Raw genomic sequence first — 144179 nt, 5'->3', positions numbered from 1 at the left:
AGGTAAAAGTAGCAGGTGTAATACCTGTCTAATCCTCCTTTTCTAAGTGCACAGAGATTATTTCATTCCTGCTTCACTTATTTAACTGTTTGTAGCTCTGTTTAGGGCTACATGTTACATGTGCACAGCACTCATGTGTAAAGGACTCGTGCTCTTGGCCCAACACCAATGTTGGCTAGCCTCACAATGAGTATGGATGTCTGAAAAGGAATCTTGATGTCGGAGTCCTGACTGCGTAAGCAGGAAACCGATTCCTAATTGTGTAGGTGTTCCAAGCATGTGGAGCCCTTGTTTATCAGCAGCTGCTCACACGTTAGGTGACATCAATGTGTAGACACCATTTCAGTGTGTAGACATTGGAGGGCAGGACTAGCCCAGGGATGCAATATCAGGCATGGATAAGAACAAGCCCTGCTCCTGCCGCAACACATCGGAGCCCTCCATGTGAAAAAGACTTGGGCCAAAGACTGATTTGTTATGCAGGTATGGTGACAATCAAGAGTGGAGATTTCATAGCTATGGTCCCTTTCCAAGTCCTAAACATAACTTAGGAGCAAGCGACCATTACTTTGATCTGGTGGTTATAAGAAAACTACATAGCGATTTTGTCCAGCTATATGAATCAAGATTCTTATTACAGTTGCCACAAAGACATCCAGAAAATATTAGCAGCAGTCCTTTTAATCCTTAGTATCGCGGGTGGCGCTGTGGGTTAAACCACAGAGCCTAGGATTTGCTGATCAGAAGGTCAGCGGTTCGAATCCCCGCGACGGGGTGAGCTCCCATTGCTTGGTCCCTGCTCCTGCCAACCTAGCAGTTTGAAAGCAGGTCAAAGTGTAAGTAGATAAATAGGTACCGCTCCGGTGGGAAGGTAAACGGCATTTCCGTGTGCTGCTCTGGTTCACCAGAAGTGGTTTAGTCATGCTGGCCACATGACCCGGAAAATGTACGCTGGCTCCCTCGGCCAATAAAGCGAGATGAGCTCCGCAACCCCAGAGTCGGTCACAACTGGACCTAATGGTCAGGGGTCCCTTTACCTTTAGCTATCTATGTGGTTAACCAGTGACAAAATGGTGAAACTTTCTTAAATACCCAAGAAGGACAGAATTTGCAATCAAATCATACCCACTTACCTAGGAGTAAGCCCCATGGATATCAATAGGTCATTTCTGAAGAGTCCTTCTGTAAACGAGGACTGTAAGGCTACATACACATTGAAAAGCAATTTCAACGAAACCCATTGTGATTGTTTCCAAGAAAAACATGCATACAGATAGACAGTAGTCTTGTGTATGTTTTGATCTGAAATGTAAGATAAACAATGGTAAAATTTAATATATTTTAAGGGTTTCAGTAAGCCCAGCTGAACCTTGTTACCTTCATTACTGCTCATTTTGTAGACCATCCTAAATGTTCACCATCTTGCATCCTTTTGCCTGCATCGCAGAGTTATAAAACAGAAAAGGAATGCAAAACGAAAGCTTCAGTATTTGTTTTTATGCTATTTATAGCTGGGATTAGAGACCACTGAAAACACCCTGGAGAATTATTATCATGTTGTAATAGCTGCCTTGCTGGTATTTTATTGCTTAATTATTTTTTCTCCTTTCTGATATTTAAATTGAGGGAGCTTCTTTGAAGCTTATGTTTTAATGTTTTTTTAATGTTAAAATATGGGGCGGGAAGAACTTGCCAGGTTTCAGTGTATTTTGTTCTGTATTATACTAATCAATGGTGTATGTATGAGAATAGGATGGGAGGGAATGCAGATTTTATTGTGATTCATTAAAAAAACTGGCTCACCTCTCCAATAGCCTGCTTTACCATAAAGGTGAAAAAGCTGGTGGAGAAGGGCAATGCTTAAACCATATGCAATCTGGCAAACCATTGCTCCAGTAGAGTGAAGGAGGTGAAGCAGTTATTCAAGGTAGTGAGATGATTCTTCCAATCCCATTCAGGTACTTGCCTTCCACCACCACCTTGGCAACAAGGGGTTTGAGACCTAACCTGCAAGAACCTAGCTCAAGTTGATCTGGGCTTGCAGTGCTAGGAATGCCAGTTTTTTGGTCTTCTCCAAGAATTGAAACTTTGTTCTCAATATGTGTGATAACTGCAGAATGAGTCTAATTGTGTGTACACATAGCAGGAAACCACGATGGTTGGTGGTGTGCCACTCATGTAGAAGTGAAACATATATGCCCATTTGTCAGGGTGATGTGCAGGTAGTTATTCACTTCTACAAGGGATCAATTTTGCTATAGGAAATGGCCACCAGTTATCCTATGTTGAGGGCTCATGTTTTTACACCTCAAAGTAAATCCTACATTGTGTGCAGAAAATGTTTCTTGTATGTTTGTTGTTTCCAACTTGTGTGTCTAGATCTTTGTGTCAAAATCTCTGGCACCCCCCCCCAGCGTTTGATACTCTTATGCTCTGCCTTCTTCTCTTCCCAACTCTATTCCTCTACCCTCAGAGAATGTAGGAAAAAATACAAATAAATAATGAATGCTAAGGGAGTTTTGAAACCCTGGAAACCAACAAGGCAAAGGTTTGTGACATTCTTCCTTATTCATGCCCCTACAGCTTCCTTCAGATCCTGCAACTGAACATCTGGTAGCCAAAAGAATATGCAAAATTAATTGCTCACTTCATAAACAATAAACATACTTCTTATTACCAAAATGCTTCTGAATATTTTGAGTCAGAACATTATTTTAGATCTGATTTGTGATATGTATGGATTCACCATCGTTGACGAACTATGCAGATATTCTCGCCATCTGTCATGGGAAGAAGAAAAATCCTTTGTGGTTCAACCTATGGGATGTCTACCCCTTGCCCATATGTATTTTTTGAATTTCACAACTATGAGTTTCTCATTGTCAACAGTCTTAAAATGGGTTTTCTTTAATAGAGGTGCAGATGGAGGATGCGGCAGCTCCTTCCAAATTGAATTCCCACCGCTATCCTGTTATCACATTCTCCACTGATACCGCCTACTGTTTTCTAAAAGTACACTCTCAACAACAATCTGCCTGCATTACAGTTTAAGAAATTTCCTTCATTAACCTCTCTCCAATGTTATTTCTAGCAACAACTGTCTTGACGTTCGTAATTGCTTCCCCCCTTCCTTCCTTCACAGTGCCTGTAGAGTGAAATGCCAATTTTGTAATTACTGATATGCTGAAATAATTATTTCTTAGCCCTCTTTACTCTTGTGTTGCTTCTAAACCCATAAGTGTCCACTTCTTAAACTCTTGAGGATTCATAAATAACTACATAACTTTAATTGTTAACCAAGGCTCAGGGGAAGTACGCACATAATAGCCATTAGCACCGAATGGAGGCACTTGAGTGCTTAGTCATGCTTGCCTAAATGATTGCAAATCATTTCTCTAGCACTTTCCAGTGTACAAACAAAGTGCTTGGCATGTTTATTTCCTTTGTTCTCACAACAACCCTTTGAGGTAGATTGCATCCATACTGAACCGCCCACGTCTATGATTTTAATCTGAGTCCTCTATGTTGCTTATAGTCTGTAGTGCGCCACACAAACCTCACTTACTCTTGTTTGATATTCACTGGCAACTACAGAAATTGCTACTTTTCTGCCCAAGAACACATTTCACTTGATTCTCATATACTGGGGGAGAGCAAAGGGCTCCATTCAAAGGCCCTTCATTTTCTATGACCAATTTTTAATTTTAGTAATAATAAAACACAGCAACAGTAAATACAACTATATAATCAGTAATTGATCAAGCATTGCATATTTTCCTAGGCTGTCAGTCCTCCATATCTTTCCACAGTGATCCATGAGCCCCTGTTGGTGTCTGTCGCACACTTTCTTTTCTAACCTAAGTCAGCTTCAGGCGTTGCCTTTCAGTATAGAGTAGGGATGGGTAAATCTGTCAGTTTTGGATTACCTCAGTTTCTCATATGCCCTATCTTAAGCTCATTTCTCCACATTCCCACATTAGTTTGCATTTTTTAAAAGTCATCACGAAAATTCACCAGAAATTTATCATATATATATATATATATATATATATATATATATATATATATGCACATTTGTATGCAATTTTGCCTAATATACACATTTTTGCAAAGCAATTTCTCCTAACAGAATGCATTTTTAATTTTATTTTCACTAATATATGCATTTTTAAACACACTTTACCCTAGCACTCTCTCTCTCTCTCTCTCTCTCTCTCTGTGTGTGTGTGTGTGTGTGTGTACACATTTTTGTACATGTTACTTTGGCTGGAGAACTGCATTGCAAAATTCAAAGAAATGGAAATGTCAAAGGATGCTTATGTTTGGGTTCTCATGTAGTTTTGGAAAGTGCAAATCAGGTAGGTTCACCTGGATTTTCTCCTTCATCCTTAGCGTACACTGTAGAGGAAACACATGGGCAGGCATCTGGGCAGAAGTGTGCTAGTTCTGCTCCCCTTTGCTGTCAGTGTTACCAAACCTCCACAATTTGGAGTTCAACAGCCTTAAGTGAGGAGACTTCTGTATTGGGGGATGCTCCCTGTACATTTCACAGCTCTGAAAATGCTTTAAAGATCTGTGAGGAGTCTCTGCCAGTACAAGAGAGTCCTCTATTCGGGCTGTTACATCTCTACAAGTTTCGGGGAGCAGGTATAATAATGAGGAAGGCAGAGCCAGCACCTCTAGATGAGAAAGTGGGAGAGGGGAACTGTCCATATGTTCACAGTTTTATCTCTTTCCCCTCCTTTCAGAACCCTTGTGAACCTGTACAAGTGTGCTGGGGAGGGACTTAATTCATGGTATTTTCCTGCACCCCTCCTCTTCCCGTGCAATCCTAACCATGTCTACACAGGAATAAGTCCCACTGAATTCAGGCAGTGGCAATCAAGGGCACACCAGCTGCTCCTCTATAGCAAATACAGTTTTAGCAACTGTAGGGTTTTTACCCCTGCTCTGCTGCAACATCAGTCAGCCCTTTCCATGCCCTCAGTGACACTGTTCTAGGAAAAAGGAAACCCCTTCTCTTAGGCACTGCTGAAAGGGTGAGGCTGGGAGATGAAAACAAAACTTCCACAAGCATTTTTCTTTTTTTTTTGGGGGGGGGACACAGCAGGAAAGCACATTATCTTGCTCACATTCTTGCTTCTGATTTACTGCTCGCTTACTGCTGCCCACTCTGTTGGATTATGCACTGCACTGAGCAATCCTCAATTCTCATATACCTGCATGCTGGAGGGCTCTGTGCAGAGGCCCTTAATTTTCAAAGATGTGTGGCTATGTTCACACAGAGCTGCCCAAATCAGGAGCAGAAAGTGTTAAAGAAGGGGCAAGGACTTCAAGGGAAGAACCACTGCTGGTGGGGGAGTAGCTAACAGAGAGTAGAACCCCTCCCAAGGAGGAGGGCAAGGAGGAGGAGGAGGAGGAAAAAGTGGTGGGTGGGTGGGTGGGTGGGTGGGTGTGGGTGTGTGGAGAAAAGGAAGGGGGAAGCAGTGTGATTAGCTAGAAAATGGTTAGTCCTTAAGCAGGAAGAACTAAGGGATTAAAGAGCCCCATAAGGAAAGCTCACGCCCTTCGTTAATTAGTGGTCTTGCCTCTTTCATGACTGGGAAGATCTCCACCTGGGGGAAGGAATACAAATCTACTGGAAAATTAAGGCATTTCTCTAGCTTGTATTTCAGGTGTTTGTTTTTATTTCTTTGGGGCTGAAAGAGGAGCTTTCCCCTCTAGATCTAAGACAGCCAAACTCGGGCCCCAGCTGTTTTGGGACTACAACTCCCATCATCCCTAGCTAACAGGACCAATGGTCAGGGATGATGGGAGTTGTCCCAAAACAGGTGGAGGGCTGAGTTTGGGGATGCCTGATCTAAGAGGACTTCTGCATAAAGGTAAGACCCAGGAAGCTGATGAAGCATTATGGGAACTTTCCTCTGACTCAACCAGGCTGTAAGGGTTTCACACCACCAACCCTCTCCATGGGATTTCTCTGTGGAACATATTTCCCCCCCTTCAAATGTGTCTCCAAGTGAATTTGGGGACGATACGATACAATATCTTTATTGTCATTCTCCCATACAGAACAATGAAATTGAAAATCTACATAAGACATTCAAAACCCCCTAAAAACTGTGAAACGCCATTTTAAAATACACTATACTATAGAGACTCCTTATGCTGCGTTTAGAACCAGAATTGCATTTGCGTAGAAACTGTTTCTCAGGCGGCTAGTCCTGGTGTTTATAACCCTATACCTTCTTCCAGAAGGCAGAAGCTGAAAGAGATCATTTCCGGGGTGCGTCCTATCCTGCGCTATCTCTGCAGCTTTCTTATGGCATCTGACAGCATAGATTAGATCTAAGGTGGGAAGAGTGCACCCATTTATTCTCTCTGCAGTCTTTACAACCCAGAGGTTGCGTGAGTAATACAAGCCTTCAAAAGTTGTGACTGGCCAGGTAAAATTCTACTTGCTTGTCAGGAGGGTCTGTTGTTGTTAAAAACTGGTTTAAAAGCCCTGTGTATATAGTGCAGAGTGAGTAAGCCACACTTTGTTTGGCGGATCACAAATTGTGTAGACTGGAAGTAGTCTGTTGGGCTTTCAGTGTTGTTATGTGTTGCTTCATTTATCCCCACCCCCTTAGATATTAATAGAATTTGTTGCCTGTTTTAACATTAGCATTCTCGGCCCTTCGGAGTGGGATGTGGCATACTTTTGAATTGGGGAAACGGGAAATAGTGTTTCACAACTTTTGTTTTCCCATAGTGTTGAATTTCTCAGCACATTTTAAACCAAGGTGTTGCTCCAAAAGGACATAATTAAAAAGTTTGTTAAGCATTATACCTAGGAGAGCTAGTCCCAAACCTCCCACTTCTTTTTATACTTCCTCCTAGCTATCACTTGGTATATCCAGTGGTTTTGCACAAGCCTATACTGAATCTGTATCTTTAGACAGCACTAACTTGGCTGCTTTGACAAAGCAGTCAGAGGTGTCATGACTTTGCATTTTACACAGTGTAAAATAGCTTGTTCAGTTGCCTAAAGGATCAAGCTGTGATATAAAATAACTTTGTATCATCAGTTAATTATTCTACTAGTTTCAGGGCAATTTGAGACTAAACTAGGATTACTGTGGTCCAAGAGCTGGAGGAAGAGCTGGGAGGAACCACTTAGTTTCATCCTAGAAGGTTTGGTGGACCCAGGTTTATTGTCTAGAAATTTGATGAAGGCCTGTCACTTGTTTTGGAGTTTGGAATTCAGGACAAATGCCTTGATTCCACTGGCAAACATACGGGAAGATTCTGGATACTTCCCCATCATATATTCTGGACCTAAAACCAAGATATTAGGACTGACTTGTGATGCACTCTGTAATGTTTATTAATCGTTTTACTTAATACATTCAAATGTGAATACTGTTTGAATGAATAAAAAAAGAAAGGCTTGCCACTTCTGGGAATGCAAGGGATGAGTATTGTTAGCTTGGTGCTATTGAAAAGCTGTTTTTACATGATTATGGGTACTATTTTGCTGAAATGCATGTGTTCAAGAGGCGATTCCCAGCACTGAAAACCAGATTTGGAGGCTGAACTACTACTAGTCCTGATCCATATCAGACTTTGCAGGAAGGTTTCCTGAAATAGTGGTTACTACATATCATCTTTTGGTGACAGCAAAATCCATAACTTTAATGTAGATAATGTATAGAGCTGGAATAATATAAACTCTAAAGGGAATCTATATGGAAACGTATGACTAATAGTCAAAAGCTATTTATAGCTGCTGTTCTAGATATGAAGGATTTGCTTAACAAGATTGGCAACTGCATGTTATCTCCTGGAAACTGGCTATAGCGCTGAGTTTGTTCCTAATTTCACACTGAGCCCTGAAATGCAAAATTGTGTGTGTAACCCAGTGCAAAGCTACGGTGCTGGAAAAGGGGCCTGTAATTACTTTCGTTTGCTGCTTTCCTTTTTCCATTAGCTTTTATATAAGTTGATTTTGCAACAAAGATTGGAAGCGTTAGGTCATATTTACATCACAGATTTCTACTTAACTTGTTTAACAGTCATTCATTCTCACCAGGGTAACTCAGGAACTGCAGATCTGTGAGATGGGCTGCAGCTTATAACAGAATTCTAAACACTTGCACCAAATTACAGTTTGCATTGAAAACATAGCAAATACATTTTTTGCTGCTTGGAAGCTGAAAATATCTCAAGTTATCATGGTCAACTGGAAAAAGCAAGAGATCATTTAAAAAAAGAAAGAAATTCCAATTCCTGCTTCCTTATGAGTCATAAAAAATAAACTCTTTTACAGGGTGGGGTTTTTTTTGAAGCAGAATGAAAATCTAGTAAGGGGCAACTTAAATATAAATGGCTGGGGAATAATTTTACTCATATTTTCAATGACCCACACGGTATGTTCTTTGAAAAGTTATTGTTATTTCTTCCAGGATAGTTCCCAGCAAGTCCAGATCCCGTTCTGTTTTCAAGGCTGGGTGGGGGAGTTTTTTCTGGGTGGGTTGTTCTGCAAGACAGCAAAGACTTACTGCACTTTTACTTCTTCCTTCACATTTTCACCCTCTCATTTCTATTCAATGATATTGCTGCATGCCACCCCAATCTTCACAGTGGTGCAAGGTTCCAGGGGTTCACCCAGGGGTCGTGGGTTTTTTTGGAAATGGGGCACAGCGGAGACTTTGGTGTCTTCATGATATATGGTTTATTTATACATATCTACAACCTGAGCCTACAACAGAGGTTAACAGCATCAACAATCCAAGAGGATCTTACTTCTTCCATATGTGCAGCCCTAGATTCAAGCAGCCATTAATCATTGTGCTCTGCCTGCTACTTTTCTTCTCCTGGTCACATAACTCCTAACTCTAAGCTCTAAGTTCTGGCTTTATCTTGTAACTGAGTTGAGGGAGGGCCCCCTCCCATTTACTGTCTCACACAGAGTTCATTTGATCCTTTGTAGTCTTAAGGATGTGGGTGGCACAGGACGTGGGTGGTGCTGTGGTCTAAGCAACTGAGCCTCTTGGGTTGCTGATCAGAAGGTCGGTGGTTCAAATCCCCACAATGGGGTGAGCTCCTGTTGCTCGGTCCCAGCTCCTGCCAACCTTAGCAGTTTGAAAGCACACCCCGGTGGCAAGGTAAACGGCGTTTCCGTGTGCTGCTCTGGTTCACCAGAAGCAGCTTAGTCATGCTGGCCACATGACCTGGAAAAACTGTCTGCGGTAAAACGCCGGCTCCCTTGGCCTGTAAAGTGAGATGAGCGCTGCAACTCCAGAGTTGTCTGTGACTGGACTTAACTGCCAGGGGTCCTTTACCTTTACCTTTTTAGCCTTAATAGCTCATTCCCCAGGCTATTGCCTCATGCAGGAACCTTAACCTGGATTAATTAGCTGGTGATTCCAGGACAATAAGTGTCTAGTACCCAACTTAATACACATTGATCTTGCACCCAGCGTTATAACACCCTGAGCCTTAATTAAATTCTAACACATACTGGTTCCAGGAATGTAGGCTGTCTAGCACCCACAAACTTGTAACACTATATATATCATCCAGACGAGTCAGTTGCCTCTGCCTGCTATTTGTGTGTTTTGTTTTAAGTTATATCTGTTTTCCTTTTTTGTATTGTATTGCAATACTGAAAACCTTGATGAGATTTAATACAAAAAACAACAGCAAACCCTCACATGCATGCTGGTCACAGAAGGTGGGGAAAAGTGGTGCAGTTGGAAATTCAGTGCTGATTAATACAAGGTTGAATAATTATCTTCAGATGCTGCAAATAGCAGTGGTGAAAATCAAAAGCTTTGTTCTCACCTTGGCATTTTCCCCCTAGAAAGCCCCTTTTCATCACTGCAGTGAAGTGGTTTCAGACTCACTTCAAAGTTGCAGGGTAACTGATATATTCAGTGCTAACTGAACATTATCTAACCAATCGGTGATGGTGCGCATGCATTTTCGCATGTAAAATGCTGACATTCATGGCTGGCCACTTGCTGGAACATGGCTGCAGCTCCCATCATCCCCCTGGACCACTGGTCATGCTGACTGGGGCTAATGAGAGTTGGAGAGCCATGGTTTTTGCACCCCTATGCTATAATATATGTTTGCAATTGATATTTTGTGATTACAAAATAACAAGGATTGTTACATGTGCAGATGTTCAAGAAAGCGAGGATAACCAAGACATTGATAGGTTTTTTGTGGATATCTTAAAACATAGAGCTGAAATGAAGGAATCTGGAAAGAAAGGGGTCTCTATAGCACACCCCTAGCTATCATCATTTGTTATCTACAGCAAAGACGAGTTTAAAAGCAATTTACTTTAGAATGCAGCATGAGTAGGTTAATAGGGCCCTTTGGTGGGATGCAGTCTAATTAGTATGCAAAAACTCTGCATACTGCAAAGGAGGAAGTTCAGCCTCATAAATGAAACTGAAGAATCGGGCTGGAATAATTTGGAATTGAGCTATCCAAGAAATGTGTCATGAGCTGTTTTCATGCACACACACCCTTTCCCCCCAATGTCCAAACATAGCTACATATGCAGACTACAGAATGTTATAGTATTGATGGCTGCTGTGCAAGATGTTCCATCATGTAACAAGCCCCCTTTTACCATTTAAGATTCCAAACTGCTGGGCTGAGCCTAAATGTTAAACATTCCGTAACTGTTCTTCAAAACGGTAAATTGAACTTGGGAAATATTGGTGTGTTTGCTTTTGCTATTAACAGCATTTATATGCCACTCAGTAGCAAAGCTCTCTGGAAGGCTTACAATAACAACATATGAGAATGATCATTTCAGAATTGCCTTATTTGCTTTTGGGTTTTTCAGACATCCAGACACTCTGCAATTGAGGGTTATTTTGTCAATTATGAGTGCTAATTACTTAGAACAACAGCAGCAACAGCAAAGCTTATAACTCGACAGGATTAACACTGGTTAAGAAAGTGAAATATCTAGGGGTTAATATGACTCCCAAGAATGTGAATTTATTTAAGGATAATTATGAAAAATGCTGGATGGAAGTGAAAAAGGATTTAGAAATATGGTCAAATTTGAAGTTATCATTGCTAGGCCGAATTGCTGCGATAAAAATGAATGTATTGCCAAGGATGCTGTTTTTGTTCCAAACATTGCAAATTTTGGACAAAATGGATTGCTTCAAGAAGTGGCAGAGAGATATCTCTAGATTTGTCTGGCAGGGCAAGAAGCCTCGAATAAAATTTAAGATATTAACTGATGCTAAAGAAAGAGGTGGATTTGCCCTGCCAGATGTAAAACTTTATTATGAATCAGCCGCTTTTTGCTGGCTGAGAGAATGGCTGCTTCTTGAAAATACTGACGTGTTGGACCTAGAAGGTTTTAATAATGTATTTGGGTGGCATGCATATTTGTGGTATGATAAGGCCAAAGCACATAAAGCGTTTAAAAACCATATTGTCAGAAAAGCACTGTTTAATGTCTGGATAAGATATAAGGATTTGCTTGAAAATAAAACCCCAAGGTGGTTGTCACCAATGGAAGCGAAGGCTCAGAAAGAGCTCAATATGGAGGCCAAAAGGCCTAAATATTGGGAAATTCTGGAACAAGAGGAAGACAGATTAAAACTGCAGAGTTTTGAAAAACTAAAAAATAGAGTGCGAGACTGGCTTCATTATTACCAAATAATGGAAGCATATAATTTGGATAAAAAAATTGGCTTCCAGGTGGAAAAATCAAAATTGGAAACAGAACTGTTAGATCCCAAAATTAAGAACTTGTCAAGAATGTATAACTTGCTGTTGAAATGGAACACTCAGGATGAAATGGTGAAATCAGCTATGATTAAATGGGCACAAGATGTTGGACATAATATTATGATGGCTGACTGGGAACAGTTATGGACCACAGGTATGAAGTTTACGGCATGTAATGCCTTAAGAGAAAATATAATGAAAATGATCTACAGGTGGTACATGACACCAGTCAAGCTTGCAAAAATTTATCATTTGCCTGATAATAAATGTTGGAAATGCAAAGAGACTGAAGGTACATTCTTTCACCTTTGGTGGACATGCCCAAGGACTAAGGCTTTCTGGGAGATGATCTATAATGAAATGAAAAAGGTATTTAAATATACCTTTCTGAAGAAGCCAGAGGCCTTTCTCCTGGGCATGGTCGGCCAATTGGTGCCAAAGAAGGATAGAACTTTCTTTATGTATGCTACAACAGCAGCAAGAATACTTATTGCAAAGTACTGGAAGACACAAGATCTACCCACCCGGGAAGAATGGCAGATGAAGGTGATGGACTACATGGAACTGGCGGAAATGACTGGCAGAATCCGAGACCAGGGAGAAGAGTCAGTGGAGGAAGATTGGAAGAAATTTAAAGACTATCTACAGAAACATTGTAAAATTAATGAATGTTAGAAGGATGGTGGAATGAAGCTATGTGGTTTTAGCAGAAAGGTTATAAAGGTTTAGGAAAAAACAGACTGTTAATTGGTAAAAGGAGGGAAAGTTAAGTTATATTATATTAAGATAAATTACAGGACAAAAATTGAAAAAGAGGGAAAGAATTTGCTGAAATAGCTAACTGAACTAGAATACAAAAAAGGGAGGTGTGAGGAGGTCAAGGAAACAAGCAAATGAAAGATAAGTTATGGGAGGGTTCGTTGTGTTTTTTAATTGTTTCTATTTTTCTGTTTTTTCTTTCTTTTTCATTTTTTTTCTTTTTTCTCATAATGATGTATTGTACTGTTTTTGTTTAATTTGGTGTTTTCTCTTTTTTCTTTTTGTAACCTTTAAAATTTTAATAAATATTACTTTTAAAAAAAGCAAAGCTTATAACTCTAGATTTGTTTTTAAAGAAAACTGCAATTGAATAGAAGTGTTTAGGATATACACAATTCACCTGGAGCCAGGATGTAGTAAACTTATTTACTTCATTTCTTTCTCAAAACTGTATGTGTGGAGAAAGACACATAGTATGCGAGCCCATTTTAATCTCATATGCTTGTAGCAGTGAGAGAAAGAGAGAGATTAGCTTCCATTTTTCTTTTTTTGACCATAAGGCATCAGTCAGGGGGACAACTATTCACTGAGGCAAGAAGGCAAAAACGTTTTCTTTCTTGTAAAGCCCTTTGCTTTTATTGTAAAACTAGGGTGGGTGAGAGAAATGGCAGCCATGAAGCAGCAGATCTTTCCTCTTGTGCCAAGATGGGTTGTGAGAAAGGGGACACTTGCCTGCATAGGGAAAGCATTGCCTTCCTTTGTGGCCTTTTCTTGAGGAGCTGGAGACAGCATTTAAAAACGTAGAGAGGAAGATGGCTGCGGCAGAGAAATCTAGGGTCTCTGCTCAGCCAGCATGGTCATCTTTCTCTTAGTCTGAGCCTTTTTAAAGAACCTAGTTTTCCCAAATGAGGGCAGGCCAGAACAGAGGCTTCTGGGGGCTTGAAATCCATGGGAAGTACATTGTTGATGCTAGATAGCCAATGCAGTTTTCTTTGCATTTAAGGATAGTGCTGCAGGCTTTCAAATGTGCTTTCTCTCTCTCTCTCCTTGGTTCACCTGGATCCTGCAAATCCTCTCCCCCTTTTCCCCAACCCAAGAGCATATCCAGGAAGGTACAGGCAGTGGTGGAGGTTGCAGAGAGCACTCCCAGGATCCCAGTAGAGCATTCTTTTTTTCTACCAGGGACTAGGGCTGAGACTACTAATCCCATAATTTCTGGCTGGAAGCTGATGCTATGCTACTTTTTGTCTACTTTTTCAAGAAAGGAGTATGGGGACCTCCTGGATGTTGCCCATACATGACCTCCTAGACACCCCACCCAGTCTAGGTTCCACCCAGTTAGTCTCTACTGACTGCCTTTAAGGATTTTTTTTTAATGCACTAATTATAAACAAATGCCAACAACTGGTGTATATGAAATGTCCCAAAACATTTTGAGCATGAGAGCTTATTTGGTGATATTGTAGATAGAATGAAGAATAAGGTCAGACTCTCTGGAATCAATCTTTTGTTGTTAAGGCTCACAAGAAAATGTAGCTCTGGAAGACAAGGAGAAAAAAGATTAAATCTGAGGCTGGTAGGTCTTTCTGAAGTTGGAAAGAGAGGTGATACGCTGCTATTTAAAAATAGATTTCTTTAGAAAGCCTTGGGATAAGGGAACTTTGAGCTTCCTTTGAATTACAAAAAGGCAATTACAGACCTCCCCCCCCCCACTAGCAAACAGAAAGAGGAGTTTTAAAAAAGAAATTCTGGATATTACAAATTATGGGGAAGATTTTGAACTCATTCCTCAAACTGGACTACATGGGCCTGATTTTTTAAATGTACGACAGGCAAACTTGCCCTAGAGGAATCTGATGATGAAGTGGCTAAATTGCAGGGCCCCACAAAGATGCACAAGATTTGTCTTGCAGCCTTGGATGAATGGTGCTTATGAGCACATGGAGTGCTATGCTAGATGAAATTGCAGCACCCATGATTCCATACTGGGTGGAAAGTATCACTAGAGACTCCCGGCATGTTGCAGAGAAAGAGAGAGAAAAATTTGCTCTTTATTTATGTCATGCCATCCCTGACTGCCATTCAGAACCCTCTTGGCATTCAGTGTATCAGCCTGATGTTCTTTGTACCCGGCCATTGATTTTCAGTGCAGAGGTGAGTCTGAAAGCATAATACACAAACAGTTGTCTGAAACAGAAACCAAAAGCACAATACACAAACAGTTGTTAATGCTTGTGCTCCTCAGCTGGAGCCCAGTCTTACTTCAAGGAGCAAAGGGTTTCCCAGAGGGCATGGGGGATACTTAGATCAATATTGCTGGGAAGTGAATGCCTGCTAATTTCTGCCTCTTGCAGGTACAGACACCAGCAGCTAGGTCAACTGCCATGGATCCACATCAAGGGCAAGTCCCTTGTTGCTTGGCTGGTATGTGCTCTCCTATTGCCCTGATTGCAGTGGCACAGCCGACAGAGCAGCCTTGTCTCTGAGTATGCACAAAGAGATAATTGCACTTTGGGCAGCTGCAGACAAAATATTCGAGTGGCAAAGCGCAACAGCATTTTTTGCCAGAGAGAGCTGGATTCTCCTAAGGAGTCTTCAACTAAACTCCATTTGCCTGCAATTTGTAGTTGGACCATCTACAGATCTAATAAGAAGACATACTGTGGTTTTAATTTAAAAATCAAGATCAGTAATGATGGGAAAGAGATGCAAATAGCTAATTCTCATTCCACTATTCTAGAGTCTCATCTTTTCTCTGAAGAGCATACGTCCTTTTCATTCAAGTATTTTATTCAGTCTTGTTTTATAACCTTAGCTAGTTTGAGACAATTCATGGTATACTAAGAACAGAGTACTTAAAATTTCTGCATTTGTGGTCCAAAACAAGTGAAGACTTTAACTTTGGAGCTCTTATCATTTTTATCTGGTGTTTGGACACTGACTTAGTCTATCCACGCAAGCAGCAGAATAAAGGGAAAAATCCTGAGGTGTTAGAAAAGGCTATTCCAAATCGGACTCTAGGTAAAGGGTTAATTTTAAAATGTGCATGCAAGTAAAACTCTAGCACAGCAAGATAGAGGTGCTATCCCAGCTTGTTCCTTACTGTCATCATTTTTCACTTTTAGGACTTTTTTTTCAAGGATATTAATAAACATGATTCTACCACTTGCAGTTTGACATGGTATAGTCCATTCTTCCACTTTAGACCTTTACAAGCTCATTCCTACCTTTTTCTGCTGCATTTGTAGCTCAGGCAGAATGGAACTGCTGCAGGGCATTCCACAGGTGCAGACAAAAAACAAACCTCTCCAAATGATCTTTCTCATTTTCCTCATTAAGCTTTATAGTTTAAACAAATAAATTAAACATTCTGTGAAATCCTGAGGAAACAAGACACACTGAGAAAACATGCATCCAAAAAACATCTCTAGAGGTGTTCTCTAGACCAGTGTTTCCCAACCTTGGGCCTCCAGCCGTTTTTGAACTACAATTCCCATAATCCCTGACCACTGGTCTTGCTAACTAAGGATGATGGGAGTTGTAGTCCAAAAACAGCTGGAGGCCCAAGGTTGGGAAATGCTGCTCTAGACCAAAGTGTCCTGGACTTGCTGAAATTTGCTCAGGATCTATTCTCTTTGAAAACTAGTCTGGTCTTGAAGTGACCAGAGAATGGCGCTCTATAGCCAAGCTGTCTCTGTCTCTGTAATTGAACTAGCTGGAGTCAGAAAGAGGCTCTCTTAGCCACTGAAGCCACCTTGGACTTGAGCAACAGTGCTGTGTCAAGGAGTACCCCTAAACTGTGAACCTGATCTTTCCAAAGGAATGCTCCTCCTTCCAGAGCAAGGCTTCTATTTACTCTCCAGACCCAAGAGCCCACAACACACACAACCACCAACACCACCACCATTTTTGGATTCATTTCATTGACTCACATCCAGGCCATTACCATCTCCCGGGTATCATTCCTGCACTTGAACTGCCTCTCATGATTCAGATAGCTTGTGAGAGATAGTTGTTTGTCATCTTCAATACTGATTACATTGCAACTTGTGTAGGCTTGGTTGGGAATAACAGCTAACAGCATCTTAGTGCTAATTTACTTTCGTTTTCCACTGTGTTATAAAAACACAAAAAAACTTACTTGATTTGAAAGGCTTTTTTTAAAAAAAGAAGCTCTTTTAAAGCTAAAGTGTTCATTCAAATCACTGGGTTATTTATATATTCAAAAATTATACATATAATCATTTTACTAGTGAAATCATCAACATTAATAACTTGAAAAGTAGTTTGTATGAGTTTGGTGTTTTTTCCTCTCACAAATCTGTCAAAGCATTTAGAATTCTTAAAATGTGCTTCCAGCTTAATATATTTTATGAAGTAGCAGCAGATGAATTTTTTCCATGTCATTCTGATGTTGAGCAACAGTCTTACTTAGTGGTGGTTTTACTTCTTCTGCTCCTACTGTTACTACTAATTTATTTTTTGTACCCTGCCTATCTGACCTGCTTGCCCCAGCCACTGTCGGCTGCTTCCAACAGAGTATACAAAAACACAACTACAAGAACAGAACAGAACATCACACATTAAAAGTGTCCTGGTACAGGGCCACCTTCAGATGTCTACGGAAGGTTGTATAATTATTTATCTTTTTGACATCTGATAGGATGGTGTTCCACCCAGTGGGTGTGACTACCGAGAAGGCCCTCTGCCTGGAAACACTTAAATAAAGAGTCTGGAATGCTTCAAAAGGTTTAACAGATGGGGGAGGGAAACAGTGATACCTTTGCATTTAGTTGAGTTGCATTCCATGGATAATGATGGATACCTCATCACATATGTACTTGCTGTACATCAACTCACACCAGCAAAGCTATAGCTTTGTCCTTGCAGCAGTCACTGCAGGTTTGTGCATGCCAGCTGCAATTATATTTGAGCAAAGTGTCTGCCAAGGTAGCTAGTACTGGTTGTGATGGCATCCTAACCTAAGTGCCTGTTAGTACAGCTTCACTTTGGTTGAAAGGCCACTGCATGGATTTAGCAAACTCAGGTGTGAGTCTTTCCTGGGCTTGGTTTATTGAGAAATAGCAATGCAATAATCCCCTCTCATGATCAGAATTGTGGCAGGCAGGCAATTTTCCTGACAAAAATATCTCCTTTGCTCTCGAAGATGCAGTGAAATTGTCTACTGAGAAGTGAGCCCCATTGAGTTCCATCAATCTTACTCCTAAGTAAATGCCCCAGTTGCTGGAGGTAGTGCTAGCCTGCCTTTTAAAGATTTCCCCAATTGAGGTGGCCATGCTTTTCACAGTTTGGTTCCTCTTAGTCCTTCCAACTTGTAGTACAAACATATATGCAATAATATTCCTTATGGTGATTATCAGACAGCACAATCAAACTTAATGTTTGACTATTATACGGTATGTGCAGAAGACAATACGTTTTTTGTTTTGTTACTGTGCTCCTGTGCTAAGTGTCTTTAGGCAGTACATGCACTTTATAAAGAATAACAATCAACAGATCTAAGAATATTATATCTAGTAAAGAGCAAAAAGCAAAACAAAAGAACCCTCGATTTGTGACCTCATGTTGTAAGATAATGTGTTAAATACTACTGCTCACCACATGAGGGCACTTTCTAATGAAATTCTCACCATAGGAAATTGACCTAGTAAAATCACCTTGCTCCACCTTAATCAAGTTGAATAGTAACAGGAGAATGATGTCATATGAATAGGCTCATAGCCCATGTAAACCAGAAAGAACAAAGGGTAAAGGAAAATAACTAGTTCTGATAAATAAGAAGGGAAGTTGGTGTGAAGGAAGAATAGGTTAGCTGGTCAATAAAATTGAATAATTGTTCAAAGTCTATATATAAACAGTGGAAATTATAATTGGTGCTTAGCTGAGATTTTTTGAAACAGTTATTTTGTTATAATTGTTTTTATTTTCATTTTCTCATACACAAAAAAGCAATAAACACAACAATAAAGAAGAAAGAGAAGAGAGCAAAGCAAGGAAGGAAAAGAAATGAAGGCTATGAGGAGAGAGGGGAGAGTGGCAATACTTCATAACCATCATTATAGTTTAATTTTCCTCCATAAGCATGTTATCTAAGCATGGTTTTCCAAAGGAATGAAAAGGTAGTTCCTTTTCCTGTTCCTTTACCTTGCATCACACAAACCATTGATTTTCCAGTTACAAATGCTATCACAGCATCGTGGGACATGAAATGTCTGCAGTGCCTGGAGTGGTCCAGCTTTTACTGATGCTCCCCTTTCCTCCATGTCCCCTATTTCTACCACACACTTCTCCTGGCCAGTGAGAGCATTGTGATACTGGAAGCATGGCCTTCACAAAGGGACTTTGTTTTTTCCTTGGTGGTGTTGTCATAGTAGTAAGTCCGTCTGGTTGCATGGCATTGAGGTGCAGTGGTACCTCGCGTTACGTACTTAATCCTTTCCGGAGGTCTGTTCATTTTTTTTTAAAAAATGAAATATTTATTAAAGTTTTACAAAAACATGAATACAACAGTACATAAAAGAAAAAAAGTAAAAATAAAAAATACAACATACAAAAGACAAAGAAAAAATAAGAAAGAATTAAAAACAAATCCGTTTTTCATATCTTTAAACTCCTTTGCTTGTTTCTTTGACCTCCTCACATCTCCCCTTTTTGTATTCCTATTTACATAATTAAGTCAGCAAATCCTTACCCTCTTTCATTTATCTTAACTCTATATCATGACATTTTATGATTCTATATTTCCATCCATTATCAATTCATTTTTGCATATTCTTATTAACTTTGTTGCTAATACCACTTATTTTCAATCCAACATCATTTTAACATTCATTAATTTTGCAGTGTTTCTGCAGATAGTCTTTGAATTTCTTCCAATCTTCTTCCACCAACTCTTCTCCCAGGTCTCGGATTCTGCCAGTCATTTCCGCCATATCTATATAGTCCATCACCTTCATCTGCCACTCTTCCAGGGTGGGTAAATCTTGTGTCTTCCAATACTTTGCAATAAGTATTCTTGCTGCTGTTGTTGCATACATGAAGAAAGTTCTATCCTTCTTTGGCACCAATTGGCCAACTATGCCCAGGAGAAAGGCCTCTGGTTTCTTCAGAAAGGTATATTTAAATACCTTTTTCATTTCATTATAGATCATCTCCCAGAAAGACTTAATCTTTGGGCACGTCCACCAAAGGTGAAAGAATGTACCTTCATTTTCTTTACATTTCCAACATTTATTATCGGGGAAATGATATATTTTTGCAAGCTTGACTGGTGTCATGTACCACCTATATATCATTTTCATAATATTCTCTCTTAAGGCATTACATGCCGTAAATTTCATACCGGTGGTCCACAACTGTTCCCAGTCAGCAAACATAATGTTATGACCGATATCTTGTGCCCATTTAATCATAGCAGATTTAACCGTTTCATCCTGCGTATTCCATTTTAACAGCAAGTTATACATTCTTGAAAGTATCTTAGTTTTGGGATCTAACAGTTCTGTTTCCAATTTTGATTTTTCCACCTGGAAGCCATTTTTTTTGTCCAAATTATAGGCCTCTCTTATTTGATAATAATGAAGCCAGTCTCGCACTTTATCTTTTAATTTCTCAAATCTCTGCAATTTGAATTTATCTCCTTCTTGTTCCAATATTTCCCAATTTTTCGGCCATTTGGCCTCCATATTGAGCTTTTTCTGAGCCTTCGCTTCCATTGGTGACAACCACCTTGGGGTTTTATTTTCAAGTAACTCTTTATATCTTATCCAGACATTAAACAATGCTTTCCTGACAATGTGGTTTTTAAATGCTTTATGTGCTTTAACCTTGTCGTACTACAAGTACAGTGGTGCCTCGCAAGACGAAATTAATTCGTTCCACAAGTTTTTTCTTCTTGAGAGTTTTTCGTCTTGCGAAGCACGGTTTCCCATAGGAATGCATTGAAAATCAATTAATGCGTTCCTATGGAGACCGCCTTCAGACCAGGTCCGGGGACAGACTGTCCCCGGACCTCTTCTGAAGGCTGGCGGTGGGAAGAAAAGCCCTTCTCCCGCAGCCAGCCTTCAGAAGAGTTCCCCAGGGCTGCCTAGGCTGAGGATAGCAGCCTGCTGAAGCAGAGCGCCCCTCGCGTGGGGCAGACATCTGCAGCTTGGGGAGCCCTGCAGGAGTTCCCCACAGGGCTCTCCAAGCTGCGGATAGCAGCCTGCTGCCCCGCGCAAGGGGCGCTCTTAAGCAGAGCGCCCCTCGCGCGGGGCAGACATTCGCATCTTGGGGAGCCCTGCAGGACTTTCCCGCAGTGCTCTCCAAGCTGCGGATAGCAGCCTGCTGCCCCGCACGAGGGGCGCTCTTAAGCAGAGTGCCCCTCGCGCGGGGCAGACATTCGCAGCTTGGGGAGCCCTGCAGGACTTCCCTGCAGGGCTCTCCAAGCTGCGGATAGGGGTAGCTGTTCTGAATGTTGGCGGTGGGGAGGAAAAACTCCTCCCACCGCTAGCCCCGGGAACAGAGGAGAAGCGCTGCGCGCCTTCTCCTCTGTTCCCGGACCTCCCACCGCAAGCCTTCAGGACAGGTCCGGGAACAGAGGAGAAGGCGCGCTGCGCTTCCCCGCTGTCCCCGGAGATTTCCCTATGGGCTTTCGTCTTGCGAAGCAAGCCCATAGGGAAATTCGTCTTGCGAAGCCGCTAAAAATCGGAAAACCCTTTCGTCTTGTGGGTTTTTCGTTTAGCGAGGCATTCGTCTTGCGGGGCACCACTGTATGCATGCCACCCAAAAACATTATTAAAACCTTCTAGATCCAAAATGTCTGTGTTCTAAAGAAGCAGCCATTCTTTCAACCAGCAGAATGCTGCTGATTCATAATAAAGTTTTAAGTCTGGCAGGGCCAAACCACCTCTTTCCTTTGCATCAGTTAGTATTTTAAATTTTATTCTGGGCTTCTTGCCCTGCCAGACAAATCTAGAAATATCTTTCTGCCACTTCTTGAAACAGTCCATCTTGCCCAAAATTTGCAATGACTGAAACAAAAATAACATTTTTGGCAATACATTCATCTTTATAGCTGCAATTCGACCCAACAAGGAAAGCTTCAAAATTGACCATATTTCCAAATCTTTTTTCACTTCTGTCCAACATTTCTCATAGTTATCTTTAAATAAATTTAAATTCTTAGCAGTCATATTAACCCCCAAATATTTTACTTTCTTAACTAATGTTAAACCTGTCTCCTTCTGAAACCTCTCTTTCTCAATTGGTGTAAAAATTTTCTCAAGCACTTTAGTTTTTGACTTGTTCAACTTAAATCCTGCCACATGACCAAATTCTTGAATCAATTCTAATACTCTTTTCGTACTAGATTCTGGCTCCTGTAACGTCAAAACTAGGTCATCTGCAAAAGCTTTCAATTTATATTGTTTGGCTCCGACCTGAATACCTTTAATCAGACGGTCCCTTCTCCGGAGGTCTGTTCATAACAGGAAACCGCTTGTAACATGAGGCGCGCTTTCACTAATGGCGCCTCCCACTGCTGCCGCGCCGCCAGAACGCGACTTCCGTTTGTATCCTAGGGCAAAAGTCGCAACAGAGGGCATCTACTTCCAGGTTAGCAGAGTGCGTAACCCACAGCATTCATAAGGGGGACAGTACATAACACAAGGTACCACTGTAATTCATGTTCAGTAGGTGATCCCTAGCTTGATGATCATGTGTTTTGTGGATAATGTTGTTATATAGTTGAGTAACCAGGTGGCATTGGACTACATGGTCATATCAGCGACTTGGGGTTTCTTGTTCTGTTCATGTTGGGGAGGGATAATAGAGTCATTGTCAAGGTTTCTGGCAAGCTCCCTAAGCCTTACATGGCAGCGTAGTAAAGCAAAAACAGTAAAAACAGGATTGAAGGAGAAGCCGAGAGGGAAAACACAGTGACTGTAAACAGTCATGAATAAAAACACCAGTTAGTTTTGGGTGCAGATGTCCTCTGAAAGCATTATATTTGTGCATTTGGTACATCCTGATTTGTAGCAGTTAACCTGCAATGAAATGAAAATATTTGTCTCAAAAATGTCTTTACACTTTTCAAATACCTGGCCACTCTAGACATTGTCACAAAAAGCACAATCATAATGACCCTGAAACAATCTTGCCTGTGAAATTTCCCTGATCTCAAAGTATTGTTTCTCTGTTACACAATAATGATACAGCCTTTATTTGTGAGATACTATGAAGCTTTTGTTCTCTTGTATTGGTATTGCTACAATGTTTGTTTTTATTTTTAAACCTAACTAAAATAGGGTTGGATCTTTTAATGGATTTCTTACATTTTCAGTTTGGGTTGTCTGAAATCAAAGATTATGGGCTGTATTCAATTAAATTTTACTCAAAGTAGACACAGCAAAATTAATAAACTATGTTAGTCATGCCCCTCAATTTCAGTGGGTCTAATCTCAGTTTGCCTATTGCATACTGAATATTGATACAATATTGATACAACTGAATGCTAATAAAATTTAATACATTGATGAATGTTGGTTAAAATTTGAGCTAGTTTTGCTTCAGTTATCTAATACGTAGTTAAGGAGCTTCAGATGGGTGTGGGGTTTTTTTGTAGAACCAGTGCTCCTTATACATGCAAGTTGGTCCTCACCAGCAAGGCAGATAGTGAGCCAACTCTGAGGCAATAGTCTACATTACCGTATTTTGCATTTGTGTGGATGTTAATTATTTTTGTAAGTTCAGATGAATAGGACAGCCTGGCTCTTCTTTACACCTTAATAGCAGTTTAGTGCTATTTTTTAATAGGGTTACTGTGACTGTAACTAAGATATAGTATTAAACTGCCCTGTCTCTTGGAACACTACATAATTTTAGTTTTCTGTGTTCCTAGATTAAGCTGGGTATTTTTTTAAGGTTTTATTTGCTTCCTGCTGAAATCTTGGTATCACACTTCCAACTGGAATTTTATGGGCATGAGGAACAGAGAAAGAAATATTTGTTTCTTTGGACCACAATATTATAAAATGCTCAAGTGCATTAGAGAGCTGACTGTATTGGAGTGTGGTCAAGAATTTATGTTGATTGACAATCACAAGTGGTGACATATTGTTCAGGGACACTAATACATAAGCCAAACTGAATGACAGGACCATTAAGGAACTAGCCCCTCCTTTTTCTCTCTCTCCCTCTCTTAAAATGCCCTTTATTCACTGTCCTCCTTCAGAACAGCTGCAGCTGCCTTGAGACGCTGAGGATCTGCTAATTCACGACTCCCATTCACACTCTGCAAAGACCACAACTTGCCAAATAAAATAGGCTCTCCATTCAGGGTGTTCAATACAAAAGTGAGAGTGGACTCTTGACTTTGGCAATTTCAGCTTTGACCTTGAGCACCTCACATTGTCACCTGCATCTATTTCTGAAACAAAATGACTTTAACAGATTCCCTCACCACTTAAATCCTGCTCTTTCGCCAGAGGGATGCAGATGGGTCCAAGGCCACTTTCAGGGCTAGGCCTGCCTAGTTTCAGTAGAACAAAACCACATCTTCTGCCTTCAGACTATTGACTGCTGATTTCTGGGTGCCATCCAGTAGATTAAAAGAGAGGGCTGTGTTGCTCCATAAACACAGAATCTACAGGATTAGTTCAGTTTAATTTAAATACATATTAACTATCTTTCAGGACCAATTCCACTCAAGAAAGTAAACAAAATATAAGCATATAAAATTACAATATTACAATAACACTTCAATAATATATTGAAATACAACTCAACTTATATTTGCAAAATAATACCTTTATCAATGCTTACAATGCACTCTGTGGGCATATATCTGCTGTGAGGAACAGTTCTGTGTATCCTGAAATCGGTCATATTTCAGTGAATGAACACTGATTGGTCATAACAAAGGTCTGTCTTTCCTGCTCTTGTGAATTTTGTAGTTCTGTCTATCTTAAAAGCATAACTTTTCTCTGAAAATATGTATATGTTTATTTAAACGTTCAGGTACCATAAGTTCTAGATCATTCCTGTGTTCTATATAACTTTGGATGGTGGTATAATTTGAAGTTACAGAAATGTGATTAGCAGGTAATGGTTATAGAATCCGATGTGGCAAAAATGATCAGCTCTGATCACTTTAAAAATGATCAGATTACTGCACAAATAACTCCACCTAATGTAAATAGATCTTTAGTGGAGATTAAAATGAGATAACTCCATGTTCTCTCTAACTTAAGCTCCTTGCAAGGTGTGTGTGTGTGTGTGTGTGTGTGTGTGTGTGTAGCCTGGGCGATATATCAATATATCGCCCAGGACCAGTATGAGGAGCAGACCGCAATGTCAGCTTCACTCAGTGGCATATCGCTGGTGAAACTGTCACTGCTCCAGAGTCCCTCTGCTAGTGACTTTCTCTTGTGAACATTGCCATCCCACTCTGCCCTAATATTGTGCAGAGGCAGAAAAAAGTTGCATCGGCGAGACACCAATACAGCTTGTTCCTCCCTCTGCATCTTTTAACTGCTCGGCTGAGAAGTGTGCGGTTGCCGCTCTCCTCAGCTGAGCAGTTAAAGGATACCCCAGCCCGGTGCTGTCTCCTGCGCAAGTGGGGGCAGCACGGGGATGGCTCAGCTGGGGATTGGGAGCCCTCCCACGCCCCAGCTGAGCCGTACAAAGAAGCTGCCTTGTCCCAGCCCGCTAGGCACTGGGGTGAAACTGCCTCAGCTCCGTGGTGAGAGCTGTGGCAATTTCACCCGGCGCCTCGCAGGTTGAGGCCAATGCAACTTGTTTTGTCAACATTGTGGTGTAGTGTCATATATGTTTGGCTGGTGATATACCACAATGCTGAGAAGCTGATATTGCCTTGCCTACACACACACACACACACACACACACACACACACACACACACACACACTTCATTTACTTATGGTTCTACTTGCAATATACAAATACAGGATGGTGAAACCTGGAGGCATTAATTGTATCTCAGAAACTAAAGATAAGTATGTGACTAATTTTACACTATGTCAGCCCAACAGCCCACCTGAAAGTCAAATAATTTTACAAGTCTCAGACCCAAGTTGCAGTGTAATCCTTGGTTTTAATAAGGAGATGGTTAAAAATGTCCATATCTTCAGGGGTGTTAAGAATTCACCCAAGGGTTGAAATGTCTGTGCTGGCAATAGCCACAGAGTTTGTCATCACCCATGCTGCATTCTGTACGTCAGTCGTAATTCAATTCCTGTACCATACTGTGACCTACAAGTGTAGGATTGTCGGGACATGAGGATTCCAGTGGTGGACAGAATATCTTTGGGATCCTGAGCCTCCCATCAGCTGTTCCTGCTCCAGGAGACCCAACTGGTAGAAAGGTTTCATCAGATATTTAAATAATATTCCTTATCTGTGATTTGCAAGAATTTAGTTTTATAGTAAGTTGCTGCTTCTGTTACTGATGCTGTCAGGCATAACACTCAGAACCAGTTCATGATGCTAGTGTAATGCAGTAGGTCATGAATGTGCATAACCACAGCACTCTGTGCATGTTATTTTATCAACCTATATACAGGAGTACTGTATTTTTAGGACTGAATTGTTAGCTGTCTTCCACCAGCCATGTAAACATCCCCCTCTAGGATCCAACCTAATCTGATTTAAGGGTGGTTGAGGAATTTGGTTTTCTGAAACTCCTATATATACATCAAATGACCTGATGCATACCTCCTAGACTAAAGCATGGAATTAAGCTATCTACCAATGTGCACACTTCTTCAGATGTTGCAAATCGATTCTCAGCAGTTTTTAACATATCAAAATAATGTCTTTAGATGCTTATTTGAAACAGAGTGTTCATTTAACTGTGTACTTAAAATAAGAATTTAAAGACATAATTAAATGCACATTTAAAATACATATTTAAATATGTATTTTTGTGTGGGGCTCCATCACTCAAAATGTTGGCTGCACAGCATGAAAGGTCAGCAAGCTACACTGCTAAAAGAGGAAGTAGGGTCCTTTACAGTGAGGGGAATGCCTGCCCAGAGTTCCATTAAGCAGTCAGGTATTGCCAGGGATTGGGGGTGGGAGAAAGGATAGCATGGCCTTTAAAAAAAACTCCTGGGTGTTTGCCTGTTTCTTGCTCTTAGCTAGCTGATCCCCTTCCCTCTGCCTTCTTCTGTGCGTGAGTCCTCTCTCTGCCAGAAGAGAGGTGGGCGGGGGGGATGGAAGAGAGAGAGAACTCATAGCAGCCAGAGCATGTCACTATGATCTTCCTGCAAGGGTAGTAATGATGCTGTAAGCCTGCTCTACCACTGCAGTGGCAGCAGTACTCCAACGCTCCAGCCAGGGAAACAGGTGGCATTCTCTGCTGGTGCCCCTGATATGTGCTGCAACTTACGTTATTCCAGTTGAACAGAGACTGCAATGGTGCTGGTCCTTACAGGGCTACTGAATTATTAGAGAAGTACTGTACTGGGTTGGAGGAACCAGTTAACTCAGTTTCCAGATGATGCACTCTCATTTATGTATATGAGTTATTTTAAAGATTGACATGTTGCCCTTCAGCAAGGCAGTTAACAAAAATAAAATAAAATACAGAGACAAAGACCTTATTTTTCGCTCCATAAGTCGCACCTAGTTTTTAGAGGAGGAAAACAAGAAAAAGAATATTCTGAACAAAACAGTGGATGTATGATTTTTGTGGCTCATTCTGTGGCCACAGACATGATATGTGATTTGACGGGGAGTTTGAGGTAGCCCAATGCAAAAAGCCTGAGAAGCCATGTGGATCCGTGCTTTGTAACCACATTTTTGTGCCATTGTGGCCCCACGAAACAGTGGGTGCATGGTTTTTTTGGTGCAGTCTGTATCCATGGACATGCTATGTGATCTGATAGTGAATTTGGGGTGATCTAGTGCAAAAATCCTGAGGATCCATGTGCTTTTACCTGCCCCCTCCCAGGCAGCCTCCTTTATACCTAGAGGCCTTATCTCCCTCCCAATCCCTTGCCAATCAGCTGCTCAGCAGCTTTGTTTCAACACCCCCTTCCCTCTTGTTTGCCTTAGTGTCTTTTCCTTAGCTGGACCAGTTTTTTGCTCCTCCTTTTCTTCTAATTTCTCTCCTCATTGCTTTAATCTTCCTGTCTCCTCTCCTTGCAAGCTGTCTTTACCTCCCCCCCTCCCAGGCAGCCTTCTTTATCTCTAGTGTCCCTTATCTCCCCTCCCGATCGATCGCTGCTCAGCTGCTCAGCAGCTTTGTTTCAAAACTCCCTTCCTTCTTTCTAAAAAAAAAGAGCACGATCTGCTTTTTGCCCCTGGGCAATTCGGCTCCAGGGACCACGCATTAGCTCCATAAGACACACAGACATTTCCTCTTACTTTTTAGAAGGAAAAAAGTGTGTCTTATGGAGCAAAAAATACGGTATGTTATAGTATGTGAGATCGTGTAGTAGTAGTAGTAATAATAATAATAATAATAATAATAATAATAATAATAATAATAATAAATAGTGATGCTGGAGCATGGGCTTCTTTTGTGTGGTCCAGGCCCCAGGGTTCTTGATGGCCTGGAGGAAAAAGCTGTACCAGACAGGAGAACCACTTATATCACATTAAAAATAGAAAGTGCATTGACAGAAAAGAGGATGCACATTTGCACAAAAATACACATGCAATGTGTGAAAATTTAGAAATGATTGCTATTATTTAAATAGAAATATCTTCCCATAGAGTAGATAACTGTGACGAAGTTACTTGCATGCCTCATCAGTCTACTGTCTAGGTGCTTACAGCTGATAGGCAACTCAAGGCCACTGCAAGCCTCTCTTTGTAGGGTTCTTTATCTTTACACTGAACTTGGATTGGACATTTGAGGGCTGCATGTTAAAAGCCCCTCAAACAGAGGACTGTTCTCTGCAGATAAGGACACATGGCCACCCTAGTGCTGCAGCAGATACTATGCAGCTGGGGTAATAATCGTATTGGGCCACCTCCGACTTCCTTGCCAGAAAGGAGATAGCGATAGAGGATCCAGCTAAAGTTTTCTAATTCTGCAAAACTCGTATGAAGTTGCAATATAATGAATCAGCCCATTTGTCCATACAGTCCAGCCTGGTCATTGACCACAGTGGCCCTCCAGAGTATCGGGACAATAACTTTGCAAATTCTTATTAGCTACCTGGGATCCTTTTGTAAGCTTAAAATCTGAACACTAGACAGCCTGTATTTTAATAAGGAGTTGTATGCATCTATTAACACCCTTGAAACTCCATGTTTTTAATATAAAATACCTTAGGCATAAGTGCACTTGAATCTCAAAGAAGTCACTGCTTAATATTTTTCTGACTGCTCAAACGCTTGTTAAAATGCATACTAGAAGCTTATACGCTGTCATTCTAAATATGCAGGCTCACAGATTTAAGGATTAAGTTGCTGGAATAGATGCACTCTTGGTCAGATCCAGCAGGCTTCTTCTTATGAACTAATGCAACAGCCACAACTGAAGAAGAAGCAGCAGAGGGTAAAACGGTGTACTTTGGTGATTTTAAGTGTCCACAGGCCATTTAACAGGGTGAAATTTACCTAGGTTTGTTTTCTTCTTTAGTCATTGTGGCTGCCTTCATAGCACCCTCCCCAACCCAAATAAGGCCCGGAAAGAATGTGCTAAGAGTGTGCTAAGAATACATTTGAGCTTGGTTGGATAAGATTACAGTCAAGTCTATATTTCATATTTTGTGACCCAGACCTCAAAAGAACTGTAATAATATTTAAGAAGCTGCAGGGGCTTAAAACAGTTCTTTTCGGTTCCTTTGTGCTGCTGCTGCTGCTTTGACCTGCTTTGCTGTCTTATTTGGGTCTGGACACTTACAGAAAACAAGGAAAGAGTTGGTCCCTGAACGTGGTGCCTAGGATGCCAAAAAAGCCGCGCTAGAGATTTGCTGAGAGCCACGGCTATTTTTGTAAGGAGCTGATACTTTAGTCTGGGCTGCAGGCATTGCCTTGGGAAAGGGGTTAGTGTCTTGGGAGGTGGGGAGGGAGGGCTTCACTAAGAAGATAGCTCAAAAGAAGAAGAAAAGACCCCCAAAGAAAAATCAGAACTGTAGAGGACTTCCCACCCTTCAATTTGCCGTCTCCTGCAAAAGTCAGCGCTGACCCTGGTCACATCCTCTCAGCTGCCAGTATAACTTAACCTTTTTCACCAGAGTGTTCCTTGCCGTCACCATTATGACAGAGATTACAGCAGAAGGTACTGTAACAATCTTGATGTTCTAATTGCCTGGAAATAAAAAAGATTTCAGCCTTGACATTTTTTAATAGACTCAGCCTGTGAGCATGATCTCTGGCTTCTAGGGAATTGCAGTTTTTGCTGTAGGGCGAGTTTCAAGGCAAGAAGCTGCTCTTCTACGGCAGCTGGAATTTGTACTAGTTAGTAAAGCTTGATCATCATACACCTCTAAAAATAGCCTTGGTCACATAACCTCAGCAATGCTCGCTTAGGCAGAGAGTGCAGAGATTAAAGTAAGGAGAAATAAAGCATCTCAAAACTGGACGTTGCAGATATAGATATAATTTGTTAGCATCTTGTTTGGTGCTCATGCTTTTTGTAGGAGCTACACACACATTTGTGAATAAGATTTATTTTTCTTTGAATTTGCCTTTCACCTGCTGAATAATGTTTTTTTTAAGAAACCACATTACCTTGTCTTTCCTGCTTCATAAATTCCATTTTGCACCTATAAGTTGACAATGTGCCTTTCCACACATTGCTGGACATCAAAGCTGAGTTTGCCACAGAGCACACACTCTGCTTTAGTTGAAATTCCTGTATTGCAAGGGGTTGAACTAGATGACGCGCAGGGTCCCTTCCAACTCTACAATTCTATGCTTCCACTGGGAGATACTCTGATGAGTAGGCTCCTATATGATCAGATGTTTTTAGGTACTCTTTGCACTGCTCATAACTTTACATGTTTAGGTTAGTGATTAAAAATAACCTGTTCCATAAAATATGATGTGTGCACCTAAAAAAAAGTAGAGTGTGAAGACAAGTGATGAGGTACAAATTGAATTCAGTTTGCATTTAAAGGGGAACTCGCCTTATTTACACTTTCAGAAACAACATGCAAACTGCATTGCCAAATTCAGAAATGTGTGAATCTCAAAAAATGGCTGTGTTTCAGTTAGTATATTGTTTCTGAAAGTGTGAATAAGGCGAGTTCCCCTTTAAATGCAAACTGAAACACAGCCATTTTTTGAGATCCACACATTTCTGAATTTGGCAATGCAGTTCTCTAGCCAAGTGTACTAGAATGTGTGGTGGGGTAAAGCATGCATACCAATACATATATTAGTGAAAGCAACATACAGAAATGCTTTCTATCAGGAGAACTTCCTTTGCAAAAATGTATATGTTGGGCAAAATTGCATACTTTAGGAGGAAATCACACTATAAAATGCACATGGAATTTCACGAACTTTTTAAAAGAATGTGATGTGGAAATGTAGGGAGCTGAACTGGAAAAACCTAGTGAAACCAAAATGGACAGATACGCCTATCCCTAGTAAAGAGGCCCTTATATCTCTGTTTCTCTCTTATCTGTGTTGGCTGACTTACTGCCTAGCAGTTATGGAATACTTTTCACCCTCCCCCCCCCCGTCCCATTTCTCCATATTTAATCCAGTGCAGGATGAAGCAGATTGAGCAAAACACTGGGATCCTAACCACCGAGAAACAGTAACTTAAAGATATGATCAAGACTTAAAGATAGCAGACTGTGCCATAATGTGTCAAATTGAAAATAAGTTCAGTTCTTGATACAAGGCTACACAATATTAATCCTGGAAGCCTTAAGCAATTAATACACTTTTAGAGTCCCTTGAGAACTTTGCCTAAGCAGCGGGTAAAAAGAATGAGATCTGATCCTATAAATAAAGAAATGGTTATCTGGGAAATATGAATAGTTCATGAATAATTTTAATATGTCCTGACCATTAATATATACAAATAACATTTTATCCAACAGAATGAAAAAGGGGACTCTTTTCCCCCCCTTAAAATGCAGGCTTTTAAAAATCAAATATTCAATTTTACAATGGAATCTAACACTAGCCTTTTCCATTGTGGATCATTCCATTTTCTTTCCCCAAGCTTATTACTGTGCTTTTTTTATATATAAAAAAGTCTCTCAGATAATATTCTGTGCACTTTTTATTCACCAAACCAAGGCACTGTGCCCCAAGTCACTGCCGTTATTAATTAAATATGAAAGCAAAATATGCTTCATGTAAGAGGATTTGTGTTAAGCATTATTAGGGACTGAATCTGTTTCTTTGTAAAGATTGCAAAATTAATGGAGCCCAGGAACCTTTGCTCATATTCATAGTCAATAGTACATTTCCTAATAGCATTGCATAATAATAATAAAGCTGATGCAGTTATAAATTTTCATCAGAGGTCTCCGGGACCTACATAGTGTTTGTGGGAGAAAATGCAGATGAAAAGTAAGAGTGTGGCAAGAGGGCAGAGGGACAGGTCATTTTCATAAAAAATACTTAAAGTTATTTCACTCTAATAGCTTATTTTTGCATTGCTGACTCAAGGAGGCTTAGGTTTACAGACATTTTTGAAGAAAGAAAGAAAGAAAGAAAGAAAGAAAGAAAGAAAGAAAGAAAGAAAGAAAGAAAGAAAGAAGCTATTAATTTTATTCATGAATAGATTTGGAAGAAAGTGGCAAGCACTTATTCAAGTGACAACTTGAATTAAATATGGGGGGGCAGGGCAGGTAAGCCCTGCCCCCACATAATCAGTCACAAGACGTGACACCCACCCACACAATTTGAATGGCAATGCCCATCAACTGGGGGGGGGCAGAGGCGGCCCTCTCAAATATTTTAGGGGGGCAAAATAAACTCTGCCTCTAGAAGTTTGCTCCTATGCCAGTAGCTATGTTTATAGAAGATTGTGGACCACTATGCAAACCCGCTTCCTAAAGCAGAATGCTGGCAAGTCCCATTGTCAGAACAAGTTCTCTACTCACCAAATTCTAGCTTGTGGGTTGACAAGTACACACACACACACGAGTTGCTAAGCCAGAGGCAAGATAGATTTGAGCAGAAAGGAGTCTGTGTGTCTGTTTGGCCCAAGAGACATCCTTTTGCTGATCCCTACTGTAAAGCATTCCCAATGTGCCAACTCTGTAGACAGTTTGACTTGGTAATTCCTATTCTAACTGCTTGTGGGTCAAGGGAGAAGCAGCAATTCAAAAATGTCTGGAAAAATGGGAGTGCTGTTTACGTTAGATAAAGCTGACATGGAGGGACACAAGCATTCAGTTGCTAAAAAAAGGGGGAGGAATTCTGGAAAATGTAATAAAGTGTCATATCTGAGTGATCTTTAATTAGAGTAAAACAAATTGTAATTAAGTATTATTTCTCTTGTTAAAACAAATATGTTGGGCATTTGTACAAGGTGAGTTATTTTAGTATCTGCATTGTTAATTTGCTTTTGCTTGAGTCTTGCAATTAGAAATTTAAAATCTAAAGCTTTGATTGAATGTACTGGAAGATGGGCAGGATATAAATTATGGGAAAGAAACGTACCTTTTGCATTGTAGGCTCGATTCTGCTGCTACAACTTCTGTTAATTTGCACCATGGAGAGTATGGGAGGCCTTTTGGTGGCAATACATTTCCATTTCAGAGAAGTGTCAATTTTGGCATATACGTAGGTTGCACCAGATTTTCAAAGCTATTGGGAAGAAATATATTGATCCCATTTTTTTAAAAAAAGTTCCAAGTAGTTAGATCTATTAAGGTTTAAAAACTGGCTGTGTATTGAATTTAGGTCTCTAAGAACCATTAGAATGTAGGATGCTACCACTGGTCCATTTAGTTCCCTTGTCTTCAGTGAAACTTAAAGCCTATTTGGGGTTTCAAATAGTGGCCTTTCCCAGCCATACTTGGAGACACCAGGGATGGAAGCACTGTCTCACCAGCTGGATATGCATTTTTGTTTTATTCTTAGATGCACCTATCCGTCTATCCCTTCGTTATATACTGACAGCTGCGCAGGTATCATCTAGGCCAGGGGTGTCATGCCAGACTTTCTGCAACCAGGGCCCACTTGAGAAAGCTGAACTAAGGCCTACCAGTCACAAAATGCTGCTGCAGAGTGGAGCCAGTTACACAATGGTGTGTATCAGGAATAGTTTTCTGCTGTTACGATTCCTAAGAACATATGAGCTTGCTGAAACAGCCCAGTGGCCCACCTGGTCCACCGGCCTGTGCTCATGGTAGTCACAGAGATCCCTATGGAAAGCCTGCAAGCAGGTCATGAATATAACAACAGTCTGCTCACCTGCTCTGAACAGATGTTCAGAGCCCATGTCATTTTAGGCAGAATTTGTCAGTGCAGAGGTTTTGAATGAAGAATTTTCTTTTCTACTTTCCCCTTTCCCTGAAATACCTCTCAAAGTATTCACTTTTCTTTTCTTATCCCCTTCTCTTTTCATGTGTAACTAGTACCAATTTCCTCCTTCCCAAAAATGTCCCTCTTTCACCCCTCCTCCCTGCTCCTTTTACATCCACTTCTTTCCTGCAACAACTTCCATTCTTCTCTATTCCACATTTACTTCTTTATTTATTTTTAAATACAGTGGTACCTCATGTTATAGATGCTTCAGGTTACAGACTCCACTAACCCAGAAATAGTACTTCGGATTAAGAACTTTGCTTCAGGATGAGAACACAAATCGTGCGGCGGCAGCAGGAGGTCCCATTAGCTAAAGTGGTGCTTCAGGTTAAGAACAATTTCAGGTTAAGAACGGACCTCCAGAACGAATTAAATTCTTAACCTGAAGTACCACTGTACTAAGTCTTTCACATTGCCTTCAATGCCATGTTTTGGCCCTTTCTCCTGAGGTGGCAGGCAGCTGAGTGGGAAGGAAGGAGAAGCGCTTTCAGTGTGTCTGTGTGTAACAGAAACACAACATGTAGCAGCCTGGCTTCTCCTAGTCTTCTCCACCTGCCCCTCTCCTCTCTTTCCTCTCCATTCTTTCACTATTTCCCCTGCACAGCTTTCACTCCCATGCATGCCTACGTACTGTACATGGGGGCAGGGGGACTGCTGGTGTTGGCATTGGTAAGTGGTAGATCACATGCCTTGGATGCAGAATGTGCCAAGTTCAATCCCTCCAGGTACAGTATCACTGGGAGAGAACCCTAGCCTGAAATCTTGGAGAACTGTTGCTGGGCTACAGCAATGATCTGGTTCAGTGTAAGGCAGCTTCCTGTATCTGGGGGAAGATTTTCACTCAGTGGTGGAACAACTGTGTCACATGCAGAAGGTCCTGGGCTCAGTTTCCAGCATTTCCAGGTAGGTTTGGGAGAGACTCCTGTCTGAAATTCCAAAGAGCTATTGTTGACAGTACTAAGTTAGATTGATCTATTGCCTGGCTCTTGTGTTTCTGTGTAATCAAAAATCTGAAAGGAGAGAGGGTGGGCTGCAGTGCTGATGCCCACCTGAAAGTGGGCTGAGGTCCACCCATGTTCCCTAGTTCACAACTGAGAAGTGCTTATCTAATTGCTGTAACAGAAATAATTGAGCAAGATATTATGCCTAGATGACAGCTTCTGTGACATTACCACAAGAATGTTGGGACACACATGTTACAACGTGTCTACCTGATGTGAGGACTGTGGTAAGGGCCTTCTGGCAGTTCCCTCCCTGTGAGAAATGAGGTTACAGGAAACCAGGCAGAGGGACTTCTCGGTAGTGGTGCCCGCCCTGTGGAACATCCTCCCTTCAGATGTCAAGGAAATAAACAACTACCTGACGTTTAGAAGATATCTGAAGGCAGCCCTGTTTAGGGAAGTTTTTAGTGACTGACTGATGTTTTAATGTACCTTTAATCTTTTGTTGGAAGCCACCCAGAGTGGCTGGGGAAACCCGACCAGATGGGTGGGGTATAAATAATATACAGTGGTACCTCGGGTTAAGTACTTAATTCGTTCTGGAGGTCCGTACTTAACCTGAAACTGTTCTTAATCTGAAGCACCACTTTAGCTAAAGGGGCCTCCTGCTGCTGCCACACCGCAGGAGCACGATTTCTGTTCTCATCCTGAAGCAAAGTTCTTAACCTGAAGCACTATTTCTGGGTTAGCGGAGTCTGTAACCTGAAGCGTATGTAACCTGAAGCGTATGTAACCCGAGGTACCACTGTATTATTATTACTACTACTACTACTACTATGATTTATTTTATACATTGTGGCACATAAATGGAATATAATGTCTTTGTCACTGATACATAGAAGTAATTCATCGTTCATTTTAATGCTGCTGCAATACCACAATAGTGTTGCCACAGGCATAAAACAGAACAAATCAAGAGACGGGTAAAGTCTTACACTAGATCTTGCCTGTAGTCTCTGGGGTATTCAGAAATGTAACTGACATATGCTTAGACGTTTAATGCAATCTAATAGTTCTCAGCAATCTGGCTTGAAGTCACACGTTGAGTGGAGGGAGTCATTAAAATAGACTTCTTAGTCCACCCGACTTCTAATTTGAGGTCTTTGGCTCATGGAAATCGTCATGATGAGGATGGGTCAGCACCCAGTTTTGTAAAATTGTGGACTGGCACATTCTTTGGAGCTCCCCTCTCTCATGGGGCACAGACAGTTTTACATCAACAGCAGCTGCAGTTGCCCCGGTGGGAAAATATTGCAGAATGTATCTGTGATGGGAGTTAAGCTTTGGCTTGGTATAGATAGAGGATTAAGGCATAGGACAGATTGGTTTATTTGTCTGTCTATATACAGTCTTTCTGGTGGCCAGTCTTCAAGGCATCATACAAGCATTACAGGACAAAGAAATCGAAAAATTAAAATCAATAGAATAGAAACAACAAGAAGAATCATACCAGCAGATAAAATTAAGCAAGCCGTTTCTGTAGTGGTGTCGTAGCTCAGCAGTAGATCATCAGCCTTGTATGCAGAACATCCCAGGTTTGGTCCCCAGCTTCTCCAGATATAGCTGGGAGAGAACCCTGTCTGAAATCTGGCGAGATGCTGCAAGTCAGTATTGACAGTATTGAGCTAGGTTGACCCATGGTCTGATTCAATATAAGGTAGCTTCATATATCCTGCCAAAGGTTTGAGAGAGAAAATAATTGTTTTCCTCTTTGTTATAGAAGAAATTAAAGCAGGTATCTGTGTGGATGTGCTTGGAAATGGTGTTCTAGAGTCTGAGGGCCATCACAGGAAAGGCCCTGTTCTTGTAAGCGCCCATCTACTACTCCCAGAAGGTGGGGAAACCTACAGACATGCCCCAGTTGAAGGTCTTAGCAAATGAGCAAGTTCAGACTGGTGCAGGCTGCCTTTAAGATATTTTGGTCCAGTGTGTTTAGAGCTCTTTAGGTTAAAACTATCTCTTTGAATTATTCCCAGGGTAGGAGAGGGGAACTGGTAGCAAATTAAGGTTTTTAACTATTGCCTACTGTATTTTGAACCAGTTCGTTTTTTTTTCATAGGAAGCCCCATACAGAATGCATTATAACAGCAATGGCATGTGGATAAGTGTGTGTGGAGCAGAAGCATTGCCCTCTGGACAGCCACAGTGCTGCACTTGCCCTGATGGGTTGGGTCCAAGTGGTGGCAAGGTCCAGATAGCTTTGCGTTGGGGCAATGCACACCTCTGAGGCTACCACTGACTTGTAGCTCTCCCAGCCTGACCACTGCTTTTCTTAGTGAGTATGGTGCAGGTGTTGGGAGATGGCTGCTGCTCCACTCTTCCCAAGTGCCACCACTGCTGCATTCATTGTAATGATCTGTCCGGGACATTAAAAAGGCATGGACCAATTCACCCCTCCCACTCAACAGCAATTCATTACCAAAGTGCTGCTGCTGCTGATTGTTTTTTCCCTTTGTCTTGTAAAGAGCAAAACAAAACAGTGTTACTTTATTTGATTTTTAAGAGGATCTGCTGACAGTGACAACAACAATTTTATCCACTAAAAATTCTTTTGATGTTGAAAGCTGCCTTAAGGGAAAACACACACATAAACGCATGCAGATTTGATTTCTAGGGGTTTACAAAATCATATTTAGTTAGCATAAATTTATTTAAGGTAACTCTTTCTGTGATTATTCAAGGCAGCGATGTGTTGGGGTTTCTTTCCTCATTAAAGCTGATTAAAAAAATGTTCCTCGCAAAATTATATTTGCCATACCTTTGCTTGTCAGCTTGAATAAACTAATGCATCTGGCAGTGAGAGGTGATAAAAGCACGTGTATCTAAACCTATAAACATCTAAGTGATGGGGAAATTGTAAGTTCTTGTTCCTATGTACTCAACTGTATTTTAAAATATATCTTTTAATTTTTACAAGTGCTATACAAGCACAATGTCATAAGGAAGAGGCAAGGGAGAGCAGAGCAGAGCATAGGGTGTGGAGGAAAGGAGTCACATCACAGGGTCAAATTACGGTTTACAATAAAAAAATACTAGGGGAGGGGAAGTGGGGACATGCTTCTTTTGTTTTGAAGAAAAAGTCACAGGGGTCTAATCCAGAACACGCTCTGGATCTGGATCAGGGCCCATGCCTTACAGTTGCAATCTTCCCATTGTTTGAAATCATTTGGCTTGTTTTTCAAGACTGAGCAAACATTACTCATTCTTTTAAGATGGATATGCAACTAAACCCCTTATATCTGGTTTTTCTTCTGCCAATCTGCACAACCAGACTTTGTAATCCCCTCAGACATTATCTGCAAATCAAATTGGTAATGAATTGTTCATTATTATTATGGTCTGCTGATTGTGTGGTTTTCTTTAAATTGTTCAATCAAGGAACAACTAAATAATAAGCTATGAAATCTGGATACACATTATGAACTGCTCTGAATTTTCTGAAGATCATACATTACAGAAATAGGTATATGGTTTCTAAGAGGACATATAAGTTGTGCAATTTACAGTTACCCAATTTGTGATGAGAGCAGCATATAATTAAGTTGAAAGAGCTAATTACACCTGTGTTAAGTATGCAAGAGCTGGCATGACCTTTTGAGTGCAACGTATCATGGCTATTTTCAACATGAAATGTGTCTCCACCAATGTATGTATTTTATGTAAACATAAGACAACTTGCTGCATAACATGTTACACGTAGATGACCTGGTCTTTATGAACAATTTCTTAAACAGAGGTACCTCAGATTAAGAACTTAATTCGTTCTGGAGGTCTGTTCTTAACCTGAAACTGTTCTTAACCTGAGGTATCACTTTAGCTAATGGGGCCTCCTGCTGCTGCTGCCACACGCAATTTCTGTTCTCATTCTGAGGTAAAGTTCTTAACCTGAGGTACTATTTCTGGGTTAGCGGAGTCTGTAACCTGAAGCGTCTGTAACCTGAAGTACCACTGTACTTTCTGTTTGCAAATATTTCTCTTTGGCTTTTTATCCATTTAAGTTATGTTCTTTAGATTAGCTGCACTTTATTTTACAATTTTCTCTTCTAAGAATAGGAGTAATGAATATTGTTATCATTAATTTCTTACTTGACTTTCACCGTGAGGTCCCAGGGTACGTTACATCAATTAAAAAAGACTTTCAAAGCGGGCAAAACTGATTACAATCAAGAAGATAAGGTGGGTCCAAAAATATATATCTCAGGTGTAAAAGGCCAGGATAATGAGGTACGTCTTCAGCATCCGACAAAATGAACATTGTGAAGATGCTTTGCGGAGAAGGAATTCCACAGCTAAGGTGCTACCATAGAGAATGCTTTTTCTTGGCTTGTACCCCCCAAATGTCTGAGAGTGGTAGAACTACTAAAAGGGCCCCCACTGCTGATCTTAACACTCAAGGGGGTCTATAGGAAATATGCAATGATTCAGTCTTCTTACTTACCAGTAATCCCTATTCTCAAGTGGCCTTTCAATCCCTATATTTCTTCCATGCTTAATATGGAATCCAACTGTGAAAGTCCACATTCAGTCTGCCACCCCTCTTCCTCTTCATTCCTGGGTGGAGCTAAGTGAGTCTATTTAAGTGCTCTAGCTCAAATGGCTAGAGAATCAAGGTTTCATTATTTTATATTTTATTTTCCATTGGATTCAGGTGACATTTCTGGAGAATATGCAGATAGTGGATGGTTTTCCATATCTTTAGAAGCTCATTGTAATTTCAGGACTATGGCTCGTTAATTTTATGGCAAAACAGGAGTACTCTTGTGAACTGAATCTCTGATTATTTTGCTTTGTGGATATTATAGCCCATATTACTGTTAATTTATTTTATACCACACATATAAAGCTCTTCATTTTGCTACAAAATTATCTGGGTTGGATTTAGCCCATAATTATTTTACTTTTGAAGAAATAAGAAAGAAAAGAAAGAAGTAAACTGTAAAATCTGTAATGCAACAGTAAGTTGTGAGAGGCTAAAACAGTATTGTGAATACCCAGTTTCAATAAAACTGGAAGTACACATTTTTTATGATTATTGCTTATCTAATTAATGTCAAAGTCCAGCACTATTTATATAGCAGGAAAGGAAATGAATAAAGAAAGGTGACATGATGAATGACCACAATCCAGTAGGCTGTGAAATGCAGAGGTGTACGTTGAATAAATAAGTAGTTTTTTTATTCTTATTATAAATATCAAACAGACTGATTAAGATCTGAATAATATCATCAGGCTGGTGAAGTTATTATTATGAAAGTTTTGTGCTAGTAATAAGGAAACTTTGGAAGACTATTTTCAACTTAGCTAGGATAACAGCAGGTTGAATGAATGAATGAATTTATTAATATGGTCACAGACCAGCGTCAATAACAGCAGGTTATTTTAAATTCAAAAAGGCAAAGTTTTGGAAACTTTCGTCTTGTCCACTATAACTGAGTAGGCAAAATTGTTTTGGTGGATTCCAGAATGAATCAGTTCTGTTTCATCCCTGAAGAACAGAGTGGATGTTGGGGGAAGAGTGGGGCAAGGAATTAATTTTCATTTGCTTTTTAATGATGACCTGCTTACTTCTTAACCAATGCATGAAAGAAAACAGTTATTGCTCAGAATCTGCACTTTACTGAATTTTGCAATACAGTCCTCCAGCAAGAAACTGTTTATATCTGGGTGAAAGCATGTGTAGAAGTGCATATTTTAGTGAAAGTAACATACAAAAATGCATTCTGTTAGGAAATGTTGCTTACAAATATGTATGTTGGTAAAAACTGCATACAAAAATGTATATATTAGGAGAAATTATCACAAAAATGCTGACAAATTTTCATGAGTACTAAAAAACTTAATAAATAAAAGCAAACCACAAATTTCTTCGGATATGTGAAGAACTGAAAAAATAGCAAATGGAGAGAAACCAAAACTGACAGATTCATCCATGTAGCCAAACTAGAATGCTGACTCTCCTTTTTTTCATTTCATAATCAACTATATACTGGCGTCTAAACCGGAGATGGGATGCAGGTGTCACTGTGGGTTAAACCACAGAGCCTAGGACTTGCCGATCAGAAGGTCGCCGGTTCGAATCCCTGCGACAGGGTGAGCTCCCATTGCTTGGTCCCTGCTCCTGCCAACCCAGCAGTTCGAAAGCACGTCAAAGTGCAAGTAGATAAACAGGTACCACTCTGGCGGGAAGGTAAACGGCATTTCCATGCGGTGCTCTGGTTCGCCAGAAGTGGCTTAGTCATGCTGGCCACATGACCCGGAAGCTGTACACCGGCTCCCTCGGCCAGTAAAGCGAGATGAGCGCCGCAACCCCAGAGTCGGTCACAACTGAACCTAATGGACAGGGGTCCCTTTACCTTTAAATCGGAGATGGGGAATCTTCGGCCCTCCACTTTGACTGGACTGTAACTTCTGTTAACCCTTACCATTGGCCCTGCTGGCTGGGTCTGTTGGAAGTTTGAATAACGTGGCTACTGCCATTTAACACTGCTGTTTCTGGATTCATGAGCCTATTTTCATTCTACCACAGGCTTCTGGAATTTCTTTTTCTCTCTTCCTCCTGTATAGCCCTGCTTTCTATCCATCCAAAAGTTCAAAAATGCTTTGCTCTCTTAAACCTACACAGTATTTCATGCTGCTGAAGAGAAAAGGTGCTATTAAGAATACTTGGACCAGCTGCTGTTAATCCTGCTGATCTCGTGGTCTTTGCAGAGATTACCTGCCAAAGGTGATGTAGCTACAGATGACATAGACTGTGTACACAGTATCCCGCTAAAACCTGCTATTATGTTCTTTTAAGTATTTGAAACCTAGGCTTTAGGACTTTGCTCTCTTCACAGTCATTTAAAGCAGAAATGATTGTGTGGGACTATACAATACACTCACAATTGTGCGAGAGTGTTTTGACAGGATCAACAATAGCGTCTGAAGACTTTTTGATGCTAATCCCCTTTCCCAAGTTGTAACGATTGAATAAAGCTGGAGCGCATAAAAAGCCCTTACATAAAATTCTACGGTTACATAAAAAGAGGGGTCCAAATGTCTTCATAGGAAAAGTATTCATCTTCATATACATTCACAATAAACTGAGCGTGCTTTTCAAAATTCTCCTTTGAATGGGCCATGAAATTACTACTCCAATCCTTTTAAGGGAAAAAAGTCTTCCAGATCACTTTTTTCCGTGGTATGCTTGCCATCTGGAAGTTATAGATGAGGTTTAGAAATATGTGACTGTGCTCTTATAGATTAGAGAGTTAATGCCAGTTATTTTTTCTTAGCCTTATCAACCTCATAGGATTTTAAATTTTTTTAGACAGGGGGAGAAGTAGCATGTATGTGGCCTTAAGCTCCTGGAGGAGGTATTGGCTAAAATGCTTTAAAATAAATTTCCAGAGATGTGTTTGTTAAGTTTCTTGCAGCAAAAATGATTTAAAGGTGTTGTGGCACCTTAAAGTCTAGCACATTTATTAAGGCATAACCTTTTATGGACTCAAGCCCATGTATCTGGCAAAGTTGGCTTGAGTCCATGAAAGCTTATGCCATACTAAGAATTGTGTGCAACATAGCACTAAGGAGATCGTTCCATCAGTGCAAGTGTTTCTCCTCTCTGAAAATTATCTTATTGCACTCTTGCTCTCTCTATACTCAGTGTTCTGGGGGTCCCATTGACCACCTGAAGCTGATTATGGGGCACATGTGGGGAGGAGTGGAGGGAAAGTCCCCTTGCACTAGCAAGAATTTTGCTGGCTATAAATAAATATATTTGAATATGGGATGCTTCTATTTCATGCTAGGAAACAGGTACATGAATTAGATATTTCCTATACTCTTCAGATCAGGGATGAGCAGATTTTAAGCTTTTGAAAACTACTTTGCTTTTTATTACAGTGCTGATGTCCACCAACCAGAACCAGGTGTGAAATAGTGGTTGGGGGTGTTGGGTAGATGTGCAGTTAGCATTAAGACAGAGAATGCCCCTGAACACATGCAGAAATTCCTTTTGGTACCAAAATCAGCACACAGTCATTTTATCACAAAAACCCATTATTGGTCTCCCCACTACTACCTTTCTTCATCTTCAGACTAATTAGGAATAAAGCAAACAAACATTGTTTTGTAGTTGCTATTGTTACGTATTTGGGAGTCAGAAATCCATGATGATCTACTGTGCATTATACTGAGTTCTACCGTTAGAGCCTCATCAGTTTTCTGCCTGCCCCCGCTATAATGCGGACATGGCTATCAAGTTTTGGAAATCTCTGGTTTTTGTTGCTTTTTAATTTGTAAGGATATGAATGCACTATGGAGCCATTGAAAAATATTCTGTTTAGGAGAAAAGAAAAGTACATTCACACAGTTTACATTTTTGGCCTTTTATTAAACATATTTGCATTAAAATAGTATACTGCTTTTAAACAAAAACAAAAACCAGATGTCCCCACTGCTTCATTCTCAGTTAAAGTAACCATAATCCTCACAATATATTGATGTGAAAATGATTATGATATCACAAAGGCAGGATTATGACTCCAGGTGGATGTAAGCAGCGGGAGCTGATGAACTCTTTAGAAAGAGAGATCTTGTTTTCATGCAAATGCCTTTTAAAAAGAAAGAAGGCAGAGGCAATAAGCAGATCAGAAACTGTTTCTAGAGAGTGTTGTCTGTAGTCCCCTGCCTTTAAAAGCTCAGTTCTCAAATTTCTTCTGTGTAGGATTTTCCCATGCAAAGCCCTATTAGGCCTTTATGTAGGAAAGATGGTTTTGTGTATAATTTTACATGACAACTTGTACATTCATTTGTTAAGTGCAATTTTCTATTTAATCCTGCAGTAGATAAAACCATATTCTGAATTGCCCCTCATCTCGGAAGCATAATACATATTCCTCTGCAAGCATTAGTATGACCACGTGAAGCTGCCATATACAACATGCAACCTAGTATTGTCTACTTTATTCTAATGGGCAATCGTTGCCAAAAGTTTTTCCCAACTGCATTTCCTCAGGTCCTTTTAATTATAGGTACTTGGAGCTTATGGCTCATACCCTCATTTGCAAAGGCCCTCATGCAGCACAGGATCTCACTAATGTTTTGTTGTACAGTGGGCAATGCACATTCTGGAACATGACATTTAAATTTCCAGACCTGAAACTTTGGCCGCATCATGGTTCTCTGCTGATGGAAAACGTTTTGATCCAGCAGAAACTTCCATCAATGGAAAAGGAAGGGAGGTAATTTTTGCATGCCCAGAATACGTGAGCCTGCCGACCTGCTCTGTACAATGTAACTGAATGACCGCTCATGACAACAATCCTTTGGTTCAAATTAGGCCACAATTTTATTGATTACAGATGTAGGGCGTTTGGGCTTACGCGTTGGGTGTAACCCGTATCAACCAGCCCACCTGCTGGATGATTCTCTCAGAGGTTGAACCAGTGGTGAGGAAATCCAAGACATACATTAAAAAGGTACTACCCCATGTGGTTCCCCTTTTGAAGGGATGCTATGACCCTAGTCATAGCATCTGGGCATTTGGGCATTTGGAGAGGAGCACTTATTCCAGGATCCCTTTAACAGAATACCTCATTCCCTTGGAGATGCAGGCAGAGGTTTACAACCTCCCCTTCAACCATGACTAAGGCTTCACCCAATGCCTTACCCACTAAAGTTGTGACAGTTGCTATGAGATAGGCAGAAACCCCATGTTGGCCAATTTACCTGAAGGAAAAATTCTTCTCTGGCCCAAAATAACAGCAACTGATTATAATCTGTAGCAAGGTAAAAACAAAACAAAACCACTAGCCCCAATGATGGGTACATGCAAGCCTGACTACAGGGAGGATGTATGGGAGATGTGGTGGAAGGTGAAGTGAGTTTTCCCTTTTATTCCCTGGGAACAGACCTGAGTGGAGTCCTTGTGAGAACTCAAGTCAGCTCTGTCCCCATATGGATGAGATTTACTTCCCCATCTGACAAAATGATATATGTTTTCCCAGTGATTATATCCTTATCACAGCAAGTTATCGTCCTGGTGAATGGAATAACTTCCTCAGCATTAGCAAGTTACCATCTTGGTAAATGGTCATCTGTATTTACTCTGAAAATCAACCCCCAGAGCACACCCTGCATTTGAAGACCACAAGGGGAAACTTGTAGTGATGAGCAAGCCAGTACACTGCGAGCTCCAGATAAATACATAACATCTTTCATAATTCAGCTGAAGTCTAGCACTGTGCTATCGGCAGAACAATTAATCCAACCCTGCTTTTTAGTAACTAATAATAGCTTTTAGTGTGATGACTTCACAACAGTTGGTACCAATAAACAAGGATATGTGTTGTAGAAATCATTTGTAGCCCTGTGCACAAGGTTACATCTTTTTTATATATAAAAAAAATACTCATCTAAAGTTGATGTTTGTTATGAGGGCAACAGGAGTATCCTACCATACCGAATAACAGTTTTGATGAAGGGAGCTTTTTGTTGAGACTGAGGCACAGGAGGAAAGAACTGAATTATCCCCAGTACTCCCTTTTTTATGTTTGAAGAACAATCATGCAAGCAATGTAATTCAGACTTGATTCACCTCTCTGCCTAGCAAGCATCTTTGCTCTTCAACCTCTTGTGTCTTGAAGTGAAGCTGGAAAAAGCTGGACACCATATGGAAATTCCATGGGAGAAATATGGGGAGTCAGGTGAGTTTACTTAGGAATGAAATGATTTGCCCCTTTCTGTACCTTTATTTTCTATGGGCTTGAAACTCCAAAATTTGGTGGTGCTGTGAATCAGATCAGGAGAATTTCAGACACTAGATTTTCATGCTTAGCTTCTTAATGTTTAATATAAGATGTGGCTCCTGTAGATTTTTCAAACCATTAGTTATTTGGTTTAGGTAATGCTATACGTATATTGGCACCAATGGACCTATATAACTGTTATATAGTAGCCGCCACTGTAGCAGCAGAAGAAGAATTAGTTATGCACACTCAGCTCTCGTAATCACCAAAGTTCAACTTTTGAATGTGTTATGTTACTGATTTGTAATTTTGCATTGTGTAGTAGATCTTTATAACTGTTTGTTACTCAGCAGACTTTCCCTCCTGGTGCAATTTGACTGAACCAAAATTATGCTTAGGGACATGGAATATGAGATGTATTTAAAATGAAAAAGAAATAAGCATATGGATTGTATCTAAGTATATGAGACAGTATTCATGAACCAAATGCATCATTCATAAATAAGACCACATTTCATGTAAGTGGCAAAAGCTATGTAGCATGCCAATCTTGTTCGGCTTACACGACATCACAAGTTAGAAATCTTGAGTGTAAAACAAATCACTTGATCAGCATTGGGATGTTTGAAAGGAATGTGAGATGAAAAGAGGACAAAGAACAAGGGAAATTGTGTACAAAAGCAAAATGGGTTAGAACTGCCGAGCTGACAAGGAGGCCAATTAGAATAGCTTTTGTCAGCTCTGAAAACCATTAGAATCTTCTGTGGCGAGACTGAGGGAGTCTGTGATCTTCACAAATGAATGTAAGGACAATAGCTCCAATTGTGAAGATTGACTTCCAGTCCATGACTGTGGGCCTTCAAGGTGTCTTGATCCTCCTGGATACCAGTCAGTCAAAACTGAATGCCTAGGCTTGGTGCAAGACCAGCAGGCATCTGCTGCCAGTAGAGGACATTGTAATGATCCCTTGGGCATCCCAAGAAACCTTGCCTACCTTTCCCATAGACTCTACCTTATAGCTGCTATTAGAAGTGCTACTGTCCCAATATGTACCAAGTTGTACTCTCCCCACCCCCTAGTATAGCAGGCATGTTGAAATACTGAGCTGAACAGAGAATCAAATTATTTTCATGAGGACCTGAGCCTTGCTAGGGCTTCTTAACCCTAGGATGCATGCTAAATTCTTTTATTTACATAAAGAGGTCAAGATACTTCCTTAGATGTGAAAATAGGTTTCTACAACTGCAGCACCACTACCTCTTCCTTCACTCCCAACCTGCTACCCACTTCAAAAATTCAGCCCAGAAGAGCCATGGATTCTAACAGTACTCATAGCAAACATTTCTAGAAAAGTAAATTCACATTTTATCCTGTAAAATTGTGGAGGGATTTGATAGTGAAGCATTCCATAAGCATCTCACCTTCTAATATAAGAAAGTCAAGTGCTTCCAAGATTTTAGCTCTGAGGGTAATAGGCAATCTGTGAAAATAGCACTTGAATTCTAATGGGACACCATCTTCGTCATTTTCCCTCTGTACCCAACCTTACAATCTTTTGAATGTGGAATTTGTTTTAGTGCTATATTTTTGCAGACTATTAAATGGTAGTGCATTAATCCACATAATGTAAAAACATACAATTACTAGGACATTCCTAAAATGGATCACCAGGAAAGTGTGAATTCTTGGGCTTTCTGTAGCTTTGAAAACAATTGTTGTCAGGTTGATTACTTCTTTATCAATATGAAGATAGTTAATCTTCCTTGGCAGCTTTTAAAGCCAAGGAATAAAGGCTTTGGAAGAATCCGAAACATTTTTAGAGAGACTGCAAAAGTGGTCCTTTTTCACATCTCTTCTCTGGGGTTCACAGTCCAAATGTCTGCTGCTTTAAATCTTCTCCTTCTCCCAAAATAATTCTCTATCTGGGTAACATTAATATCATTGTGTAACCAATCAGCCATACATTTAAAGCACTTATATACCACTTTATTAATAGCCACGGCTCCTTCAAAAGAATCCCAGAGTTTTCTGTGAAGAAGATTGTTAAACTGCTCTGAGAATTGTAGCTCTGTGAGGGGGTGTCCTAAAACATCTCGGCATCCTTAACAAACTGCAGCTCCCAGGATCCTTTAGGGGAAGGCATCATCTAAAGTGGTATAAGAGTGCCTTAAATACATGGCGCAGCTGTGGCTCACAGAGGGCAAAATAAATCATTTAGAGTGAGTACAATGCCTATTTAACAAGCTTTGCCATCAAGTCACATAGCTGGATCTGATTGGATGCAGCTTTGGTGCCTTATTGGTCTTCAACCTGGACATTATCCTGGCAACAGTGACAACATTTAGCCAATCAGAGCTACACAGAGGCTCACAATGGACTGCTGGCATTGCCAACTGAATGGAGAACTGATGCAGACCGTGTGGATGTATGTAGGCATCACCACGCCCATTACAAAAAGCAAAAAGGTGGGGTTGGGGTAGTTAGAGTAGAGAAAAACATGTGAAAGTACCCTTCTGCTTGTTGCTTTTAAGTATTTTAATTTTAGCACTATGGAATATTATATAATGAAACCAGAGACTACCGCTCTCTTGAACTGTGTGCAGAATATAGTGTTCTTAACTGCTAAAATGGAAGTATACTAAATACTAGTGTGTCATAAAGATGTAGCTATCACTTAGCCAGCAGACAGGTGGCGATGACTTTCTTGAAATTGGCATATGGCATTACCTTACTATATTTTGCTGAAATCTAGCCTTGAGCTTCAGCTTAGCTAGCTCTCATATTTTGAAAGACGTTCAGTGGTTACCAGTTAGATAGACATGTTGTGATTTTTAAAATTATTATTCCAAGGGTCTGGAGGTTCATTTAAATGTATAACTTTAGATCTGCATATATTTAGAGAAATAGTGTGATGAGGCAAATAACGCATTGGACTTGGACTAGAGAGACTTGAGTAGAAATTTCTGCCATGATGGTTGCTGGGTGATATTGAGCCAATCTTTCTCTTTCATACAAACCTTACTTCAATGAGTTGTTGTGAAGATACAAGTGTGTAATGCAGTCCACAATACACTGAGCTCCTTAGGGAAAAGGCAGGGTCCAATTTCTAAAAAGTCAAAAATAAAGTTGATGTGTAGCCTTCATTTGGCATTATTTCACTTGCACCATGAACATTTTATGACTTTTTGGGGGGGAATCAAACTCTGTTGAGGATTTTAGTTAAATACAAGGGTCAAGGGGCAATTGAGACATCTTCCCCATGTTAAATTTATTTTCTGTGGAAGTAATGTGATGGAACACAGCAGCTGTGTCAGCGTGTTATAAGAATTCAGTTATCTTTGCACTTGCGTACATAATAGCATGCTGTTAGATTGCCCATTTGTAAGTTAAATACTTACTGCTTCTGATCAGTGCTTAATTTCTTAAACTATAGTAGAATCTGGAGAAATGCCAGGACTTGAAAGGTGTCAGGCAATCATGCCCTACAGCTTTTGAACCCTAGACTTCAGGCAGTGGCTCTATTTTTTATATACAGTTATTTCTTTTCCTGACAGTGTGTATAGGGCTTTGTCATGGCCTTTGGCTTGTACAATAAGACTTATTTTGGTTTATTTGAACCCTAGCCCCAATATTCCTAAATGTGGAGACTACAGCAGATGTTGTTTATTTGTGGCAAGACAGAGAACATGTGTTCATGCTCAAAAGCCTTCTACCTGTTCTGGAACTGAAGGCAGTTTCCAGAACTAAGCCAGGGTGATCCAGTCCTTCAAACAAGCTCTGCTATAGATATATGCAATTTGAATTTTCTTCTCATGATTCCATCCACAACTTTGTTATTGTTGAGCTCTGAGAGCAAAATCTCATTTTTTTTATTGTGCCTTAAATTCTACAAATGTATAAATGTTTCCTTAATGCTGGGAGGTGCAACCGTCAAGACTTGTGCATTTATATCATCTCTTTTACCTGTTTCTTAGGACCTGTGTCCACCACTACAGTGATAGACAACAAGAATGGAACAGTCCCCATGCCACATGTGAAAGTGTCCAAGAAAGTTTCAGAAGACTTTGCCACCACGTTCAGCTCACCAGCAGCATGGCTACTTGTCGCTGCACTCATTGTTACCTGGTCAGCTGTGGCCATTGTCATGTTTGACTTGGTAGATTACAAAACCCTGGCAGGTGAGACTCGTATATCTTACAAAATGTAAGGTAATCACTTTCAAAGTAGATACAGTTTGTAAGGTCCTTCTGAGAACCACTAAATGACTGCTATTTCCAAGCTAAGTGTGGGAGTGAACAATTGAAAATAGTATATTGTCTAATTTTAAAAGATTCAGTACAGTCAGCTGGTATTTATATCCAGAGGTTACCATTATATTGACATCACGAATGTTATTTTAGGTCTGCAAATGTAGATGATTAGTGGTTAACATGGTGTCCTGGGGAAAGTGGGAGGTACAAGCTTTCCCCTAGAATATTCCCATCAGTTTATTGTACAATACTGTAGATGTCAGCATCTGCATTCCCAATGATGGGGTACTACAGTGTCAGGCAGGACAGAGAGATAAGAAATAAGTTATAAACAGTCTAGAGCAGAAAACATTATGCTATATATGTTTCTCATAGGTTGTTTCAAAGAATTTGTGTATGTGTGTATGCACACACACACACACACACGTGTTGAATTATTTTTCTTTGTGAGATGATGTCAGAAGATTATTCCCTTAAATGTTAATCTGATCAAACCCTCTGATTTTCTGAGGGGTTTTTCAAATGTAGAAGGTTTGTGTTCCTCATGTACTTAAATGGAATTCAATAAGCAAGATATGGGATAGCTCTAATGGTCTACTCAATTTAATAGGTTCATATAAGATACACTGGTCTTCTTTTAAATACCATTAATGATGTAAGTCTTTCAAAATATTAATTAGGTGAAACACTGTATATTCATTTCAGGCAGGCAGGCAAGCTCTACTAAAATGCTTCTGAGTACTCATTCTATTGAAATGCTTTAAATATCTTTCATGTCTGACAGAAATTAGTCTAAAAGGATTCACACATACAATAGCTTGCCATTATTAGGGAATTAGATTGTATCTAATAAATAAATCTGTCTGCATAAAGTACCCTCATTTGTACAGTTATTTTAATTGCACTCAATATACTGATATCTTCACATATAATTGAAAAAAATCAATTATTAAACAAATCTTTGCAATCCATCCAAAGCCAGTTAAAATATGACTCGTCTAATTATTTAACAATCACAGAAATGAACTGAAGACCAAGGTTTAATCCACTGTGCTCTCATTAAAATTAGAAAATTAAGCAAAATAATTTGCACAGACCAATCTGTTAGTCATTTACATGCTTCCATATGAGCACTCATTAGGGCTGTGCTGAACTATTGTGAATTTCTAGATTTGTTTTGAAATTTGCATACTCATCAAGATGACCTTTCTTCAAACAGCTAAACAAATAACACCCAAGTCAAAAGTCATGGCCGAAGAACAAGATGGAAGGAGGGGAGGAGGTTCTGCCAAGTCTGCCATAGTAGATAGGAAGCTGCTGCCAGCAATGCTCCCATTGGTGGAGAGATATATCTCCCCTCAGACAGATAGACTGGAGTACCAGAGGCTTTGCATTAATGGGATCAAAACCCCCACAAATCTCACACAGGGCCCTCAAATTTGCCTTCCCAACTTTGCAGTTCTTCAGATGCAATGATGGCTCTGCCATTCAGGTTGTCTCTAGCCTCTCATGAGGATTGTTTTGTAAGCTTCACCCAACTGAATGATATCCATTGTGTAAGACACCTGCCCCCCCCCCACATCCTGCCATGGCCATGTGACTTCAGGTATGGCTGGATATGGAGCTTGCATCAGCTTCCCCATAGCCAGAAAAAGGACTTTCTTCTAGCTCTAGCTCAGTCAGGTTGGCAGCTTCTCCAGGCCAGGATTGTACAGATCCCTTCATCCAAAAGTTTGGGAACATCTGTGAGCTGTGTGCTGTGGTGGGCTAAATCAAGCCTGCACATTTCTCTAATTTCTCATTATAAATCAGATTTTAGGGGCTTTTGTTTCCAGGACTAGAAAGAGAAACAGAGAAAAGTATATTGGGAGGTGGCAGAAGCTTTTTAAAAAGCTTTGTATTAATACGATATAAATGGAGAATTCAGGCAAACTGTTTGACACATATGAGGTGCATTCTTGAATGGAACAAAACTGACTAGACTTGCATCGAGTGGTGATGTGGTAGAATCTAAAACAAAATTGCTTTGTGACAAAATGCAAAATAGCAATATGAAATGCTCAGGTTGAGATCTTCTTATGGATTTTGAGCAATGTGTGTGTTGTACTTCAAACTATGAAGCCCCAGTGTGTGGCTCTACCAGTTCATTACCAGTTCATTAACTAAAAACATGTAAGATTTTATTTTAAAATAATTTGAGCAGCAATCCTAAGCACACCAACTAGGGCAGGAAAAGCCAGTGTTTTGCCCTCAAGAAGTTTTGACTACAGCTCCCATCAGTCTCGGCTAACATAGCCAATGGTCAGGGATAATGGGAGTTGTAGTCCACAATGTCTGGCGGTTATCATTTGTGCTACCTGTGGACTACGCCCACTAAATGCAGTGGTGTTTAATTCCAGGTAAACCTGCTTAAGATTGTGCTACTTAGGAAGAAAAAGTGAGACAAATAATTCAGAGTTGGAGAAGTGTATTTTGTGTGGCTGTTTCCTTTGGGAATATACAATCATTTTTGCTGTCATGTTTTGGACCAAACCGGAGTCCTTGCAGCAACAGTGATGGAACACCACAGACAAAGAAACAGATTAATCCAATTTGGATATAATAAGCATGAGAACTAGTTTTCAAATCCATCTGGGGTTTCATGAGATTCAGCATTGCTTAATCCTCACAGCAATTCCTAGAAGATAAAGAAAACCTTTGCCCATATTGAATGTGTTTATCAAAGAAAATCAAAGCAAATTCCCAGTTTTCTTGCAGCAAATGGGCAGCACAAGCTCTCTAAAGGCATAATTTTGAATTTTGCCTGATATGTCTCAAATACTATGTTAAACTTGCATTTGACTTGACTTACTGGCAATTAATTGAGGGGGGGATTTGGTATCTACTTCTTTTTTAAAAAAATTGAAGAAGTCTGATTTAAATTCAGAAAGAAAGAAAGAAATGGAACTTCTGGCAGATCTAATTCTGACCATGACCAGACATGGATAGCTCAGTTAGTTAGACTGTAGCGCTGATAATGCCAAAGTTCCAGGTTCAATCCCATTATGGGACAACTGCATATTCCTGCATTACAGGGGGTTTGTTTTTAAAGCGACTCTTTGTTGATTCTGCAGGCATTGTGAACTTTGTGAACTTTGTGGTGTGACTTTCAAATGCATTTTGAAAGTGAATTTGTCTATTTGCATTTGTTTCAGCCCAAATATAGTATAGATAATTGGAGGTGGCAAAGGGACAGCTAAAACTTGCTTATATGCTGGACCATCCAGCTATTTTGACAATTAAGAATCTTGAAGGTGTTGGAACTTCAGGTAGAATAATTCTCTTCCTTGGTTCTTTGCCTATTTTCAAAGGTGGCTGGATCTCAGGTAGCTAATATGTGGAATGCAGAACTAGCCAGCCTTGAGAATCAGGCAAATAAACTTTTATCCACAAAGCCCTGCATAGACCTGCATTTGCAGATCCAGCTATATAACTTTTCATCTTATCTTATTTTATCATATTTTATTTTATTGTATATAACAAAGTTTATATGCAGCTTAATTGTAACAAAACCTCTAAGCGTTTTACAAGAACTGTAAAATGGTCAATTAAAACAGTTTAAATTGACATTAATCATTTAGATCAATTTTTAAAAATTGAAAGCTTTTAAAATTAACAGTAAAAGAGATTAAAATGCATCAACATCTATGTCTCTGGATAGACTTGCCTCAACAAAAATGTTTTAAGCATGTACTAGAAAGAGTACAGCAAAAGTCTGATGTCAGTAGGCATAGATATCCAAAGTGTAGCTGCTGCCACACTAAAATAATAATTTCTTACAACTGTGCACAGAGTATCATGGGGCACCTGTAGTAGTGCCAGTTCCACAGACTGAAGCTGTCAAGTAGACACATAGTGCACAAGGCAACCTTGGAAGTTAACTGGTTCCAAGCTGTTAAGGACTTTGTATAGCCTTATATTATGTAATATTTCATTCCATAGGAAAATTTGGAAGAATTGCCCTGGCCCAAATCCAGAGGTTGGTCTTCTGGTGAAATGTGCAAATATTGTGGAAGATGTTTCCACTGGTCTTCACTTATAACATGTAACAACTCCAATTACCTTGCAACTGAAGTGAAATATGACCCTGCTTTCCTACGTGTAACAGGCCCTGTTTCTCAATTCCCCATTTCTTCAGTGTATCTTCAAAATTGACCTGGAATATTCTGTAGATTGGAAGTGTAGCATTCACCAGGAAAATTTAGGGGATAGATAAAATGGCATATATAAAATGTATGTAGCCTTTTTTTTTTTAAAATATTTTTTATTAAACAGTTTTTATAATCACACAAACATAACATAAAAACAGCAAATACATAAACAAACAAAAGCAAAAACAAAACAAAAAACAAGTATCATTTCATATCTTAATTTCATATACCTTTCTTCCCCGACTTCCTCATGCCTCCCTTTTCTGTATTCCAGATTCTAATCCATTATTCAGCAAATCTTCCCTTATTTTACTTTAAGTTTAAGTTAATCTTCCTTATTCTCCTTGTCTTAACCATTACTAATAGTAACCATTTACTTTCCAGTCCAACATCATTCTAACTTTCATTAATTTTGTAATATTTCTTTAGATAGTCCTTGAACTTTTTCCATTCTTCTTCCGCTGCTTCTCTTCCCTGGTTTCGGATTCTGCTCGTCATTTCTGCCAAGCCCATATAGTCCATCACCTTCATCTGCCATTCTTCCAGTGTGGGTAGATCCTGTGTCTTCCAGTATTTTGCAATGAGTATTCTAGCTGCTGTTGTAGCATACATAAAGAAAGTTATATCCGTCTTTAACACCCCTTGGCCGACAATGCCCAAGAGAAAGGCCTCTGGTTTCTTAGGGAAGGTATATTTAAATACCTTTTTAAGTTCATTATAGATCATTTCCCAGAATGCCTTAATCTTCGGGCACGTCCACCAAAGGTGAAACAATGTACCTTCCTTTTCTTTACATTTCCAACATTTATTATCAGGCAAATGGTAAATCTTTGCAAGCTTGACTGGGGTTATGTACCACCTATAAATCATTTTCATAATATTTTCTCTTAAGGCATTACATGCCGTGAATTTCATCCCGGTAGTCCACAACTTTTCCCAATCAGCAAACAAAATATTATGACCAATGTCCTGAGCCCATTTAATCATAGTTGATTTAACCGTTTCATCTTGTGTATTCCATTTCAGCAGCAAATTGTACATTTTTGACAAATTCTTAGTACTGGATTCTAACAATTCAGTCTCCAATTTTGATTTTTCCACCTGGAAACCAATTTTACTGTCCAATTTAAACACTTCATTTATTTGGTGATAGTGCAACCAATCTCTCACCTTCCCTTTTAATTTCTCAAAACTCTGCAATCTCAGTTTGTCCCCTTCCTTTTCCAGAATTTCCCAATATCTTGGCCACTTTGACTCCATATTTAACTTTTTAACTGCCTTAGCTTCCATTGGCGACAGCCACCTTGGGGTTTTGTTTTCCAGCAAATCTTTATATCTGACCCAGACATTTAATAGTGCTTTTCTGACAATATGGTTTTTAAAACTTTTATGTGCTTTAACCTTGTCATACCACAAATATGCATGCCACCCAAAAATATTGTTAAAACCTTCCAAATCCAAAATGTCTGTATTTTCAAGAAGTAGCCAATCTTTTAGCCAGCAGAAAGCTGCCGCTTCATAATACAGTTTAAAGTCTGGCAGGGCAAACCCCCCTCTTTCCTTTGAATCCGTTAATATCTTAAATTTAATTCTGGGCTTCTTGCCCTGCCAGACAAATTTAGATATATCTTTTTGCCACTTCTTGAAACAGTCCATTTTATCCATTATTTGTAATGCTTGGAACAAAAACAACATTCTTGGCAATACATTCATTTTTATAACTGCAATTCGACCTAACAAGGAAAGCTTCAGGTTTGACCAAATTTCCAAATCTTTTTTCACTTCTGTCCAAGTTTTTTCATAATTATCTTTAAATAGGTTCACATTCTTAGCTGTCATATTTATACCCAAATATTTCACTTTTTTAACCACAGTCAACCCCGTCTCATTCTGAAACCTTTCTTTTTCAACCTGTGTTAAATTTTTCTCCAATACCTTAGTCTTTAACTTATTCAATTTAAATCCTGCCATTTGACCAAACTCTTGAATTATTTCCAAAACTCTTTTCGTGCTAGCTTCTGGCTCTTGTAATGTAAGTACTAGGTCATCTGCAAATGCTCTCAGTTTGTATTGTTTAGCTCCGACCTGGATCCCTTTAACCAGCTGGTCCCTCCTAATCATATTAAGCAAAACCTCCAGGACCGATATAAAAAGTAGTGGGGAGATAGGACACCCCTGACGTGTCCCTTTTTCAATCTTGAACTCTTCTGTAACCACATTATTTACAATTAATTTTGCTTTCTGTTCAGAGTATATTGCACCTATACCGTTTTCAAACCCTTGGCCTACCCCCATCCCTCGGAGGTTCCTCAACATGAAACTCCAAGATATATTATCAAAGGCTTTCTCGGCGTCCACAAATATCAAAACAGCCTTAGTATTTATATTCACTTCCAACTTCTCCAAAATGTCAATTATATTCCTTACGTTGTCCGACAAATGCCTTTTCGGGAGAAAGCCCGCTTGGTCCCCATGAATCTCCTCCATCAGAACTCTTTTCAATCTCTTTGCTAAAATATCAGCAAAGATTTTGTAATCCACATTTAGTAACGAGATGGGTCGGTAGTTCTTGAGTTGGGTCTTTTCAGTCTCTGTCTTTGGTATAAGTGTGATGTAGGCCTCCCTCCACGTATCGGGTGCCTTCCTCCCCTCCATGATCTCGTTGCAGACTTCCTTCAAAGGTTGTATCAACCCTTCCTTCAAAACTTTGTAATATTTGGAAGTCAGTCCATCCGGTCCAGGTGATTTGCCCAACGTCATACTTTGAATGGCATCTTCTATTTCCTGTGCTGATATCTCCTGGTTCAAAATTGTCTTACTTTCCTGCGAGATCTTTTTCAGCCCATTTTTCTCGAGGAATTGTTGTATGTCCATTTCTTTCTGCGGCCCTTGTGTATACAGTTGTCTAAAGTAGCTCTGAAAACAGTTCCTAATTTCCACTGGGTTACATATGTTCTTTCCCTCCACTTCTATGTTTGTTACCGTGTTGAGTTTTTGTCTCTTCTTTATTTGCCAAGCCAATAACTTGCCACATTTATCTGCAGATTCAAAAGTCTTTTGTCTCATTTGTTTAATTTTCCATTCTATTTCTTGATTCATCAGTTCCATATATTGTGTTTGATACAATTTAATTTCTCTTAAAATCTCTTGCGATTTTGGCTTCAATCTTAGTTTCCTTTCCCCTTCTTTTATCTTTTCCAAGATTTTCTCTTTCCTCTCATTTTGCTTTCTTTTCTTTAATGTATTTTGTTGTATCAAAAACCCTCTCATCACGGCTTTACTTGCGTCCCATACTATTCTTTTTTCTACTTTAGTCCTTAAGTTGATTTCAAAATAATCTTTCAGAGTTTTTTGGGCCTTCTTGCAAATCTCCTCGTCTCTAAATAAGGTGTCATTCATTCTCCATCTGAAGGAGCCAGTTGTTGTTTGCTTCATCACCATCTTTACTGCGTTATGGTCGGAGAAGGTTTTTGGGCAGATTTCCACTTTCTTTATGTTCGACGCCATACTGCTAGTCACCCAAATTTGGTCAATCCGTGTCCATGTCATTTTGGCTTCAGAAAAGAAGGTTCCCTCTCTTTCTAATGGGTGTTTTGTCCTCCAAATGTCAATCAAGTCCATGTTGTCAGTCATTTCAAAAAAAGTTTTTGGTAGTCTTCCGTCTTTTGTGACTACCTGTCTTTGTGCTTTGTCCATATTTGTTGAAACTACTCCATTCATGTCACCCATCATAATTAAATTGTAATCCATATAATCCATCAAAATCTCATGCAACTTCTTAAAGAATTCAGCTTTCCCTTCATTTGGTGCATAGATTCCCACTATCAAAAACTTTTCTCCTTGAAATTGAATTTCAATTGCCAAATATCTTCCTTGATCATCTTTAAAAATTTGTTTCGGTTGCAAATTTTCCTTTGCATAGATCACCACTCCTCTCTTTTTAACTCTGTCTGAAGATATAAATTCTTGTCCCAATCTTTTGTTTATTAATAATTTTCTATGTGCTCTTGTCACATGAGTCTCTTGTAAGCAAATCAAGTCCAATTGGTCTTTCTTTAAAGCATGAAATATATTTTTTCTTTTTCTGGGAATATTTAAACCGTTACAATTCCAGGTTAGAAGTTGCAGAGCCATGATGGGGTTATTTACTTCCTCCTACAGCTCCCAGTTGTTGTTCGTCTTTTGTCGGTGGTTCCGTGTCCGTATCTAGTGGTCCCTTGCTTGAAGGGTGTCCTTGTCCTGGAAACGTCTCTTTCTGTAGGTCTTCTTCGTGTTCTCCTAAGAACTTGTCTTTATCACTCACTGTCTTTATTCTTCTTTTCTTCCCCTTGTATTTAAAAGACAAGCCTTGGGGAAACTCCCACCTGAATGGTATGTAGTTCCTTTTCAGCAGTGTCACCAAGTCCTTGTATGGACCTCTTGCATCCAAAATACTTTTGGGAATGTCTTTAAAAATCTCAATGTGAAAATCTTCAATTTGAAGGGTTGTTTGATAATGCAGGTTCAGTATTTTGTCTCTCTCCTCCTTTGATCTTAAAGTTATTAAGCAGTCTCTGGGTCTGTTCTTCCTCTGCCTTGTTCCCAATCGGAATGCACTCTCAATCTTAAATTTTTCTTTATCCAGCTCCTGCTTCCAAAAGTCAGAAAATTCTTTTGTCAAGTAGTCCACCAAGTTGTCTCCTTCCTTTTCCGGCACAAGTCTAATCCTTAGGTTCCTCTCCTTGCGTTGCATATCCTGCATAGAGAGTGCCAGCTCGTACTCATCTAGTTTCCTGTACACCGGTGGAAATTTTTCCTCGGCAGCAGTTGCAATTTCTTTAGCTTCCTCAGCTATCTTTCGTGTTGTAGATGAATCTTCAAGTAGTTTCCCAATTGCTTCTGAATTAGAATTCACTTTGTTCCCAAGGTCAGTTATACTTTTTGTATTTAAATCGATTTTCCCAGAGATTTCTTCAATTTTCTTATTTGTTTCAGCGCCTTGCTTTTTTAATTCCTCCAAAGAGTCATTTATTTTCCCCAATGCCTTAGCAAATGCTTCTTCTGAAGACATTATTTTCACTTTTGCCTTTGAGACAGCTGCAGTTCCAGAGGCTCCTGATACAGAAGCCCTTCTTTGCATAGAAAGATCGACTTTGTATTGTCTACCAGATCTCAAGGTTGTTTCTTGTGAGTCCTCTTTCTCTTTACCATCTGCCATAACAAAGTCTTTCACTCAAGGTCATTCCCACACTCTTAAGCTGTCAGAAAAAGAAAATCTCAAGTTTTAAACTCCACTTGTTGCTGAAACTATTCACAAGTCCTCTAGAGGGCGTAAAGTCAAATCCTTGCCTTCAAATTAGTCCCACTCCTTCCAAAAAACAAAACTAGCCCTCCTAGTCTCTTACAATTATTCTTTTTTCTTTTTAAAAGATCCAAATCAATAGTGTCCTGCAAATAACTTTACTGCGCAACAAAGTAACGTATTTCAAGTTGAGAGTAGCTAGAGTCAATATTACAGTTACTTTTTAACCTTCTTGTAACAACAGTCCTTAGCCGGTTCCTTTTCTCCGGCAGTCCGACCCCCAGGTGAAGGAGCAGCGATAAACAGTTCAATTTCTTTTGAGCAGGCAGAAAAGCACTTTAACGTCTTCTTCCCCCCCCCTCCTGCCTTCGGGGGAGGGAGTTCTTTACTTGGTGGTGGATTTCTTAGTTCGCAAAACTCTCCTGTCAGAAAGTTACAGCTTGAATGCCTTTCGCTTTGATCTTGCTACAGAACGGAAAGCAGACTTCCTTTTTAGTGCTTGTCCGTCTCGGTGCCCAAATTCTTTAATTTTAACGTCCAATTATATTTTAAAGTTCAATCCTACTCACGGAAAATTGGTCTTTTAATCCAAATTCACCGGAAGAAGTCAGCGCTCTCCGCTAATGGCGACGCGGCTTCACTTCGCAGGCTGGGTAGAAGCGACTCTCAGCACCGCTCCACACACCCTCCGCTGTTTCGTAGCCTTTAGAAAGGCTATTTCACAACGTCGGGGGGGCGCAAAGGTGCCCGCCGAGTCTCCAGTTCACAGGCTACGCGCCTGTGATTTTTGAGGGTCCCCGCTCCGCCGTGGCTGCAGGACCCGAACCCACGAAGCAGATCTCTCCCGGAGCTCCGGGAGAAATCCGCCATTAAGCGCTGGCGCTAACCGGAAGTAAAAATGTATGTAGCCTTACCCTGGGATTTCCCAGTGCACCTACAGATACCATCCTTGCTGCCCAGCAAAACTCCTTTTGATTTTTAGGTTTTTTCCCCTCCCTCAGGGCAGCTGGGAACATTTCAAAGTGAAGCACTGATCCCTATCCCCTCCTATCACATTCATTTCCTTTAATGCCTTTGGGCCCCATAGGCATCCTTGGGATATAAAGATGGTAGATGGCTCCAGGCAGACACTTAGCTTTGCAGTGTCCCTGGATGCCCATAAGAATAATAACAAGCAAGCCCCTCATCCCTACTGCTCAGTAATCCTGGGGGGGGGGGGTGGGAAGGCAGTAGAAGGACTGGGTAGTGGGAAGCCAACAGGGGAGGGGCTTGGGAAGGCAGGTTTAACTTTTCCTCTTCTTACTCTTACTTCATGTGTATTTTGTTCTCATAGGAATACATCAACTTGATATTGACAAAGATGTGGGGAAAGCTGAGATCCCTAGAGGCAAGGAACCCATTTTATTTTTTTTCTCCACGTTTCAAACATATCTGTCATGCTCTTTGATCATATTGAGTTGCACAACTGCTGCAAAGGGTTTTTGTTTTTGTTTTTCCAAATTACAGGACATATATAGACACTCCATAATAAACCTGCAGTATACATTGTTGGGAACTAAATGCTCTGAGGTAAAAGGAGTAAAACCGACACAAGTGCCGATCCAAAAAGCAGTTAAGGAAGAACGGAAGGAAGATTTAAGACTTAAATATTAAGCCAATGTACTCGAATTGAAGAGAATGGAGCTATTAGGACTGGGTCACACATCCATTTATTTATATTTGATAACTGTAAAATTAAGTAGGGGCTTGCATGCATGAATGAACCATAGCAAGTCAAGCAGCACAAAGCAAACTTTCATAGCACTTCAAACACAATGCTTGTAAATGGAGTCAATTTGCACACTCAGTGGGAAGTTGTCGTGGAGAGAAAACAAATGTTATGTGTACATTTGCGAATTGGCATTAAATCACATTAAATACTTCAGCTTAAGTACACTGTAAATGAGCTCTGAGAATGGTTGAAAAAATACAGCTCAAATGCTGAACTGAAGACACCTGGGAATCACATGTAAGCTGCTCTCAGTTCCTTGGGGTAAAGGGTGGTATAAATATGATTAATAGATAGGGTTTATTTGCACGTAAATGCCATCTTCTTCTTCTTTTAAAAAAGAAAAGTCGTTTTAATGCCTTTGAAAACTACATAGGGCCACTGGTCATGCTTGCTGGGGCTGATGGGAGTTGTAGTTCAGCAACAGCACGGGGGGGGGGGCAAAGGTTCCCCACACCTGACACAGTGTGTTGACAATCTCTGCATTCTATCAAAGGTGATGCGTGTGTAGAACTGGGCAGGCTTTTGTGTGTGTGTTTTCTTGTTGGATGAAGTACCATATACACAAAGGTGTGCTATGCACATGGTTTCTGGAGTTGAATCATAGCTATTGAGATCATTTGCAAATGAAGCCTGACACTGGATTTGGAATTAGTGTGTCAGGTTTGCAACATCAGATACCTATCTTAGAAGGGGTTGGGACTGGCTCGCCTCCCATTCCATCAGCCATTTGTTGGGCAGCAAGAAGCCAATTTATTACTGTGCACCCATATCAAACACTGTTCTTAAAACATTATTAAATTCATTATGCCATATTTTATTAGAGTACTTGTATGTCATTCTTTCTTTCTTTCTTTCTTTCTATCATCTATCATCTATCTATCTATTATCTATCTATCATCTATCTATCTACTTCTTCTTTCAGCATTTTATTTTAACCTTCATTTTCTACCTCTTTCTGAGAACCTTTTATGGTCTTCTTCAAATAACTCACAAATTATGTGGTATATATTTTAATTCGTAAGGAGCTTAAGGTGGTGAAGTGGTGGTACTAGTATTTGTTGTGAACATTAGGTATACAATTAACAAGAAAACAGATTTGTATGTGGTTTTCTGAATACTTAGATATCACAATTGTGAAAAAGAAAATGATAACGGAATGTGCATAATCGCAGAGTTTAATATTGCTCCTCTGCTGGAAATAAGACCAGACTCTTGTATCTTTAATTTATTACTTATTTCTACTAGTATTAAGACTATTTAATAACAATATTTCCATACTGCCCAATACCTAACATTCTTTGGGTGGTGAACAAGAAGAATTAAACCATAACTATTAAAGCAAGAATAAAACAACACAAAACTAAAACGCGTAAAAAAGGCAGCAGCAAGACCTGTTCTGTGGAGGATCATAAAGTAGGTGCAAGGGGAACCTATCTAGGGAAGGCATTCTAGAAACAAGGTGCCACTGCCACCAAACAGGGCTTTAAATGGTGAGGACAGCCTGAGATGGACCTCTGCAGATGACCTAAGAGTCCAGGAAGGTGACAGCATTTGAGGTACTTTGGACAAAGCTGTTTAGGAGTTTAAAGAGCAACATGAACACTTTAAAATGAGTCTGGAAATGAGTCTGGTGTAGGTGGAAAAGTACTAGTTGAATGTTTTTCATCAGCCAGCTCCAGTAGCCCTATTTTGATCCAACTAGAAATTCTGAGCTGTTTTTGAAGGAAACACCAAGTGCAACATATTGCAACAATAGCTTCCATATGGGGGCATTTTGGCAGGTGCCTCCCCAGAGTACGTCCAGGGTGTTACAAATGCAAGAAGCGCTGCAGTTGCTGAACCACTATTTTCTATTGCACTTGGTTACCTTGCTTGAGCAGAATAATAATAATAATAATAATAATAATAATAATAATAATAATAATAATAATAATAATAATAATAATAGGGATTGGTAAGGCTAAAAACGAAAGGTGGGTTTGAAAATTCAACACTCCTGCTTGAATTCTTGACTCAAGGCAGGCACACAACCAACATTGAGCTGCCTCCCCACTTCGGTTCTGCTTTCACTCCAAGCCCTGCACCATCTGCTACCTTGTTCCCCTCTCCCAAGGACAAGGTGATGGGAAGAATAACCATGTTGAAACGGGATGAGGTAGCAAGTGATGCAGATACACCCCTCTCCTCCTTATGATAGGTGATTCTGGCCATGTCTTCTGTTGTTGGGGCATCATTGAGCTGAACTACAATCCCTGTGATCCCCATCTGTAAATGACTTTGCCTTTATAATTTGCTTGAAAGAGGAGAAGCCTTACAGACCTCACCTTTAAAATCCTTTCCCACCTGCTACCCCAACCCTTCACCCCATCACTTGTCGTCCCTTCAGTGAAACCCCACCACCACCACTTTGGGCGAGTAAATGCATCAGTTGGGCAATATGAATGCTCCTTTCAAACACTCTGAACTTCCCTCAAAGGTTTTTGAGCACTCAGTGGGCTTGATTGATTTTCAGGGCAGCCCAAGGCTCCTTGTCTTTTCCTATTACAAGCACATTATTAAGAGGCACGAATAAGAGTCTGCATATACACCTTGATTGTACTGCTTGTGTTAGCAGAAGACAGGTGACCCATTGTCACGGACTGTCTAGATGCAGAGTAGTGGTGAGAGGCACAAGCTGGGGAGCCCTTTAGGGAACCCCCAAGGGAAGAAGGCTCAGAGCCAGGGGATTTGTGGTGGGACGACTGTGAGTGGTCAGAGGGAGAAGAGCAAGCAGACTGGGAGGAAGAGGTGTCAGGACAAGAAGAGGCAACAGGGTTTAATGAGCAGGAAGAGGTGGTGGCAGAGAGCATTGCAGACTCAGAAGCTGAGTGTAGGCAGGCTGTGGAAGAAGACAGAGAGTCTTTTCATCCTGCTGCACCCAGCTCTCCTCCCTTCTGGTATCCCAGCACACACAGAGAAACGAAGAGGGCAGAGGAACAAGAGGCAAGAAGGCAAAGCCTAAGGCTGCTGGGGAAGGAACCAAGGGAGGAGCCTTAGAGAGCGGAGGAAAGGTGTGGACCTTCAGTCCTCGCAACTGCTTCATTGGGGCAAGACCTCCTGGCAAGAGTTGCTGAGGCTATTAGGCCTGAGCTGTGATTTGTTCCCTTGAATAAAGAGTTAACTTCACTGGCCTTGGGTGATTTATTGTTTTATTGATGACCTACGAACCTGGACACCCAGGATTATATATGCATGCATGTATGTATGTATGTATGTACATACGTATATCTCACACATCATTCCTAGCGCTATTCCCCTTTTGTTTACCACAGTTCTGCCTTCCGCAGGCTCCTCCCTTTGCACAGTTGTATCACAGCTGACTTACAATTCTCTTAATCAGATTTTATTTTTCATTATATTTTATTTTTCATTCCATATGTTTTATACAGTATTGTACAAATAATGGAAGCATAACAATGGTTTATTCCAGTCTATGCTAGATACATAGACAGGCTGCCTCTAGGCCAAAGCTTTGGTTCTCTGAAGAAGTGCAAATAGAATCCATGTGGCATTTTAATAAACAGCAAATTGGTTCGGGTTGTATCCATCTGTGGAATGGGAAGCAAGAAAGTTTGTTTCCTGGAAGACTGAAGAAGAATATCTGTTAGAAGTTGACCTGCGATGGCAGAATCACTAATTCAGCAACAAGCCAATTGGCTTTATACTAACGTAAGTTCTGATCTTAGCTACCCTGAGGTTATAGGAACTGAGCTGAGGCAGTAAAGTCGTCATATGGTAACTAGATTATTTGTTTGGGCACTTCACTTTTTAAAGATACTCTTCCTGATCCAAAACAGGGTCTGTGGTATCAGGTAGGCAACAATCTGCCTGTGTATTTAGCATATCTGGCCAGGGGCAAATTATTGGTGCCCTTAAATATGCTCACATTTTTGTGGATCACATCTGTTGCCTACAAAAGAAAAGGCACCCACACATTTAGGATTGCTTCATCAAAGTCAACTTTTTAGAGAATTCAACTTTTTTTAATCGAAATGCTATCAATCAGTCAGTCAAATTAATGTGTTTTATTTCCCAAACTTCTCTTCTTTATATTTTGCATTCAGGGCAATCTGTAAACAAGCTCACCACTGATCCACTGAGACTTGTACATGGTGCAGTGGAAGATACAACAGACTGGGTGTATGGCTTTCTTTCATTATTGACCGACCTCATATTTGAAGATGAAGATGAGAGCGAAAGAGGTATTCTTTAACCAGATGCTTTCAAGTGATTGGTTTTATAGAGCTGCATTCTTATCCTGCCGTCCAGTAGGGTCAAGAAAAATAGATAGCTAAGAGGCAAGAATTCATCAAGTGACCACTATAGCCTGACAGCTGACCTCTCATTTGAACAGCTCTTGTATGGTATTTAATACTCCAATTATGGAAAGGAGGCCAGAATTACAATGTTGCCATTATTTTTACTTAAAACTCTAGTTGTGCTAGATTATACAAAAACTGGAAAAGTACAATGCATGCTTACAGCCAAAGAATTAACTTCAAGGAACAGTAGCAACTATTCCAAAGGCTCTCTACTTAATTTTGTATACCCTTTGAGCAATGAATGGGCACTGGATACATTAGAATTCAAAGACCAACCTCGTATTTGATATTGAGTAGTAGTTGGCATTGTGGCTGGAACTGACAATAGCGGTTGAGTTCTAATGTGCTACCTGTGGTCTAGGCAATAAAAACACTGGCTGGAATCCAGGGAAACTGCACAACTAACTCTGCAAGCCCAAATAGGCTTTTGATTATTTTGTTGCAATGTGACAGGGGCTACTTAAACAGAAGAAGTAAAAAGCTGATATCTGTTGTCTCCTGTGCAACTCTAATGGAACTCCTTAGCACATAACTAGCACTTTTTAAAACCTTTTGTTAATTTCACTTCAAAAACTCCTGCAATGCAGGTAACCATAGCCAGCAACTTGGGCAAAATAATCAAAAGCCTCTGTAGGCATGTGTTTCTGTTGCTTTAGGATTGTAATTAAAATGCATTACCCCTGACTGCAGTCTACTGTGACACTCTGTTAATGGAACATCAAAAGATAATCAGTTTTGTAGTGGATAGGTACTTGGGTCACAGGTGACGTATGTAATGCCTATTATTCAGCCAGTAGAACATAAGATTCTTAATCTCAGGGTCAAGGGTTCGAGCACCACATTGGGCAAAAGATTCCTGCATTGCAGGGGGTTGGACTAAATAACCCTCGTGGGCCCTTCCAATTCTGTGATTCTAGTCATTACAGTGGTACCTCGAGATGCAAACGGGATCCGAATGTAAGACACGACTGCGCATGTGCGGGTCGCGTTTCACCGCTTCTGCGCTTCTGCGCATGCACATAACGTCATTTTGACCGTCTGCACATGCGTGAGTGGCGAAACCCGGAAGTAATGCGCTCCGTTACTTCCAGGTTGCTGTGGAGCGCAACTCAAACGCGCTCAACCCGAAGCACATTCAACTTGAGGTATGACTGTATTCCTTTGTAGCTTCAGAAAGCACTCTTCAAAAGAAATACAATTAAAACCCAGCTGGAATTAAAAAATGAGTTCCTCCAAATAAGATTCATCAGTTTGAAGTAGTACCCAGTTTTTCCCACCACAGAGCTCTTAAATAAGAATTACATGTGAATACTAACCAGCAGGTCTTGCTGACACTAGACCCTATTCTGTTGTGTACTTCTGCAGTTCCTCAATATAATCCTTGACAAACTTGAAGTAGAATTTTTAATTTTTTAGTTTTGAATGCATCAACAATAGGCTTTTGAGGCTCTGGTCTAATCTCAGAAACTGCTTCTGGGGAAAAGCATACTATGTATAAATCATGAAATAAACACAAAGGTAATGTAATAATGCAAACACACTTGCAAAGGGAAACGTGAACATTATAGAAAGCCTGTCATAATTTATCAAAACCAAGACAGCTAAGAACAATAACTTCAGGGCTACTTTTATGACTTTAAGAACTTCACATTATGAACTCCTCCTAGAAAATCTGGATTGGGAGATTAACTTTATCAAGCCCTGAATCTGAAAGAGATCCTATACCTTTTAAGAGTTAGCATGGAATACATTTTTGTTTTATTTTTAGTTTTGTTCTACATTCTAAAAAGGATATGGTCTGTTTGGATTTTGGTAATTCTAAATTTAGGAAGAAATATGTGATGACTCAATACACAATGACTAGTTCTTACAGTTTCACATTTCAGGTTATCAAGGCATCAATGTTCTCTTTGGGATCCAAAAATATGGGGAATTTTGCAGTCCCTTCATCCAGCTTCACCCCACCTGAGTTGGGGGAGTGGTACCTTTGGGGGAGCACAAAGAGTGCAATTGGAATAGGAAATTGTGGGAGGCAGTTCCAGTGTATGTGACCCACATGTATCTTGACCCACATGGGTATAATGTTCAAACTCCCATTAAGCCTCTCATTATGTGTGAGCCCAAAAAAGCTACAAACTCCCTGATCTATATGAAAAGCATCAGAATAAAAATCTCTCAGTCTTTCATTTAAATATGAAGATAACCCAGATGGAGTTATATATATATATTGCTAATATATGATTATGCTGCTATTCATCTGGTTATTCTTTTCTCTCTTGGTTTAGGTGAAGTGGCGCCTTCCTTGAAAATAAAAGGTTGGTTTTGCTCATCTTTATAAAAGGTCACATGCTTTGTTTGATTAGATGGGTATTAGGCAGGAACAATGCAGCTGCATGCTGCCAGTGCTTATTGCTAATTACATACATCTTTCTACTAATTGAGCATCCTCTCTGTAGATTAAAATCATTCGCATGGCATGCAGGATAGTTTGTTCCTGTGCTGTACACACGGAGTATCAAGCTGGACTGCTGAATGTGAGTGTCAAAGGGATACTGCTTAATGGAGACAATACATGCACACAAGCTACTAAGCTCCAAAGGGTTTGCAACTAGAGTTCATTTTCAGAGCATCCTGTGCAATGCTAACCTGCAATAATAGCACCTGAATTAGACTGCTCTGTTTGTTTGTTTTTTCTGGCAGAGTTCCCATATCTTTAGCAGCCTGGCATTTATTAATTCAAGAGCAGATTCCCTCCACCCCCTTCACTGTATTAGGAAAAAGCATATTGGATTCTGCCTATTTTCCAGCTGTTATAGGCAATAAGCCACAAAGAAGCAGGAAAAATGAGAGATTGTTTCCCTAAGTCCCTTGAACAAATACACAGACTGACAAGCAAAAGAGCATGGCAGAAATACTTGGGAACTCATTGCTCAAGTAGTCAGGACTTGTTATCTTAACAGAACAGAGGGGAGACCAGAATGAAATGAAAACAAACCCACATTTTGATTTGGGAAAGTCTGCCCGTAAAGGTTCCTGATCAGTTTTCAATCAGATTGAACAGCCTCCTATTGGCACCAAAAGCCTTGGTTCCTGATATTACAGGACACCTTACTGACTGCTGAAGAGGGACAATTTAAATGGTACAGAAATTAGCACAAAAATATGCCTGTGCTATCATTCAAAGCTTATATCTGGCCTTGAGACAACGCAATATACCAGTGTTCTTCAACCTTGGGTTCCTAGATGTAGTTGGACTGGAGGTCCTACCATCCCTGGCCACTGGCTAAGCTGGCTGGGGATTACGTGAGTTGCAGTAAAATATGGGGGATCCAAGATTGAAGAACACAATACAATATACTGAGCAGGGATGGAAAGGAAACATGGTTGCCAGAATCAACAGAGGACATGCCTTCTGCTCCTCTTGTTGTTATACAGAAGGAAAATAAGTAGTATCAGGTATAATTTGCTGTATGTTTGAATTTTGAATATACATACCACATTTTTTTTAGCTGAATGCCAGCAAAGAAATAAACTGTGGGCTTGATCCAGAACTCTACCCATGCTCTACTGGAAGAAAAGGAGGGAGGAATATTCACTAATTCCCCTCTTTCCCCTGCAGCCCACTGGATGCTCAAAAAAACAAACAAACAAACGAAACTCTTGTGGGGGGTTGGGAGACCCTCAAGAACAGCAGGAGCCTCTGCTGGATCTCAGTCCTTCTTCTGTGAATGGAAGGCGAGTCTGGATCTAACCCTATAACACATCGTATAACATAACAAGTGTCACTTCTCCTGAAGTACTATGACAGGAAAATATCAGCTTCCTGAAGATCTCCCTCCTACACAACTATTTAAGGCACAGAAGAGGAGTAACGTAATATATTGAATCTATTGAGCTAAGAGGAAGTGAGAATGAGGTAGGAAGAATCAGCCAACAATGAGAATTCAAGTTCAAGTGACATGTGAGAGTGTAGCAGAGCGAGGGTGGCTCAGCTCCCGCCTTCATGAAAACTTCAGACAGGAGAGCTATGATCACAAAGGGAGCCATTCTGATTTCTGCATCCCGCCCCCCCAGATGGGAATGTAGAGCTGAGATAGGTGGATAGGGCCTTCATTTACAGCAGGGGCAGTGGTGAACATGTGGCCTGCCTCCAAGTGTTGCTGGACTACAATTCCCATCCTTGACCACTGCCCATGCTGGCAGGGGCTGATGGGAGTTGGAGTTCAACAGCTGGAGGGACACAGGTTTCCCATCCCTGTTCTATTGTCTGGCCAACTCCTAATACATTATTGTATATATTTCTGTGTCCAGGTATCAGTTCCTATCTCACTATCTCAGAGATACTAATACTAAAGCAATGCTTAATGGTAAAAAAGAAAGCATTGGCAATTAGTACCCTGACTCTACATAAGAAGGTCCCATCTAGGTGAAACCAAAGGCTCATCCTGTCTAGCATCCTGATCTCACAGTAGCCAGCCAAATGCCTGTGGAGAACATGAGAGCAATAGCCATCTCCTGCTTGTGTTTCTCAGCATAGTGTCTCAGATACAAAAGGTAGCCACTAATGCATAACCTCATCCTCTATCCATACAGAAGTGGATCCAATATAATTTACTTTTACATGAACAGCTTATGACTGGAATGCAGAAGAACAGTTTATTGAACTATACCTAAACTGCAAACTAACCTTACTTTATGTTTTTTCTCTCTCTCTTTCTAGAAGGAATCCAACCACCGGTCAAAAAGAAAGGTAAGCAAATTTCAAAGCTAGTTTAGTTTCATCTTCTACCATAAAATTTCAGATGTTCAAAAATGAGAGGATCTATTTCCCAGCCTTACCCCTGCTGAACTGCTTCACTGCCATGGGCAAGAGAGCTACCTTCAGAAAGATAACAGTGGTAGAGTGGCTATAACATATCTGGATAACGTGTGAGATTTTGCCTGAGAGAGAACTGTTAAAACTGTTAGGAGCCGAGTTAAAGGGCAGTTGTGACATCATCAACCAGTATATCCATGTTTGCATGACCAAGCATTCTAAACAGCAATTGCTAAATTGGCCTATTTTGCAAATTTCAAAATGGCTATAAGATATTTAATTTGGCCTATCAGGTGGCAAGAGCAGTAAAAGGGGGGCGGGAAGTGACAAGTTGCAGGATGTAGAGGCCAAGAAAATGGGCGAGGAGGCAAAGCCAAATTTTGATGGGCTACCTCTAACACAGCTACAGTTCATCTCTATGCTTATATTTGAATATACATTGGTGGCTGACTTCAGATGGAAAAGCCACAGCTGAAATAGAAGTGGAGGTGGGAAAAGGCAAGAGACTGATCTGATGAGGCAGAGAATGGAGAGCAAGTGTGGAAGGGGAGAGGAACAAGGGAAATAAAAGTGGGCCAAAACCAGCTGGGAAGAGAGGTTGTGGGGTTGACAGTCATCCACAAACTCTATCATACAGCCATATTTTCCTACATATTCCCATCACTTGGTGTGTGGGTCACTAGTTATAATGTTTAGGAGATAAATGATGTTAGAAAGAACTAGATATAGAAATAGATAAAGTTATGGCCACATGCAGGCTTTGTCTACTGCTTAAAAGCTTGTTACAGTCACTAGTTATTTATTGTAATTTCTTTTAAATATTGCAGTGTTCTAATACCTATTGTATCAGCCTGCCTAACTTCCTAGGTACCAAGTCTCACTCAGCTCAGTGGGAATTGCTTCTGGGTAAACATGCATAGGGCTGTGCTATAAATAAGGAGATGCCATTTAGACTCTGACACTGCTGTCCCAAAGTAAAAATAAATATTGACCAAAGACCTTTTTAAAAATTAAGTGCTATGGATTCATGAAATCCATTATCCATTGGAATCCATTACCCCATTACCATTACTCTTTGAAATCATTAAGATGTAAATGCATGAAGAATGGCAGTCAGTTCCACCGAATGTTAAGGTATAACACCCACCCCACCCCTGCCCGCAGCTATAATAATAACATTTCCACATATTGTGACACATCAAAATGCTTGGAAGTGAATCTGGAGCTTGCTGCTTGAGCAACATATCTAGCAATTTCAATAAAAAAGAACATCAAGACCAGATAACTTTTTTCCAGTGGGTGCTCTGTATCTCCATTTTTCATTTCCATAAACCAAAAAGCCTGGGCAAAGGCCTGGAAATTAAATCTTTCCCAAAACAAGTTGTTGTTGTTTAGTCATGTCCAACTCTTCATGACCCCATGGACCAGAGCACGCCAGGCACTCCTGTCTTCCACTGCCTCCCGCAGTTTGGTCAAACTCATGCTGGTACCTTCAAGAACACTGTCCAACCATCTCGTCCTCTGTCGTCCCCTTCTTCTTGTGCCCTCCATCTTTCCCAACACCAGGGTCTTTTCCAGGGAGTCTTCTCTTCTCATCAGGTGGCCAAAGTATTGGAGCCTCAGCTTCACGATCTGTCCTTCCAGTGAGCACCCAGTGAGCACTTCCAGTGAGCACTCACCATTTCCTTAAGAATGGATTGGTTTAAGCTTCTTGCAGTCCATGGGACTCTCAAGAGTCTCCTCCAGCACCATAATTCAAAAGCATCAATTCTTCGGCGATCAGCCTACTTTATGGTCCAGCTCTCACTTCCATACATCCGAAACAAGTAGCAAATGTAATTCCTGGAGATGGTTAATGACCGCAGATAGCCCTATCCTTGTGTGTCTTTGGACCAAATTGTTGTTGATGATGATGATAGCCCTCTCCCTAGCTTTTGATCTTCTTACTAAAGAATTTTAACACCGGTACTTGTAACATCAGAATGCTGCCATTTTGTGGCAGTGTAATCTGGAGATTTGTGGGTTTGCAAGTGAATTTGCAGTGTGTGCCGAATCCTGCAATGGGATGCAGAGCAGGGTGGTGGGGAAAAGGGAGGATCAGGGGATTTGTAATGTACTGGGATATGCATTGCCAGTTAAGCTCTTGAGAATCTGCTTTCTTGCTTAGAGAAGTGTTGGGGAATCCCAGACCTAGAGGTTGGATGTGGTCTGCCAATCCTCTCTATCTGGCCTGTCTTGCTACCCCTCTTGTTAGGCCTGTTCTGTGTCCTCCTCTAGTGATTTTACCTGGCTAGAATGTGTCCTGTGATAATACCCATTGCTTGCCTGGATGGAGGATGGAAAGCGCTGTGTGTCTGGCCACACCCACTTTTGCCATCCGGGAGGCTGCCCAAGAAGAAATATGTTTCTTGAGTTCCCCATTCCCGGTTTAGAGTCACACCTCTGATCTTTTGCTCTGTGAAAAAGTGTCTTTCTCTGTGTGTAAGGCAGGAGATGTTAAATAAAATTAATATGCCATTAAGACTACTGAGAATGCTTTGCTTTCATAACAAAATCTAATGCTATACTGCCTCTGCACTGTCCCAGGGCCTATGTGTCACACACCTGTAAATGTTAACACCTTGTTGACATTCTGCTGTCCCCTTTCTGTCCACCTGCTTAGGACTGAAAATTCTTATTCTCCTTTCACTTCAACAATCTTTAAATAATATTCGGGGTGGCAGTAACATTTTGGTAATGTTCATGTTTATGGAAATTGTTTAACCAGCCAACAAAAAACACCAATCCTTATCTAAATCCAAAATCCCTCTTTCAGACTGCAGAGCCACTTAAAATACAAGCACTAGAATAGCACAACGCTCTCCTGAAACCTGTGGGGTTTTATAGAGTTTGCCAGTATGGCTGATGTTGGCACCATTTGGGTAATTAGTTATTCCATTCACTCGTCTCTAAAGAATATCCCAATTTGCATATTTAGTGCTTTCAGAGTTTAGCTGATTTTCTCTTTATATCTCCATATGGCACTGTGCTTCTTTTTGTATGTGAATTGCTTTTACTGTGGACTGCAATGGGGGCTTGCTGCCTCTTAACTACTACTCACCGGAAGGCAATTTTGTGAATCTTCCTGCAAAGCACTTTGTGTTAAAATGTACACACTTTTATTTTGGAAGACTGCAGGACTGCATAACTGTTTTTGTAGTGCATAACTGTGCATGGGGAAGCTTCCTGAAATCAGTGGCCACCTTTCAGGCATCAGGAAAAAAACACACAAAATGAATGTCCTTCATAAATGAATCCAGCATGGATCCATCCGTACCATAGCAGCACACCTAAAGTACCACACCTGAGCAAAGAAATTATCATGTTCAGTCAAAGAAAACAGTATGCTTAATTAAAACAGGAGGTGTAGCTTAAATTCCTGTTCTCTTTTTGCACCCTAGACAAAAAGGAGGCAACATGCTGAGATTATGTTATGCAGAATTATTAGATGGGAATTTAAGGAAGGTACAGGGAAGAGAGATATAGCTGCTGGTGTGAGAATAGAAAGGAAACAGAAGAGAAAAAAGCTTTTACATTGTGTGGAAGCTCTACAATAATGTGGAAAACATCATGAAAATGGAATAAACTGCCCTGTGAATGCAGCCTTGGTAGCAGTCCACATGGAAGGGTGATGGTGTTTACCTGACCTTCTGCCACCAGCATCGCTGTGCTGTACTGGGAGGGTAACAGGGAGGGATGAGGTGGCAGGGAGGTTGGTGCAGTGCAGATGCGCCAGCAGAGCCAATCCAGTACTACTGCTGGTGCACCATGCTGACCTCCTTAATGTTTGACCCTTCCCCCTGTTGGAAAGTATCCAATGGCAGTGACAGGTCAGGAAAACACCACCATCCTTCAACACTGACTGCTGCTACTGATGAGACTGCCACTATAGCCCACTATTGTCAGCTCCAGTTGAAACATTTGTTTTATGTTACCACATTGTTAAGCTAGCTCTGAATTTAACCATCCCAAGGCCATAGGATTTTCTGGTAACATTATTGTCACTATTGTAGCATACATGAATAAGTTTTTATATGGTTTAGGTAGTTTGGTCCCTATAATTCCCAGAAGAAAAGCTTCTGGGTTTTTTTTTTACTAACAGTATTTTAAACATCCTTTTCATTTCATTATGTTTCATTTCCCAGTAAGCTTTATCCTTACTACAAGACCACCACATATGGTAAAAAGAACCTTCTTTCTCTTTACATTTCCAACACTTATTTGATTTAGATTTATACAGTTTTGCCCATTTGCTTGGTGTTGCATACCATCAGTATATCATTTTCATATAATTTTCTCTTAGACCATAACATGCTGTAAATTTTATATCCATATTCCACAATCCTTGCCATGCTTCCCTGTCTGTATTATGACCAATATCTATTGCCCAGTGTATCATTGAGGATTTTACTTGCTCATCCTTTGTCTCCCATTCCAATAATATTTTATGCATTTTAGACAGCACTTTTACACTACATTCCAACAGGTCTCTCTCCAATTGTGATATTTGTTCCCCTTTGGGAGATCAAAAGTACTTTCATGCAGTTCTCCCATTTTTGCCTTATTGCCCAACAAAGAAATAATCAAAACTATTATCTCTCAAATCAAAACACCTGCTGCTGTGGAGAAGAAGGGATGTGTTTGACTTGCTGGCACTAATATTTTCATCACTGAGGGCTTCAATAGAGCTACACCCCAGTGGGGAAATCGCTTAAAATTCTCAGCAGTAAAGCCTTAATCCATGATAAATCTGTATTGCTCTCTTCCTGAAAACAAAATAGACTTGTATTTGAATGCATCATAAAGTCAGACTATTTCAACTATCTCTTTGGTAAACACAGAGCTGCTGGGTTTTCTAAGACCTGAAAGTGGTTGTTTGCTTCTCAGTGGATCCAAGTAAAGTAATTCGGGGAGGGAAGGGTGTACTGTATAATGGTTCCAGGATTGCAATGGAAATATTTTAGAACAGTTAAGATTCTCAGCCATAGTATTTTTGTTTACTGTGGCACACAGAGCAAACCGCTTGATCTTAGCACACTATGTCTAGCACAGCAGTAAGAAGGCATATACTGATCACAAACTCTAATCTTCTGCATGTAAAGCTAAAGGAAATGGACCCCTGGACAGTTAAGTCCAGTCAAAGGTGGAGCTCATCTCACTTTCCCATCATGTCAGTGGGATCTTGTGGAAAGCCAAATGGCCTGATAGTGAACACAAGGAAGCAATCAATCACACTGAGTCTCATGGAGGAGTGTAGCTTGTAGTGGGGACTCTGGATTAGCTGCATGTCAAGTGACCTTTCAAATATCTAGTGTGGCCTTGGGCTTGCTTATCGGAAGGTCGGCAGTTCGTATCCCCATGACGGGGTAAGCTCCCATTGTTCGGTCCCAGCTCCTGCCAACCTAGCAGTCTGAAAGCACATCAAAATGCAAGTAGATAAATAGGTACTGCTGCGGCGGTATAGTAAACAGTGTTTCCGTGCACTGCTCTGGTTTCGCCAGAAGCAGCTTAGTCATGCTAGCCACATGACCTGGAAAAACTGTCTGCGGAAGCAGACAAACGCCAGCTCCCTAGGCCAATAAAGCGAGATGAGTGCCACAACCCCAGAGTCGTTTGCGACTGGACTTAACTGTCAGGGGTCCTTTACCTTTTACTTTTTTTAACCAATAACTTATCTGCTTTTTGAATTTCTGTATTGAAATAGCATTGTGTGTTTCTACAGGAAGTTGAGGTGCTCTGTCATTTGTTATGGTTTAGGAGGATAGCTTAGAGTCATAACAGGCATTTACATGAATGTTTTGTGAATGTAAATCTGCCCACTGTACATCAGATTTGACGGGCTATAAACACAAAAAAGTAATTCTGTGTCTTCAAAAGACCAAAATGGCCGCTCACCCCTTTCTTGGGTGAGCAATGGTTGCGGTCCCTCACCCTCAGCTACGATTCCTGGTAGCCAGAATACATGTGGTGGGCTGGCCGCTTGAGAATTCCCCAGCCAGCAGGGTCACAGGGCGCGACTTCATGCCAAAAGCTTAAGTTCAAAACGGGCCAATCAGAGGACCCCCAGATGGGCAGTGCCAACACATAAAAGTTGATTGTGTGTGTCTTCCATAGTGCAGTCGCTTTTGGGTGAAGTGGCGCATCAACCTGTCCTGAACCAGAAGCGTATTCAGGGCACACTGTTAGAGGGGTCTTGGTGGAAGTCTATGTCCAGAAGCCAAGTGTGGGGCAGACAGGCCATAGAGCTTCCAGTGGTGACCTTAGGAAAGTCACCTCAGTAGATCGGCGCCTTGGGGAAACCATAATCCTTGGCACAGCCCTGAAAAAGTATCAGACCTCCAGCAAGGAGGCTGGGATGGATATAGACCCAATGCCTGAGCCAAATTCCGCCTACATTTTAATGGCCATTTTAATCCAGATCATCATCTGATTGGGTTATTTTATTGCACCTTACTTTAGTCACTATCCAGGGGAGGGTGGCACTGTGACCACAAAATTAACCCTGCTAACCTACACAAATACACTTTGTATTTGTTTTTAGCTATGGTATTTCTCTTAAAGATGTTTCTTAAAGATTTTCGCCACCACCATTCTTCCACCCATTCTTTCTCAATCTCATCTTTTATTTTTCTCAATCTCATCCTTTAGTTTTCCTCATCTTCTAAGCACATGCTTATTCATCCTCTACATGCTCCATGTTTTTCATGTGCCCAGTCAACATTCATGTTCACATGCCCTCTATCTCCTGCTCTTTGCTTGCTCTGCATCCAGAATGTACATTAGCTGATTGCCAATGCATTTTTCATACAGAAGTCAGCAGAAGTTGACTTTTTATGCCAAGTACACGAGGGTTGCGTTGCAGCTTGTGTTCATTCACTATCCATTTGTTAAACACCCCGAAGATGTTGAAAAGACTAAACTGGAAGACCGAGGGGACAAGAACAGTGATGGCAACAAAGGTGGTTCAGAAGGCAGCAGCAAAATGTCTACAGGACAGGTGAATGGGGTCTTGGATGTCAGAAGGCAAAATCTGATGTCCTTTTCTGATTTGAATGGTTGGTAGACATCAGTATGGGGCAGTTAGCATCCTGAATTGACAGAAAATAGGACTTCAAAGCAGCAAGCCAGCATAGAGATAAACCCTTGTTAATCTGTGGTTAAAACTACAAAAGGATCAAGCTAATTAGATTGCTAAAGATGTTATTTCCCACTCACTGAGCCCAACACTTTTGCAGTCAGAGGAGAGGAACAATGGTTAGCTAAAATTATTCTGATCACTGCTTGCCAAACTACTTCTATAATATAGGCTTTTTTCTTTCTGCCTTTTCCTATATTGGTATATGCATTTGACATGAAGGAATCAAGACAGACATATTGCTGTCAGAATTCACCCCCAAATGCTCAAATATGAGCTTTAAAATTAAATAGTTCATGTTATATTGGTGCAGGAGCTGGTCAATGTAAGATTATATTTCATCATTTGAAATCAAACTCTAATCTTCCAGGATTTTGTATCAAAAAACTGGAATAATCCAAGCAATGTTTGTGCTTTTGAATTTGATTGATCTCAATGGGACAGTTAGTAATTAACTGATTGAATGACTGAATTTGCATGCTGCCCTTTAGCCTTGGATCTCAGGTGCTTTTAAGTAGTTGAAATTCTACTGCCGCATGGAGGAACTTTACTGCGGCTCAGTTCATGCAACACAGTGAAACATAATTAATGGTTTACCATGAATGCACCAAGCTGGGGAGAAGCAAACCATGGATTGTATCTAATTCTGCCCAAGTGTGAGCAGAACAAACTTCTTGTGCAACAGAAGTTCACCTTCCTCCCCTTCTGCCCCCTGCATCCACCACATGCCCTTAAAAGCTGTTCTGGAGGATTTGGTGGCACTCTGGAGAAGATCTGGTGGCACATGGGGTCTACAGGGGGAAGAGAAAAATGTATGGTTTTGTTGCACAAGTGGAAGTTTGCCCGTGCAATTTTGGATCCTACATTATGTTCATATTACAACTGAATCTGAGATCATGTTTGGTTTGAGTCCAACAAATCACGATCAGAAAGCTAAAAAACAACAACCCAAGCATTGGCTATAGATAATTGTTTATTGGGAGTGAAACAAACCCTGGTTCGGATGTAAAGCTGAGTCAGGGATCATGGTTTGTTTTCTCCCAAGTGCAGGCCAGGAGAGCAATATGGAAAGAAGTAAGACCCATTTGCTCATGCACAGCAAGCCACAATTTATGTCTTACTGTGGCATGTGGATGAAATTAGTGCTGAACTTTGGCTGAACCATACTTTTTGTGTGATTATACATGAAACATAATAATTAAGCAAAAACTATATCTATATATCTAGTTTGCACACAAGCATTTTCTTGCTATTGTGGTTTAAGCCTAGACAATAATGCAGGGAGAATAGTCAGTCTGAATAAATACCACAGTGTATATGTGGAAAACAATTTCATATTATAATCTGTAAAATCTGTGCCGTGGCTTGGGAATTCCAAATGGAGCAGTGCAAGGCTATGCTGATCTGCTAAACTTTTATAGAAACATATCTCCTCAATATTTTAAAATTGTAGTTGAACAGGTTATTGATTTTCATCTTAGAGAATATAAAATAATTATTTGCCTACAGGTGATGTGTATCTTTCTATTATCAGAAAAGGTGATATCCACAATCAAGGAAATAAAATTCTAAACTGCTGTGAAACCAGCAGTGTAAAAAGAAAGCTGTGGATCCCCCCCCCTCTGGATTTCCTTGGTAGCTAATGAAAATTTAGCAATGAAATACTTCTTTAAAAATACATACTCTCTCACAATAATTTAATAAACTGTACTGTCATCTTATAGAGAATCAGGATGGTTGCCTTGGTGACTGAGATTATCATTGCTGCTGCTGGATTCTGTCAGTTTTCTAAACATGAATTCATAATATTTAGGATTTATTAACAATATGCCTCTCTGATGGAGATAAATTGCATCCTTTCAACTGGCCATGCAAGTCTTCTATGAGAATACAACTGCTTTGGCAACTCAGCAAAAAAGATATGATGTGATTAGCAGAAAATTAAAGCTATTTGTCATAGAGAATAAAGCAGATGCTGTTTAAAAAAGGCACTGAAAGGAAGCTGATGGGGGGGATGTGATTTCTCCCCCGCCCCAAATGTTACAAGTTCTTTAGGGATGCTGTTTTTCGGCTATAAAACTGACCCCACTGAGTAGCAGTCAGGTTGTATCAGGAACCCAAATGTGGTAGTGGGTTTAAATCAGTACCTTTTCCCAAGAACATCAGGACTCTTAGGAGCGGTGAAGGAATTTGTCTCTTCTCTGTGAACATGGCCCCATAAAACTCAATGGTAGTCATTTGCAATGGAGTCTGTTCTACATGCATAGCCCTGGATATAAAATCAACAGGGAGCTCAAAAGAGGCTGCACCTGAAAAATGTCTGGTGGGGGGAGCAAAGAGCAACTCACTGCTAAAGACTCGTGAGGCAAGAGGTCTTGCTCAGTTGCACTAACGCACAATTTCATTCTTGCACCATTTTGCAAATTTAAAGGAAGGAATGAAACAAGAAATTCATATATATATAAAAAAATTGTTTACTGTGTTAGCGTGTGAGATGGCAGTGTGCAGAGGCGGAGCTAGATGCTACAGCACCCGGGGGCAGGGCTAGCTGTGTGTGTCCCAGGGGGGCTAGCCGCATGTGTCCCAGGGGGACTAGCCTCGCACAGGGGCTAGCTGCCCGCCCCCAACTCTCCCCTGACTCCTGAGCTGTCAGAACGAAGGGGGAAGATGCTGGCAAAGCGGCGCAGCTCTGCCCTTCCCCCAAAAGCTCAGGACTCTACCCTGAGCTGTCGGGGGAAGAGAGGAGCTGTGCTGCTTTGCTGGCGGTCTTCCCCCTTCCTTTTGACAGCTCAGGAGTTGGATAGGCTTGGGAGTCATGGGCGGGTGGTGCGCCGAATGTCACCCCCCTCAGGATGACACCCACCGCACCCCCTTTCTCCGCTACTGGCATTGTGGTGTGTGGATGCGCCAGTCGGAGCACTGGATTGGCTCTGAGGAGCATCTGTGCATCCGCTACCTTTCTACTGCCTTTCCCTTTCCTGTCCTAGTAAGTGGCTTTGTCCCTTCCACTTCCTTGTTAGCTTGACCCTACAGAGTGAACTGTTGCCCCCCTCCCGCCCCCATGGAATAAATACTGGATTTTGAAAACAGCAACACTATCAAGAACACTGTTGTGTCTAGGCAATATATATTCTTTTTCAATATTTCAAAAGTTTCATTTCTAAGCTAGGTAACTTTGATGTGTTTTTGACGTATTTTCTCCACTGCCTTCCTGCGACAATAGTATCTCTTTCAATAACTAAGTGATGTTTTGCTTCCAGAAATCCACATAGATAAGCCTGAAAAACCAGAGAAAACTGAAAAGAAGCCACCACCCAAAGGTAATAATTTCTATTTAAATTATTATGGGTATGTTCTGTATGTTTTCTTCCCTTTATTCTGTTTCCAGTGAGTGCATTTCCGAGTGCAATTAAAGGTGCTGGATATTACCAATAAAGTTCTAAACTGGGCTTCAAGTAACCAGGCTACCTGGAGGACCACCTCCTCTTCTGTCAATCTGCCCATCCTTTATGATAGGCAGTTGCACCCTTTGTGTGTGCAAGCTGAGTCAAGATTGGTTGCAACATGCAAAGGGGCTTTTTTATGCTGGTGCTCTCTATGTGGAATTCTCTGTCTGTCCCCCTATTAGTTTGTTGGGACATCTTCCTCCTTAATTATGTTCTGCCAACAGTTGAAAGCATTGTTGAATTATCCTGCTGCCTCATGTAGTGGTTGTGTTTTTCTGTGTTTTACTTTTGGTGGCCATTTTCACTATCTTCATGATTTGTATTTTAATGATTGGATCATTGCTGCGTTCATATTTGCAAACCTCTTTGAGCAGCATCTTTGTGGATGGAAGAAAGTAGAGTATATTTTTTTGAAACAAAATAAGAATTGTAATAATTTCAAATTTTTGGTGCACTAGCTAACTGGCACTGTTGTTTTTCCAATGTACCGTACTTTTAAAATTGCTTTCCAGGAACTAACTGGTGTTTTCCTTTCAGAAATCCAACCAGACAAGCCTGTAAAGCATGAGAAAATTGAAAAGAAGCCTCCACCCAAAGGTGATTATTTCTATGTATTTTATTCCAAGTGTGTTCTGTTTGTAAGAATGTGCAGAAGTCCTCAGAAACAGTTGAAAACACATAAATATCTGCTCTGGGAGTGAAAAGCCTTACCCACCAATCAATAGGTTATCCAGTTCAGTGGGGGCTCGGCCAGATGAGCTGACCCTAATGGATATTAGACTGCACTCTAAGCCCATTCAGCTCAGTCATATGACTTGCTAACCCAGCATTAAGAGCCTGTTAGCTTCACTGGCTGGCCAGGAATCTGTGCTTTCATTTTTATGCTTGAGAAGCAAGTCTCAAGCCCCTGTAGAACCAGATATATGAGGCAAAATGCATAGGTGCTAATCTTCATTGCAGACACTTGTGTTCATAAGGCATTGGAGAGCACCGCAAAATATCTTGCCTCTTTCACTCTCCCGTGAAGACAGAAGCAGCTGCAGTGAGAACACAGAGTGACCTTTTGCTGTGTTGCTGAGCAGCCTTTCGGAGGCTGGAACTAAAAACTTGCCATGGGCAAAAATAAATAAATATCAGGCTGGCTTAAAATCAACCATGGTGCAAACCAAAACAGAAACATTTACTGTGATGCAGAGGACCAATTCCAAAAGCATTCATTTTGCACTTAAACTGACCAGTAACATTTACACCGTTTGCCGTTAAAAATGTTTCAAAAAGAATTACGCAGCATTGAGGTCTCCTTGGTGCAACCAATTAGCTGGGTAAACAGAGGGGAATGTGGATAACTGCAGAATGTATTGGCATGATGAGCAAATCTCTTTTCCTGCCACCAAATATAGGATAAGGGATTGTTCTAATTAGTTTGCCAGGCCTGCCTGGTTAGCCTTGGCAGCATCCTCACAGTACAATATGCTAATCTTGGATTGTAGGACAACAGTGACCACCACTTCCTCATAAGGACGCAGAAAGAGCCGTGTCTGAAGGCTATGCGCTTATCTGAGAATGGCAGGTGCTGCCAAAATAGGAGACTTCAAATTCTAGGGATAATTAAACATTTTGACATTGCTTGGATTGGTGACATGGAATATTCTCTGGGGCAAGGCTATGGAAGCACGCCGGGGCTTCAGCATGACTTTCAAAATAAAGGAAGTCAGTGGTTCTCCACCTTTCACCCACTACCACCCACTGGATTCAATGTCCCTGAAGCCACAAGTAACAAAAATTAGGGTGTTAAAGTGGCACTTCAGAGCCCAGAACAAGCAGTTGTTAAGGAGCACTGGGAGTGGGAAAAGGAGTGCTATGGTGGTGGTTGTATTCAGGCTTGAAGGATGGAACCAGGAGAAGGGGTTCAAAAAGGGTCATGGAGGAGAGTGTGTCATGCTGGGTTAGTGGTGGTGTAAATGCTCTTAGGGTGATGGCTTGGAGATACGGCAGAGGATGTAAATGATGGATTGTGTCGGGGTGAGTTTTGGAAGCTCCTGCAGGGAAAGGAAGAAAGTTTCTCAAAAAAAGAAGCATCCTTTTTTATTTAAGGACCTTTCTCCCTTTGTTGCCATTACAGTGCCCCCTCCATTGTTTTCTTTCTGGAAACTCCATGCACGTTCTTATTGTTTCATTATAAATTGATGGTGCCATTGTTATTATTCTCCAAAGAACTAAATCTAGGATCTGGGAGTTTATTCTCAGGGCAGGGTGGGAATAATGCAACAACTGTCCTCTGCTGTCTACCAGAAGCTTTTGCAAGAAGGGAGAAAGGGCTGCCTAAAATCCCAAATTCATCAGACTCATCGCTCACCAGTCATTCTCTTGTGATAAGGAATATTGCTAAAGTTCAAGGGAAAGTTATTTTTATCAGAAAAGTCTTGCTTTCCCCTACTGAGGGAGCATTTTCCCAAGTAGTTTCTGAAGATTTTTTAATGTCTTTAATGGAGAAACGGGGAACAGCAGCAATACCAGTGTAAGCTGGCAGCTGTCTGTGGGTGTTAGTTCTGTGTGGCAGGCATGAGCTAGCAGTGTTTGAAAATGCAGATTTCCCTGAAGAGATACACTTACTAAAGAAACACTGTTGCTAATTCACCATCTTGAAGCTAAACTAATTTCTAATGACAGCTACCACCACCAATGCAGAATAGGTTAGACTTATAAAACACACGAGGGCAACCTACTTCCTGTGGCCCTCACAGACCTTTTTGGGGGCCTGGTTGTGGGTTGCCCAGCTGTCCCACAACATGGACCTCAAGATGGCAATCACATTCTCCTCAGCCAGCCAAACAACTGTCAGTGTTCAGACACCAACCAGAGAACTCTGCAGCTCCTCCCAACACCAATTGGCTGAGGAGGCACATGGTGGCATCATAAGGTGGAATTCACCTCACCATTCCTGTCAGTAGAAGCTCTGCACACAGATTTACACTTGTACAATAATGCTCCCCCCCTCTTCTGACACCCGGCAACCTTGAAATTGGCTTGGGTGAGAGTTAGGAGAAACCCTGGAACAGCATGCATGGAAAGGAGAGGGGCAATTGTTTCATCTGGCTGCAATGCTTGCACCGATGGAACAACTCGAAGAGCACGATGGTGAACTTCACCCTCTTTGTTAAGACTGTGTGCCTTCTTCCATTCAACAGCGGATTAGGGAGCTGAATGAGAGGGAAGGCAAGTGAGGGAGTTGTTAATTAATTAATTAATTAATTAATTAAATCTGTATACCACCCTTCATCTGTGGAACTCAGGGCAGTTCACAACATTAAATTACAATATAAATTACAATATTGTAGTTAGCAAGTTGTGTCTGTTTGCACGCCCATGAGAGTGTTTGTCTGTCTATCTGCTTGTGTGTGTGCTTGTGCATGTGTGTAAGGCAGAGAGAGGGTGTAGGTGTTCATGTGCATTAGTGTCTGGAATAAAAATGCTTACAATTGTACTGCAAGTCACTATTCCTCAATGTGTTAGACATCACAGGACCTATGAGTGCGTGTTTTCAAGTTAGACACTATTCTATTTTTTTTTATAAGATTTTTATTGGTTTTTCAACATATAATGTAAAACAATACAAAAAACAAACAAACAAACAAAACTAACAAACAAACATATAAACAAGTATAATTTCATAAATTTTTTCATATACCCAATTTCAACGACTTCCCCATGCCTCCCTTTTCTGCATCCCTGTTTTAAATTTTTTCAGCAACCCCTGGTCTGAATTACTTATTAATTCCTTTCTTTAACCCTTTTCTTTCCTCTTGTCCAATCATTTATCGCTGCAAATCTGCTATGCTTAAACCATGACATTTTAACACTCCATAATCTTACAAGAGTTTTTAAGATAGAGTTTAAATTTCTTCCAGTCTTCCTCCACCGTCTCTTTCCCTTGGTCACGGATTCTGCTCGTCATCTCTGCTAGTCCCATATAGTCGATCACCTTCGTCTGCCACTCTTCCAGTGTGGGTAGTTCTTGTGTCTTCCAATACTTTGCTAATAGCACTCTTGCTGCTGTTGTAGCATACATAAAAAACGTCCTATCTTTCTTTGACACCAATTGGCCTACTATGCCCAGGAGAAAAGCCTCTGGTTTTTTATAAAAGGTACACTTAAGCACCTTCTTAATTTCATTATATATCATTTCCCAGAAGGCCTTAATCCTTGGGCACTTCCACCAAAGGTGGTAAAAGGTACCTTCAGTCTCATTACATTTCCAACATTTGTTATTGGGCAAATGATAAATTTTTGCTAGCTTGACTGGGGTCATGTACCACCTATAAATCATTTTCAAGTTAGACACTATTCTATTCTTTGCACCTCTCTAAGATATATGTGTATTTCAGATACATGAATATATTGGTGTTATTATTTCTAGCAATTCCCAAAGAGAAACCTGAAAAGCCAGAGAAGCCTGAGAGACCTGAGAAGCCAGAGAAAGCTAAGAAACCTGAAAAGCCAGAGAAAGTAGAAAAACCTGAAAAAAGGGAAATCTCTAAAGGTAAGTGGTTAGTTGAGGGACATAGCTGCAGTGCATACGTGCCCCTGTACTTCTGCACAGGAGAAAGTATTGTGAGTGAGCAAAATGGTCCCTCTTCAGATGACAATGGGTGTGGCTTCAAAATGTGGTAAGCCAGTCCTGCTGTGCTTGGTGGCCCTCCTGTTCATCTTGCTGAGTGGGGCCCTGGATGCCTGCACCAGAGTCTTGCCCTGTGGGCACCAATGATGATAACGTGATGACCTTAACCACAGGAACACAGCTGCTATAAATAAGATTGCTATGACCCAAATTCCAACACAGTGAACTGGTTCACACAACACAATAAGCCAAACTATGACTTTCTGTGAATGTGCAGGCTCTTGGAGAAGGGCTCACAGTTGCTTTGCTCCTTCCTGGTATTCATTACTCCTGGGTTGAGCTAAGCTAAAGTTCACCTTAGCATGTTATCTGAACCTAAGCATGTGGTTACACTCTCTCCTTGCTAATCACATACTGCACCCAAAATTCATTCCTGACTACAACTTGTGGTTAGCAAGGAAAGAGCTCAGCATGTCAACCGAACCTGCGCTTGTGGTTAGCAAGCTTAAGCATGAGCCTTGATTTGGACAACACACTAGGCCTAGCCTTGGCCTAGCTCAGCATGTCACAGGAGTAAAAAAAGACTGGAGAAAGCAGGTGTGAGCTCCCTTCTGGGCACCCACATGTGTGTGCCCCTCTGGCATGGCCAGGTCTGGTTTATCATGTCTTGTAATTAAGGCCAATGAGAAAGTGTTTTAGTCTTTCTCGGCCAATGTGGCAGAGAGTGCAGTTCTTCCAATGAGATTCCTCTGTGAAAGCCACAGTATTGTGTACTTTCATTTGACTCAGCAGAGAGGAAGCAATATCTGGTTTTAATTTCCAGTCAAGTGAAGTGCTTAAGAAGCGGGTGTAAAAACAATAACCAGAATAAAATTGGAGGGTAATTAGCTGCCTCCACAAACATCCGTCATTTGCTTGGTTTGAACAAGTGCTCACATTCCTGCATGCTCTGCAACAATCATACTGTTAATCAAGGCCAGAGACGGAGTCGGCCCTCCTCTCTTGCTTTTGCTTTGATGTGAAAATAACACACCCCGCGCTAGCTGTTTTTTAATGTGGTATAGTTGGACAAAGCAGTTTCGTATCAACTTGCTATTCTCTTAAAGTTCTAGACCCCAGCAAAGCCGCTCACTGATAATAGTTTTCATTGAAAATGGCATGCTATTTTTCACCACCATAATGCCGCAGCGTACAGGATCATTCATTAATGAAAACACTTATTGACATTTTGAACTGCTTCCCTGAATCAGGATCTGACTGAAATTGATTTAAGTCATTTGAGACTATGTCTACTACTGTGCCGCTCCCCCCCCCCCCCGCCCTCATTCCACTTGCTTTTCAAGCATCTACCCCAGGCTTCCAGCGCTCCACAGCAAGCAGGCGAAATAAACCTCTTATTCTGAAGGAGTGAGTAGGGAGGGATATATAAATAAGCAAAATATAGATTTTTACCTAAAGCTCCATCTCTTGCAATTATCAGCTGCAGACCTTGATACCTAAATCCTAGTGATGTCAGTGTGGTCAGCCCCATTCTAATTCACAAAAGTTACTGGCCAACAAACCCTTTTTGCTTTCCTGCTTAGACAATTGAAAATGAAAATGGGAACAACTCTTGGGGACAGCTCAGTTGGTAGAACGTGAGACTCTTGATCTCAGGGTTGTGGGTTTGAGCCCCACATTGGGTAAAAGATTCCTGCATTACTGGGGGTTGGACTAGATGACCCTCATGGTCTTTTCCAACACTACAAGTCTATGATTCTTTTCAAGCTTATAAAATCTTCCCTGACTGGTCATTTGGACTACATCTTTACTTGCTAAAGGTAGCCAGACTGGGAAATACATAAATGCCCATTTTCCCTGAAAGCACTGCACCAGGGTTTAGGACATTTCCGCCATTTTTAGAGATGATTTGTTATTGTTACTGCATAGTAGCAAAAGCTCAAATGACATTCTTATGCAAGAGGTTCGGGGCCAAAAATAGACATGATGCTAAATGTGCAAATGAATTTAATGTGTTTTTTATTTCAAGGCAACAGCTGTGGTGGTGGGTTGCAGGACCATGAACATGGGACACGGGGAAGCAGGGTAATCTTCCACCCACAATATGGTCCTGATGAAAATGCCTCCCCTGAAGGACATAGGGACATAAGAAGAGCCAACAGTCCATTTAGTCCAGCATCCTCTTCTCACAATGGTCACCCTGATGCCTATTGGGAGCCATATGCAGAACCTGAGCGCAGCACTCTCTCCTGATAATCCTGGGAAGGACGTTTATGTTGGCACTCATGGGAGCTTTCCTCCTGTGCTTAAATAGTGTGTGTTTGTGTGTGTGTGTGTGTGTGTGTGTGTGTGTATTCCTCAAGACCATGGCGCTACATCTGTTTTGGCCCTCAGCCAGTTTTTCTTGGCACTCTTAGCACCCACACCTGCCAGTTTTATATTATGGGGTTTATATGTGTGTGTTTTAGTAGCTTAGCAATTTGTGTGTGTGTGTGTGTGTGTGTGGATATACTTTAAAAATTAAAACTAGCTGTCAGTAGTTAATTTTGTCAGGAAAATAGATACTGGAAGCCAGTGCGTTGTGAAAAAATGGCAATGATAATTAGCTTTCCCCATATTAAACAAACAAACAGCAGGTCAACCCAGTAATAGATAGGAGATAGGAACAAATTCCCCTATGCTTTGCTGCTGTGCCGTAGCCATTCATTTAAATGGGATTCCCTCAGCAAGCATGCCAGAGTTTCATTGAAATAAAGGGAAGGTAAGAGGCAGCAGTTCCGGGGGGGGGGGGACGCTATCTGTCCTCAGCTTAGTCTGAAAGCCCCATTGTGCTATGGTACCATTTGACCAAGATGCCGTTTTTATATCTTGTACCTAAATATGCTTGTCCTTTTGTAGCGATACACAAAGAAAAGCCCGAAAGACATGAAAAGCCCGAAAAGAAAGAAAAGCCTGACAGGAGCGGCAAACCCGAACGACCTGAAAAAGTGGGGAAAGCCAAAGGTAATCGCTGCTTTTCATGAATTCTATAAAGAGCAACTCAAGAGTTCTGACTCATATAATAAACCACCAGGATATGGAGAGATGATGCCCTACTTTGAGAGGAAGCGCTACGTTTGCCGGGGGGTGGAGGGGGGGGGACCAGTTATGATCCACCAGCCACTAAAGGGCCTGTCTCTTGAAATGGCAGGCAAACCTCTCATGTTGTCCCCTGGGAAGAGAAATACTGTTGTGAGTTTGGAGGGTCAGAGAGTTAGGCTGTATGTCTGCCTGAGACCCACCTAATTCCTGGATCCAGCAAAGATTCAATTATTGGAATAGCCAGGCCATACATAGGGGTAGTAGTCCCATATGTATGGCTCATTAGGGTAGCAACAGAAGTGGCTTTTTGCCAGAGGGCAAATGGGTAGACCCCTCCCTCACCTGGCTATTGGTGAGAAGGAAAAAGGCATGTGTGTGAACTAAATCTAGAAACAGGCTTCAGGCAGAAGCCAGAGAATGAGAGCCATGCCTGGTTTCTGCTGGAATCCAAGGCTATGACTATGGGAGAAGCAAGACCTTCTTGGGGTGTTAATGCTGCGAGCCCCTCCATAGTAGGCTCAGGTTGTATATCTGTGTAAAAAAAACCACATGTCCTGACGACACCACAGTCTTTGCTGTCCCTCATTCTGAGGAAACCAGACCTTGGGTAAGTGCCTGGGATCCCTGGAATTTCACACTGTTGGGAGATTGGGGAGAAGTGAAACAATGCCATTGTGTGACGCTCTAGCCATGGCAAAACTCAAGACATTTTGCTGCCTGGGGAAAAGCGTAAGCTGGTGCCTCTTCCCATTCCACGAACTATATTTATTTTTACATTTACATCTTACCTTTCCTCAAAGGAGCTCAACGTGGCATGCGTGCTTCTTCCCCTTCCCAATTTTATCCTCACAACTATCCGGTGAGGTAGGTTAAACTGAGAGATAGTGACTGGCCCAAGGTCACCCCATGAGCTTCTTGCCTGAACGAGGATTTGAACCCTGGTCTCTCAGATCCTAGTCCAACATTCTAATCAATAAAAGTAATAATAATAACAATAATTTTATCATTTGTACCCCACCCATTTGACTGGACTGGTGACTGACACCTACTGAATGAGCTATGATTTCTACCTCATTAGCTTTATGCAAACTTCCTTTCCTCCTGAGACATCCCGACGCTGTATACTCCAGGGGTCAGCAAACGTTTTCAGCAGGGGGCCAGTCCACCATCCCTCGGACCTTGTGGGGGGGCCAAACTATATTTTGGGGGGGTGAACGAATTCCTATGCCCCACAAATAACCCAGAGATGCTTTTTAAATAAGAGGACACATTCTATTCATGTAAAAACACGCTGATTCCCGGACCGTCCACAGGCCGGATTTAGAAGGTGATTGGGCCGGATCCGGCCCCTGGGCCTTAGTTTGCCTACCCATGCTCCAGAGTGTGCTACAAGGCTGCTGAACAGGGACACTTCTCCTATCAGCTGGGAACAGGATTTGCTGTAGCTGTAAATCTCATTTGTATGAATGACTGTTGATGGTGGCGAACCTTCTCAGGTGGCTCCCTATTCCATATGGGGATCAAGCCACAATGCTGCTTTTTGTAGGAAGCTAACACTTTCAGCTGCAAGAGAGTAGAGACTTTTTTGCAGTTGTTTTCAGATTTAAAAATTCATATGTGCAAAGCCTAAAACTTTATCTGATTAGTTTCAAGCTTTCAAAATTATGGGAAGGCCAGTGAGGTGAAAAAATATATATGAAACACTGGTTTTAATTAAATAAGATAATGAGCCAGCCTGGTTGCAACAGCGGCAGTAGATGCGGAGGGGGGGATATGCTAATTAATTTAGTGATTGCCGGATTGTTTATAGATAAGTGTTATGTAAAATGTTAACTGCCTTATTCTTTAGGGACTTGAGTAACAAATTACAAGTTTTCAATGCATGTGCACACTGTCAATCATTTTTAGGTGCATGGCTTCACGGGCATACCTCACATTGGCTCAGAAAAGTAAAAGCACTTTTATCTACATATAGCTAGAATTGTATCTTATTGACCAAAGGCCCGATGCACCAAGAGTGCTTCCTGCACAAGTGCCATTCATTGGGATGAATGGGAACTATGACAGAGAATGAACTGAGCTGATTCCTCAGCTTCAGATCTCCATCTGGAAAATGGAAATGATGACGAAGTTATTCCCATGAGTATTTTCAAGATTCATGGGATAGGGAAATGATACCTGCTCTAAGATTCAGGTGGGGTAACTTGTCCAACGTTATGTTAGCTGGTTCTACAGAAATCATGGAGTACCTGTTATATGACTATTCCATGAAATTGTCATGAAAACACAGTGTCCTCCCAGGCACAGAATCCACTCGTGCTCTACTTACAAGGTTGATGGATGATAATTAAAGAAAAACTAATTACATTGTATTTGCCTGAAAAGGAAATGACTTGCTTAAGGCAAGTGGACATGTGGTATTTGCAGGAGCACTTACGGTCATTTTTCATTTTAGCTTATCGAATTTAAACTTTCCTTCCAGCATAATCATGTTTCAGTATTTGCAGTGGCCAGTTGGGGTTAAAGTTCATACCCTGCAGGGAATGAGATTATCGATTGACAAAACAGCTATTGTCTGAAATAACTTCAATGGATAAACCAGGGTTTAAAAGGATTTCAGGTTCTCATTATCAGTGTCTGTGTGGCACAGGCATATCCATATTTATGTTGTGTTGAGCTTTAATTTCTGGTTGTTTCAAATAACCCTCTCTGCTGAAAAGAAGTTCAAATGTATGACTGCAGTCAAACAGAGGTGTAAAGATGAGCTGTAGCTGAGCCTATATACTTAGTTTAAATTCTGAAATCTCTCTCCTTGGAGAGATTTCAGGTTAGATTGCAATCACTGAATCCACACCCCCAATGCCCTCCTGAACAGCTGATTGGTGGGATTTGGTTGGTTTGTTTGTTTTTGAAAGTATGTGAATGCATCCCTGGCTGTTTGCCATTGCATAGAGTGTACAACATAGACCAAACCACACATGTGGATTTTCATAGGTGATATGTAAAATGTAAATAGTATTGTACCCAATTAAATTAGAGTAGACCCACTGAAACAAATGGATTTCAGTTGCTATTTTTTGTATAAGTGCTGTGTTGTGTCTGTTCCTTTTTAGAACCCCCCAAAGAGAAACCTGCAAAGGAAGAAAAGCCAAAAAAGAAAGCACCACCTTCCCCAAAAGGTAATGCTCATTATATTTCATGGAGAAGTGGCTCTACCATGAGGCAGAGTGAAAATGGCCTACATGAGGCAGCGAATTTTGGGTGTCATTAACTGTGGCAGAATGGAAGGCAAGGAGGCTTGGTCCGTGGTGCCCAATTCATGAGCAGCTTCCAATTCATGTGCAACTTTCCAGTTGTTGTCATTTTGTTCACCAGTGGCTGCCATTTTGTATTTTCTGCCCATCATGAATTTAACACTTTTGGTTTGGTGTACTTAGTGTTGTGTTTTGATGAAGAACTATTAATCCCTTCATTACTCACATTTCTCTATTACGATCAAATGTCCTGGGGGCACCTTAAAGCGTAACAAATTTGTTTTGCAATAACCTTCCCTGGGCTTGTGTTCATTTTTTTTTATAAGATATTTATTAAGATTTTTTATAATATCACAATAAAATAAAAAAAGAAAAAACAGAATAACAAAAATACAGAATAACAAAACTTTTTTTAAAAAAAAAGAAAAACACACATACATTTTCAATTACTTATTTTCTTTTAACTTGTTTCCCGGACCTCCTCATACCTCCCTTTTTTGTATTCCACCCCAAATTGTTAGTTCAGCAAATCCTTACCATTATATTATTACCTATTTATAATCCTTTTTTTTCCATATCTCTTAAAGCATTACAGCTGGAAACCACTTAATTTCAATCCAACATCATTCTAACACTCATTAATTTTACAATATTTCTGTAGTTAATCTTTAAATTTCTTCCAATCTTCTTCCACCGCCTCTTCTCCCTGGTCTCGGATTCTGCCAGTCATTTCTGCCAATCCCATATAGTCCATCACCTTCATCTGCCATTCTTCCAAAGTGGGTAGTTCTTGTGTCTTCCAATACTTTGCAATAAGTATTCTTGCTGCTGTTGTGGCATACATAAAAAACGTTCTGTCCTTCTTTGGCACCAATTGGCCGACAATGCCCAGAAGGAAGGCCTCTGGTTTCTTCAGAAAAGTATATTTAAATACCTTTTTCATTTCATTATAGATCATCTCCCAGAAAGCCTTAATTCTTGGGCACGTCCACCAAAGGTGAAAGAATGTACCTTCAGTTTCTTTACATTTCCAACATTTATTGTCGGGCAAATGATATATTTTTGCAAGCTTGACTGGGGTCATGTACCACCTGTATATCATTTTCATAATATTCTCTCTTAAAGCATTGCATGCCGTGAATTTCATATCTGTGGTCCACAACTGTTCCCAGTCAGCAAACATAATGTTATGTCCAACATCTTGTGCCCATTTAATCATAGCAGATTTCACCGTTTCATCCTGAGTATTCCATTTCAACAGCAAGTTATACATCTTTGACAAAATCTTAGTTTTGGGTTCTAACAGTTCTGTTTCTAATTTTGATTTTTCCACCTGGAAGCCGATTTTCTTGTCCAAATTATATGCCTCCATTATCTGATAATAATGTAGCCAATCTCGCACTTTGTTTTTTAGTTTCTCAAAGCTCTGCAGTTTTAGTCTATCTCCCTCCTGTTCCAGAATTTCCCAATATTTCGGCCATTTGGCCTCCATATTGAGCTTTTTCTGAGCCTTCACTTCCATTGGTGACAACCACCTTGGGGTTTTATTTTCCAGTAAATCTTTGTATCTTATCCAAACATTAAACAATGCTTTCCTGACAATATGGTTTTTAAATGCTTTATGTGCTTTAACCTTGTCGTACCACAAATATGCATGCCAACCAAAAACGTTGTTAAAACCTTCTAAGTCCAAAATGTCTGTGTTCTCGAGAAGCAGCCAATCTTTTAGCCAGCAGAATGTTGCTGATTCATAGTAAAGTTTAAAGTCTGGCAGGGCAAATCCGCCTCTTTCCTTTGCATCAGTTAATATCTTAAATTTTATTCTGGGCTTCTTGCCCTGCCAGACAAATCTAGAAATATCTTTCTGCCACTTCTTGAAACAATCCATTCTGTCCACAATCTGCAATGTTTGAAACAAAAACAACATTCTAGGCAAAACATTCATCTTTATAGCTGCAATTCGACCCAACAAGGAAAGCTTCAGATTTGACCAAATTTCTAAATCTTTTTTCACTTCCGTCCAACATTTTTCATAATTATCTTTAAATAAGTTCCCATTTTTTGCTATCATATTAATCTCCAAGTATTTCACTTTCTTGACCACAGTTAAAGCTGTCCCATTCTGAAACCTCTCTCTTTCAATCGGTGTTAAATTTTTCTCTAAAACCTTAGTTTTTGACTTGTTCAGTTTAAATCCTGCCACTTGACCAAATTCTTGAATTAGTTCTAAAACCCTTTTAGTACTAGATTCTGGCTCCTGTAACGTCAGTACTAAATCATCTGCAAATGCTCTCAATTTGTACTGTTTGGCTCTGACCTCTATACCTTTAACCAACCGGTCCCTTCTAATCATGTTCAGCAAAACCTCCAGGACCGATATAAAAAGCAATGGAGAGATTGGGCACCCCTGTCGTGTCCCTTTTTCTATCTTAAATTCTTCCGTCACCACATTGTTTACAATTAATTTTGCCTTTTGTTCAGAATATATTGCACCTATACCATTTTCAAAGCCTTGGCCTACCCCCATCCCCTGTAGGTTCTTCTTCATAAAGCTCCAAGAGATGTTGTCAAAAGCTTTCTCCGCGTCCACAAATATCAAAACTGCTTTAGTATTTATATTCACTTCTAACTTTTCCAATATATCAATTATATTCCTCAAATTATCAGACAAATGTCTTCCCGGGAGAAAACCCGCTTGGTCTTTATGAATCTCTTCCATCAATACTTTTTTCAATCTCTTGGCCAGAATGTCAGCAAAAATTTTGTAATCCACATTAAGTAACGATATAGGGCGGTAGTTCTTAAACTGAGTCTTTTCAGTCTCTGTTTTCGGTATAAGTGTAATATACGCCTCTTTCCACTACTCTGGTGCCCTTTTCCCTTCCAAAATTTCATTGCAGACTTCCTTCAAAGGTTGTAATAGCCACTCTTTCAAAGATCTATAATATCTAGAAGTCAGCCCATCTGGTCCTGGAGATTTGCCCAATTGCATATTTTGGATGGCACCTTCTACTTCCTGTTCAGATATTTTATAGTTCAACATTAATTTACTTTCTTGAGAAATTCTCTGTAATCCATTTATTTTCAAAAATCGGTCTATATCCATTTCTTTCTCAGGCCCTTGTGAATATAATTGTTTAAAGTACTTCTGGAAGCAGTTTCTAATCTTGATTGGGTTATGTATGTTCTTTCCTTCCACTTCTAAATTTGTAATAGTATTTAATTTTTGTCTTTTTTTCATTTGCCAAGCCAGCAGTTTCCCACATTTGTTAGCTGATTCAAATGTCTTTTGTCTCATTTGTTTAATTTTCCATTCTATTTCCTGATTCATCATTTCCTTATATTGTACTTGGTATAATTTTATTTCTCTCAAAATCTCCTGTGACTTTGGTTTTGCCCTTAATTTCTTCTCACTTTCTTTTATTTTCTCCAAAATTTTGTCTTTCTTCTCATTTTGACTTCTCTGCTTTATTGCATTCTGTTGTATCAGAAACCCTCTCATAACAGCTTTGCTTGCGTCCCAGATTACTCTTTTTTCTACATTGGTGTTCATGTTTATTTCAAAATAGTCTCTCAAAGTTTTTTGGGCCTTTTTATATACTTCTTCGTCTCCAAATAAGGTGTCATTCATCCTCCATCTGAAGGAGCCGGATGATATTTGCTTCATCTCCATCCTTAAAGCATTATGGTCGGAGCAAGTTTTTGGGCAGATTTCCACTTTCCTTATCTTTGGTGCCATTCCTTTAGTTACCCATATTTGGTCAGTTCTAGTCCATGTCATCTTGGCTTCAGAAAAGAAGGTTCCCTCTCTTCCCAAGGGATTCTTCGTTCTCCAAATGTCCACTAAATCCATATTGTCTGTCATCTCAAAAAAGGTTTTAGGTAGTCTCCCATCCTTGGTGACTACCTGCCTTTGTGCCTTGTCCATGTTTGTAGATACTACTCCATTCATGTCCCCCATCAAGATCATGTTATAATCCAAATAGTCCAATAAAATCTCATGCAACTTTTTAAAGAATTCAGACTTCCCCTCATTCGGTGCATAAATTCCTACGATCAAAAATTTCTCTCCTTGAACTTGAATTTCAATTGCCAAAAATCTTCCTTGTTCATCTTTAAAAATTAATTTCGGTAATAGTCTCTCCTTTGCATATATCACAACTCCTCTTTTTTTAACTTTATCCGATGAAATAAACTCCTGTCCCAATCTCTTGTTAATGAGTATTTTCCTGTGTAGCCTTGTTACATGGGTTTCTTGTAGGCAAATCAAGTCCAATTGTTCCTTTTTTAATAGATGAAAAACACTTTTTCTCTTCCGAGGGGAGTTAAGACCGTTACAATTCCAACTTAAAAGTTGCAGAGCCATGGTGGGGTTACTTCACTTTACCTCCAACTGCTCCAAGTGTCTGTTCTTGTTCTGTCGGTGGTGTCTCTTTCTCTGGGCCGTGTAATCCAAAAGATAGGTTTGCTCTGTCTAGTATTCCTTTTTCCAATGCTCTTGGCTCTTTTCCGACTTCCGCTTCTTTCTGTAAGTCTTCTCCGTGGTCTTTCAAAAACCTGTCTTTGTCGTTGACTGATCTTATTTTTATCTTCCTTCCTTTATATTTAAAGGATAGTCCTTGGGGAAATTCCCACCTAAAAAGAACTCTGTTACTTCTCAGCAGGGCAACTAGGTCACTGTAGTTAAGCCTTAAATCCAAAAGATGTTTTGGGATATCCTTGAATATCTCCACTCTTGAGTCATCAATCTCCAAAGTCCTTTGATAGTGCAAATTCAAAATTTTGTCTCTCTCCTCCTTTGATCGGAAAGTAATCAAACAGTCTCTCACCTTGTTCCTCCTTTGTCCTCTTCCAAGTCTAAATGCACTCACTATCTTAAATTCTTCCTTGCCCAAGTCCTGTTGCCAAAAATCTGTAAATTCCTGTGTAAGAAAGTCAGCCAAATTATCTTTCTCACGTTCTGGTACCGCCCTAATTCTTAAATTCTTCTGTTTATCTTTCAATTCAATCATAGACAATGTCAAACCGTGGTCCTCCAATTGCTTATATACTGGTGGTATCTTCTCTTGGGTGGCAGTTGCTATGTCTTTTGCTTCTTCAGCAATCTTTCTGGTCGAAGCAGATTCCTGCAGTAATTTTTCAATAGATTGTGTATTGGTAGTAACTTTCTGTCCCAAATTATTAATGCTTGTAGTATTCAGATCAATTTTAACTGATGCTTCAGATACTTGTTTATTTGTCTCAGCTACTTGCTTGGCTAAATTTTCCAAAGATTCATTAATTTTTCCAAGTGCTTGTGCTAAAACATCTTCAGATGACATAACTTTTGGTTTAACCTGTGGGGGAGCAACCCCTGGTACTCCAGCTGCACCAGATATTGAGGCCCTTCGCTGTTGTGCAGTGTGTGTTCGGTATTGCCTGCCAGACCTAGTAGTCTTTTCTTGCACCGGCTCTAGTTTTGCTTTTCCATCTGCCATAACACTCTCATGAGAATCCAAGGTCGGTCCCACGGTTTGAAAGGTTGTTTTTGAGAAGGAATTTTCCAACCCAGTTGTTATTGTAACAATGTCAACCTCCTCTAGGGGAACACAGTAGCCAGAACTTGCAACTTTTAATATACAAATATAATCCTAATAAGTCCCCCAATTCACTTAAAAAGAAAATAACAGTTTCAGTCGACTTAAAAAGTTACTTTAAAACCAGGAGAAGTCCAGAAACACTGTATCTTTTTTGCAGAGCTAGCTCTCAAAAGTCCTCTGCTTACCGATAGGCTTTCCACTGAGCGGCTTTCCTTATCTAGGGGCAGTCCGTTCCCAGGTTTAAGGCAGCGGGTTTTAGCTTCCCTTTCCTCTTATTTTGCAGGTAATTAAGCCACAGCTTTCCCCCCTCCACTCCTGCAATTTGGAGGGGAGACCACCTTCTTGATGTTAGGATTTAAGCCTTTTTTAAAACGTCTTTCCAGGCTTCCGCTTTACAGTCTCTTTGCTTTGATCTATTTACAAGAAAGGAAGGCAGACTTCCTGTTTATACCTTCCCGCTTCGGTCTCAAATTAGCTTATTTTAGTCCTTTTAAATCCAATTTTTAGTCCTACTCACGATTAGTTACTTTGAAATCCAATTGTCCCAGGAAAAAGTCAGCGCTCTCCGATCACGGCTGTGCGGCTTCGCTCCGCGGAAGAAGCAGTTGACTCTCAGCACCGCGCTGCTTCCGTCCCGCTCCGGAGCCCTTAACGGGGTTCCTTTGCAGATTGGGGGTGTGCAAATGGTGCCCGCCGAGTCCCCACGTTCACAGGCTTCCCCCGCCTGTGATTTTTGAAGGGTCCCCGCTTCGCCACAGTGGTAAGACCCGATCTCACGGAGCTAGTCCCTCCAAGATTCAGAGGGAATCCGCCATTAATCGATGGCGCTGACCCGGAAGTCGGCTTGTGTTCATTTTAGAGCAGCTGCATGACATTTGTCCATAGCTCGCCGGCAGCCACCCACACACCCAGTACTAATACATAGCATATCCTTTTCATGAAGTGCTTCTTCTTAGGAAACACAGGGAATATCCAGAGTTTTCTGGTAATATCCTGTGGGCATTGTATAAGAGGTGGTTGTTGTCCTTTCCCTTACCTTACCCCTCCAAAATTGATTCCAGGAATGTGTTTCTAACAAAGCTTTTCTACCTGTGTATCAGTTTTCTATTTAGTGAGGATCAGGATGTTTTTGGGGTTGTTTACCATCTCTTTGTTTGCGACTTTCATAGCATCTAAAAATAGGCGTTCATTTTCCCTCTTTTATTTACTGCACCAACTTTTTCATTCCAGCAGATTATGTGTGTTTCTGTCACTGACAGTTTCACTTCTTTCTACAGCAAGGCGAGGAAAGATGCCTGGATAAGATGCATCTATCTCAAAATTACCACACACATTCTAGGGTAGTGGGAGTGATGATGAGGAGGAGGACTTCTATTCTTCATTTTTCTGTTCTATTTTTAAATTTACTTTGAAAGAAGAAAAGCTTTAGGTTTTCTCATCAATCTAATTTTCTTCCAGCCTTTATATGTATGATTGGTAAAGTTTGTGATGGACAAAACCCCCTTACAAATGGGATAAAATTATTTATTTAAGTTTGCAGTCCCTTTTCATAATTTCCTGGGAGTAAGGGTGGGGGAGTTCACATTTTAATGAGAACCTACCTAATTTGCACTTCCCAAAACAATACACAAACTGAAACAAAACCTGTGCTTGCAATCTAGTTCGCTTGTAGAAAAATGGATATATTAAAAGAAAATGCACATAAAAATGCACATGAGGGAAAATTGCATATAAGATTAGGAGAATTGTGCACCTAAATGCTGATGGTTTTCCATTCTGATGAATTTACTTGGGACTTTTCACAGGTATGTTTTTGGAGCAGGGGAGCACAAACCTTTGTGGAAATTTAAGGGAACTTAAGATGGGTGTGTGAGAGAGAAACTGTCCATCTCTACCTGGGAATTGTTCCAACTGAACAGTGAGACTTAGTCTGAGTAGACATGTCTAGAATTATTAGGTTGCAAAAGCATGCAACAAAGTACCCCTTTCCAAGAAGGGCCTGCAAAACTTAGCGCTGGCCATCAAAGCAACCAGCTTTTCCAGGAGTAGAGATTGACCCAAGAGAACACCTAGATTCAAAATAAGTTCTGATGGTGATACTTCCATTTCATCCAGAACATGCATGCTAACTCCTTCCAAGGCCTATGCATTCTCCACTGGCATTACTTCTCCTTTCACTAAATTCAACTCTAGGTTATTCGCCCTCACACCCTTGCATTGCTGTCAATGTTTTCCCCTTTTTAAGGGAAATTCCCTTATTCCGAATAGGATTCCTTGCAAGAAAAGGGAAAAGTTGACAGCTATGCACCCTTGATCACCATTTCCACACACAGGTTTTAAAGAAATCAGTGCAGAAAGATTTATTTTTTAAAAATATGAAATCAGCAAGTACACTTATCTCAGGCACTCAGAAGCCATCTCCCCAGCTTCCTATGCTTTGATTAAAGCTCGAAGAAGAATTTTTCCCTATGTGGCTTCTTCAGACCAGGAGGGAAAACACACACCACCCACAGCCACCTTACAATGATGAGGTGAGCTCAACCCCACATGCCCCCAAATTGTAAACTGCCCTAAGAAAGAGGCAGGAAAAATGGAAACTCCTTTTGCCCAGGAAAAAGGGTTTTTGAGAAATTGGTGGAAAGGTTTCAGCACAGCACTAATTTGCATTTGCCATGTGCTCTGAGCTACTGTTGAATATAATGCAACATGAAAAGCTGAACATGATAATAATGTAGTTGAAACCCCATAAGAAAAATAAATATGTCCTGTGTAATGCTCCTGGAATTGCTAATGGAAATAGGATTTTTTAAAAGCTATTGTTATTGCAAAAGTTATGCCACAGTCATTTAAATCTGATTCCTATAAAATATGGCTTAATTTTAACAGCAGTTTTGAAAAATGATAAGACATCACTATTGCATTTAAAAGGAAACTAATTGTGAACTGATTCATTGTCAGTTTTATAAGTGTACTGTACATGTCTGCTTGTACCAAAATCCCTGATGAAGTTTAGATAGGATTAGCTTTCAAAAAACAAACAAGAAATCAATATATCTATAGACATGGGTCTCCCAGTATGTGTCGATTACTTTTTCCCTTTCAAAAGTAAGTTAATATGCTTGTCTTTATAGCAATTGGGGGGGGGGTCTAAAAAATAATAATTCAGTAACAGAATAGGTGGAACCTGAAAAAGAAAAAAGGAGGGGAAGTTGCTCCGAAAGATATTTCCTTGCCTTATTCTTCAATATGTCCAGGAGTTTGTTGGGAATAATTAAAATTCTTTGGGGACTATTTTTCTTTTCTTTTAATACAAATGACAACATGCAATTTATAAAATCAACGGTAAACTATAAAGCAGCATGGACAGTAAGAGCTACTAAAAATACATTTCCTGCAGGCACAAAAAAAATTTATATTGACTTTTTACATATATATATATATAATCTACAGACAAGAAGAGCATAAAGGTTGAAGACAAGGCTAAGAAGGATGTTAAGGAAAGAAAACCAGAACCCAAGGCACCTGAAAAAGTGAAGCATAAGGAAACCAAAGCAGAGGTAGTTGTGCCTGCCAAAGTCAAAGCAAAGGAAGAGACAGCACTGGTGGTTACAGAAAAGTCTGAGAAGAAAGGTAAACAATGCTAGCAGACAGCAGCAGAGGACCTCTGAAGTGCGTGGGTAAAGAAATTCAGACAGCGAATTAAAAGTAGTCCAGATACTTACACGTACTCCTAAAAAAAAGAGAGTTATCCCTAACACACGAGAATGAAAATAATGTTAAGAATGCAATGGATTCTAGCACATTTAAAATGAAAATGAAACCAAAATGCCTGGGAAGGCTAATGTGTTGCTCCTCTGACTAATGATTCTTTCTACAATCCACATGTTTCTTTAAGGAACACATCTTCCATTCCTAAGGGTTTCCCAATATAAGACCGAAGAGGTGAAAGGCTTTCGTCTTAGCTGAAAGAAGGAGCTATGTCATCAGTCCATTTATATAATATTCCACTCTCTTAAGCTCTGTGGGTCTCCTTGCTCCTCCTGAACTGTTTCGCCAGCATGAGTGGCAGACATCTCGACTCCCCTATGAGAAAAGGTTATGGCATTTGGAGCTTCTTAGTTTAGAGAAAAGGCGAATAAGTGGGGACATGACACAGGTCGACAAAACTGATGTAGAGAAAGTTGGCTAAGAAGTTTTTCTCTATCTCTCCTAATACTAGAAGTCAGGGACATCCAAGGAAGCTGAATATTGGAAGATTCAGGATGGGATAAAATAGAGTTGAACTATGAAATTTGCTCCCACAAGAGGTAGTGATCTCCACTAACTTGGATGGTTTTAAAAGAGGATTAGACAAATTCATGGAACGTGTGGCTATCAGTGACTGCTAGTCCCAGTGGCTATGTTCTAGCTCTGCTGTTAGAGGCAGTGTGTGCCTTGGAATGCCAGACAGTGGGAAGCTCAAATGGGGAGAGTTCTGTTTCACTCAAGTATTCTGCTTGCATATTTCCCCATGGGTGTCTGGTGTGTGGGAGAACAGAATGCTAAACTAGAAGGGCCATTGGCCTGAACCAGCAGGGCTCTTCTCATGTTGCTGTGTAGGTGCTAGAGAGAGACCGTACAGTAATCAGGAGAGTTGGAGGAATTAGAAACCTTTCAGCAGAGAGAGGGCCTCCCTCATAAACCAGAACGAAAGGGGAACAGAACATGGCTGTTCTAGGTCCCTTTGCGACACCACCAATTAGGAAGCCAGCCTCCTTTACTTTTGGTCTAATATGAAACAAGTTTAAAAATGTGTCTCTGTTGAGTGGGCATTCCCTGAGTTTAAGAGGGCTAAAATCAGCATCAAAGACAAGAGTCTCTGCTCTAGCCATTCTCCCCTCTTGTGCAGAAAGTTTTATTTTTTGAATGATTGCCGGGTGCAGTACACTAGCTTCCCTACAGAGGGGTCACTAGCTTCCCAGCTGCCATTTTCTGCCTTGCTCTTCTGTACACTGTGACTTCTCTCTCAGGTTAGCCTCTCCTGCCAGCTGCAGCCGCATGCAACTTCACTGGCCAGTTCCAGCCAGACCACCCATTCCATTCCTTAACTCCTGTTCAGGATGCCAGCCGGCCAGCCATGCCCTTTCAAGATTCTCCATTCCATTCACTCTTCCCACCAGTTTTGGTGTCATCCCACTGAGAACGTTCAATCCTCATTAAGCAGTTTTCGGTGCGGCTACTTAGTTTTGTCCTAAATATATTTTGTGCTTCTGCAGACTTTAGGATCTCCTCAAATTTTCAATCCTTCCTCTGATGCATGGATATTACTGTTTTGGCTGCATAGGAATTCACACTCAAAGAATGAGGTGCTATTAATATATTGGATTAATATATGTTTCAAAGCATTGAAAATTCCCCACTAGGCTTCTGTCTGTGCTTTTTGTGTCTTTCTGAAGCATCTGTCTTTAGTGAACGTCTTTTATATGTGCAGCTAGGCATCCTGGCCTCTGTGATTTGTAAGCTGTTGCAGTTTCCATGTCATTGAAGAACTGAAAAATAATTGCTCAAAAATAACGGCAAAGCATGGCGTGTAGGCTCTTGCAATCTTGAATTGTCCTTTCCTTAGAAATTTATCAGCATGACTAGTTGGGAAAAGATAACAGGTATACATGAGAATAAAATTTGCACAGCACTTATAAAAATTGCTCTGTTTACCGTAGTGTAGAGCACAAAACAAATACCAGCAGGTTTCAGGTTTGGGCATTTGTTAGACCAAAACCCTTAGCTTTTCAGTTGCAAATTTCTTCCTAGGATTTAATTGAATCACAGATATTTACTTCCACAAGATGTATTTGTTTAACATGAATCTTTAGCTGTGGCACATGAGGCAAACATTGCAAAATGTTGTTTTATTTGAAATATTTTGCACTATTGTAGAAAGTATATTTAACAGGAGAACATGGTCACATTCTTACTGCCTCTCCATAGCCCATCCCACCCCCAGCCAGAACTATACTAGTATGCTTGTCTTTTTCTTAGATGCTTCATATAGAAATGTGGAGGCACAAGTCCAGTGCTCATACCAAAAAGGGTTGTGGGCTCTGAGCTTGAGTAATTTGTACTGGCTATGAATATAACAGGTCATTTGAGCCTAATGCTCTCTGTCATGGCTTAATGTGCCTTCAGAGGTGTAGGATACCAAGGCTCAGTTAACCTCAAGACTAGATTATTGCAATGTGCTCTGTGTGAGGCTCCAGCCAGTGCAAAATGCTGTGGCTCAGATGCACAGTCTTCACCCACCAGAAGCCATGCATTTAGTATTATGGGTCCAATTTTATGGAACTCGTTTCCACCTGAGGTCAAACAGGATCTCTCCCTACTGAATTTGTGGTGCCTACAGAATACTTCTTTTTAAAAAAACTAATCTAGCAGGGATTTTAACTGAAGTTTGTTTTTGTAGTTTTAACTGATGTTTACTTTTTTTTTATTGAATCCTTGTAAGCCACTTAGAGGTTATCGCAGTTAAGTGTTACAGTAGTACCTTGGGTTACATATGCTTCAGGTTACATACGCTTCAGGTTACAGACTCCGCTAACCCAGAAATAGTGCTTCAGGTTAAGAACTTTGTTTCAGGATGAGAACAGAAATCATGCTCCGGCGGCGCAGCAGCAGCAGGAGGCCCCATTAGCTAAAGTGGTGCTTCAGGTTAAGAACAGTTTCAGGTTAAGAACGGACCTCCAGAATGAATTAAGTACTTAACCCGAGGTACCACTGTATTTAAAACTTCTAGCATATTTGTAAAGCTAAGTTGGAGCCAGCAGTGGCATAGCGTGGGTTGTCAGCACCCGGGGCAAGGCAAGTAATTTGCGCCCCCTAACCCGTGGATTTGCGTCCCCTAACCCATGGATTTGCGCCCCCTAACCCTAACCCCCAGATGTTGCGCCCGGTGCGGCCGGCCCCCCCTGCACCCCCCACGCTACGCCACTGGGAGCCAGTATGGTTTCAAATTGGATAAGGGACCACGTGTTGAGATTTCCTGCATTTCAAGGGGTTCGGCTGAACCTCAGGATCCTTTCCAACTCTACAAATCTGTTATTATTTATAAAATTAATTAAATACGAGGGTGTCTGTTGACTCCTCTGGCACTCCTTCTGTGTTCAGAAGGAATGAGCAAATGCATTTGTGCTGCAATCCTACACACAGTTCCTTGAAAGTCCCATTGGACTTAATGGGGCTTCCATAGAAGGCATGTATATGTATTTTCAATCTAAGACTTAATGTTTGTCAAAACATTGGGATTCCCGCTCCCCCCCCCCAGTCACTTTCATGTCATTTAGATTGTGTGCTTAAATATTAGAAATCACCCCATGCTTCTGTTAACAGTTTTCATTCATTTTAATGCTGTGTCAGAAAACTGCTAGTGCAAAATAATCCTTACTGATTGCGAATGTTGTGGTAGTTTTCCAAAACAGATTCCACATACAGATATAGTATCAATTCTGGACCCACTGTAAAGTGTATAAGATTTACTGCTATTCCTTACATCCTGTGGAAGAAGAGGGGGTACTGCAAATTGGTGCTGGATATCTCAGTCATGATGTGAACCATCAGAAGTGTGAATATTTTAAATAAAATAAATGTTGCAGATGCATTAGTGCATGTACCAGCCCTTTGCCACAATGTGTGCAACTTCTCTTTGGTTTATTTATTTATTATTATTCGAACATGCAGAGTCCCCCCCCCCCTTTCAAACAAATCAGTGATACTAAAGGCAGTGGTTTTACACATCCCTATTCCAGATTAGTATCACAGGAGTTGATCCACAAAGCTTTACTTATGCTGTCTGAAGCTCAATTCTATGTTGTGGGATTGGTGCAGAAGTAGTACTTAATGGAAATTCCTTCTGGAACTGTGATAGCTCAGAAAGATAAACTTGACCTAAATTCTTTAGTTAAGCATCCAGAATTCTCCATCTCTTGAGTACAGTTGTTTACTTATTTTGTAGCACCTGCAGATTTTTTATTTTTTAAAAAATACAAGGCTGGATGCAGCCATAACTAAATCTGCATCCAACCCATATTGTTTTATTGAATGAAAAATGAAAATGAATTAGAATCAGTAATATATCACTTCTGTTACATGAATTTATCATGCGGTTAATGTTCTGTCATCTCTGAACGCTTAATTCTTAGTGGCTTGCATAACTTAGCTTAGAAAATATATAACTGGATCACAAATTCTGCCTAAGGGGAAGCTGCTAGCTCTAGCAGAGGAGGAAACTGAAACTATTCTGAAATGGTCAGTTGCAAACCCTGCTGACAGTCAAATGCTCATTACTGATTCCAAAACTGTCACCTATCACTGCTAGATAAATGAATCAGACCATTGACAGGAGCGTTATGGTAGCACATGAAGCCTTGGGTTCACTGATGCGAGGGCAAAATTCATCTAAGACTTCAGGGCAGGCAGGCTGGCTGGCTGGCTAGCTTTCTGAACAAATACTTTCAGATTACTGCATCCTTTCCCACTCCCATCCCACCTCCCTGCTGTATCAGTAAGTTCTTCTCATTCTTTGATACATGCATACTCATTGATGAATCTGTGTGTGTTTTGTAGAATGAAAATGATGGTGTGCCTGACGTTCTGCATTGGCCTGCATATTTATTTACTTATTTAAAATATATACTGGAAATGGCCAGGGCTCTTCTTCAGCTCAGTGAAAATAACCCAGCGTATGAGTATCAGGCACCGATGGCATGTAACACACAATAATGTGACATTCTTAACACATTGTCCTGCATTGGAGCATGCATTTGTGTATATGAAGCTGTATGTAAAACATGAGAGGCACAGTCCACAGAATGTCATGGTTCAGTTTATAATGTGAGCAAATGCCAGCACAGGGCTCTCTCTGGCTTTCTACATTGACTAGAAAGAGAGAGAGAGAGAACAATATTATATGTTTGCATAGCCAAAGTCATTAGTTAATGAAATAAAAAAGTTGCTTACAGTAACATAAATCACAATGTAAGAAGTTTGAGGAACAATCCTTAACCCGTCCCATGGATATTTCAAAACAGGCCATTTTTATTTCCCTTAGAGCATGGGTAGGTAGCCTTCCTCAGCCCAAGGGCCGCATTCCATACTGGGCAACCTTCAGAGGGCCAAATGCCACTGGTGGGTGGGGCAACAGATGTGACTCTGTGCCATAGATTATTGCCTAGCCACATAAAAGGTCAGAGGTTCCATACATACATCTCTCCATCCAGGCAAACAGAAGATGCATTGTGACAGTTCAGTGACATGTGCTAGCCAGGCAGGAGAATGGGAGAAGGGTGTGCTGCAGGGGCAGTAAGGTGTGTGACCTGGTGAGAACCCCTAGAGCCAGACAAATAGTGAGCAGCATTTGTTCTCTGGGCCAGAAGTCCCCTGCCTTAATAGCCTGGCTGTGTTGGGGTCTTCCAAACTAGTAGCACCCTCAGTGTGTAAGAGTATCTGCCTGTATTTGAGATTTGCCTCTGAAATCTAGTCCTGGCAGCTACATGATTAGATGCAATTAGCTATCAGGGGATCACTGTGCAGAGAGCCAGAAGGCATTTCCTGTGGCAGTTCACTTTTTAAAAAAAGAGGAACAGAAACATGAATTTCACCACCTGTTTGGTTATTGATTACTTTGAGCAGGAGATGAAAAACTGGCAAAGGTTTTGTTTCAGTGCTAAGCTCTCTCTTTAGTGCTTGATTTGAAAAAGACCTGTAAACTGTGTCTTATTACTCTTCCCCCCCTTTCTGTTCTGCTAGATCAATATGCATTCTGTCGTTATATGATTGACATGTTTTCGCACGGGGATTTGTATACAGGTACTTGAACTGAACTCTATCATTGCACTCTCCGTTTCGCGGAGAGCTTCTGCTTTGTTGTGCTCCTGGAATGTGTGTGCTTTTTTCATTTGTTAAAAGCTGAAATGAAGCCTGTGCAAAGAGAGTTTAAATAAAGCATATCAACTAATGGCTATATTATTAAAGCTTCTAATACTCTTTTCTATAATTGCATGCATTGAGATTAATGGTGATTTAAAAGGTGACGCCAGTGGAAACCTAAGAAAGAATTAAACCATTTGCCTTAACCATCAATTGGCGTGGAATTTATATCTTTTGCATGCATTTATGCCATAGAAAGGATGGGGTAGATGTGTAAAGTTAAGAGGTGGTTTGGTTTAAATTTCTTTATGTCATCTTCAAAAGTGTAAAGAAAATGAGAAAGCCCACCACATTTAAGCTTACTCTTTTTGTTACATGCAGATGTTAAACGTTCATATGAAACGCATCTGTTAAAAATTTAGAATGGGATCTCCAGCACAATGAGTATATTCATCATATGTCACTCCAGTGTTCACTGCTGTTAATTTGTGATGGTTGCTGGTTAAGATGGTTTTGCATGCTGGAGCTGTCAGTGAACTTAAAGCCTTATGGTACCTGAGGGTATCAGTTCCATCAGGCATCAGCTTTGAACATGTGCATAGGGTATGTATGTATCAATGAATGAACTGTATTCTGTGATGAGCTTACCACCAGAATGAATGGTGAAGAAAGAATCTGCCTTTTTGCCCATGTGAAATATAAATAATCTTTAGACAAAACACCTATTTATGAGATTCTGATGTTTGAGCCATGACCACTTATAAAGAAGGTATGCCCTTCACTGAATATGTTCTAGGAAACTGTTCAATGAAAAATTTTGCAAGGAAATTATGGAAGAAACTTGAAAACAACTCAGATCCTCTATATAATAAATGTAGTGGTTAGATGTAAAACAGTTGCTATTCGTGATCCAGGAGCAGCATAGCTACTTGTCTCATTGATTTCAATTGCACTTTTGAATGTCTGTTCCACAGAAAGCTGGCCAAACTGAACAATCCTGTGTATGCTTGCTCAGAAGTAAGTCCCATTATGTTTCATGGGGCTGGCTCCCAGGTACATAGGACTGAAGCCCAAAATGTCAGTGCCAGATGTCTAAAGTGAGGCTCCTAAATCTTGGCAAAAATCAAGTGACTTGTTCTACCATATCAGGACCCAGATACTACTACTTCCACCATTATGGTAGATTCTTCCATTTATTTTTGCTAGCTTATTCTTACCAAGTTAACAGTAATTAATGCCTCCTAAATATATTGCTTTTGTACTATGGGCATTTCACAGTTCTTCATGCTGTGTAAAAACTGAACTTAAAGAAGTTAAATAAATTCCTTCTAGTGATTTATCCAAGGCTGCACAAGCTAATTTGCACACATGCAACAGGACTTCTATTTCCTTTCCTCCCCTAACCCTATGTATTCATTTGGGAGGTTTGGGGGGGCTGGAGAGGAAGTTCTGTTGCACATACAGAAGGATACAACCTAGTGTTTTGTTTTCCACTGTCTTGTTCTTTTATATCCCCCCCAAAGTATAAGATAAAAAGGTAAAGGGACCCCTGACCATTAGGTCCAGTCGTGGCCGACTCTGGGGTTGCGGCGCTCATCTCGCTTTACTGGCCGAGAGAGCTGGCGTTTGTCTGCAGACAGCTTCCGGGTCATGTGGCCAGCATGACTAAGCCGCTTCTGGCGAACCAGAGCAGCGCACGGAAACGCTGTTTACCTTCCTGCCGGAGCGGTACCTATTTATCTACTTGCACTTTGACGTGCTTTCGAACTGCTAGGTTGGCAGGAGCAGGGACCGAGCAATGGGAGCTCACCCCATTGTGGGGATTCGAACCACCAACCTTCTGATCGGCAAGCCCTAGACTCAGTGGTTTAACCCACAGCGCCACCCGTGTCCCTAAAGTATAAGGTAGCATACAACAATTCATAAAAGTGCAAATAGATAACTAAATAAAATGTAATAAAGGATACCAATATATTAATAGAATTCTGAAAATGCAAAATACCCCAACAGTACAGTCAAGCCCAGATAAATTACTCTAAAAATATGCTGAAACACCTCAATTAGCTTTTGCATTGCAAGGTCAGGCCACAGTGGTTTTCTCATGGGAGGCATTGAGACATCTTATTTTGCTATACAACTTTTTTTGACCTGCAAGACATTGTCATACAGGATTTCCTCCCACCACCACACTTCCAAATAACACAAAGACTCTCACTCACTTGCATTCAGAAGACTACTCTCCTCCTACCTGTGTAAAACATTCAGCATCTTATTTAGCACTGGGGGAAGTGGTGGTGGTGGTTTGAAAGACGAGTCTTACAATATCACCTCAGAATCTCTTATCAAATACCCATTAACTAACCATTCCTCCTTTGTGGGGAGTAAAAGAATGCCCGATATGAGTAATGTAATCCAATGGTCCTCTGCTGCTGTCTTTGAGAGGAACTACACAACAAGAGAATGTTGATGTTTTCTCTTCAGGAAGCTATCTACTTCCCTTTTCAGGTAAGGAAGCATGCTACTCTGATATAGCTCATATCTGAGACTGCACAAAAACTACAATGGAGAAAAGAAAACAGGATTGTTCACCTGTAATCATTATTTGGTTTCCTGTGTAGTCACATCATGGTCTCCTTCCCGCTCCCAGGGCCTTGTTGAATTCCTGCCTGTCATGCACACAAATCCAACAAGAAAAAATATGGTTCCCTTACAACAAATGTATATATGTGTACATTTTACATGTGCCCTTGTTTGCTTCTAAAAGAAACATTTCATTGAGCGTTCTTTTTTCATATGACCTTAAAAATACCCATGGTGATTCAGTTCCTAGTAATCTGAGTTGCTGCCTGCCATGGGAGAGTGTTCCTGACTTTGATTACTTGCACTCAGTGTAAATGAATAGGCTCAAGGCTGTACTTAAATTCTTCCATGTTAAGCTACTGCCTGGCTCAGCTAGACATGGGTTATAAGAGGTGCTTCTATGGCATGTGAGAGATCTGTGAAGAGACTGTAAGTTAAAACTGATGTTTCCTACGGGTTTACCGGAATTCACTTGGGGCAAATTGGGGGGGGGGGGGACTTTGCCTAAATGTTTCATCCACTTATGTGAAAACAAAAAAAGGGCTTATAGCTGCTTTTAGATTCCTCATTATAGGTAACAGGAACAAAACAAAGCTTCAGATTTACCAGATCAGATTCAGACCCGAGTAACAAATAAAATTGGAATGACACGTTGTGGATCTAAAACAGGTTGAGTTGCTTCCAAATGCTACAGATACATCTTGTGGTCACTGCAAAGCCCTAGTTTTTTATTTAGCCGCTACATTTGTATCCCACTGTTTCGCCAAGAAGGTCAGGGTAATTTGTGTGGGCTTATTTTTCCTTTTGATGTTCACAACAACAGTTCAGATAGAGAAATGGTGAGTTGCCCAAGGCCACCCAAATCACTTTATGGTTGAGGTGAGATTTCTACCCATGTTTCCCCAATCCAAATGAGACTTTGCTAACTGGCTTTCCAGTATCCTTGCCAAAGCTCTCGTTTATTTGATGGCCGATGAAGATTACAAAATTGGGGATTATTTGCTGGTTTGACATTTTGTCTTTTCCTCCTTTGATACCATGCTGAGATCATTTCTCTGCACATTCTTAAATCTGTCTGAAAGGGAAGGCATAATACAGAATAATTTCAAGCACATTCTAGGAGAAGCATAGAAAATTAAGACTTAATCACTGAATCATTTAAGTCTAATCAGGTATTATTTATCACGCACCATTCTTTCTGTAATTACAATTGCCAGCACCAGAGACGTTTCTTTATATTTCTATTCAGTTATGCAAAAAATATCAAAAAGTAGCTTACTTTGTGTCAACCCTTTTTTGATCACAATTTGTCAGGAAGTACTTCTGCACAAACCCCATTGAAATGTAGCAGAACTGCACCCAGCTCCTATTCAGTTCAGTGGAGCTTGGGCAAAGAAACATCTCTGTATATTACGCCCTGCACTGTAGATCTTCTTTGACAAAGATTTCTTTGTTTGAAACATTTATAGCCCACCTCTCGAGGCTGCTGACAGTAGTAAGTGAAGAACAGAATTACAAAAAGCAGCAGAGTACAAACAAGATAAAAGGTAGCCATTAGTGTGAATAGACATCCACTTGAGATAAAAACAGCCCCAGTGTAGCAAGTTAAAACACAAATGTTCAGAATCTTAAACTGTTAACATGCCCAAAGCCTTCCTAAATATAGCTGCCAAATAATACTTCACTTCATGCATGGGATGAAACCAACAAGAGCTTATGCCTTTAAAAATAAATAGTTTTAAGGAGCCACAAGACTCTTTGCTCTTTCTCCTACATAGGTTTTAGTTATCTGGTGGGAAGTCTGAGTGCAGTCACTAAATAGACCTTCTCTCTGGTCTCAGCTAAGCATACATCTGGGAATGCTGATGCACACAAGAGGGACTCTGATAAATAGAATAGCAGGCGGGGGGGGGAGAGCTGGTATGGAAATAGGATTTCCTCAAAGGTTCATTTGCTTCCAAATGCAAATGAATTAGAAGCCACTAGAACCCAGTGCAGTTATTTCTATAAAGGGCTTAGGTGCACCCTATATGTGGCCCACTATAATTTATTTTTAAATATAACAACCCAGGCAGTGTTCTGGACTAATTGCCATTTCCAAATATTTTTCCTATGTAGCCTACATGAGTGCATTTTTACAGTAGCCCAGGGTGATGTAACACATGCTGTTCTGGCCAAAATGGCAGTTTTCAAAAGTCACAGTTATCATACTAGCTTCACTTCTGATCTTGTGGAAACAAACAAATTCTTATTCTTCTTATTATTATTTTAGTATTTTGGGAAGCTTTTAATGTGTGACATTCTGTTGCATTTTTGTCTCTTCTGTTGGAAGCCACCCAGAGTGGCTGGGGAAACCCAGTCAGATGAGTGGGGTACAAAAATAAATAAATTATCATCATCATCATCCAGGGTCAGGGTTGGATCCAAGAAACCTCCCAAATATGAACCTACATTTCCTTACCCCATCCAACAAAGATTGAATCCCCATGTCTGGATCAGCTCTGTTGAACAGAATAAGCTTCCTTGTCAGGGTTAAGCATCAGTTTGTTGCTTCTGCTCAGTTTGATGTTGGTTTGGCACCTCAGCAGCCTCCCTAGAGAAAGATGAAAAGGGGAGAGAGAGGCAAAGAATGTCACGCAGATATTGATGACATTGAACTCTATATCCCTGAATGATTTCCCCCAGTAATTTCATGTAGATGATGATGATGATGATGATTTATTTCTACCCCGCCCATCTGGCTGGGTTTCCCCAGCCACTCTGGGCGGCTTCCAACAGAAGGTTAAAAATACAGTAAAATATCAAACATTAAAAACTTCCCTAAACAGGGCTGCCTTCAGATGTCTTCTAAACGTCAGATAGTTGTTTATTTCCTTGACATCTGGTGGGAATTCATTCCACAGGGCGGGCGCCACTACCGAGTAGGCCCTCTGCCTAGTTCCCTGTAACTTTGCTTCTCGCAGGGAGGGAACCGCCAGAAGAGCCTCAGCACTGGACCTCAGTGTCCGGCTTGAACGATGGGGGTGGCGACTCTCCTTCATGTTAAATAAATAGCAGGGGGGCAAGTTGGAACCTCTTGGAACCACATAGGCCAGTGTTCAGGGCATCACATAGATGTCCTCTAGCACCATCTTTTGAGATTGCCCAACAAGCTTCCCATCCCAGTGTTGGAAACCTTGCAAGTAATGAAGGTGCTCTCCTTCAGATTCAGAAAATCACGTGTTGGCTCAGGAGTATTGCTGGCAGGTGTGGCATCACTGGCTGAGTGGAGCTAGTCCCACAGGTTCCCTGCAAAGCCCCTTGACAAGTTTGCAAGTGAATGACTGAAGCAAGCTCCAAATGTATATATGTTTCTAACAATAGTCACTCAGTTTGCAGAACCAGCGAGTTGTCAACAGATATATATGCTCCTTATAGAAAGAATGATATGTGATCAGAAACAGAAGTGTGCGTGTGATTTTCTCCTACCTCTTGCCGGTGTTGTATAGTGGTTGCAGTGCTGGACTAGAACTAGAGTGGCTTGTGATCCAAACCCTGTTCAGCCATGACTCTCACTGGCTGGCAAGGGCCAGCCACTGTCACTCAACCTGATCTACACCATGGGGCTGCTGTGAGGATGGAATGGGGAAGATCCAAGGATGCTTGCAGAGCTCAATGAAGGAAGGATGAGATCATGATGCTGATGATGACCTCAATAAATTGTACCCCAGTTAAGCAGCCCTGGCTTTTATAGCTTAGTCCTGAAAATGAAGTCCTGCTCACTGTGTTTTCTTTTCAGTTTAGTGAACTTGCCATTAGCTAGTATTGGGAACTGCATAAAAAGATGCTGTCTTTTTTCAGTACTGCACATAGGCTCTTGTCGTTTTTGAGCAGTGTGAGCATGATGAAGAGTGCTGCTTATTAGGGCTCTTCTGTCAGCAAAGAAGGCCACTGGAGTGCAGAGGGGACAAAGAGAAAGGAATCCTGGGGAATCAAATGACATCTTCTTGTCATATTAAATCCATCTTGTTAGGATTCATGGAATATTTTCTAGCTATATAGAAATTCTCACCACTGCTGCTTCACATTAGCTCCAGAAATAGTGTCGAGAGCAATTGTCTCAACTTATGTCTCTTCTTCAAAACAATGCTTTCCTCTTTTAAAGTTTGTCTTCATTGTGTACACCTGCTCCCTTTGGTTTATGACTTAAAATAGTTTGGTCTTTCGTGGTAGCTTCATTTATATTTGCTTAGTGAAGCTGACAGTTCACACCAGAGCAAAAGCTTTGTGTCAAGTAGTGCCTAATTGATCCTGTAAACTGCAATCTGAATTTCTAGAAGGCTGCAGTGCACAATAATAAATGACATATTATGTGCACCATTCAGAAAATACATCTGAAAAATGTATCCATCAGCAATCATTATCTGAAGAGATTAGCTCACAACTGGGAACAATACTATATATGAAATGTATTTATGTTCATCTTATCATTCTAAATATGCTTTACAACTTTCCTCCCTATAGTAAAATATATTAATATAATTATTCAGAATATAAATGCCCCAATTTAGCTCTAGATCAGTGCAAATAGCCCAATAGAAGAGTGCAGGACCTAGGTTCTTCACTTTAAAGTGACTGGATCTTCACTTAAAAGAAAAATGGGCTGGAAAAGGTTTCTGCCTGAGATCTTGGAGAGCACCAGTACATCATGGTGGGCTAAATAGACCAATGGTCTGATTTGGTATAAAGCATGTTAATGTGTTTACGTGGCATAGAGTCTGCATGCAGAAGGTCCAAGGGCTCGGGGCTCAACTTAAAGGCTCTCATATAACAAGGTTAAGAAAGGCGTTTGAGTCCTTGAATAGCCACTGCCAGTCTGAATAGGCAATAGAAAGCTAGATTAGCCAAGGGTCTGCCTTGATATAAATCATTTTAAAAATATATCTGTTTGTTCATTTGTCCACAATCATGCTTTATTCCTGTCTTCTGCCATTTAGGAAGAGGATGGTACACCATTCTTTTTTTCCAGAATCTGCCTGGAAGTTTCTGAAAGGTTGGGCTCAAATCACTGGCGGAGCTTCATGCTCTGGCACTGGGGGTGGAGAGCAGGTGGGGGCAGAGCTGGCGCATGTCCTGGGGGTGGGGTGCGCTGCCTGCAGGGGCAGGCAGCCACGATGGCACCCTGCCGGGATCGCACTGCCAGGGGCAGTGTGCTCCCCCCCCACTCCTCTTCCTCCACCAGTGGCTCAAGTCTTTTTTAAAAAATCAAGCAAAACATACTGAATATTTTGATGGTCAATATCTAATCCCTCATACTGGAGGCAGGGGTCATCCTATTAGCATGCTTGCATGCTCCCTGGTAGATAGCAAGTGTACCAGATTATAAACGTTTAAATGATTAATTGCATTGCTGCTTGTTATAGCTGAGCTTACCAGTCCTATTACAGCATCCCCAGGATACATTGACCTCATGGAACATTAGAGGTTGTGATACTGTAATATCAGCAATAATCTTTTTAATTAAGTGCTTGGTTCTGAGCTGCACAGAACAGTTGGTTGCAATGGGAGTTGTATCTACTCTGAGCCTCCTAAAGATAGCCATAATTATGAGTTCCTTGTTTTTCACCCACCACTCCACTTTTAAACTACGAGAATACACTGCGTAATAGTTAGCTGAGATCCTGTGATACAAAGTTAGCCAGAAACTTATGACTTGCCATTATTTAAATAAAAGTGTGATGTCAGCTGAGAAGCTAGACTAAGAAGTATTGGCAGTTTGGTGGGAAAGCCTGTATCAGTATTGGCAGTTTGGTGGGAAACCCTGTATCAGTGAAATTGTGGATGGCTGTTAACTTTATTCGTTTATTCTTCATGTTCTTGGAGAAAGTATCTGCAAATGTATTCTTGTTCCATTGCATAGAGATGGTGCATTGAGAAAGCATGGTGATATACTTGAGTACCCTCTTTGGTTTGGCTTCTACCAGGCCTTAACTTTCCATGTATCAGTTCTAATCCAGCTCCTCTCTTCAGTCATTGTATCCTCTTCAGGAATAGGCCTTCCATCTGTTGGAATTCATGAAACAGGAGTATATTATTGGTCTTCTGCTCTTTTCTTTCTACACGCCATCCACCCAGCTATGTTTCTCAGCACTGCCTGCCTGCTCTTTCTGTTTGGATAGTTAGTTCATCACTAACAAACAACACCAAAGAATGGGTTTCTCATCTTCCCTTCAAAGCACCTCCCCCCCCCTGTGCATTTTGTATACATTGACAACATCAGAAGCATCCCCTTTTGGCTGGGTACAAAGCCTTAGCTTTACCTTTGATTACTCCTGTCACAAACCTGACCACGAAGGAGGATTTGAATGCCCCTGTTTTACTGGATTTTGTAGGTTCTAAGACCTCCATTTGTGAACTATGCCAAAGAGGTAATTAGCTGCAACCAGTACCCCTAAATTGTGCTTCCCATCTTCAAGGTGGACATCTTGGAAAGACCACTCAAGAAGGTGTACTTGGGTTGCTGGGTTTCTTTCTGCATTCTCAATGTATATGGTCTTCTGAAGATCATTATTGTTACCTGAAGATGTAGCCATGTGGGGTTAGATTTGAGCTTGCAGAGTTATTCCAATCTAGAACCTTTCACCAAAAATGATATTTTTCTTGAGAGATAAAGGCATCAATAAATGCAAACGATTTAGAAATGGACATAAAAGGTTACTATAATTATTATTTCTATCTCTGAAGGGAAGGTAGTTTTCTGAGGAGGCCCTAAAAATGACAACTCCCAGAGGTAAGCAGCCTTTTACCTAGGTGGGTGATTTCTGAAACTCCTCTTAGGCACAGCCTCTCTTTAGAGTGATTTTTTTTTTTTTTAGCTTTGCAAGTCTTGGACAATCATGGCTAGTAGGTTCAGGCTTGGTGTATTTAGCAGATTAGGACCAGCCACTGTTGACATTAGCTTTGAAGATGGGCTGTCATGGTAAGTTTTAGTTATACAAGGCAAATTAGGCAGGATAGGAATAACAGAACAAAAATTATGCTTCAGTGCCGAGTTAAGTAGCAAGAATTATCAGGTGGTTAGTCAATGGGTCTGCTATGAGTATGACTTAGGGATATTGCCCAAAGGGTTTTAAATCTATCAACATGGTTGAAAATTACAAAGGCTCTAAATGGATATGTTTTCCTCAAGGTCCTGCTATAATATGAATGACCACCACTTATTTTTCCAATAAACATCTGATTGACTACAATCTTATTAACAGCAGGGTTACTAGAGGCGGGTGGTCAGCCTTTTCTTATATACAGCCTGGCATTAATGTCAAGGACCATTTAGACATGGACTGTAATGATATTTGTATTCCACTTTCTCAGTTCTCAGTATGGTTGTGAGGTAATTTAAAACTGTGCTTTGAACCTATTCAGAGGAGGGCAAATTGACTTAGGATACCCCCTTTAACATATTTAATCAAAAGAATGGATAAAATATTAATTCAGCTCTTCTATTCTCTGTCTCCTCATCAAAGTGAATAGAGAGGCATTTAATAACACATGGAAACATAAGATAGGCCTTTTATCAGGATAGAAGAGGGCCCTTTCAAAAGAAACATTTTGACCTAGGGGTCTTTTTTCATCTGCCAAGTCGAAGTTTTTTTCTGTTTTAATTTTTTTTATATACTCAGGCCCTAAAGCAAACACCTGTAGGTGCTAGACCATGTCCTCTTCTGGGGAAGTCTGTGGCAGTTTAATGATCAGCCATCTTTTTTCATTACTGGCTTACTCAACCTCCTGAGCATCAGCCCTTTATCATCTTCCATAATTATTTTTTAATTCTGATTGTGTAATTTATCACATTTGCTTTGCATGGCAATGGGCAAACTAATTGGGCTTTAAATAATTTTTATCAAACTATTTTTTAAAAAAACACACACAAAAACCTTTAGCTCAATTTCTTTATTAAAACTTTTCCTGAACTTCACAAGAGATCTCTGCTCACCTGTCCTCACCTGTCCTCAGAATGGTTCATACTTGCTCATAGTCCACTTGATATCTTCACACTTGATTACTGAACATTCAGTGATTTGCAGCTGAATATGTAATCTGCCTCCTTTGAAAGAACCATGTTGGATGAGGTGTCCGATTATAAGAAATGTCTGAGGAGTTTTATGTAGCAATGCATCAACTCCTTTTGGAACTGGCTTCCTCAGTGAGCATTTAGCTTTTGGGGTATGCAGGCATGAGAGAACTCATCTATTTTCTTACAGTTGTCTCCTAGCATGTATTTTTGGTACACATGGATGGTGCCATATCTGCACACTGTCAAGTATGGTGCCTAGCAATTAAAGCACCACCCTAACTCCCAAAACAAACAGGAATAAAAGATGGTTCTAGATTTGGATTGGGTACAAAAATAATAGAAATAGCGAAAACAGCTAAATGCATTTGACTGAAACGAAAAATACTCATGTAATATAAGAATTGGTCAGGTGGTCCAGGCAAGCAGTTCACAGTAATCAACAGGAGTTTGGGCAAGAAAAACCAGTCTACACATACATACTTCATTTCATGTTGTAGTAATCTAGGATAGTTTCAGAGTAAAACATCAGAGCTTTTGCATAAGGGCCTAAAATGCAGCTAGTTGGGGGGTGTATGATCAGCTGATGGCAGAATGCATGGTGCAGAATACTGTTTGGTTTGTATTCTGAACCAGGTAATTACGTTTTGGTGACATCATTAGTCTTCCCCATAGCAAATAATTCATGTGTGAAAATAATTGCTTCTGATGTACTCACCATTAGCTTTCAAAGCCTTCCAGTCTTGTTTTTAAGATTTGGGCAATAGCTGGGAAGTCATGGGTCAAAATTCCTCATGAATTGTATTCAGAAGTATTCTGATGTGAGACATGTGTCTCTAGAATGGGTTTAGGCAGCTCTCCGTGGCAAAGTTGGATGATATCTGGTTTAACTCTGCAACAACAAAGTTCTGAGTTTTGCTATGGCCTGATGATGATTGCTTTTTGGTAACACAGAGGTGGGGTTTCCACTGGTGGCATCAGTATTGCAGAACGACCTCTCTGGTGAAATACAAGAGGCGCCATCAGCATTGGCATCCCACCAGCTATTTTTTGTTTGTTTGTTCTATACCATTTTAGTTGCTATACGTTTTTAACTGCCTTGTTTTGTTTGTATTTTAATTCATTATGTTTTGCTGTTTGGATAGAACTGTTTGGTTGTGTATATAAATTATGTATGTATTTTATAATTGATTTTATAGTTGTAAAACACTTAGAAGCCATTCTGGTGTGTAAGCTGTATATAAATTAATAAATAACTTTTAAAAATATATATATTATAGTGGTAATGTTTGTGATGTTTGTGGCAATGTCTTACCAAGCAAACGCCTGCGAGCTTCCATGCAATTTTCCAAAGTATAAAAGTGTGGGAGGTTCATTAGCTTCTAGAATTCTCCAGTGAACATTGTATTCTGATTACAGAGGAACATAAGAAGCTGCCTTCCACCTAGTAGGGCCATTGGTCCCTCTAGATTACTACTGTCTACACTGATTGGCAGCATCTGGAGCTGGCAGGGATTGAATTTTGGATCTTTTGCATGCAAAGCATGTGTTCTCCCCTTGAGCTATGCAGCCTTTCCCCGTTATTAACAGAAACAAAAAACTCTTGTAGGAGCTTTATTCACCAAAACAGATACATACATGCTTTTAAAATAAATTTGGATATAACATTTTTAAATGAATTGCATGTTTTGCATTTTATGCAAATGCAAGCATGAATTTGCATGGGTTTGGGGAGTATGCACCAAGCAAAGTGCGGTATTATAACTGCTGGCCCAATCTGCATTCTGTTGGGTTTGATGATAATGTGATACCTCCGCTGAACAATAGGATATTAGAATGAAATTGGCTACAATTATTCCCATAATTCTGTATTTCAGGTTTAAATAAGCATCCTTCCTCCATCTCTGTGTTTTGGGTTTCTGTGTGCTAAATCGGTTGTAATTAAACATCTGCCTTGAATGAGGGTGTAGTTTGGTATACACCTTTAGGATATAATTCTACAGTTCAATTCTCAACTCAAATTCTGCAGAAAAAAGTACAGGAAAAAAGTAAAATAGGTTACCTTGCCATATTTGTCTTGAATATTGAGCTATTGAATTAAACAGTGCAATCCTATAGATATCTATTCAAATGAAAGTTCTGCTGAGTTCAGTGGGACTTACTCCCAGTGTGGTGTAGTGGTTAAGAGCAGTAGACTTGTAATCTGGTGAATGGGGTTCGATTCCCTGTTCCTCCACATGCAGCTGCTGGGTGACCTTGGGTTAGTCACACTTCTCTGAAGTCTCTTAGCCTCACTCATCTCACAGAGTGTTTGTTGTGGGGGAGGAAGGGAAAGGAGATTGTTAGCCGCTTTGAGACTCCTTAGGGTAGTGATAAAGCGGTATATCAAATCCAAACTCTTCTCTTCAGGTAAGTGTGTATAGGATTGCCTTGGTGTGTGTTCAGGATAGCATTAGGAATTTCAGATTAAAACCCTAGATCAACTGTCAGATCTCTTTTCAAAATATGTAAAGCACACCTTTGTTCATTCATCTGCTCTGAAGGCTGGGATACCAGAACGAAAGCTGAAAATGTATATTTACAAAATAATTTCCCACGAATGTGGGCATTAAAAAATATTGTTATATGATGATAGAAGCAAAGCTTCTGTAACTTTCTACTTTGCTACTCTGTTAAAAGTCCCTGCAAAAATCTCTGCTATAAAAGTGTCCTAGCTCTGCATCCATATTACACCATGGTGTTTGGGTAATAAGTATTACTATTCCTTTTGTGAGTGGCACCTGTTTTCAATATTTATGAAAATATTGCTAAAGGGTAATATATCTGTTTTGAAAAGAAAATACAAAAGGAGTAAGGGGGCACCACATCGCAGAAAGATGCATGAGACCAAACCCAACAGACGCAGGAACTTATTATTGCCAAATTGACTGCCAGCACATCTCAAATGTAATTGGGGCTGGTGGGATTGTGAAGAATCAACTTTTTAATTTTAATTACCCTCCAAGCATGGATGGAGCTATTTACTAGCAGAGAGCAAGAATATTCTAGTCCCATGGATTGCTGTTACTTCCAGTTTTGTTTTATTTAAGCCCCAAAGGATATGGTGTGTTCAGGCATTGCCTGAACTTCTAAACACTGTTATCAGTGGAAGGAGGGAGGGGCACATACTGAAGCTCCATTGCTAAATTCTTACACCCATCAGACACACCTTTCACCCCCTGATCGTCTCCTTGTTGAGCAGTGAAGGTCTACAGGGGGCTTCTACTCAAGCTCACTTGAACATGACTAGAATGCTGTGCAACAGGAGACCCAGCTTTTGTGGAGAGTTCTACTCATGTTCAAGCAAACACAAGTAAAAGACCCATGCTCAGCACAAGAAGGCTGGGAACTGAGCATGGTGCATGGTGCATGCAGGGACATTAGGATGGGGCTTTTGTGTAGGTGCCCATCCTGAGTCCACAGATACAGTTCACATGTTCGGGCAAACACCTGAACATCATGCCCAACCATCCCATCACCCCCAACCTGCGGGGCCAAAGGTCAGAGGTTATAAGAAGCGGCGACCAATAATGAATTGAAAGCACTAGGTTGGGGCAGGCTGACATAGGATTCAGCTATACAGCTACAAATAAAACTAGAAGGTGACACTGAGCTATGCCAAATTCAATATACTTTTCAAAACGTTTTTCAAAAAAGCATTTTAACAGCATTTTTTAAAAATATGTGTGTAGATTCCACCATGCTGTACAATGATCCAATGATGCACGGACACCTGTGGGAAATACATTGTTTTCTCCATTGCATATTATTTCATAAGTGTGATAAATGTAAGTGGGACATGCATGTTCCTTCTTCTTTCTATGTGATGTAAAAAGCTGTCCTGAGAGGAACACACCATCTGAACATAACATAGCAGCCCATTAAATCATCGTAGCGCTATAGTTCTAGGCAGAACAGTATACGTAATAGGAAACAACTATTACATTTTAAAAAGTGTACAATCCACTGGATATTGGTTAATGAAACTGGCCCTCTATGTTAAAAGCAGAAGAATGTGTACTGTCATTCATAAAAGGAAGCATGAATGTGAAAGCTTTTTATTATATTGATCTTTTGTGTTCTTTACTCAGAAAAGGGTTTGAGTAAACACTTACAATTAAGAAAACAACGGTAAAAGTTAAGAGAGTGCGTAATTAAAAGGTGAAAAACAAGGGGGGGGATCAAGCAGAAGTAACAAAGTAACCAGAAAGGGAAGTTGAGGGAAGTCACAGGGTGGGGTTTTGTTTTAATTTCTATCTTCTATCTATTCTATCTTCTTTGTTTATTTGATAAATGTGTTGAATACTAAAATGTAAAACCTAATAATTTATTTATTTTTTTAAAAGATCTTTTGTGTTCTTTAGTCCTGAAGAAATATTGAATTGCAAATAATTCAAAAAATAAGTTTCTGCTCTTTTACTTAACTTCTGCAGTTTCTTGCTTAGCAATCTAAAAGACAGAACCGATGAGTTTTGTTTGTTCTGCCATTCCATTCTATTGCTGACAGGTATTTAGTAATATACACAAACAATTCAGAAGAGAGTTCAGGCTGCTCAGAGACTGTTAACAAGAAAGTGCATTCCATGCGTACTTAAGTAGGCACTACATTGAAAATAATGTTTTCTTTGTTCATCAATGCTCTTTCATTCCTGTCTTATGTGCAGGGCCGCCTCCTCACCTTTGGTTTCCACAGACCCCAGCAATGACACCTGCAATCTCCGCTGTTGAAGGCAAGTTCAGTTTCTGTTCTTAAAAAATTATGCATAGATTCTTATGGGGAAGCCTAACCCTGCTTTTACTGAGGCCAGACTTACGAACTGTATCCAGTGTTGTGTGGGCAGAAATGAAGCTCACACAATGAATGAATTTCCCATAAAGTCTCTAGGGCTGTTTAGGGGGGTTCTACTGAACATTGTGGGCTATGTCTTGAAGGTTGCAGTGGAATCACCTCAAAATCGTGAACCTTGATCAAGTAGAGCAGGATTCCCACCCAATTTCAGGTGGATTCCTCAGAGGACACAGTTCACAATGTTTGCCTGCCTCTCCTGCTCTGCCACTCTGGGATGACTTTTCATGGGGAGTACAGGGAGCTGAGACAGGAATGAAAATGGCAGCTAGTTATGCTGGCTATATTACGTCTAGGATCGAAGACATTGTGCATCATGAGCAGGAGAGTGCTACTGTGCTAGGACCCTGCTTGTGGGCTTCCCCCAGGCATCGGTTGGCCACTTTGAGAAGCAAATGCTTGACTAGAAAGGCCTTGTTCTGCTCCAGCAGGGCTATTCTGATGGCCTTAACCCTTGCACAATCTGCCTTCTGATCACACAGTATTGACAACAACCCAATAACGTTAGTGAATTTTAAACAGGTTCAAGTTATATAAGTAGATCCTCACTCATTTTTGCTACTGCATTCTTAAGACCATTGCTTTAGACTGCAAGCTGCAGATTAACAGCCTTGAATATTTACCTATTTTAGCAGTTTATGTGCCACTTAATCACACTTGACTCTAAGCATCCATATTTTTCAATCAATACATTATTTTTCTCGGCAGTTTTAGGAGCTGTATCCAACAGTACCCCTTGTGGAAGGCGATTATTCCCCTCTTTTTTCTGCAATTCCCTGTGCTGCCACCACCAGATCTGTTCCAGAGGGTTGGGAAACTCTCTGTGGAAGGGGAAACAGGGGACTACAGGAGAAAGGGTGAATTTTCAAAAATCCACTCATTTTCCCCTTCCATTAACACAAGCTTCTGCTGGATCAAAGAGGCTTCTGTGAATAGGAGGACAGCATAGATTCAATTGGATTCGGTCTGAAAACAGTTACCATTTGCTGCTTCATAGGTTAACTGTAAAACAGGCTGGCCTTGTGTCTGACTTTATACAATTCTCTCATTGAAGGTCTGTCATAGAACTGTTTTCTACATGAAGGCAGCCTGTATGTGTCTTCAACCTTTTCACACCCAGGATCCACATTTAGGTTGTGGCTATTGTCAACATGTCCTGTTTAATGAGATTCCCAGAGGCACTTGATTGACTAATTTGAGAAACAGGATGTTGGACTACATAGGCCTTTGGACAGCAGGTGTCTTCAAAGATTTTTACTGATGAGGGGAGGACAGCAGCGTATTTTAAGAGCATTTTTTTGCAATCATATTTCACACTTCATAATAACTATGGCAATGTTGTGAGCACAGTATAGTCACCCTTTGTGAAGTAAAGGGATTTGTATGTAGTACAAAGGCCCATTTCCCTGAGTCAGAAAGCAGTTGTTCAGTGTGCCCTTTCAGGAAAGAAATAATAGGGTTTGCCTGGATGATAATAACATGTGTTCTGAAATAGAGGTGTCCCGTGCCATAACTAAATAGCAAGCCCTGACAACCCTGTTCAAATTTGTATTGAAACTGCCCCCCCCCCAAAGAAAAAGATTCTGCAATTTTTAAAGAAGTTTATTCTTTTGCCGAATCATCCTTGTAGCTAGAAACGTTTTCTAATGCTTCACTAGAATCTGTCGCATTTTACGGTAATTTGAATCCATTGCTCTCCTGTCCACAGTGGGTAGAGTGAAAAACAGTTCTCCTTTCTTGGCAATATTTTGAAACTACCAACATATTCCCTCTTAATCTTCTTTTTCTCTAAGCTAACATACCAAGCTCTTTCAGGGTTTCCTGATGTGATTTGTCTTCTAAAACTTTTATTATCCTCATAGTTCTTCCAACTTGTCAATAATGTTCTTTTTTGAACTGTGCTCTTCAGAACTGAATACAATACTCCATCTGTTATCTCCCTCATCTTTTCAGCCTACTCTCTGCCTACAATTTCCCTTTAAATTTTGTGTAATATCTGTGAAGCTACTCAATTCTCTTTCATGTTTCAAGGCTTCATTTTGCAGCCTACACAGCAGCAATATGCCTAAACCTCTCAGGGTAAAATGGCCACAGGGTATGAGTGTGTGAGACACACATCATATACTCTACCCTGTGCACTTTGAAAGATGGGCAAGAGGAAAATGTAATAAAGTTTTGTTGAAGCATTGTGAAAATCTCCCCTTCTGATTTTTTAAATATTACTTAGGAAGATTTATATACCACTTAATAAAAAAAAATCTTGGTTTTTGTAATAGTATAAAATATTCATTAAAAATGAAAATGAAAGCAGATTGCTTTTCTTGTAATGATCAGCATGTTTTAAAGGATCATTTATCTATCTATACACATACACTATCTATCTATCTATCTATCTATCTATCTATCTATCTATCTATCATCTATCTATCTATCTATATCTATCATCTATCTATCTATCTATCATCTATCTATCTATCTATCTATCTATCTATCATCTATCTATCATCTATCTATCTATATCTATCTATCATCTATCTATCTATCTAATTAAAAAGCAAGTTCCTCTGACAGACTGTCCTATGGCTAGAGCAAGGGAAAAAACCAATCCTTGATCCCCAGTTTGAACCTTACAATGTCTGGTGTTAAGCAGATTTTTTTTCTTATTGTTTTTGATGGATGCAACAGTTCTGCTCCTCGTCTGCTTATTAGCAAATCCATATCCTTTAGGAACTGAATTCTGCTGTTTCAACCTGTTTGTCATAATAGTAAATATACATTGTCTTAAGATGTAATCACTACTTTAAGTTTTAAAAGTAATGAAATCAATATTTAGTTTCTATTCTTGAGAATTATGACTTCTGCATCTTCTTGAGGAGTTTTAGCCATTATTGAATGAACAATGTATGTTTCATATCAGTGGTGGCTGTATGCAATCGTTTTAGCTACTTAATGCATGCAGCTGCAGTAATGGTGAACGAGGCATACACAGCTGAATCCATTTACCTTGTAGAAAAATAAATGGGCCATATTTTCTTCCCAAGAACTCAGTTATCAGAAGTCATTGGGATTTATTCAAGAATGGAGAGCCAAAAGAAGGCAATAAATGAGCTCCTTACAAAATTTGACATAAAGAAACAGCATGTTGCGTAGAGCTGGTTGTCTGGAGCTGTAGTCCAGCATTTAAGTTTGAGAAAGAAATGTGGATCATATGGATAGTCTATGTGGGCATAGTCTGGAATTATGGAGCACTAAGTAATAATTCTAGAGACCAAGAAAGATAAATTTAGTATTCTCTGGAACAAGAGTGACACTTTGCATTTGAAAAGCTCCGAGCAAAGATGAACAAAATAATGATTAAAAATGGAAGGATAATTATTTCTTTGAAAGCGAGCATTAACGAAACAGTTTGCTGAACTGACATACAAAATTGTAGGTTAAAAAAAAGCAACAAAATAGATGAGAGATAAATGACAGTTTTCTTCATGGAAAATAGAGCATTTCTGACTTTGAGCGCATTGAGGTGGGAGCTACACACGTGATACAGGACTGTCACTGAAAAGTTTCAAGTTTCCCCCTCTTCATGCAGCAGGCAATTTCTACACATATCCCACACCCCTCTCCATCCCACATTTTGGCAAGTAAGGGGTTTTATTTTATTTTTTTATAATATTTTTTATTAAGGATTTTCTTGTTTTACAGAAGTGTAGTGCCTCGTATTTTTTCTTCTTCTTCCATGTAACATTTTTACAAATCCGTTTCATTTGTTGAGGCATTAGGGGGAGAAGAAAAAAGAAAGAAAAAAGAAAGGGGGGGTGGAGAGAGGGAAGATGGATGGGGGTGGGGTCGGGTGGCGGTGTTTCTATTATGTTTCTATTATGTTTTATTATGTTCTATTATTAAGTGTTGCTTGTGTTGTTCACTTGTGTTCCTTTGGTGGTGAGAGAGGTTGGGGTTGGCCTAGGGTGTGATTGTTTGCTTGTGATTGGCTGTGGTGATCTTTGTTTTCGTGTGTGAGTGAGGTGTGTGTGTGTTTTAGATCAGGTTAGCCATATTGATTTGTATGCTGTTGGTGGATTATTGTCATTGTCCTGTTGGGTTGTGTATGTGATAAAGGGGAGCCATACCGGGGTGAAGGCGTCTTCTTCTGTTTGTCCCCGTGTCAGTTTCAGTTTATTAGTTAATTTTTCTAGTAGGGCTGTTTCCCATACTATTTGGTACCATTGGTCCATGCTTACTCCTGACAGGTCTCTCCAGTGTCTGGTTATGGTGTTTCTGGCTGCTGAGAGCAGGTGGGTTATGAGTTCTTTGTGGTGTAAATGGGCATTGTTGTCTTGGAAGATGTTTAGTAGGGCCAATTCTGGGGTGATGTCTATTACTTGCTTAGTTATTTTACATATTTCTTGTATGGCTGTTGTCCAGAATAGTTGAATTTTGGGACACTCCCACCACATGTGGAGGTATGTGCCTGTGGAGGTGCACCCTCTCCAGCATTTTCGTGAGGTTCCTGGGTGTATTAGCGCTAGTTTCCTTGGTGTTAGGTACCACCTGTAGGTGAGTTTCAGTGTGAGTTCTTTTCTTTTCGTTGATATGGATTTAAAGGGGGGTTTAGACCACATTCTGGTCCATTGAGTGGGGTTAATCTCATAGCCTATGTCATTCTCCCATTGTTTTTTGATTGCGTCTAGGGGATTTGCGGGGTTTTGGAGTAGTATTTTGTATATTGCGGATACCTTCCCTTTACCGTTTCCCTTTGTTGTTAGGAGGAGGTTTTCGAAGGTTGTCAGGGGCCTAGTTGCTGCTGATTTTACTGTTGGGTTGTTTAAGAGGACATGTAGTTGGTGTTGTGTTAACCAGGTCATTTGGGTGTCTTCTAGTTTGTCTTGTATTCTTGTGTTACAAGGGTTTGTTATTTTTATAAAAGTCTATTAGGCGATATAAGCCTTTGGTTCGCCAGGTTTTTATCTGGAGGTTTGTCTCACCTCAAAATCAAGTTCAAAAACATGTAGCACAAAGCTACCTGTACCTGTACCGTTAAATAGGCCTGACCTAGCCAAAATGAATTATAGTCTTAATGTGGAGTTTTAAAGATTTATGTAATGCTTAATAATATCTGTGTCACATAAACACAATGTTGTTGGAGTTGGCATGAATATAGATTAGTGCAAGGACAGACATCTATCTCAAACATAAAGCATGTCGCTGATTAGTTTTGAAAGACTCTGTTAATAGTAATACATTTCATTTCTATATTCCTATACTTTTTCATTTCTAACTTCAAAGCAATATTTTATCAAAAGCTGAGCTAATATATAAAATATCTCCCACAAAAGTCTCTCCATAACGGTTTCCAGGGATTTTGATAAGAAGCAAAAGATAAGCATTTGATGCATCAAAGACTTAAGTGAACCAGACCACCTTGTAGGCCCTTTTGGCATTCACTCCTGCGTAGTTTATTTTTGCTTCTGGTTATCCCCACCCGTACCCCAACAACACAGCATATTGAAGATAGCTTTTTTTCAGCACCTTTCTTACCTCCTCCTCTTGCAGATGATGGATGGGCAGGCAAGCACTTTCAGAGTCAGCATTAATATGACTTACTACCTGTATCATCTTTGAAGTTTAAGTGTGAAAATACAGATCCTTGCAGTGCATTTCTCCAGAGAGGGTCTCATTTGTGTAACACCATGCCTTGTAACTCAAGTGCATTGCTATATTTAGAGCTTCCCATCACCAGCAGATCAACAGGCTGTTGTTACACTCAAATCGACTTTGAAGGACACTTGGCTGAAAGCCAGCACTCTTACTCCCCTCCTCCTCTCCATCTCTTAAAAGATACTTGACATCACAGGTGGAAAACACGAGGTGCTGCAGAAGCCACCAAAGACCATTCAGCACAATATGCCTGACCTTTTTAGGCTTAACATTAAATCCTTCTTATTTTTCTCATCACATCTTTCAATCCTTTACTCCTTCAGAAATAAATCTCAGTGACTTTTAAAAGTTAAATTTCACTTTAGAAAACCACCTTTTTGATTCAGGCAATTTCCCAGGAACCTTCCCCATAAACCTGGGATTCTGCACAGTAACAGGTAGGATAGGGCCTGCAGAAGAAAATGCGGTTTGGGAAACTTTAAAAACAGTTCTTTGATATCACAGAAGATCACCCTTGGAAATGCTGCTAAGGCCTAAATAAGCTGCATATATTGTGGCAAACTGAGTGTGCAATCTCCTTGATCCAGTAATTCTTTATGTGGGCTGTTAGCATGCTTTATTCTTCCCATCTCTGAGGTGTCAGGCTTGGAGTGAAAGAGAAGAAGCTGTCATGACATGTTTGGGAGACAGAGACAGGTCAATGCAATGGAATATTCCGAAAAGAGGCTAGACATGTAAGAGGCCTGGATTGCAAATCCTATGTACACTTACCTTGGAATGAGTTCTTTTCAGCCTACTTGCTTGTAAGAAAACACGATATGCCCTTCTTAAAATTCCCTGTTCCCATCAAATGCTGAATACATTTCTCCCACACTTCCAAAGATCATACTTCTGTGCTTTGTTTTTAAATCTTCCCACATCAGTGCCTATTGCATAATACTTCTTACTCCAAACATCATGTTTATTGGAATAAGCTTAAGAAGTTCCTGGGACTGCCAATGTATTTGGAGTGGTCTATGAAAGCTTACAGGACACACCATCCAGCTATAACTAAGTCCAGTTCCATATAGTGACTAAACTATGTAAGGACACTATACAGACAGGGTGGAATCCAACTGGTGTCCTTGCACACATGGAAGGACTTATGGTTCAGAAGAGGCATCTTCTAGAACAGGATGGAAGGCAACATGGGAGCTGCAGGGGGAAGTGGGCCTTGGCAAAAATCCAGCCATACACAGAACAGATGGTAGTTGCTGTTAAGTCTACTAGTACAGATCGGCTGTTGGACATACAAGGGGAGACATTACATTTTATAAACAGGTGTTCATAAACAGTCAGAGCTTACTGTATTAAGCATCCCTTAACAAGCATGTGTATGCAAGAAACTGCCTTATACTCAGAGCATTTGCCCACCTAGCTCAGTATTGTCTACACTGACTCACAGCAGCCCTCCAGCATTTCAGACAGGACTCTTTTCCCAGAGGTATCTGGAGATGCCAGGGTTTAAACCTAGGACCTTCTGCATTGGTCTGCCACAGAGCGATGGCCCTTTTCTGAAGGTCATGGGTTTATGCCAAGGTGCTAGATTTGAGGACTTTTAATCCAAGCAGTATCCTTTTTACATGCAGAATATATCTGTCTTGTAGATATACTTGTGGTGGATTGAATTGGTCAACCTGAGTTGGCCCATGCACTGTGGAGTGAAAAGAAAAATGGTCTAAAATGGAGTTACTCATGTGACTAAACAGTTTAATGGAGATACCATTGCATTTTAGATATCACAGAACTGTATTGTTTGTCATACAGGCAGATTCAATTTGGTTTTCATGCAAATTCTGTCAAGTTTCTAAACACTCCCTTACCCTCCCCTACAGTTTTTGCTTATATTTATGGAAGCTATATGCAAAATGACTATGTGGTTTCTAGCTCTTGAGAAAATATCTGTTTTATAATATTCTCAATCACATTTGCTAGAGCTTCTGAGCACCCGCTGTGCTTTTCAGCCTTTGTAATTTATTATTTCTATTCCTTGGTTTAACTATATATTTTTTAAAAAATAATATTTATATTATTTTGCTCATGCAGTTGGAAAACCTAATGTGACAACTACGAAGCCAATAAGTAAGTAGTATAAATTGTTGTTTTCTTTTGTTTTTAGGTTATCAGTGATACCTAGTTCTCACTGAAGCTCTCTTCATATGACTAGTCTAGATACACTACATGTGTGTGTGAATAAAGCAGGAATTCAACAGCAAGCTCAGTTCTTGACCTGTGCATCATTAATTGCTCACAGGAATAAATCCTAATGCATACTGAGAGCATGCAGATTCTGTTTGTTTTATTGGAGACACTGGATTGGATCCAAATTGGCCATCTGGCAAAGGGCTTCTTCCATTCATGGAAGGCACTGCGATCCAGTGGAGGTTCCCTTGCGGAGGAAGGAGGATGAGAATATTTGCTGCTTTCTCTTCCCCCCTCCCTGCAGGCACTTGTGCCACCTTCTTATACTACTCTAGACAGGCCATCACACCCCAAAATGAAACCATGGATCCACACACACACACACACCCGTTTTTGTTTTTGTTTTTGCTGGGTTGGTATTTCTATGTTGGTTTGCATTATATTGCACATAGAGAGAGAAAAATCCTGCAAAAACCTTATGTGCATTTTCTTGCTCATTTGAGTAGGCACATGGCAAAAAGAGAGAGAGAGAGAAGACAAAGGAAAACAGGGTTTCTGATTATTTGTGTTAATCTACACTGGGCCTGTTCACATGATTAATTGAATGGATGTGAATAGATTCAGGGCCAGGACTTCCTCTTGCATTCCCATGCTCCTCTTCCCCCATGCTCCTCTTCCCACATATTCAGTTGCATGAACAGGGCTTAAAGTGTATTACTTCAGTCATGACAGCTCCAATACCTCCACACCATCACTATTCCAACACAAATGCACATAGAAAATTAGGTGTCCAGGAGAAGGAATCTGGCCTAGTCTATATCTTGACACCTAGTTTTTCTATATGTAGGGGTTTTTAAAAATGGTATGAGGAGCATCCAATTATATAAGTACCATCTGCAGCCCAGTGGTGTAAAACTCTGGCACACACTGGGTGTTTTGCAGGGTATAGTCCTCTACTGGAAGAACTGTCTGAAGACATTCCTTTATTTGACTCTATTTTAAGGGCTGGCCAGTCCAAGCCCAGTTTAAAAGCTAAAGAACCATAGAAGGGGAGGAGAGGAGGTGTTTTAGGTTTTCTTTTTTTTTTTTATAATATTTTTTATTACGTTTCTTTCCAAATTTTATACATTACAAACAAATAAGGAGTTTACAAGAAACCATTTTTTTTTTTTTTTAACAAAAATCCCAACTTGGACTTCCCCACCCCTTCCGATTCTGCGTTCTTTATATTAACAATGTCAGCAATTTGTTACCTTATGTCATACCTTATTGTAACTTTTACATGTTATGTATCTATATTCAATATATTATGTCAGAATTTTTATACCTTTAAAATAAACGTAACATGTTCAATTTCATATTATCTCCTTTTCTCTTTTATCACTTAGTTTACTATTTACTTAATCATAATCGCTAAAGCGTATCATTTTCAAATCATGCACCGTCTTAAGATTCATACAGTTTGTAATACTTTTGCAAATAGTCTTTAAACTTTTTCCAGTCCACCTCAATTGTTTCTACATCCAAATCTCGGATTCTGCCGGTCAGTTCAGCTATCTCCATGTAGTCCATCAACTGCGTCTGCCATTCCTCCAGCGTGGGTAAATCTTGTGTCTTCCAGTTCTTTGCGATGAGTATTCTTGCTGCTGTACTAGCATACATAAACAAAGTTCTGTCCTTCTTTAACACTTTCTGGTCTACCATGCCCAACAGGAAGGCCTCTGGTTTCTTGGGAAAGGTATACCTAAATACCTTTTTCAACTCATTGTAAATCATTTCCCAGAAAGCCTTAACCTTTGGGCATGTCCACCAGAGGTGAAAGAAAGTCCCCTCTGCTTCCTTACACTTCCAACATTTATTGTCAGACAGGTGATGTATCTTAGCTAACTTGACTGGGGTCATGTACCACCGGTATATCATTTTCATAATGTTTTCCTTCAAGGCCGTACTGGCCGTGAATTTCATTCCGGTGTTCCATAACCTTTCCCAGTCTTCAAACATAATGTTGTGTCCAACATCCTGTGCCCATTTAATCATAGCAGATTTAACTGTCTCATCCTGTAAATTCCACATAAGCAGCAAGTTATACATTCTAGATAACAGCTTTGTCTTTGGTTCTAACAATTCTGTCTCTAGTTTCGACTTTTCCACCTGGAAACCAACTTTTTTGTCCATTTTGAAAACCTCTTGAATTTGAGCATAATGTAGCCAATCTCGCACCTTATTTTTTAGTTTGTCCTGGCTCTGCAACTTCCAATTGTCTCCAATTTTTTCAGTCAATTCCCAATATTTCGGCCAATAGGCCTCCATATTGGGTCTTTTTCGGGCCTTGGCCTCCACTGGTGATAGCCACCTCGGAGTTTTACTCTCTAGTAAGTCTTTATATTTCATCCAGACTGCAAAAATTGCTTTTCTGACAATGTGGCTTTTAAACAATTTATGTGCTTTAACCTTGTCGTACCATAGGTATGCGTGCCATCCAAAAGCATTATTAAAACCTTCCAGATCTAGGACATCGGTGTTTTCCAACAAAAACCAATCTTTCAGCCAGCAGAAGGCTGCAGCTTCATAATACAACCTCAAGTCCGGCAGGGCAAACCCCCCTCTTTCTTTCGTATCTGTTAATATTTTAAACTTTATTCGGGGCTTTTTGCCCTGCCAGATAAATCTAGATATATCCTTCTGCCATTTTCCAAAGCAATCCACTCTGTCCACGATCTGTAAGGTTTGAAACAAAAATAACATTTTCGGCAACACATTCATTTTTATAGCTGCAATTCTTCCCAACAAGGAAAGTTTCAATCTTGACCAAATTTCTAAATCCTTTTTAACTTCCAACCAACATTTCTCATAATTATCCTTGAATAAATTCAAATTCTTGGAGGACAAATAGATCCCAAGGTATTTCACTTTTTTAACCACATTCAGTTCTGTTTCTCTCTGAAACCCCTCTGTTTCTGTAATTGTTAAATTTTTGGTCAGAACCTTAGTTTTTTGTTTATTCAACCTAAATCCCGCCACCCGACCAAATTCAGATATAAGTTCGAGAACTCTTTTTGTACTGGATTCTGGCTCCTGCAGTGTCAAAACTAGGTCATCTGCAAAAGCTTTCAGTTTATATTGTTTCACTCCGACCTCTATCCCTTGTACCAACCGGTCCTCTCTGATCATATTCAATAGCACCTCCAGGACTGAAATAAATAACAGAGGGGATAGAGGGCACCCTTGTCGTGTCCCTTTTTCAATTTTAAATTCCTCCGTCACCACATTGTTCACTATTAATTTAGCTTTTTGTTCTGAATAGATTGCATATAATCCATTCTCAAACCCCCGTCCCACTCCCATCCCCTCCAAGTTCTTCTTCATAAACATCCAAGATATATTGTCAAATGCTTTCTCCGCATCAATAAAGATTAACACCGCCCTTGTGTTCCTGTTAGTCTGCAAAAGTTCTAAAATGTCAATGATGTTTCTAGTGTTCTCATATAAATGTCTACCAGGGAGAAAGCCAGCTTGGTCTTTATGAATTACTTCATTTAAGACTTTTTTAAGTCTATTTGCCAAAATGTCTGCAAATATTTTGTAATCCACATTTAGGAGTGAGATGGGACGGTAGTTTTTAAGCTGAGTCTTTTCAGATTCTGACTTAGGTATCAATGTGATGAAGGCTTCTTTCCACGTTTCTGGTGCCCTCTTCCCATCCATAATCTGGTTACATACCTCCAACAAAGGTTGTATCAAATAGTCCTTCAGAACCTTGTAATATTTGGAGGTAAGTCCATCCGGGCCTGGAGATTTGCCTAGTTGCATATTCTGAATGGCACCTTCAATTTCCTGTGTGGTTATTATAGAGTTCAAGATTGATCTTTTATCTTGAGTTATTTTTGATAGTCCATTTATCTTTAAAAATTGATCTATCTCTGATTCTTTCTGGGGCCCCTGTGCATACAGTTCTTTGAAGTATCTGTGGAAGCACCTCCTAATTTCTTCTGGTTTCTGTACGGTCCTTCCATCAATCTCTAGATTTGTTATCGTGTTTAGCTTTTGTCTTTTTTTCAGCTGCCAAGCTAGCAGCTTTCCACATTTATTTGCTGATTCAAAAGATCTTTGCTTCATCTGTTTTATTTTCCATTCAATCTCCTGATTGATCAATTTTGAGTATTCTGCTTGGTGGAATTTAATTTCTCTCAGCACCTCCTTGGACTTTGGTTTGGTTCTCAGTTTTTTTTCTCCTTGGTGTATTTTCTCCAATATTTTGTCCTTCTTTCCGTTCCAGAGTTTTTTCTTGATTGAATTCTGTTGTATCAGAAACCCTCTCATAACAGCTTTACTTGCGTCCCAGATCGTTCTTTTTTCAACTGTAGTATTCAGATTTATCTCAAAATAGTCCTTTAATGTTTTTTGGGCCTTTTTCACAATCTCTTGATCTCTTAGTAGTGTGTCATTCATTCTCCATCTGAAGGAACCGGGTTGAGTTAATCTAAGTTCTATTTTCAAGGCGTTGTGGTCGGAGCATGTTTTTGGGCAGATTTCCACCTTTTTAGTCTTGGGTGCCAGCCCCCTGGAGGTCCAGATTTGGTCGATCCTTGACCAAGACAGGTGGGCCTCAGAGAAAAAAGTTCCTTCTTTACCTAGGGGGTTCTTTGTCCTCCATATGTCGATCAAATCCAGATTGTCAGTCAGTTCGAAAAAAGTTTTGGGCAGTCTGCCATCAGATGTTAAGTTTTGGTTGTAAGACTTATCCATATGTGTAGACACCACTCCATTCATATCTCCCATCATTATGATGTTAGCATAGTCCAGATAGTCCAGCAACGTCTCATGCAGCTTCTTGAAAAATTCTGATTTCCCGTCATTTGGGGCATAAATTCCTAATATCAATATTTTTTCTCCTTGGGTTTGAATTTCAATTGCCAAAATTCTTCCTTGTTCATCCTTAAATAGAAATTTAGGTATCAGGCTCTCCTTAGCATAGATCACCACTCCTCTTTTCTTTACTTTATCAGACGAAATAAATTCTTGGCCTAATCTTTTATTTACCAAAACCTTCCTGTGGAGCCTGGTCACATGGGTTTCTTGTAGGCAAATAATGTCCAATTGTTCTTTCTTCAATATGTAAAATAACTTCCTTCTTTTCTCCGGGGAATTTCCGCCATTTATATTCCAACTGAGTAGCCGCAGAGACATCCTGAACTATTCTGCTACACCTAGAGCGGTGTATCTTCTTTCTCTTCTGGTTCCGAAGGTGCAGGTATTGCTCCACCTGGGTTGGGTATAGGCCAATTAGCTGCTGCTTCTTTTTGGAGGTCTTCTCCGTGGTCGTGCTGGAACTTTTGTAAGTCCTCTGGTGATCTTATTTTAACCTTCTTCTGTTTGTAAGTGAATGATAACCCTTGTGGGAACTCCCACCTATAAGGAATTGTGTTGAGTCTCAGTAACTTAGCCAAATCTGAGTAGGTGGCTCTCAAGTCCAATAACTGTTTAGGAATATCTCGATAAATTTCCACCCTTTTCTCTTGTATCACAATTGAGTTTTTGAAGTGTAGGCCTAGTATTTTGTCTCTCTCCTCCCTTGATCTCAAAGCTATTAAGCAATCTCTGGATCTATCTTTTCTTACTAATCTTCCCAACCGAAAAGCCGATACAATTTTAAAATCAATTTCTTCTTTTAAGTCCCAGAACCTTGTAAACTCTGTTGTCAAAAATCCTTTCAAATCTTCTTGTTCAATTTCTGGGACTGCCCTTAGTCTAAGGTTGGTCTCGCGATTTTTCAATTCCACCAACGAGAGATAGGTTTGTTGGTCCCCTATCTGTTTATGAAGAGGCTTGACTTCCGCTTTAACTTCCTCGACTTCTTTTTTAGCTGATGTTGCAATTTGAACGGCTTCCCCTGCCAGTTTACGATTCTCTTCTGTTGCTCCTTGCAATTTTTCAATTGCTTGAGTATGTTGGGAAACCTGATCTGTCAATTTCTGAATCGAGGATGTTGCTTGGTCAATTTTTGTTGATTGATTATCAATTTTTTGATTTATTACTGACAGTTGTTCCAAAACTTGTTTCAGTACTGCCTCCGCTCCTCCTGCTGCCATATCTTCCTCTTCAGATTTTTCAGGCTTTTCGGTTTCTACTTTTTGTGTCGCAAGCACAGCTGGAACTGATAATCTACGTCCCTGAGTTAAAGTTGTTTGCAAAAGCTGTGCTTGCTTTTTTACTTTCTCTTTCTCCTTAGCTTCCTTAGCTTTGGCTGCTCTTGTCTTTCCTGTGCCACTCATCAGTCAACGTTCAAGGTCAAGTGTTGTAATCCCATGGGAAAGGCAAGTCCAGAATTAAAAACAGTCTATTGAGAGAAGGTAAACAAAAAAAAACTTTCCCAGGCCTCTGTATTCCCAATGTCCTCTAGGGGGAGTGCCACCAAAGTTTTAGTGAGAAGAAGGTAACTTTCCACAATTAAAGTCTCTTTGTTCCAACTTTAAAAACAATTTTAAAAGCAAATTAGTTCCAGCACGCTAAAAAAAAAAGTCCTGCAGAGCCCTTTTCAACATATAACAAAGTTCCAGGAAGGTGCCTGCAATTGTATCCACTTCAGCTAGATGAGCTCAAAAGTTACAAAAGTATCTGGAAGCTTGCAACAGTTCCGCAGTTTAAACAACTTTACCCGGCCACCCGGGAATTTGGGGTTAGAGTCTTCCCTTACCCTTGGGGTGTCCGCTCCAGGTCAATTTTATGCTGTATTTATTCTTTAAAAGTGAAAATCAAATGTGCACGAAAGTCCCGATTTAAAGCTTCAAAGCTTCCCTGTTCACAGCGCTTTCCGCTCTTTAGACCGTCTGCTTTGATCTTGAAAGCAGTGTCGGAAGACGGACTTCCTCTTTCTCGTCTCCCGTTTTTAGCCAAATTTTCCGATTTAATTTGTAAAATCTTAAGTCCTTACTCACGGGTTTGATGTTTCAGCCCGATGTTTCTTGGAAGAAAGGTCAGCGCTCATCCGTGACAGCCGCGCGGCTTCGCCTCCGCAGAAAGAGCGATGAACCCACAGCACCGCTCCCCCTCCTTCACTCCGGAGCCCCTTACGGGGTTCCTTTCGTGATTTCGGGGTCGCTCCAGGTGCCCGCCGGGTCCCACGGCCACGGACTCACTCTGCCCGTGGTTTATCTTGATGGGTTGCCGCTGCGCCGTCGCGAGCAACCCTTTTCTGCGGTGCCCCTCTTCAGAGCTCGAAGAGGTCCGCCATCACGGTTTTGCGCCGCCTCCGGAAGTCGCGCCGCCTCCGGAAGGTTTTCGACCACTAGTATTCAGACAGCAGTCTCAGTAGACACACAGGTTACTGTCCATATCTTTCTCACTGCAGTGAGCTATACTATATTTCTCTTTAAAAGGATAGTAAATATTTCTTAATTTACACCTATACATATACATAAGCCATTTTAATGCAAATTTGTGTCTATTTTATCTATAATTTTTTGGCAATGTGTCAGCGACCACGCCAGATGCTACGGTTTACTAAGCTTGAGTCAGGAGCTCACACACATTCTTCATCAAACTCGTTCCAGGGTGGGAGCAGGGGCATAATGCAAAATAAATATCTTCTGCTTTCAAAAGTTGCAGGTGTTGCTAGTCTAGTGTTTCTCCAATAAGACTACATGGTAAATGACTGCTTACCTGAACAATAAGCAAACCTATTGGAATAAAAGTGCTTAGGGGTACTCTCATTTTCCTACTCATATTGAGGCCAAACTTAGATTCACAAAATGTTTAGGGGTATGCATCCCCCTGCGTCCTCCCAGAAAAAAAGCATTGGGGATACACAACCTGATTCAGACCTCCCCATGCACACACCGTATTCTTATTTGGACATCTTGCCCTGTCCTATTAAATTCAAGGGAAGAAACAGATTGGTCAATGCAAGGGGATGCAGGCATCTCCTTCCCCCATTAAAATGAATAGGGAAATGCCGCACTGAATTGCAGCCCTGGCATATATTGGTTGGAATTCAATGTAGTTCTTAGTGGGTATGCACATGGGGATAAAAGTCTGCTCGTGCACAAGACTTTCCCACCCTTTCCACCTCTGCAGGCCCCACAAATGCTCCCTAAGCCTGTTCTGGAGTTTTCCCCAACCCTTCAGAGCAGATTCAGGGGACACGGGGAATAGAATGGGGGAAAGTTCCATGGCACAAGCAGACCTCATTCCACACATGCAACAACCTAGTTGAATCCTGCCCTTGTGTTGATATGTGCTATCAACTTGGCCAGGCAACATTTGCTACCTTTGCATTCTTTCTGGGTTTGGGTCCTGTTAAGTTCTTATTTTTCCTCAAGTGTGGAAATTGATCCTCAAAATAAAAGATCCATACATTTTAAGTGAGACATGCATAGTGAAACAGTGCCTTTTGCATTTATTCCTTAGAAGAAGAAAAAGCAAAAAAAGTGGTTCAACAGAAGAAAGCTATTCCTGAAGTTAAAACAAAAGGTAGGGTGTTTCTGGTTTTAAGATGTGGCAGTTAATTGACCTGATGTTCAAAAAACTCTGCCTGCTGTAATTCCGTAAGATGCAAAGCCAAATCATCACCTTTTGATTCATGTTTTAGAAGTAGAAGAAAAGAAAAAGGTAACACATGAAAAGAAAGTTATTCCTGAAATTAAAAAGAAAGGTAAGCTATCTGCACATTGCTAGATCATTACTGAACTGAATTTGTATGATGGATACTTGCCTCGTTGGATGGATTCAGATAAGCAGTCACTTTAGCCTCTTCCTCTCCTCTCCCTGGACCCTCCTTCCATGCAGGGGTGGTGCAACAGGTGGTGCTACCTTGTTGACCCCAGCATTGCTGCCACTTACCTGAATAGGGTGAGTGGTGTGGTGTGATGGTGAGGTCAGGCCTTTTGGGGTGGACTAGCAGAGGCAATCCAGTGCTCCCATCGATGTACAGGTGCAATGCTGACCTCACCACTGACCTGCTCCTGCACCATCCAGGTAAATGACAGCAATGCCAGTGTTGGGAGGGCAGCTTTGTGGCAGCATCCCATTGTATTTGCCACACCTAGCCCCATGCCTCAAATCTTCCCCATAGCTTCCTCAAACCCTCTGGGGCAGATTTTGGGGTGTACAGTGAGGCTGGGGATGGAATTTGCTCTGATGATGGTGTCGATTCTGCTGACAGATCGACACAGCTGAATTTCACCCATAAAGAACGAAGCATGTGGAAGCAATTTGGGTATAGTGCTGACCTAATTGTGTAGTTTTGCCTGGGAATGTACTGTACATCTACCTGGCATTAAGGCCTTTAAATATTGAGTGATTTGGACTGTTTTACTGGGCTTTATGTATTCTTTATGTATTCCAAAGAAGGGCAGTGCCAAAGAATGCTCCAACTACTGCACAATTGCACTCATTTCACACGCTAGCAAGGTTATGCTTAAAATTCTACAAGGCAGGCTTAAGCAGTATGTGGACCGAGAACTCCCAGAAGTGCAAGCTGGATTTCGAATGGGCAGAGGAACCAGGGACCAAATTGCAAACATGTGCTGGATTATGGAGAAAGCTAGAGAGTTCCAGAAAGACATCTACTTCTGCTTCATTGACTATGCAAAAGCCTTTGACTGTGTCGACCACAGCAAACTATGGCAAGTTCTTAAAGAAATGGGAGTGCCTGATCACCTCATCTGTCTCCTGAGAAATCTCTATGTGGGACAAGAAGCTACAGTTAGAACTGGATATGGAACAACTGACTGGTTCAAAATTGGGAAAGGAGTACGGCAAGGCTGTATATTGTCTCCCTGCTTATTTAATTTATATGCAGAATTCATCATGCGAAAGGCTGGGCTGAATGAATCCCAAGCCAGAATTAAGATCGCCGGAAGAATTATCAACAGTGGCGTAGCGTGGGGGGTCAGGGGGGGCCGGCCGCACCGGGCACAACATCTGGGGGTTAGGGTTAGGGTGCGCAAATCCACGGGTTAGGGGGCGCAAATCCATGGGTTAGGGGGCGCAAATTACTTGCCTTGCCCCGGGTGCTGACAACCCACGCTACGCCACTGATTATCAACAACCTCAGATATGCAGATGACACAACCTTGATGGCAGAAAGTGAGGAGGAATTAAAGAACCTTTTAATGAGGGTGAAAGAGGAGAGTGCAAAATAGGGTCTGAAGCTCAACATCAAAAAAACGAAGATCATGGCCACTGGGCCCATCACCTCCTGGCAAATAGAAGGGGAAGAAATGGAGGCAGTGAGAGATTTTACTTTCTTGGGCTCCATGATCACTGCAGATGGTGACAGCAGTCACGATATTAAAAGACGCCTGCTCCTTGGGAGAAAGGCGATGGCAAACCTAGACAGCATCTTAAAAAGCAGAGACATCACCTTGCCAACAAAGGTCCATATAGTTAAAGCCATGGTTTTCCCGGTAGTAATGTATGGAAGCGAGAGCTGGACCATAAAGAAGGCTGATCGCCGAAGAATTGATGCTTTTGAATTATGATGCTGGAGGACACTCTTGAGAGTCCCATGGACTGCAAGAAGATCAAACGCATCCATTCTTAAGGAAATTAGCCCTGAGTGCTCACTGGAAGGACAGATCCTGAAGCTGAGGCTCCAATACTTTGGCCACCTTGTGAGAAGAGAAGATTCCCTGGAAAAGACCCTGATGTTGGGAAAGATTGAGGGCACAAGGAGAAGGGGACGACAGAGGACAAGATGGTTGGACAGTGTTCTTGAAGCTACAAACATGAGTCTGACCAAACTGCGGGAGGCAGTGGAAGACAGGAGTGCCTGGCGTGCTCTGGTCCATGGGGTCACGAAGAGTCGGACACGACTAAACGACTAAACAACAACAACAATGTATTCTACAAACTTTTTTGTAAGCTGTTTTGCATTTGTTTTATAGAGAAAAGCAGGATATGCATTTCAAAATAAACAAACACATTACTTGGAACCAAGATGCAACAAGAAACCATAGTTTAGCACTACATATGCATGAGCACCAGTGAGCCTTGGGGTGGAATACAGAAGCGCTCTCTCTCTCTCTCTCCCTCTGTCTCTGTGTGTCACACACACACACAAACACACACACACCACCCCCTTTGCTCCTATGACGTATTTGTCTAACTTTTATGAAACCAAAAATGGTACATGAGGTCCTTATGACACAAAGCCATCTTTTTATTTTTCTCTTAGAAACAGAAAAAGAAAAGAAGGTGGTAACCCATGAGAAGAAGGTTGTTTCTGAAATTAAACCAAAAAGTGGGCTATTTGAAGGTGCTTGTTTTATATTATATTATTCAACCAGTTATAGTTGGGGTGGGTGTGTTCACGACAGCAATAGCATACTGTACGACATGGGTCAGCAAACTAAGGACCGCAGGCCAGATCAGGCCCAATTGCCTTCTGGATCCGGCTTGCGGACGGTTCAGGAATCGCCGCGTGGATCTCCAGCGTGCACATTCTTTCCCTCTCCATCCCTCTCCCTCCCTCAGCAGGGAGACCCTTATTCCCTTTACAGAGCTACAATTTACAGAGTGGTTTAAAAATTGACCCCCCTTTCCAGGGAAATCTGAGAACTGAGGCTCTGGGGGGAGAAGGGTCTCCTATTCATAACAACTCTGGGCACCCATAACAAATTACAGTTCCTGGGCTCCTTTGGCAGAAGCCATGACTATTTAAAGTGGTGTGATTCTGCTTTAAATATATAGTGCAGATAGGGCCCTAGTTTGACCCAGAGGGATCTGGATTGGGAACCTTGTTCTATGACTAGGAAACTAAAATAGTTGGGGAGAAGCTATTTAGATCAGAGAATGTCACATTTTCTTCCTTGTGCTTGGTTGAATGCACATTCAAGTGTGTGATTCATATTTCTAGCATATAAAATGGCTTCCTTTTAATTATTTTTTAGAAAAAAAGGAGGAAAGAAAGAAAGCTCCTGAGAAGACAGCTGTCCCCGAAGTTAAAAAAGCAGGTAAGAAATATCAATCTGTCACTCTCTTCTCTGAAATCCCATTATTATATGTGTACATTTTTAGACATTAAAAGTTTAAATTAGGTAGGTATGTAAATTATGAGCTCATTAAATTCTGATTTTTTTAATGTTATGAATTCAGTGTTTTTGACAGAAATGCTTCTCACTTTTATCTAGTTTTCTGCTTTATAACTAAACTGCATTTTAATACGTTCTTTATTTTGTTTTATAGTATTAAATATTTTAAAATTGCTACACCCTCTACATCTACAGAGCAGTTCTGCTTTGGCTTGCAATCAGTAAAACAAAATAACTTCTAGGTGTCAGTTGAAGATTTCTATTAGGAGAGTGACATATGCAGGCAGTTCTTTAGATGAAATAATGAGCATAAAAGCCAAGTCCTACGTAAGAATAACTATGAGCACAATACCAACCAACATACTTAGTTACCTAATGAACAGGAAATAGATGTGAATGTTTGTGCTCACAGATTTAAAAGGTAAAGGTAAAGGACCCCTGGACAGTTAAGTCCAGTCAAAGGCGACTTTGGGGTGTGGTGCTCATCTCGCTTCAGGCTGAGGGTACCAGCGTTTGTTCACAGACAGCTTTCTGGTTCACGTGGCCAGCATGACTAAACTGCTTCTGGCACAATGGGACACCGTGACGCAAGCCAGAGTGCACAGAAATGCTGTTTACCTTCCTGCTGCAGCAGTACCTATTTATCTAGTTGCACTGGTGTGCTTTCGAACTGCTAGGTTGACAGAAGCTGGGACAGAGCAACAGGAATTCACCCCATCATGTGGATTTGAACCGCCAATCTTCCAATCAGCAAGCCCAAGAGGCTCATTGGTTTAGACCACAGCACCACCCGCTCCCTTTGCTCACCTTTACCTGCTCACAGATTCATGCTGCTTTAAACATGTTAAACTTTTTTAGCTACAAGGACATCCGCAAACATCCAGCAACGACATTTCATATAGATGCAAGCTTTTGCATGTGCATCTTCTTGTGGCACAGTAGCTTCATTCATAAAAGGGTGCTGTGCATAATGCCCATTGCTGGATCTCTGAATCCAGCAGCTGGGGCTGGTGATTAAGATCTGTGCACTTAGTGCTGAGCACTGTCAGTCTCAACTGTGCTTATCACCTTGGGAGCACTGGGAGGAACCGGCAGAGGCTATATCTCCCTCCCATATACTCAGAATACTTGCATTTGGTTAAATTGTTCCATCCTACCCACCAGCTATGCTGATAGTTCCTGGAGATCATTTCATTTTAATTTTATTATTAAGAGCCCCAAAAGATGCTGTAAATACTGAATACAGTGGTACCTTGGGTTACATACGCTTCAGGTTACATACGCTTCAGATTACAGACTCCGCTAACCCAGAAATAGTACCTCGGGTTAAGAACTTTGCTTCAGGATGAGAACAGAA

At 40.5% G+C, this 144179-nt stretch overlaps 1 protein-coding gene across 1 annotated transcript; it reads left to right on the top strand.

Annotated features, from left to right (window-relative positions):
• The first annotated feature begins 29250 nt into the window (after positions 1-29250).
• Positions 29251-125026, top strand: TRDN (triadin). The gene is made up of 15 exons (XM_053384014.1): positions 29251-29770; positions 49699-49902; positions 60779-60832; positions 65320-65457; positions 67863-67892; positions 70298-70327; positions 80828-80887; positions 81551-81610; positions 85431-85553; positions 88530-88634; positions 91826-91891; positions 100996-101175; positions 107323-107382; positions 122776-122841; positions 124989-125026. The coding sequence occupies exons 1-15, from the start codon at positions 29749-29751 to the stop codon at positions 125024-125026; spliced, it is 1236 nt and encodes a 411-aa protein (XP_053239989.1). The 5' UTR covers positions 29251-29748.
• The last annotated feature ends 19153 nt before the right edge of the window (positions 125027-144179 follow it).

The sequence above is a fragment of the Podarcis raffonei genome, chromosome 3, assembly GCF_027172205.1.
Source record: "Podarcis raffonei isolate rPodRaf1 chromosome 3, rPodRaf1.pri, whole genome shotgun sequence".
Lineage (NCBI taxonomy): Eukaryota > Metazoa > Chordata > Lepidosauria > Squamata > Lacertidae > Podarcis > Podarcis raffonei.
The sequence above is the reverse complement of the archived record's forward strand: the minus strand, read 5'-3'. Positions and strand labels throughout refer to the sequence as shown.

Bases quoted from the DNA above. Each gene is read 5' to 3' on its own strand.
- TRDN (XM_053384014.1), top strand. From the start codon at position 29,749: ATGACAGAGATTACAGCAGAAG. The intron at 81,611-85,430 runs GTGATTATTTCT...TATTATTTCTAG, and splicing joins AAAGAAGCCTCCACCCAAAG to CAATTCCCAAAGAGAAACCT. The intron at 107,383-122,775 runs GTACTTGAACTG...TCTTATGTGCAG, and splicing joins GCACGGGGATTTGTATACAG to GGCCGCCTCCTCACCTTTGG.